General features: G+C 39.3%; 1 protein-coding gene across 2 annotated transcripts; it reads left to right on the top strand.

The window, feature by feature from the left end:
• Positions 1-23,684: 23,684 nt before the first annotated feature.
• Orc5 (origin recognition complex subunit 5) lies at positions 23,685-96,495 on the top strand. 2 transcript variants are annotated; one of them, XM_051174813.1, is made up of 14 exons: positions 23,685-23,809; positions 26,477-26,569; positions 28,898-29,098; positions 29,662-29,736; positions 33,339-33,450; positions 37,424-37,554; positions 46,004-46,052; positions 46,140-46,230; positions 48,079-48,131; positions 52,996-53,108; positions 54,376-54,423; positions 58,821-58,931; positions 88,535-88,647; positions 95,689-96,495. In XM_051174813.1, the coding sequence occupies exons 1-14, from the start codon at positions 23,738-23,740 to the stop codon at positions 95,732-95,734; spliced, it is 1,308 nt and encodes a 435-aa protein (XP_051030770.1). In that variant the 5' UTR covers positions 23,685-23,737; the 3' UTR covers positions 95,735-96,495. The 2 variants fall into 2 exon arrangements, with proteins under 2 accessions (XP_051030770.1, XP_051030771.1); XM_051174814.1 differs by having other exon boundaries at positions 23,749-23,893.
• Positions 96,496-144,179: the final 47,684 nt, after the last annotated feature.

Here is a 144,179-nt window from a genome sequence, read left to right as displayed (position 1 = left end):
TTGAGGGGATGGTGGTGGGGACATATGTGGGAGGATGGGAGAGTTGGAGGGATGGAGGCAGAGGGAATTGGCATCAATATGTAAAATAAGAAAAATTTTAAAAAAATTGAAGAGTCTATTGTACTGGTTAAATTGGGAGAGGGACCAAAGACGTTGAGTCTTTAAGGTTTGTGGACAACTCTTTCAGAGATTAATTGCTTCCATAGACAATGCTTCCAAAGATTTAACTGCCTCTCACTAGGCCCATCTCTTAAACATTGGGCCTCTTCAGTATTACAGTGAAGGCTAAGCATCTGCTGATCTGCCATATGGTCATTGTTGGGGAAAATGAAACCATGGTGCACTATTATCATAAATAGTATGAGTGTGACATCCTTACATTGATCTAGATCTTTATACAAAAACCTTAATTTTCCCAGGCAACTGTTGGTTTCTAATACATTACTTACACTTTGTTGATGTACATTAGGTATGGGTTTCTCATACATGCTTTATACAGTTTGATGCACATTATTTTTGCATTTGATTTACTCAGAGCTTTACCATGAGGGGATACTGAATTTTTTGAAATAATTTTTTGTCTTTACTAAAATGATCATTTGTTTTTTTTTTTTTTTTTTTTTTTTTTTTTTGTTTTTTTTTTTGTCTTTGATTCTGTTAATGCATGGTGTCTATGGAAGCCAGAGATGACATTAAATACCTTGAAACTGGAGTTCCAGACGATTGTAAACCCATGATATGGATGTTGAGAAGAACCCTGATACTCTGTATGAGTGTAAGACCCTAATTTCAGGATTCTGACTGGCCGATGGGAGAGCCCCATGACACAAACACCAAAACCAGGAGATGCAACAAGCAAGAGGTGTTTATTGAACTAGTGTGCACTCGGGAGTCAGCAATCTCTGGGAAAGCTGCATACCCCTCAAAGGGTTCAGACTCTTTTTATAGAGAAAAACCACAAATCAGCATACATGCATGGGGCACAAGGTGATTGATTACAAAGTATGATCTCGTGTTTGAGAGATCACCCAGGTGTGACCTGTTTTTCTTCAAAGGAAAAAGGAAAAACCACAGAATGTACCTTAGAAAGTCCCTAGACTGTCCATTGGCCAGGTGTGACTCAGACAGGACCTTTCATCTGGAACCACTTGTTCCAGAGTTGGGGCCTATTTCCTTGTTGTGGGCCAAGACCTGTGAGAAACTATTATCCCTTGTTTTGTTTGTTTGTTTGTTTGTGTTTTGTTTTGTTTGCAAACTAAAGTCTTTCATACTCTGGCTTTCTCTTGGCTGTACATTTAGAGCCTTCAGTTATTCCATAAAGGTTTGGTGATTCAGTAACTAGCTCTGTTTAACAAGATCAGCCTAGCATATAACCACTAGCCCCATCATCATAGTAACTTTTCTTGTTCTCATAATTTCTGATTTCATGTATGCTGATTTGCGGCTTGTCTCTATAAAAAGAGCCTGAACCTTTTGAGGGGTGTGCAGCTTTCCCAGAGATTGCTGACACCCAAGCACACTTGTTCAATAAACACCTCTTACTTGTTGCATCTCCTGGTTTTGGTGTTTGTGTCGCGGGGCTCTCTCATCGGCCCATCAGGACCCCAGAATTAGGGTCCAACCTATGAAATCCAGAGCAGCAATAAAAATGTACATCATAACTTAATTAGTAAGTTGGTTTAAAAAAGATATATAAAGGTTATTCTCAATAATTACCACAAATTTAAAATTAGTGTAAATAGAGTAAAAAGGAAAAGGAAAACTTTCATCAAAAAAATCATATATTAGTGAAAGACATAAAGAGAAATGTGAAGAAATGGAAACAGCAAGATCTGGTATCCTCTTAGGTATTAATTCTCCTTTTATGGTAAATTCCATGTAACTTCAATTTAAAAAAAAAAAACTAGGAAATTCTAGGCTGCTGATTTTTAAATTTTGGAATGAAGTAGTCATTTATGAATTTAAACCCAAGATTCAAATTATAAAGCAAAATACTATCAGAGATTACTATTTTAAAGTTAATCTTTTACAGTGAAAAAAAAATCTACTTCCAACTCCACAAAAAGATACAAACAGAATCCTAAAGACAATTTTGTGTTATATATAACAGAAAAAGACTAATAATTATTAATAATATAGAAGGAGCATTGTCTTTCATTTGTGGTAACATGGGCAAATTTTAAAATAATTATGCTAAGTGCAAAAGGCCAGATCAAAAGATACCTTTTTTTTAATAAACTGTAACAAGAAAAGTAAAAGACCCAGAGACTGATATTAGGGTTTAAGCTTCAAGCTGAAAATCAGAAAAACAAAGCAGCTGGTCACTAGCTCTTACTCTACCTCAGAATGAAAGGCCATCCTGGCTCCACCGAACCTCAGAATGTTGCCTCTCCTCAGCATGGCTGGAGAGTCCTGAGACTGAGCCTTCCTATCCTCAGTGTGACTAGAGAATGAATGCCAGCTCTGAGACTCTATTCCTGTCTTAAATACTTCTCATGAGTCCTGGGATTAAAGGTGTGTGTTCTAAGTGCTGAGATCATCAATGTGTAAGCTCTTTCTCTTTAGGACTGGGTATATTTCTTGTAGCTCAGTGTGGCCTTAAACTACCAGAGACCCATCTACCTCTACTTCCCAAGTGGTGGGATTAAAAGTCTATACCACCAGGCTTCTATAGACTGTGGCTTACTTCTGAATCCTCAGGCAAATTTTAATAAGTCATAAATATATCACCACAATAAACAGTTCAAGTCCACATATATAAAACAAATATGTCCATTTATATAAAACTCCAGAAAATGCAATCAATTTTCAGAAACAGATCAATGGTAACCAAGCTGGACCAGAACACAGGAGAGAGCAATAAAGAAGAATTATAATAAATCTTGTGAGGTGAAAGGTTATGTAGATTGTGGTAGCAACTTCACAAATACTACTCAAAGGAATCCAATTATGTACTTCAAACAAATAAATTCTAACTTTAAAAATTATTAAATTAAATCAAACATAAATAAAAATAAATAAAAGATATGCATAGACAATTCACAAAAAAATAAGCAATAGCCAATAAAATTATAAGAAAGTACTTCCTTAATAATCTAAAATGATAAATTTTAAAATTCTTTTTGCTCATCAGATGGGGAAAAGCCAGGAGATATTTAGTTTCCATTGTTGAGGAGTATGAAGGCAATACATGTTTTCTATAAAATTGTGAGCTGAAGGAAAACTTACCTGTACCTATGAAAATTAAGATTATATATATTATTCGATACATTTTTAAGAATATATCACATAGTAATAATCACACAAAGGGCACAAATACATATATTTGATTATTTGTTTATGTACTTTTAAGAGTTATTTATTATGCAGTGTTCTGCCAGCATGCATGTCTGCAGGCCACAAGAGGGCACCAGATCTCACTACAGACGGTTGTGAACCACTGAGCAAATTCTCCAGCCCTTAGAACATATAACATTTGTTATAGTAAACATTTTGAAAAGCATAACAGTAGCAACAATAAAATTATCCATACTATATTAATAATTTATCATTAAATAATAAAGTAATAATAAAATACAAGTTAGATACATGTGTACTTAATTAGAACAATTCATGAGTGATAAAGCAAATTGAAGTTAGATATTTATTTCAGTTAGAAATTTATGTTGAGCATGGCAATGGTGGTGCACAGCTTTAATCCCAGCACTTGGGGTGGGGGGCAGAGGCTGGTGGATCTCTGAGTTCCAGGCCAGCAGGCTTCAAAGCTACAGAGAAACCCTGTCTTGAAGAACCAAAAAAAAAAAAAAAAAAAAAAAAAGAGAGAGAGAGAGAGAAGGAGAGAGAGAGAGAAGTAAAGAAAAAGCAAAGGAGAAAAGAAATAAAAAAAAAATGGTGTCTTTACAGACACCAACAACAAAATGCTAAATGCAAATGGCAAATACTTTCAATTTATAATTTACATATTTCTGAAGTTTTATTTGCATTATTTTTTCTCTTATGAAAGTTTATCAAAACAGATTTTTATCTACATCAATTTTTTTTTTTTTTTTGGTGTTTTGTTCTGTTTTTTCCAAGATGGGGTTTCTCAGTGGCTTTGGAGGCTGTCCTGGTACTAGCTCTTATAGACCAGGCTGGACTCAAAGAACTCACAGAGATCCGCCTTCCTCTGCCTCCCGAGTGCTAGGATTGGAGGCGTGTCCCACCACCATCTGGCTCTTTATCAATATTTCTTAACTAAGCCAAACCTAAGTTGATATCTTAATTTAATTCCACTGTGGAAACTAGTCTTTCAAACACTCACTGAGATCGCTAACCGCTTGCTGGCTTCCACCCTGCATGCTATTCATATTCGATGTTTTAATTCTGTCCTTTTTAAAACTCTACAAATTAGACATTACCTCTATTGCTAGCATTTTTTCCAACATCTTCATTATGTTGCCCCTCCTTTCCTCACATGGTTCTTTGCATTTCAACATTTCTTCTGATATTTTTCTCAAGTACAACTTTTACAGGTTCCATATATAAAGATCTGTTGCTGACAAACGAATCAAGTTTCTTTTTATCAATGATGATTATTTTTCCTCCCAGTTTTGGAAGAGTTTTTTTTTCTGGTCACTGAGGGGGCGTTTTTTCCTCTCTGTATTTAACAGATGTTTTCTTCTGGTAGCCACTGCTTAGGAGGTGTTAAGTGATTTTTTATTTTTTTCTTTTCTTTTTTGTGCTGCTTTGATGATTTTGCCTTTGAGTTTGTATTCTGCAGTGTGGTGACCTAGGTAATAGTGAATAGTTAATTCTGCAACAACATATGGCCTGATTAAGAAATAAGCAGTAGAGGGACCTATATAAGAGACCTGAGAGTCCCAAGGTCTTCTGGGGTGTACACGCTGGAATAAAGAGACACCTCCCTCTAATAGGGCGAGCCTGAGGTTTTCTCAGTGAACAACCATGGTTCAGTGTTAGGAAATGTTTATTCACAACGCTGTTTACAGATGTTTTCTATCTTTGGATGCTCTTGGAGGTAGCTCCCAGCCAAACTGAACAGACTAGAGAGACCAATTCCCAGAACCACAGCTCATTACCGTCTTGCACTTCCACTCGCTAAACTTTCTTGTCACATGTCTGACTTAGGAAGAAGAAAGCAGTCATTTGTATTTTGGATTTTCTCCTTCCCAGGGGCGAGCTTTGCGAATAGTTCCTGGATATTTTGATCACGAGTGACATCTAGAGACGGAAAAGTACAGCTGCGAGGCTACCTCCCCTGCCCCAGTCCCTCAAGCTGAAGTTCCTCTTTCCCTGTGACAGGAGTCTGAAGGGTACAGTGGCCAAAGGCCAGTTTCTGACGACTTCTTCATGTTTCAGACTGAATTTATCTATTTTAAAAGCCATTATCAAGGAAACATGGTGAGCTGTCACAGTTCCCTCAAGGGATTCCTGATGGGAGATGCCATTATGTATATATGTTTCTCATACTGGTTAATAATAAAGCACTGTTGGCCAATAGGAAAGGAAGATAGGAGGGACTAGGAGACAAGGAGGAAAGAGGCAGTAGTAAGGAGGAGTCAGGATGGAGAGCCTGGAGAGAACGGAACCGCCATTCCTCCGTTCTCGGTAAGACCACGTGGAAATACATAGAAATGGGTTAATAATTAAGACAGAGCTACCGATAAGAACTAGCACCTGGCCAACAGCATAATATCAAATACAGAGTCTCTGTGTGTTAATTGGGGCTGGTGCGGCGGCAGGACAAGACCAGGCGGAGGGTGGAAAAACCGTACTCCTTACAGATTCCAAACTGAATCTGCCTAGTGGAGTTAGTGTTGTCTCCGGGAATTGAGCATCAGTGTCTTAGTGATGGAGAGTAAGGAGGGCAGGCAACCAGGCCCCACGCTTGTCTTTGGGGTCCTCTGGCTGCCTACTGGTACTAGTTTGTAAAAAAATACCGCAGCTCAGTGGGTTACTGCCATCTTTCTGAACTAGGAGGCCATTCCTTGGGAGGCCAATGTGCCCTGATGCTAAAGGGAACAGAATTTCGCAGTCTCCTTGATCTCCTTTGTGAAGGCCTTTCTCGTGGCTTTCTTCCCTTCTTGCTTGCCTTTATAGGGGTTGTGGAATTTTCATTCTAAAAACTGACTTTTGTCTTCTTATTTCTCAAGTCCAGCAACACTTGTTGATATGTCCATAGATGTCTCTCAATCTTTCCATGCTTTCTTTCTCTCTGCTACAACTGTAGCAGCCTGGAAACATCCAAGGAATTTGGCCCCGGGGCCAGAAACTAACCACAGTCCTCACCAGTCTCACTACTGGTTTGTGGGCTTTTCCTTCTGGACCAACTGCTGCAAATGTACAGCCAGAGGCTGTAAAGTTCCCCTGCTCTAGCTCAGAATATAGTGTAAGACCCTCAGAATGAGGAGTCTTCCAGTTTCAGTCGGTACCCCAAGAACTCAAGGTCCAGTCCAGTTGCTGCAACACACAAGAGGCTTTAATGAACAGGAAACGTTTGCTCAAAAGGGCTCCTCCAGCATGCAGGCTAGAGAGAAGCCCCATACCCCAGGGCACAGGTGTTTTTAAAGGCAAACCCACAAGCTTAGGGAGGGGGTGGGACCCTCTGTCCATTGAGTACCTGACCCTTTGAGGCTGGATGGTCTCCCTATTAGGGTCAACAGACCTTAGGGCTTCAGGGTGTGCTAATTAATCTTGTCTGGGAAAACCGGAGGTACAGTTATCTCTTTGTTTCTTAAAGACCCTATTTACCACCTGCTGACTCACAAGAAAGGAGGGGCAGTGTGAATTCTTGGTATCTTGTTATCTCAGGGCCTTGTGAGGGGAAGTTAGCAAATTCCAAGGAATAAATATTGGTCTGGGTTAGCTTTCCAGGTTAGTCTGTCCTTCATTTCAAGTGGGGGTTTCTTTACTTTTTTGTCTTTCAAGAACTATTCCCTAGGTGTGTCAGGCTCAATAAGGTTTTTCTCTGCCCAAGTATTTTTTTTTTTTTTCATGGATGATTATTCAGTGTATACAAAAACTAGCAACTGTAGCTTTCTCCTCCTAGATGTTTACAGCTGGGATTTCAATCCTACAAGGACCTCCAACTGAGATTAAGAGATTAACCAACCCTTCCTCCTTTATTATGATGTACATAACAAACACACTGAGGTTCTGGGTTTCAGTGAAAGTAGATGTGGCTCCATCAAAGTGCCTACATCCCAAATGAGCATTTCTGTAACTATGTTTGTGTATCTGTCCTTTCTTCATTCTCAAGCTGCACTTAGTTTGGTCAGTTTCATGGATTTGTTGGAGCTATTTTTGAAGGGACCAGACCCTCACCCAGCCCCCTGATTTGGCAGCCATGACAGGCTGCAAAAAGACCCCAAAAGATGTAGGCCTCTGACTCAGCACATATTGCTGAGTTTCTGACCTTCTGACCTTGCTGAACCTGCCCTAGTCACTAGGAGGAGGTTAGATACCCTCCAGGTGGCAAGGAATCAAATCAGAAGTTAGCTGACAGGCTCTGGATGTGCTTTAAGGTAGCAAATAACAGTGGCCTGCAGAGCATAGCAACTGACCTGGGAGGGCTTATAGGCCATAGCAACCAGTTGACCAATCAACACAGAATAGGTCACCCAAGCCTGGAAGTGCACCAGTCTTCAGACTGTTTGCCTATAAATTTCCCCTCCTCCTGGCTCTTTTAGGTGCTCGCCCTGACCCATTGTGTGGGATGGATGGATGGAAGATCCCAATTAATGCAGTTAACTTGTTAATTGATTAAAGACTCTGTTTTTGCATCAGAATGTGTCACTTTGTGATTTGAGTGTTCAGAATTGGGGCGCCACAATTGTGAGTCATTTACTTCCACTTTTACTTCCTTTTGGAAGAATGGAATGTTTGATCTTAGAGGAAATTGCTACACAACTGTGGAATCAGGATTGGGAACAGAGAGGCAAACTGCTTTAGAAATTACAAAACTTTCAGGCCCTGGGAAAAGCTATAAAGACCAGAATACTGCAATAATTATGATGTACTCAACTATTCTTCCTGTATTTCAAGTAACAACACATTAATGGATTGAAAACTCAATTGTGTTCTAATATTTGATGGTTATATAGGTTTTTTGATGAATGAAATGTAAGCATTTTGTCAGTTCAGATGCAATGGACAGGGACTCTGGCACTCAGAAACCAGAATACTGAGTGTTACAGCTCAGATGGAAAGGTCTCCTGGCACTCAGGAGCCAAGGAATACCACAGGTCACAGTAAGCATAGCAGCTTACAGCCCTGCTTCAGGAAAAGGCTTCTCCAATGTATCAGCTCTGCTCTGGCAGGAGAGGTTCCCCAGGGAAGATGTTACAGTTCAGCTCCAGTCCCCTGGAGAGTGGAGTATAACAACTTCACTTTGCCAGCTCCACTTAGGGTGGTCTCTGCTCTGGCAAAAGCAGCGAAAGAAGGTCTCACCCAAACCTCATTCAAGAGATTTATTAGAAGGTCTCACCCAAACCTCATTCAAGAGATTTATTTAGAGGGAAGAATTCAAGAGAGTAGCTGCCCTCTGAGGGTGGCAGAGGACAGCTGGGAAGGCTGAACAGCCAGGGGATTTATATAGGGCTTCTTAGGGGGTGAAGTTTTCCTAGGGAGATTTCTAGAATGGGCATTGATCAGATTTCAGTCCTTGAGCTCAGACTGGCTAGACCTTGTGCTCAGGGATTAGTTGATTTTCTGCACAGGTTTAGAGTCAGGTTTGGCTCTGATTTCAGGGCCAAAGTGTGTTTCTTTCACTGGCTCTAATTCCAGGGACAAAGTGTGTTTCTTTGGATCTGCTCAGGCTGTGATTTTTTGGGGGGATGACCCCTTCCCCTTACATAAAATAGTCCTCTTTTCTGTATTTGATAGAGCCAGGAGATAGTATATTAAGGCTATAGCATATATGGACTACATTATAAACCAAGGTAGTGGTATAACTGACATAGAACAGAGCCCTAAAGCTGTGGAATCCTGCCCTTTCTTTGTGTGCATGTTTATGTGAAAGACCCCAAGAATTCAGAGCCTGTCAGGGGAAGGCCCTTGCCCCAAGAGACGAGACCAGACCACTGGATGCAAGTGCAAGAGGCTGTTTAATGTTTACACACAGGTACCTGTGGACGCTTCAGTCTTTCGGGAGACTGAGAGAGCATATGTGGTTAAAGCATATGCAGTTTACATAGGGTTGGTGTGGCAAGAAGCAGGCTTACAGAAGCAGAAGCATGGTTACAGGGATTTCATTGTTTCATCTAAATGTAGCGATTGTAGTTAACCAAGGGCAGTTGGTTATTCGGGTTGGGCACAAAGAATACAAAGAATTCAGTTATGACTGTCTCAGCCTCCTGGATACCATCCTGCTGACCTTGCTTTGGTCCAAGCTGCAGACCACAGATATCTGGTTGGCGTCGGATGAGAGCAGCACCTGATTCCCTCCTGTACTTTTCTCATAACTTGACCTTGGCAAATTGGCAAGAGCAGCTCAAACAGGCAATATGCATAGTGGGGGGGGGTCTTTCATATGTTGTACAGGTGCATTTTTCTGTTTATGCATATGGTAGGTGTCACTCTCAGGAACATCATCTCATGTTCCCTGAGACAGTCTCTTATCTCTTCCTTGGAGATCACCAATCAGAATAGATGGGCTCAACAGAGAGCCCGGGTTTTTTTCTTCTTCCCAATCTTTTAGAGAAATTATTGGTTAAAGATTAACTTTGCCGGGGTATAAATTAATCATCTTATTTGAAATATGTTGAACATGAGAATATGAGCACCCACATAACACCTGAGCATAGCAGAGAGTCCCTGGATCAGGGGGGTGAAGGGTAGAGAAAAGTGGATCCCTGTATATTAAGCATGGTGTTTTGTCACAAAAACAGAAAATTAACTAATATGCCAAGAGTGTGCTACACACCCAATCTAGCTGCAATACCAAACTCCAGGTGGGAAGTGACCAAGAATGACATCTGCATTGACTTCTTAAGCAAGTATCGGCACACATCCACAAGCACATGTATACATGTAGCATACTAACAGTCAGATACCACCTAGGCACTGGTTTCTCACATTTTTACAGTTTGTCTTTGTTTGAACCATTTCATTAGAACTAATTGTAGGGTAGAAGGTCTGGGTCTACGTCTAGGCTTGAAAAACTACCAATCCCAGGGCAGCTTGAAATCCCACCAATTCTACCCTGGAAAACTCCACTCCCATGAAACCGTGTAGAAAGCCCTGATCAATTCCCTGATGCTTCTCACCCAAGCAGAAGCAGCCACGCTCTTGTGTGTCTCCTGTCGGGGTCCACAGAGATGGCTCAGCTTCATCTTGACTCAAGGTCTGAGAGTTCAAAACTGTCCTTACTCTTCCAAGGTTAAACTTATAAGACCTAAAGGTCTAAGGCATGGCTGCTGTAGGATGTTTGATCTTGGTTGTGGATGTCTTATATAAATAACAACAGACTTAGTCTGTGGTATGGTTACTCTTGACATTCAAGGCCAGATAACAAGAAATTGAGTTTAAGGTGTGGTAACCAAATGTTTGGACAATTAAGGAAGAAAGTCTGTTTATTCCTTGTACATGATAGAGAAGTCTTTTGCCATGTTCCCCTTTTTGGTTGGGGTATTTAAGAATGTTGAAGAATAAACTTGGGGTGTCCAGTATTCACTGAATTGCCCTCCTGACTCTATTCTGTGTCTCTGTCTTTTTCTTAGTATCTTTTCTTACTGTTTCTCAACCCCACACTCCTTCTCTCAGGTTCAAACCGGGCAAGTCGGCTGGATCAGACTGAAGCCCCACAAAGATGGTTTACAACAGTCTCCCAATAAATGTCATGTGTGAGGTTTGTTTTCTAGTATGACTCTGTGGAATTCCTTGGTTCCTGACTGCCAGGATACCTTTCCTTTCAGAGCTGTAACACATTATTTCTGTGACTTGGGAAAGCCCATTGGGGTTAGAGCTATACTGGGACCCTATCCCTCACCACCTACAATAGACTCACTTTCTGGCTCACCATTTGGACACCCCATCCACCAGCAACAATTTGGTAAGTTCCCCTCTTCTGCCAGTGTAAACACTCCCCAGAGTCTGAGGAAGTGAACTGTGAGTGTCTGACACCCCTCTGGTACTCTTGGAGGTAGAGGTACTCCCAGCTATGATCTTTAGAGCTATGACTGACCCTCTTCACCTGACCCTATCCCACCACCCTTGGAACTGCAATCCTGAAGTTTCTGTAGGTTCAACTGTACTATTGTAATGGGAGATGTCATTCTGTAAATGTTTCTCTTACTGGTTATTGAATAATTCCCTGTTGGCCAATCAGAAAGCAAGATAGGCAGAACTAGAAGACAAGGAAGATTTTATGAGAGGTAGGAGAGGAGAGTCAAACTGTCAGGACTTGAGAGAAGAGGTCCAGACCCTCTCTCCAGTAAGATGAGACCACGTGGAAACACTTAGATTAATAGAAATGGGTTGATATTTAAGACAGAGCTATCCAATTAGAAACACTAATAACAGGCCAATAGCTTTATGTCTCATAAAGTATCTCAGTGTGTTATTTGGGGTTGAGTCCTAGGATACCTGTTACTACAGGTTGCAGTGACATTTTTTCCTTCTTTCTTATCCCTGGGAACAGTGTCTTCTGTACCCTATCATTTCCTCTTGTGATGCCTTTTAGAAAACTTCCTGACTATCCACTTGGCTGGCACCCAACCTGAATGGTCCTAGACTTGTTTGCCTTTGCAATTAAATTTGACCTCAATATCTTTTAGATAACCAGTCCAAATGGTCTTCTAACAGCACCTGAGATCCCAGTATTATTCAGGACCTTTACAAGTACTGTGAGAAATTTGGGAAATAGAAAGAAATTTCCTATATCCTGGCTTTCTCTTACCTCTGCTCCAAACCTCCTCTCTCTTCTTCCTGTTCCTCCACTTGGCTCCTCTAGCAATGAAGCCTAAACAAAATGATTCCTCCACTACTTTCAATCGAGCTAATGAGCCTCCTCATTATTAGTCTCACCTACATCCCCTTCTCCTCTAACCTCTCCAGTTTTCCTTTCTCCCACAGTGACAGGCCACCCAAATTAACCCTTCCTTGCACCTACTTATGGCCCGCTTGGTGCCCTAGGTCCTCCTGATACTTGCTCCTGCTGTGCCATGGTTCCTTCCTACATGGCCTTTGCTGGCCACAGTTGTTCTTTTGTGGGAGGTTGCTGGGATGGCTTGATCAGGGATACACATCTTTTCATTAAGGGAATTCTCAAATAGAAAAGAGATGGGGGGGGTTCCTATACTGCAAATCCTTCCACTTTCATTAAAGAATTCCAATATATCAATCAATCTTATAACCTTACTTTACACGATGTTGACAAAAATCTCCTCCCAGAGGAGCTCAGACGAGTCTGGGTCCAGGGCAGGGCACATACAGGTGAAATCCATCAAACTAACTCCACCCACTCAGTCAGGGCTGAGGCAGTCCCCTGACTTGGACCCTGAATGAAATTACAATGCCCCAGGAGGCACCCATGCTAGTGATTACTTTATAACTTGCCCCCTGACCAGTCTCTACAAAGGTGGCCTTAAAACAGTACATTATGAAAAAATCCAAGAAGTTATCCAGGACAATACCTGTCTCATTTCCTAGACCACCTTACAAAGTCCTTCTTGCAACATACAAGTCTGGGTCCTGAAACCCCAGATGGGAAACAATTCCTTATGATATATTCCTCCCAGAGTTTCCCTGACATTAAGGCCAAACTTAGAAATCTAGAGAAAGAACCCCTGACTCCACAGGCAGAAGTCTTAGTAGTGGCCTTTAAGGAGTTCCATGTAAGAGATGGAAAAAAGCCTGAAAACAAAAATACCAGATGCAAGTAAAGGTTTTTCAACTGTCCATAACAACTTCCCTGGCTCCCTAGCTCCGCAAAGCCAGAGAAACTCCAGGTCCCTGCTTCAAGTGTGGTCAGGAGGGTCATTGGGCCCAGATCTGTCTGAACCCTCACAAACCATCTCAACCATGCATGTCACTCACAGCATGGGGACATCAGGCAGAGATCACCCTTCAGCAGACCTCCTAGGTCTGGCCATAGTTGTCCAAGGGGTCCCAGGCTCCCTTGGCCTGAGCACTGCTATCCCTGTCAGGGAACCTTGGGTAGTCATTATAGTATCAGGGCAATCCATCTCTTCCTACTTCTTTCTGGACAACAGAGCCACTTTTTGAGGTGGGGGGAGGATCCTGACGGAGTTTTGGGACCCACCTCTCCCTCTTGTTCCTTCTTGTCAGGGTAGGGAACAACTTTACCAGCCTCACCAAACCACACCACTTAGCTGTTCTTTTAGGGCTATTCCCTTTACCCATTCCTTCCTAGTGGTACTAACCTGTTCCATTCCCTTGCTGGGAAGAGACCTCCTAGCCAAACTGGGAATCTCTATTCCCTTTGCTTCCCCCATCTGCTTGACCCCCCCAGGCTTACCAGCTATTCCCTTCCTCTTTCTCTTCCAAACCACACAATCTAACACATTTTTTTTCTCTTCCTGGCCTCCCAGGTGGATCCCCAGGTATGGGATACCTAAAACCTCTATAGCCAAACATCACCCCCAAAGCCTCAGGGGACTTAAGTCACCTCTGACCTTTTAAGAAAAAAAAAATCTTCTACTCCTCATGTCTTCCACCTTTAACACTCCCATATTTGCAGTTTAAAAACTCATTGGAACCTACCACTTAGTTCAGGATCTCTAACTTATCAACTTAGCAATTCTTCCTCTTCAGTCCATAGTGCCTAACCCCTATACTCTCCTCTCCACACTCCCTTCAAGGACCTCCCATTTCTGTGTCCTAGAGCTCAAGAATTCTTTATTTTCCATTGCTTTCAATCCCCAGTTGCAAACTATTTTTGCCTTTTCTTGAACTAACCTGGATAGTCATCTTTCTACCCAACTCACTTGGACCATCCTATTCCAGGGTTTCCAGGATGCCAACATCTATTTGGCCAGATCATAGCCTCTGACTTACTCTCTGTGCCTCTTCTGAAATTCAAGCGTATACAATAAATATGTAGATAGTCTATCTTTTTCTGTGTCTCCCTGCAAATTAGGCAGGCCAACACCAACTTCATTAAACTTTCTGTCTGTCCAGTAATATAGGGTCTCACCTTCAAAGGTCCAGCTGTCCATCCTCAGGGTACTTAACTATTACTCCAATACACAAGGCCATTACCCTAGATAGAAAACACTTAATTCAGTTTCTCATAGTCCCTACCACCAGACTAACTTCTATCATTCCTAGGGATGGCTGGCTTCTTACACTCTTGAATTCACTTTTTCTCTCTTCTCATCTGCCCCCTATGAGAGGCAGCCCTTGGTCGTTCCATCAAACCCTTCCTTGCCCCTTTATTAAGCCCTTTTGTAATTTCAACAGGCCACTATCTAGTTCCAAATCTTACACATTCCAATTTGACTTGCCCTTCTCAGAGAAAGAAGTATATGCTCTTTGGGTCCTGGGCCACCAACTGGGACTTTCCTTTGTTTCCACTGAACACTTATGGAAAAACTTATGCCATAATACTATCCAAGAATGGATACCTTGCCTGTGTGCTTTCTGGCCACAGCTGAGCTTTTTATATGTGAACCAAAGAAGTTAACTTTTAGGTCATGAATTACTGTCTTCTCTCCTTACCACCTGTCCCATCTTCTAACATACAAGGATCTACAAGCACTACCCCCTTCTTGAGTTGTAACAAGTCTTTCTCTGTCATTCAGCTCCCAAATAGTGACACAGAGACTTCTTACTGATTATAAAAGCTTGGCCTTAGTTTAGGCTTATTTCTAACTAATTCTTATGACTTAAATTAACCCATCTCTTTTCATCTATGTGCTGCCATGTGGCTAGTGGCCTTTGCCTCTCATCCTGCATGTCCTGCTTCCTCTGTGTCTGGCTGGAGACTCCCCCTTTCTTCTTTCCAGAGCTTTCTCTGTCTGGATGCTTATACCTCCTGCCTAGCTATTGGTTACAGTAACATATCCTTACACAGTGTAATAAAATATCTCACAACAGTAAATTCTTTTTCATTGGATAACATTGGTATAGGACACAACACTTACCTTCCAGCCAAGCCTACTTCTTAACATTTTAAAGTTCCTCTCCTGATCAGGATACTCCCTTTCTCACTATTGCTTTGAAATCCTAGAAGAGCTACTACCTTATTCTATATGTAAACATCAGGGAGCACTACCTAGGCCACCTACACTTGGTACATAGATGGTAGCTCCTATGGTGGCTGAGACATAAGCCTTTCCAGCCCATACCAGGAACCAACAGGTTGAATTATCAGCTCTTACTTGTGACTTTCACCTAGAAAAGGGACAGTTCTTAAGCCTGTATACAGACTCCAAGTATGCTTTTCATACTGTTCTGTCACATGCAGATGCTTGGAAGAAATGTAGATGTTACAAGTACTTTCCCACCAGCCTGGTCCCAGAGTCACATGAGTCCCAAAATAACACATAGAGACTCTATTAGTTATAAAGCTGTTGGCCCGTTACTAGTGTTTCTTATTGACAAGCACTGTCTTATGTGTTAACCCATAATCACTAATATATGTGTTTCTACATGGTCTTATCTTACCAAGAATGCTAGACTTTTGTCCTCCCAGAGATCACATCGCCGCAATTCTACTACATTTCCCAGAATCCTCCACCTTTCCTAATCCCATCTATCTTGCTTTCCTATAGGTCAACAGTGCTTTATTCATTAACCAATATGAGAAACATATTTACAGAATGACACCTCCCATCACGTAGATTACAAACAATAAAAGTAGGGTTCATAGCCAGTTCAGCCATTATGGCTTATCTTCCCACAGATGTAGGGATTGTCCAATCCAAATCACACCAATCAGACAATTCCACAGTCTCCAAGGGAAACAAGTAACTAAGTGGATGAGAAAGCTAGAGCTGCTACTCTTGGGAAGGCCTAGATACCTCACATTTGAACACCAATAATACCTCATTCCCTTAAATTTCAGAAGATAGTACTCCTGACCAGCTTGCTTCTACTTTCAAAAGAATGAAGTCTCATACATCTGCTGAGACCTGGGCCTGACCTTATTGGCCCTTCTTTCTACCTCCTCCTCCTGCTTATTCCTGTGAGCTCCTAATTATCAACAGAAACTCCGTTTTGTCCCAATCTAACATTCTGACCCACAATTTCCCGAGGCTAGGCTACAGTCCCCAAACCCCTCGCACAGGTGTAAACCACAAACATTCTACCCACTTCTGATTAGAACTGGTCAAAACTCCTAAACTACAGAATTCACTGACAGGCTATAAGTGTGTCACCATGGAAAGTCCCCAACTGTTTCTCTCCATAATACATTATGATTAGAAGGGACTTGGGATCTGTCTCTGTGATTTTCCTCTTTAAAACTAGCTGCTGCCCCTGCCTTGGGGTCACAGTTTGGAGCCTGAACACTGCTGCCTCCCTGATACCAGTTTTCCTAAATTAATTTTGAGATATAATTTTGTTGGCTTTTTTCTCTCCACGAGTGAGACAGAAGAATTTGTGAAACTAACAGGACACTGGAGTCTAAGGGGTACTACATCCAAAAAAGACCACTATAGGCCTGAGCAATGTATATACCAGTCTAAGGGCAGTGCTAGGGTATAAAACCCGAGAGACCCCTCGAGGGTCTGAGAAACGAATGCACCAGTCAGCATGAGTAGTGCTAGGGCACAAAATCTGAAAATTTCATTCATGGGGAAGAATGAAAAACTTGAGCAGAAGCTGCCTCAGCCCAGCCCACTGCCCTGAGACAGGCTGCAGCTGCGGCAGGCAGGAGAGTTTTAACATGGCAGGAAGAGAACAGAAACAAGTTTAGGGAAGGAGATTGTTTAGCAAAGAGGTAGAAAAAACTCCTTCCATCTACCTGTTCGCTGGCAGTAAGTTGAAAGATCCCATAAAATATCAGGATCTAGAGAGCTGTTATGCTGCCAATTTGAATTATTTTGTAGGGGATATATAGGCTGGTTTATTTCCCATGTGAAGTAAAAACTGGCCAATCATTTTTGGAACTCATCAGCCCAAGAATGTGGCCAAGGGCAAAGTCCCAATAAGGACTCAGCAGTCTGAAGGCAGGGAGGCTTCAAGCCGGAATCTTAACTCACCAGTGGGAAATGCACACTAACCCTTACAACATCTGCATCAATTTCCAAAGCAACTTCCCCATGTGCCTGCTTTCTTCATGATCAAACTTAAGATTACCGTTGACATTGGTCACAGAGTTAGGGAGGTTATTGATCCTGTAGGAGACAAGATGCATATTCAGGAAGGCATTCTATCTTTTATGCAAAATGGATGGTTTTTGTATCCTGCTTAAGAACCCATGTCTCCCCAGATGGGAGATAGGCATCATGGGTAAGCTTTACATTTATCACAGTTGTCCATCTGGCAGGATCAAAATATAATGGGTTTATGACCTAGTCTCTCAACCTTTAAGTATAGACAAAGTAGAATATATGATCCACACTTCTCAGAAGTCCTTACATCCCTTACATTACCCTTCTTAGGTGATATACATCCCACCACTGTCTCCATGGTCATTCCTTCTCTTGTTTCTGACCTTAAACTCAGACTGTCAATTACTAAACTCTACCTGGCTGCTTTAGAGAGAGCTGTTTGTGGAATCCTCCCTGGTTAAACTTGCAACTACCATTCATAGCCTCACTCATTGAACTACCAGATTCTTTTGTCTTGCTGCTTATTAACTGCTCTGAGCTAAATACCACTATCATCCCTTATTTCTCCCATCTCTCTCTCTCTCTCTTTGGTTTCCCAGACTGTTTTAACTTCTCAGGGACACACTTTATGGGCACACTAGATTCCTCAGACTGTAATGATACCTTGACCCTGAGCCAGCCCTTATGTCCAAATGTTCACAATGCCTAGCACAATCTTTTATTGATACCTAGCTTCTGTGTGGACTGGAACTTGTGACCTGGTGTTACTTTTCCTAAAATTAGGAGGAAAAAAATAAATTGGAGAAGAAAAAAAAAAATCTAGGCTTGAGAGAAGAAGAAAAGAGAAAAGGAGAGAACAAAGGAGATGCCCTGGGCCATCAGCCAGCCAGACATAGACAAAGCAGGAAAGTAAGATATAAAGAAAGAAAGGTAAAGAGCCCTATGACAAAATGTAGATGAAGAGAAACAGGTTAGTTTAAGTTAAAGAGAGCTAGCTAGAAATGATCCTAAGATAGGCCAAGCATTCTTAACTAATAAGAGGTCTCTGTGTAATGTTTTGGGAGCTGGTTAGTGATCCAAAAGAAAAGCCTTGCACAACTATTACCCTAATTGTTTATTATTAGTTTTCCTTCCAGTTATCCAGGATCTCCAGTTGGTGGCTCAGATCATCCTCACCCTCCAGGGTCAAATAGACACATTCTCCACCACAGTGTTACAAAATTAGTGAGGAATAGATTTACTAACAGAGCAGAAGGGTGGTATCTGCCTCTTCCTCAGAGAGGGATATTGCTTTCATGTCAATCAGTCAGGAATAGTAAAAGCTAAGTTTCAATGACTCCAGAAGGAGATTTAAAAACACAGGGAACAGCTCAGTGCCTCTGGGCAGTGAAGCTTTAGCTATCAAATATGGAATTGGATATTGCCTTTCTTAACATCCCTTCTCTTCCTTTTCTTAATCCTACTGGTCCTACCCTGCCTTATAAATTTCTTGCCTAGATATCTTCAACAACAGATGCAAAGATTTCTAAGCAGACTTTTAATCAGTTGCTATTACAGGATTACTGGCCCCTAGCTACAGAGCTAGAAGCCTGCGACTCCCAATCATGGTGAAGGTCAAGTTCACACCAAGGACTTCAATGTCCCCAATCAGCAGGAAATGGTGTAAGGTAATGCTTCCTCCTTTCCTAAACCATGGTTGTTTAATAATAAATAAATAAATAAATGACAAAAAGGGCAGGCGAAATGTATGACAAAATATCTGAGCCCACTTCTGTATTTGAAAACCTACTAAAACCTACCAATCTCTGAACATAAAAAACCACTGGTTTCTGAATTCAAAATCAAGGGTGTGGCTTGAAATCTCTCCAATCCCTACCTTGGAAATCACCCTGTAAAACTGCTTCTTCAAGAAATCTTTATATAAAGCCTGTGTCCTACTCAGGCCCCAGTGCTTCTTGCCCAAGCACAAGCAGCCACCCTCTTGTTTCTCTCTCAATAAATTTGCTGTTCGGTGTGTGGTGTGACTTTATGGTGTTCCTTGGCTCCCCACTGCAAGGTACCTTTCCCTTCAGAGTTCTGTCACTTATAATAATAATGAATGCCTCTCCTACTATGAGTAGATGAGGAAAACATCTCTACGCATAGTCAAACTCTGTGAATGTGATCTGGCTCTTGCTTCTTTTGGGGAGTGGTATGGTGGTTGTAGAACTCAATATCTCTTTGTTTGCCTTTGTTTATTATTTACTGGGATTGAACTAAAAGACCTGCAGAGCGAGGACCTTCATGCTCCCACTCAGGAAAGGTGACACCCCAAATCACTCACAAGAAGCAGTCTTGCTGCAAATAGCATGAGGACTTTTAATTCCAAGTGCACTGGGGTCCACAGTCATGTGCTGTGCGTGAAGGGATAGAGGACTGAGGACCCTGAGTACAGAATTGAGACAGCTTTTTTAAGGGTTACAACAAAGCCCATGCATCATAAACCAATCATCTCATAGCATCCAGAGCCTGCGCAGTGTGAACCAATCAATTTAAACCATCCAAGCCGGTACTTTATAGACCAATCAGTTTCCTATAGCCCTGGAGGTCTGCATTTGTGTGGGCTCCTGGGTGGGGTGACAAATGCCAGTTAGGTTAGGTCACTGGGGTAGGGGTTTCACAAGCAGTTTACAAAGTCAGGTAAGCAGCAAGGAGTGTGACCTTTCACCTATTTACTGGCTAAGGGCAGAGTCTGGGATATAAGGTATTTAGTATTTTTAAACTTCTACCTTCCTGGGGTCATTGGAGAGTTAGGCTGTATTTTTCCATCCTTACAGAACCAGGGTTTTGTGGATGTTAGGCAAGTGCTCTACCACTGAGCCATATTCTCGGCCATGTCTCTCTTTTTACACTTTGTACATGTGAGATTTTGGGACATGAAGTGGTGTTTCTGCCAACAGTGACTGCGCAAACTAAAATGATTCTGAAGGAATTTCTTCTGTTTACATTTATTTATCAGTATTTCCTGGGGACAGGAGAGTGTAGATTCTCCAGTATTTTAACTTAGGGTTTCTGTTTATAAAGTCATCTTTTTGTCAGATGAAAGTAAAATTCTTAAAGAAAAATGTTTAAATTCCATTTGCTTATTTATTGTGTGTATACAAGCACATAACACAGTGCTTTTGGAGGTCAAAGGCCAGCTTGCAGGAACTGTTCTCATCCACCAACTGAGATCTGGCATGGTTGTCAGGGTTGGCAACAAGCAACTTTATCTGTTGAACCCTCTTGCTGGCCTCACATGAAGATAATGTTCTGTTATGTCTGCTGGGAGACCCCAAAACCAATCTCCCAGGAGCCGACTACGAGAGTAAGGCCCCACTTAACAACTGCAAGGCAGTTTTAAAGGGAAAAAAGGGGAAGGGAGGCATGATTTCACAGTGTTGATTAACACCAGTGGTAGGCCAAGGGGCCATCTAGTTCTTTGTTTTCTCAAGATAATGGGGCAAGGAGGATGTTGGCACAGTTGGTGGGGCTTGGGCTTTCTTCTTATCCTCCTGGGAGCTGCATGTGGGCTCTGGTCAGGGGTCATCAGTTTCTATTTTCTCTAGTTTTCCTCTTTTTCATTTTTTTCTATAAGCCCTAATTTTTATATCTTAGTTATTAATTTTCCATCACAGTTCTTACATGACAAACACCCAAAGAGGTGAAGTTTCTGAGGGTCCCCACACTCTGCCAGTCATGCAGTTTAGCTATTATCTGATAATCCAACACCAGGAAGGGATTTGAAATGAAGGGAAAAAAATTAAAAAGCTATTTAGAAGGCGGAAGTGACAGATTTATTTAAAGAGGAGGCAAGAATAATGTCCAAGATTCTGAGATGAGCAGTGGCCATCACTGAAAGAACAAATGCCAAGCACACACTTGGGGGTGGGGGTAGGTATGGAAGAATTCAGTTCCTGGCAGGCAGAATTTTAGGGACCTGAAAGACATCCAAATGGTAATGCTGCCTTGGAGTCTAGGAAAAGCCATTTAAGCTAAACTCTTTGTAGGATTGAAATCCCAGCTGTAAACATCTAGGAGGAGAAAGCTACAGTTGCTAGTTTTTGTATACACTGAATAATCATCCATGAAAAAAAAATACTTGGGCAGAGAAAAACCTTACTGAGCCTGACACACCTAGGGAATAGCTCTTGAAAGACAAAAAAGTAAAGAAACCCCCACTTGAAATGAAGGACAGACTAACCTGGAAAGCTAACCCAGACCAATATTTATTCCTTGGAATTTGCTAACTTCCCCTCACAAGGCCCTGAGATAACAAGATACCAAGAATTCACACTGCCCCTCCTTTCTTGTGAGTCAGCAGGTGGTAAATAGGGTCTTTAAGAAACAAAGAGATAACTGTACCTCCGTTTTCCCAGACAAGATTAATTAGCACACCCTGAGGCCCTAAGATCTGTTGACCCTAATAGGGAGACCATCCAGCCTCAAAGGGTCAGGTACTCAATGGACAGAGGGTCCCACCCCCTCCCTAAGCTTGTGGGTTTGCCTTTAAAAACACCTGTGCCCTGGGGTATGGGGCTTCTCTCTAGCCTGCATGCTGGAGGAGCCCTTTTGAGCAAACGTTTCCTGTTCATTAAAGCCTCTTGCGTGTTGCAGCAACTGGACTGGACATTGAGTTCTTGGGGTACCGACTGAAACTGGAAGACTCCTCATTCTGAGGGTCTTACATTCTGACAAATTTTAACAGGTATAATGCCTTGGAATCCCTGGCCTGATCATGCCCATGTCAACAACAGACATTCGCTCATGATTTCCCTTACAGCAGGGCCTAATCTGCTACACAACACCAAGTATAAAAGACAGGAGCAGGGCCTCAGTATGAGGCATTCATTCTCCAGCCACATTGAGGAGAGGCAGCAGTTTAAGGCTAGATGAAGAGGTCATGAATCAACTCTTTCAGCCTGAGCATGAGGTGAGAGCTAGTGGCTGGCTGCTTTGCTTTTCTTAACTTCAGCTTGAAGCTTGAACCCCAATATCAGTCTCTGGGTCTTTTCTATTTACATACATACATGTATACATATATATATATATACATACATATAAATAGCCAGGAATACAAAAGCTAGAGGGAAAGGACCATGGATGCCTTGTTTTCAAGGCATGGAGAACCCTCTGAGACCTTTATAAGTGTTTTTCAACTACATTTTAAAGAAAAATCCAGTACTTATAAAGGAGTTGGAAAGTATTAATCAAGATAAATAAATACAAGATCTCTAATTTTTTGGCTTGAGCTACCAAAAGAACAAAAAGCAACAAAACAAACAAAACAAAACCCTAGCATCAAGTTAATGAAATGGAAAGACTGTGGGAACAGATGATCAAGAATTAACATCTGAGTCTGGTCTGGGTAATGAATCGATCAATAAAATAATAATGCTTATTGTATGTTTGCCATGGATGGGCATTGTGTAAAGGATACTGCAAACATTTACTCTCTACAGGCTGAGAACTTCCTATGTGCTAATCACTGTTGGAGATTCTAGTGCTCAGCAAAGCCCACACAAACCCTGCCTGTTTTTGAATCAGTTGCATGAGAGTAAGTCCCTTGGACAGAGTTAAACTCACCCTGGAGACTCCAGATTTCTACTTTGTGAGATCAGTATTTTACACAAACAAAAACACACATACATATGCATGTAAATACACACACACACACACACACACACACACACACACACACACACACACAGACTTCACAGAAGAAGCAAGCTTTAAGAAATAAAGATGCTGGAAGTCACAGTTACCTGGTAGTTGAGATAAGACTGTTACCTAAATCTTTTATAACCTACAATCTATGCTTTATTATTTATCGTCTGAATAATATATCCATGTATATTTGTTAGTAAAACTAAATACAGTATCTTCTAATGTGTTAAATTACCCTGTCAAATAAGTTGTCCATTTAAAAAAGAAATTACATGAAAAAAGTCCATCTGCCTGTTTCAGTGGAAAATTTAACTAAATTTGTTTTTCAATTTAATTTGATTAACCAAGACTCAAATGCTTGCAAAAACAATTACTCGAAATTTATTAAATCCCAGAGTTCCTTTTGCGCCGAATGTCACCCAGTTCCCACCTTCTCCCCAGGGTGCCACCTCCTTTCGGTACTTTGACGTTTGCGGCTTTCTGGCGGGAACCGAAGCCCTGTAAGGTGGGTTGTGACACGCGCCTAGACCGCTTTGGGCTTGTCACCGATTCCCCCTAGGGTGGAGAGCGGAAGCTGGCCGGCTTTGTTCCGAGCACGCGCAGGGCACGGACCACTGAGAACTGGCGCTGGGAGGCTAGAGCGGCGCTCGCTGCGCGGGCCGTGACATCACTGTATCGCGCCGCCCCGCCCACAGCCTAGGTTCCGCGCTTCCGGGAGTAGATCTCGTAGTTGGAGAGCGTGAAATCCCCCGAGCCGTAGATTGTGGGCTTCCTGTCTGCCAACTGCGCTGCAGCTTCGGGTGGTGACCGCCAAAATGTCTCAGTTGGAGAGCATGGTGCTCTGTCGAGAGGCCCAAGTGTCCACCTTGCAGTCCCTGTTTGGAGAGGTACTGTGGTCAGAATGTTTCCCAAATTCCAGAGGCTAACGCGTCCGTGGTCTGTTGGGAGAGTAGTGTTTGAATGGCGAGGAGGTAGACCACCATCTTATGTTAAGACGGAAGTGCTGTAGGCCTGTCCCACATTTACCCAAAGAAACTCCGCCGTCCATTTCAGGAAGGGGTGGCCTGCCCTACAGGGCATTACCTAGGAGGTGGTCCTTTTACTCGGGCCACACTTTGGAGAAAAATGTGACGCCCGAATTAGCTTCTGCAAGTTGCTGCTGACCAGGGTTTATATAAGAAATCTGTTTGCAAAGTGTTTATTAAATGCAAGTTCACCTGTTGCAGCGAGGTGCAGATTAAGTTAAATGCAGAGAGATGGGTGGCTCTTAGGATAACGCTGTGTTTTAGCCTTTAAAATTCTGCAGCTTTGCCAGAATTATAAAAGCCAAGAGAGGTTTCATCTGGAATTCTCTCCCTGACTAGCAGATGAAATGCTTTAGAGGGAAGAGATCCTCTGAAAGGAATACAGCTAAAGATTCCTTTTCATAGGCGGGGAACCTCTTACTGCCTTTTGCATTGTACTCATTAGTTAGAATTAATTACACTTAAATCTTACCTGGAAGGTGAGTGAATACAAATAACCATTTAGTTTGCTTTTTAAAAAATGCACTTTTATCCAGCTGAGTGTTGGATGTGAGTGTAAGGTGACCAGTGAAATATGAGTGAAGTACCTCCATCTAAAAGTGGTCACATTAGTTAAGACAGGTCAGATTTATCTACTTTTGTAGTTGTAGTCCTTTCAGTTAAGAGTTACACATGTAACAGGAATATGTATGTGGTTGTGCTGTATACATTCCGTCATTGGAGTTGATTAACCCAGATTACTCCAACCAAAAGTACCCAGAAAGAGGAGACTTGTAACACATAGTGGTGGGTAGTGCTGATTTAGTAGTGGATCACAGAAAAGGTTTTCACCCTTGCTCTTGTTTCAAATTATGTTTAACAAAAATAGCGGTTTTTTTTTTCTTTCTTTTTTTTTTTTTTTTTTGTTTTTTTTGGGAAGTTGGCATGTTGAAAATACAAGAGCCACAATAGCAAATGACTACCCCTCCCCCCAAAACTCAGCTGTGTTTCTTAGAACATCATTTATTTAGCAAGTGTATATTTTCTGTGCACCCCCTCTGTGGAAGGCACCTTGCCAGCCAGATTCTGGCTTGTTACAGATGCTGGTGAGGTTTATGAACGTGAAAAGTAACAGTGTAAGGGTTCTTTTTAACTTTAGATAACAATATAAAAGTCATTATAAAAGGGGACTCTGCTGATTACTGTTGTCATCTAGGAAGAGAGAATCTCAGTTGAAAAAATGTCTCCAACAGATTGTAGAGCATTGATAATGATTGATGTGGGAGGGCCCAGCCCCATGGAGAAAGTGGTCTGGGTGGTAAATCATAATGAGCAAGAGATGGGGAGCGAGCCAGTCAGCAGCCTTCCTCCATGACCTCTGCATCAGCTCCTCCCAGGTTCCTTCCTTGAATTCCTGTCCTGACTTCCCTTCATGGTGAACTATAACTGTAGGCTGAAATAAACCCTTTCCTCTCCAAGTTGCTTTTATTCATGCTATTACCACAGTGATAGAACCCTGTTAGGGCAAGGAATATTGTATTAGGCACCAAATAGGAGATGTAAACAAGTGTGGTAGGATTCCAAAGCAGATTTCATCTAGCTTTGAAAAAAAAAAAAAAACCTCTTGAATGCGGTCATAAGCTTTCTTTTTGCTTGTTAAATGATATCTGAAATAATTTTTAAAATTCATGTCTCCCCAGTAGATTTTAACCCTTCAGAGTCTAACCTGCCTTTAACTGATGTCTGTGCTGTTCAGTATCTTATAGTTTTCAGCATTTAATGGCTATCTCATAAACATTGTTGTTCATGCAATAAATAAAGCATATGCTATTATTGGATAGGCCAATAATACCTTTGATAGCTTGCTTCTGATTACAAAACTACCTGTGCATATGCATTTTGATTTAACTTTTTCATAGTGCTAGGGATCAAATCTAGGACCTTGCATATTCTAAGCAACTGATGTACCACAGAACTATAACTCTGTATCCAATATTGCTATGTAGATTTCATCAATGTTTGATTTAATAAAAGATGTACACTTATGCTAAGGTAAAAGATTATGCATAATTCAGAAATATAGAAGATTTCTTAGGAATAAGACCTCAAAAATATCTCTTGTGTTGCATTGTTTGTTATACATCTATAAAATGTATAATAAAATTGTAGCCTATAGTTTCATTAGGTTCTTTGAAAAAGAATTAGATTCTTTGAAAAATATTAAAAATGTAGTATAGACCAAATTACCCTTGGAAACGCCCTTAAATCTCTTAGAAAGTCAAGAATACAAGAGCTTGTAAGTGGAAACCCATGTAATAATAAAAGTATGGATATATAATATATAGCATATACTGGCAAAGTGTAATTTTACAAGATAATTTCAAAGGGAATGTACTTTGAGTTGAATTTAAGTTGAGAATATTAAGAATTTACCTGTGTGCACCCCTGAAATAACTTGGATTTAGTATTATACCTGTAAACCTTTCTTAAAAGTTGGTAAATGTTCATTTCTGGTTTCATACAGACAGAAACTAATCTTTTCTTTCCTAGAGACATCATTTCAGCTTTCCATCTATCTTTATTTATGGACATACTGCCAGTGGGAAGACCTATGTTATGCAGACTTTATTGAAAACTTTAGAGGTAAGCATAACCCTGAACCTGATGCTAAAGGACCATTATTCCTACAGTGTTAAACAGGGAATGAGTTTAGATGACTTACTCCAATTTTCCTTTGTCTGTAGTATTATTATCTACATAAAGCATTTCTGCCCAAATCTTGCGTATAAACTTCAAAAGCTATTAGTTATTACGTAACTTGAACCCTGACATTAGAAAGTTTTAAGTTAAGCTAAAAAAATGTTCTCTTTTGTTGCCCAGTAGTTGGACACACAAGTAATGGCTTCTTTTAAAAATATTAAAATTTGCTTTTTAACATTATAAAATGTTTCTTTTTCACTTTCTATTTGTAATATTAATTCTTATAATTCTTATTTTTCACACATGTAAAACTGTACATACTTTCATCCTGTTCTTTTCATATTTCTTATCTGAATAATTTTCACCATTAATACATTTAACTGAATTTGCTTTAAAAAAAAAAAAAAAACTGTTCTCATCCTTAAACCAATCCAGTAAATACATTCCATAGTAAAGACAGCACTTCATCTATATTTACTTATGGCTATTGCTATTTCATTTTCACTTAACACTGTTTTTTTCCAAATATTTCTGCATAGAACCTTCCCTGTCTGTAAACTGGGGCAAGTAGAGGCAACCTTTGGAATTGTCACAATAAGTAAATATTAACACATGAAAAGCGTATTCCACTATAGTATTATAAGAAGTTACTAAAATTTAGATGCTATAAATGGATATTACCATACATCTGTTTATTTCCTAAGCCAGCAGTAAGCAAAACCAATTTAAATGGGCATGGCTATGGCCTTCAGCAACTGAGCACAGAGAAACAGATGTGCAGGTCATAAGTAAGCTTTGGTTTGCTAACTTGTCATGCTTTAGCTCCAAGAATAGTGTTTAAGATAGCCTGCAGAAATGCACATGATTGCTGCTCTGTTTCAAACTTTGGCCTGTGTTGCTCCAGCTTCTTGGAATGGCTTTCCTCTACTCATTTGCTCTCCTTCTAATATCTTGTTGATTGACAAATGCTTATTTAGCCATGTTTTTTTCTACTTCTCTGGGAAGTGCTTTCTGACTTCCAGTGTTACGTTAAAATGCATGGCTTCAACACTTTTTAACCTTTATTGTATCATACTATATAGCCTTCTTAGCTGTACTTTTTTGTTTTTGTTTTTTTTTTTTTTTTTTTTTTTTGTTTTGTTTTTTTGCATCTCCAGGTTGTGATCTTTTTTTCTTTCTTTTTTCTTTTTTTTTTTTTTTTTAAATATATTTCATCCCCACAAGCACAGTGCTTTGATCAATTTAAGTTGTAGATATTAGTCTTTGGTCCCAGAGATCAACTGACACTTTAAGCATAAAGATGCCTGAGTTTCATATCTGACTTCAGATTCTGAATATACAAGGTCTTTTTTTGGTCACCAATTTGTATTTGAAAGCTTGGGAAATACATGTTAAGTAAAAGCATGAAAATCCAGGAAGGAAGTTTTATATTTAAGGAATGTGTTATGTTTTTAACATTTTATTATTTTTGCAGTGACTTGGTTAGTGTTAGCTAGGACTGTTACTGCTTCTGTTATAGATCCCAAATACTTGCTTAGAAAAAGATGCTGTAATTTGAGTCAAGAATAATACAAAAATAAGCAAGATACTTATTCTTAGCAGACATTATGAGGGCTCTACCTAAGGAAATATTGGTGGCACCTCTCTAGTAAACAAATTCTCTAGTAAATAAAATTCCCACTAGGAGTTTTAACATTCAAAGGTATTTGATTTCTTTATTACAATACTTAAAGAGGAAAATACAAGCTTACTTTGGGTTCTGGAGGGAAACATGAGAAACTGAAATCACAGAAGTTTAAGGAAGGGACTATTTACAAATGCTGAGGAAGTTTTAAGGGAATCAAGAAGACTGTCATCATGGCCTTTAAAACACACACGCATGCACGCAGGCACATATGTGCGCGCCCCACCCGGAGACCTTGAGGAACCTTAGAGAATCACTGTTGCCAGAACCCAGCAAGACCAGTAGCCTTAAAAAAGGTGTTCCCAACTAGAGCACTGGTCTTTTCTAGCAGAATGTAGACACTGCCAGATTGCAGTGTCAAGGAAAGAAATATTGAACTTCTTCCTTCAACTCTGCTTCAGTCCCTCACTGTGGCTACCTATTGACTTCCCCAGCCAGGGCCTGATGATGTAATTTATGTTTGCCAGGTTCCTGGGGCACAGGGTGGATGGGAGAACAGCAGGGTGTAGATTCACAGAGGTAATTAGGGACTATCCAACAGAATACTGTATATGTTTTTGTTTACCCTGTTTGGTTTTGTTTTTCAGCTCCCACATGTCTTTGTGAACTGTGTTGAATGCTTTACTTTGAGGCTACTTTTGGAACAGATCCTAAACAAGTTGAGTCATCTTAGTTCTTCAGAGGCAGAATGTCCTACAGAAATAACCTGTGAAACATTTAATGACTTTGTTCGATTGTTTAAGCAAATGACCAGTACTGAAAATCTTAAGGATCAGACTGTATATATTGTAAGTAATTTGAAAACTGGTTGCAACAGATCCACTTCCATATATTTATTTCCAGTCTTATTTTGTATTGTGCTCTGTGGAAGGTGCTTTTGTAATTCAGAAATATGTTACTTAATCTTTGAGTTATTCAGCAGTTTAAAAACTGTATGTGAAGTTATCAAGTTCAATCAGGAAAAGTTCTGTGTGAGGAATGTTAGAATATACTTCTGTCTTTCTTGGGTAATAATGACTTCTAATTTTTTAAAGTGAGAAAATGGAGTCAGAGTTCTTCACACCTTGTTTGTTTTGGATAGTATGATTAGAAATTAGCTTTTTAAAAGTAGAAATGATGTGTTTTCTCTTTGGCTATTTGGATTAAAATGTTACTAGTAATCTTTTTTTTAGCTTAATCTATTTGAAGTATCTTTTTACAAATGTAAATGGCCTTTTGAAACTCAATTTAAATTACTTTAAAAATTTACATTTTTTTCTTTGTAGAATTGAAAGTTTAAAAATCTTACTGTGTGTCATATTTTATAAAATACATTATGAATTGATTTTCATGTAGATGTCTCTTTTTAAAGGTTCTAGATAAAGCTGAATATCTAAGAGATATGGAAGCAAATCTTTTGCCTGGGTTTCTTAGGTTACAAGAATTGGTAAGTAATATATGAGAGTTGTTTTCCCTCAGTAGACCAGAAGATATGTCCCCCACCCAATATAATGTATTGTCATGTTTCTTTGTCATGATTGAAGTTCAATCTTTTCTCATAGTAATATTAATTTATGACTTGATAAATTATTTTAGCTTTCAATTATAAAGAAATTTGCTATTAAAGAATTGTTTAGTCATTAATGGGAGAGGGATAGATAGACATTGAGTTCTATAGTAATTCTTAAATATTCTTTCATTTCAATCTACAGAAGTCATGATGTAGTTATTCTGATCATCTGGTTTGATGTCTGCTAGTTACTCTGTGTCAGCATGAAACTCTTCACTCTACTATTGTGATCTCATTGAACTGTTTTAAAACAACTGCAATTGTCATGGCAGTGCAAAAAAAAATAGTAGAAAAGATTTACTATGCGTATTATCAGATAAGAGAGTAATTATCATAGGGAAAAGCACAATAGTTTGAATAATACGAAGAAAGAAAGTTGAGAGAATTCAGTCCTCACAAGTATCCATACAGGAATGCTGGGTTCAGGATAATTATGCATATCCCATTCGGGTTTTACTCACTAAAAGCAAAGAGCTGGCTAAGCAGAACAGTAGTACCATTTGTCCTCTTCAGCTAAGAGTAATTTAAACTTGGTTGATTTTGTGGTTGATTTATATGTTTATTTTGATTTTATTATTTTATCAGTGGTTTGAAAATAAACAGATTATACTTTCTAGCTGAATGTTTATTTGTATTAAAGTATTAAGAAACACTGTACTGCGAGCCAGAGCAGAATCTTTCCCTTTGAAAGATAAATGCACTATCTGTTCAATATGAGGAATTGCTTACATTAGTTACTCTTCTTCTGCTGTGATAGAACAGTAACCTTGGGGAGAATGGGTTTATTTTGCCTTGCAGTTCCAGAAGGAATACTGTCCCTCATGGGGAAGGCATAGCAGCAGGAGTATGAGACCAGGCTAGCAGTTAGGAAGCCACTAATTACATTTCTTCCCTATGCAGGTGCGGGGAGAGAAACAGAAAGAAACAGGAGTGGGGCATTAAAGCTTGCCCCAGTGACATACTTCCTTCCTTCAGTAAGGCCCTGTCCCCTGAAGGTTCAATAACCTTTCCAACTTCAAAACAGCTGGGGACTGATGGTTCATATTCATGAGCCTATTGGGGATATTTCTAAGTCAAACAATACAGTGCTGAAAGTTTAAGAGATTTCCCAAGTGCCACTGAATTCATTGTATCCCAAAGGTGGACTCTCATGGATCACATTTAATAGGAATTAGGGGTAGAGGGCTATAGGTAGCAGTACAGTAAGGAGGTATTGAGATCTGTAGCTAACTCTTGGGGTTTACTACTGTTACAAAGTACTTGTCTATTTTCAGTTCTCCTTTCCTTTTTGTTTTGTTTTTGTTTTTGTTGGTGATTGTGTGATTCTTCAATGGCTTCACTCTTTGTTTCCCATACTACTTTATTCTTACCCTTCATGTTTTTCTCCATATACGTGGTAATGGTGTTGAGGTGACCTTGACAGTAATTAATGTTGTTCTTTGCTTCAGCTTTGGGATGAAACATGATCCACCAAACTCAACAAACCCACATGGAGTTTATTGTAAAGGGAGGGGTAGGTATTAATGGATCGGGAGTAGAAATGGAGAGAGAAAGAGAACAGGCAGGTGATGCTTGCTTATATAGGGAACAGGAGAGTTTAGAACGAGTCTCAGCAGTTAGGGCCATTGAAACTGGAGTCATGGAGCTGCTGTTGGCCGAGCCTTGCATTTGGTTTCTGCATGCACAGTCCTTATGCAGCCATGCAACCTTTAACAGCTGTCAGTGAGGAGCCATTACCTGTAAAGATGGATCCTGGGGCGAGAGAAGTTAGCCTGGAGAAAAACAATCCCAGGGCTGGAAGAGAGCCCAAGAATTAGAGAAATTGGGGCCTAAGAATGCTTATAGATGGGAATGCTTATATATAGGTGCCACATCTCATTGCTAGCCAAAAAGAATATAGGAAAATGAAAACCTGTGTGGAAAATTAAAGAGTGTGAAGATGAATTCTAGCTGGCATGCACAGGCATTTGTGACCAGTCTTTTAAAGAATAGTGGACACATTCAACTTTTATTACTCCTTTTGATATACTAAGTGTAATTTTTCATTATAGTTCAAAACATACCTCTTTTATTTAGTATTGATGATTTAGGAGGATAGTATTAGTTATAGTTATTTGTTTTTAGTATATAGTGGCCATTATTAGTGTTTCTCAATAATTTGAAAACAAACAGAAAACTTAAATATTTCTTAATAATAAGAAGTTATACAATATAGCAGATCCACTTTTATCCAACTCCATGTTTCCTTTTCTCTGAATTGCTGTAACTGTTTTATTGATGGGAAATGCCAAAATTTTTTTTTGTTGATAGAGCAAAAGCCTATCAAGATTTTAAAAAATTCTTACAAGGATTTTGTCTTAATTTTTCCAAGCAGGTGTGTGTGTGTGTGGTGTGGTGTGTGTGTGTGTGTGTATTTAAATATATATATACATATATATGTATGTATATAATGTATATATATAAATTATATATATGTATATATAAAAATATATATGTATATATATTTAGAAACAATCTCATCTTATATACCAATCCCTTTTCCCTCTCCCTCCCTTCCTCCCATGCCTTCCACCGACCCCCCCGCCCACCCCATTCCATCCCCCATCCACTCCCCAGGGAGGGTGAGGTCTTCCATGGGGGATCATCAAAGTCTGTCAAGTCATTTGGGGCAGGGCCTAGGCCTCCCTCATGTATCTAGGCTGAGAGAGTTTTCTTCCTTGGGGAATGGGCTTCCAAAGTCCATTATACACTAGGGATAAATACTGGTTTCACTTCCAGAGGCCCCATAGACTGCTCAGGCCTCCTAACTGACACCCATGTTCAGGGGCCCAGGTTCGGTCCTTTGGTGGTTCTGTGAGCTTCCTCTTGCTCAGGTCAGTTGTTTCTGTGGGTTTTCCCAGTTTGGTCTTGACCCCTTTGCTCATTACTCCTCCCTCTCTACAACTGGATTCTAGGAGTTCTGCTCAGTGCTTAGCTATGGGTCTCTGCTTCTGCTTCCATCACCTACAGAATGAAGGCTTTAGGATGGCATATAAGGTAGTCATCAATCTCATTATAGGGGAAGGGCATTTAAGTTAGTAACCTCTCCACTATTGCATAGATTGTTAGTTGGGGTCATCCTAGTATTTCTCTTGGACATTTTCCTAGTGCCAGATTTCTCTTTAAACCTATAATGGCTCCCTCTATTAAGGTATCTCTTTCCTTGCTCTGTGTTCTTGTGTGTCTGTCCTAGTGTTCATAAAACTGAAATGTTGACTAACTTACAGAGGTTTTTTTTTTTTTTTGGAAATTCCAAGCAACTATATATGAAAATTTGCAAGTGGTTGAGCTCTCTGATTAGTTTTTCTCAATATGGTTTATTAATATGCAAGTGACTTGTTGTGTATATTAAGCTTTGCTGAATTTAGTTGAAGATAAATCCTAAGGGAATTACTGCCCTCAGATTCTTAAGCACTAAGTTCCTTTCCTTTTCTTTACAGACTGACAGAAATGTAACTGTTATTTTTCTCAGTGAGATTATTTGGGAAAAGTTTCGTCCAAATACTGGATGCTTTGAACCATTTGTCTTATATTTCCCTGATTATAGCATAGGTAAGTTATAATTGTTTGAACAAATAATCTTGTCTTTTGTTCAAAATGTTAAACTATACCATGTTTAGACTAAAATATTTTGCTATCTCCAATTGTTTAAGTTTGTTGCCAGTCTCAAGATGCTTGTATTGCTGCATTTTACAGAAATTTTATTTTGAAACTGTGAAGGATCTATTCTCATAATCACTAAATGAACAGGCCTCATGTGTTTGCTAATGGTATACTTTCATCAACTTTAATTCATTAGTGTGTGATTATGACATCCACACAAATAAGAATCATACTAGACTGACAACATGTTAGAATTGTAGAGCCGTCTTTATCATATATGTGGATCAAGTAGCATTTATCTTGAGTCTACAGATTTTATTTGACATTGCTGTAACTTTTACTGTGCCGACCTCGACCTCTAGTTCTTTTGTTTATTTCCTTGGGGCTTATTTCTTTTCCTTTTTATTTATTTATTTATTTATTTTATATAACCAAGTCCATTTAAATGAAAACAAACATTTATAGACAATATTTGGGAATTTGGGTGTTTTTCTTTCTAAACTACTTCCTGCTGGTAAGGGGCGCTGTCATGGGGGATTCTAAGAAGATGCAGAAATCCTGGCTGTAGGTAAGGCTGCTTTGTCTAGCTGTTTTGAATGTAGGATCACCTGGTACTCTGTTTCAGGCAGTCTGGCTTGATCAATCCACATTAGTCTGGAAGGAATCCACAGCTTTTCATTTTCTGTGGAAACAAAAATAGAAATCCTTTTCCCCAGTAACTTGTCCTTGAATTTAAATTTTGGAGTCAAAGCATTTTTTTTTTTTAAATTTAATTTATTATTTTACATGCCGATCCCAGTTCCCTCTTCCTCCCTCCCTCCCTCCTTACCTTCCTCCCTCCCTCCTTCCCTCCCTCCCTCCCTCCCGTCTTCCATTCCTAACCTGGCTCAATCTTCCTGGTCACACGTGTTTTCCTCTCCTCACCCTCATTTTCTCCTACTTCTCTCTCCATTCGCTGCCCCCCCCCCCCCACTTTCCCTGTGCTCTGGGGGACTTGTCCCTTCTTGGTTCTGTGAGGGACTTTATATGAATCATTTAGAATACACCTTGTATCCTAGTTCCTCTGATGGTGTGAATTATAGGCTGATGATCCTTTGATCTAGGTCTATAATTCTTGGGGCTTATTTAATCTTAAACTGTGTAGGTCCTAATATTTTTTCTTTTGAAGAATACAGAACTTTTGTATTGTTTAATAGCCTTATAGATTAATACATTTTGAGCTATCACTGTACAAAGTTGGTAAGTCTGATTCAAAGATTTTAACTGTGAAGCATAAGGTTCTGTAGCAGGCTATGAGAAAATGGCATCCCATGATCTTGGCCTTATTAACACTGTCCCTCTCAGCTAATGAGCTATAAATATTCATTGCCAAGAACAACACATTGTTGCCTGTTTTCACAAGAACAGAAGCCAAGTAACACCTCCTGCTTTAGCTAATTAACGTTTTTTTTTTTTTTTAATTTAAAAGAACTCAAAATAGGTAAAAGCCTTATTTTTAATATCTGTTCATCCACACAAATAATACAATAAGGAAAGAATAGGAAAGAAAGGTTTAATCAAAGGATTTCATTAAACAGTTGCTTCAGATTTGTGTCACCAGTGAACTGACTTTGTGTCCTGTTTTAGTTTTAAATATTGAAAAGCTATTTCAAAGTTAAGAAAATTATATGATTGTATTGTTTTTTTCTACATCATGAAGGTAAAAGTATGATATACTTGTAGAATCTGTTTTTTGTTGTTGTTTTAGATATAAAGCAGCATGAATGGTATTTCAGGAGAAAAATTAAATATAACAATTTTTCTAATTTTGTCATATAGGAAAAAAGACCTGTTAACTGTGTGATAAATGAATCCATGTTACATCTGTTTAAGTTTTAGGACTTTTTAACTATAGTATAAGCATTATAATCATACATTTTCTATTTAAAACTGAAACATTGATTGCTAAACCAAATTATGTGTAGCATGGAATCAGGACAAAGAGATTAGAGGCTAATGCTACCATGTCATGTTAGCTTGATAGGTGTGTCATTTTTAGGGATATGGTTTTGGTTTCAAGGACACCTCCTTTCCAGTTGTAGCCAGGGGTCCAGTTTTTCCCCTAAAACCTAGCATTCTACTTAATGCCCCATATATTCATAATTGTCTCTGCATTCTGACTAAAAAGTAACATAAATTAATAAAGCCATGGGAGCTGGGAATTGTCTGACCATGTGGTTGCTGAGACTTGAACACAGAACCTCTGGAAGAACAGTCTTAACCTCTGAGCCATCTCTCCAGTCCTTGAAAATGCTTTCTTCTTGTCAGTTGTTATAGTTAAAATAGCCCCTTGATACAGCTGTTTAACTTTTACTGTGTTTTCATTGTTTGTTCATTATTTGATCCTGTAGCTATATCTAAATGATGTCACAAAGGAGTGAATAGTTAATTGAGATCAAGTGGCATGGTTAAAATATTAAATTAAATACAACCTAAATAAAAGGAAATTGACATATTCAAAAAATCCTAGTTGAGTTTATACCTGAAATTGTGTGTTAGACTCGATTAGGCATTAAGATTCTCATTGTCAGTGAAGTGTCTGAGTAGTAGATTGCACCATGAAGTCAGACAATATTACAACGAGGAATAAATTATTGCTTCATGTAGGAAATTTTGAATAATAAATACTCGTTTCTTGTTTTATTTATTTATTTGGTATTTTTGAGACAGTTTCACTGTGTAGCTGTAGCTGTTTTGGAACTTACTCTGTAGACCTGACTGTCCTTGAACTCTGGTATCTGCTTGCCTTCAACTCCCAAGTGCTGGGATTAAAGGTATGTGCCACCATGCCCAGCTAATGGTACTTTGTGTTAGTTTCAGCATGTTGAGGGATGAAGTTAAGACCTTAAACATGTAGTATATGAAGAGTTTGAGCTATGAAAGAAGTATCTTTGTCATCTTTACAAGACATCTCACAGAAGGTCAGGTTGAGATTAGGTGGTGATTATTGCAAAAAGCATATTTAATGAGTTACGTTTTAATTAATGAAAATCATTTTCTAGATTGCTGGGAGTTTATATGTGTTGCCCACTTTTTTTCCTGGTTGAAAATTTTTAATAGGCGAAAACATAAACTAAAACGTAAGCTTTTCATCTTTGATTTTTATTTTGCCAATGGTAAGAGTCTGTAGTTTTTCTCTCTGAGTGTCAGTGTTTCATATCGGTGTCATCATTTAGTGATTCTTCTTAGACATTTGTAGGTTTCTAGCTTCACTTTTGCTCCTCTTTCTGGATTATTTCTACCAAAAACACTTCTGATAACAAATGCTCTGTGCTTTGTTTTGTGTGTTTCCCATCCAACAACCAATACTTTAATTGCATAGTCCAGTTTGACAGTTGTTTGGCAATCCGGTCGGAGCTTTCTTCCAGAAATTGGTGTCAAAACCTTAGAGGTTAAAATCTGTCACACAGAGCTGCTTCTCTTGCAGATGCCAGCGCCAAGTTCAGAACTGTCTTCTAAATGCTGACTGTCAATGGGGTCCCATGGTCATCTCTTCTGGTGTAACAGTTTCCTGTAGGGCTCACAGGACTCAAGAAAGCACCGTGCTTTCTTTCTTACTACTGCATTTACTACCGTCAGATCATTGTAAAAGATTGAGAAGAAGAGATATGAACTGTTTGATGAAGAGATACAAAACTGAGGTTCAGGGATGTCCCAAGCCTAGAAACTTCTGTCCCTGCAGAGTTAAGTTTTGTGCTGTGAAGAAAAAGAAATACAAATTATCCTATCACAGAATTACATTTTTCTAACTGGTAACCATTTACTTTCCTTAATTATTGTTGGACCTAAATGTTTGGTTTTTCAAAAGCATTTATACAATTCTGGAACGTAATGAATATGTTTCTGTTCTGATCACTTGAGTTAGTTTGTGTTCTATGAACAGGGAACCTTCAAAAAATCCTGTCCCACGATCATCCTCCAGAGTATTCAGCTGACTTTTATGCTGCCTACATTAATATTCTCCTTGGAGTTTTCTACACTGTCTGTCGAGATCTGAAAGAGCTCAGACATCTGGTAAGTGAGCATTTTGTATATATGCACACACACATGTATGTGTATATCCCCTAATATTTTCTCATTTAGAAAATTTTGAGACAAGCCAGAAGCTGAAAAAATATTTCAGAAATTGGATAAGGCTTTTTGAGGCTAGTATGCCTTAAAAGGATTTACGTCTGTGAGTTAGTACATCCTAAACCTAATGAGAAAATTTGCCTGTATTATTACATGTTTTTATTGTTTTTTTTTTTTTTGTGTGTGTGTGTGTGTGTGTGTGTTATGTTTGTGTACGTGTACAGGGCTGTGCACAGAGAGGCTTGAGGAGGCTGTTAGTGTCCTGCTCTATAACTTTACACTTTGGAAGGAGGGCCTCTTACAGAACTGGGAGCTTACATTTTTCTGCTGGGCTGGCAGTGAGGAAGTCCCAGTGATCCTCATATCTCTACCCTCCTCATTACTGAGATATAGGTGTATGTAACACCCACACCTGGCTCCTTAAGTAGGTGCTAGTATTCAAACTCCAGTCCTCAAAAAAAGCAAGTACATTTAATTGCTGAATCAATCCCTAGTAACAGAAATTATAAAAATCTATTAAAATACAAATGAAAAATAGCAGGGACCTGTAGTGAGATAGTCCTTCTGTAACACTGACCACGCCCATTGGGGGTGGAGCCATGGGCGGAAGTAACCTGTGGAAGGAGGTCGGAGGGGGCCAGGAAGGCGCTCTCTTTCTGGCGTGACTCGGACAGGAGAGGATCGGGTTGAATTTCCTGGTGTTCATCTGTCTAGGTTGTAAGTTATTTCTCCCTGAATAAACATCTATTCAGCCTATTTGTTTATCCTGATCCTTATTTACCGCAATATCTGGTGTCAAAAGTGGGATTTACCTGGGTTTTGCCCCCAGGCGGCAGAAGCCGCCCCCCTCCCCCACCTTCCCCAACGGGCAGGGTTTAACCAGGTGGACTCACCACAGCTTTTGGGACTCGGACAGGAGAGGATCGGGTTGAATTTCCTGGTGTTCATCTGTCTAGGTTGTAAGTTATTTCTCCCTGAATAAACATGTATTCGGCCTATTTGTTTATCCTGATCCTTATTTACCGCAATAGGGACCTGTAATAACAAGCCAGTTAGTATCTCACTGCTAAGTTTTGTAACACCTTTTTCCAGGTTGTGTTTGTGTAGTGACTGGCCTAGGAACTTTCCATTTGAGTAGATAAGAGGCTTTGATTATAGCTCTTCAGTGGCCAGTTATCTTGAATTAGTGATTTTATATATAAAAAGCTTTAACTTTGTAAAAACACTAAAATAGTTGTTTATATTTTGCTAGAAGTTTGGGAAATGATCATGTTTAACTTTTTTTTCCATTACTTAGTTTTGGAGTTGTGAAAAAAGGAGTCAGAATGTCTGAGGGAGATGACTGGGTGGGTAAAGTGTGTGGCACCTTATGCTTTTGCAACCCAGTACTGAGAGTGGAGAACATCCTCCTCCTCTGCCATTTCTGGGGAAAGAACCTGCAGTTTGCTGCTCCTGAACCCCTGGGACTCTATGCAAGAGGGAAAAATCAAGGAAAAAAACATTAGGAAAAGAAAGTAAAGAGTGAAAATATGTACTTAAATATGGCAGTTTTAAAAATTCCTTTGTGCTTTCCTAAAGGTTATTTTATTATTATTATTTTTTTATTATTTTACATATCAATCCCAGTTCCCCCTCCCTCCCATGCCCCCAACCACCCTTCCATCCCATTTCTCCCTCCACCCCCACTCCACAGGGAGGGTGATGCCTTCCAGGAGGGATCATCAAAATCTGTCAAGTCATTTGGAGTAGGGACTAGGCCCTCCCTCCTGCCTCTAGGTTAGGGGAGTATCCCTCCATGGGGAATGTGCTCCCAAAGTCTGAAGGTTAATTTTTAAGAATAACAATCCCACTTTCCTGAATACTATATTCGTTAACTTGAAGTGTGCTTTAAAACTTTATATCACTGATAATGCTAACAAATGTAAGATGTCCTTATGCCTTGAAGAAAATATTGAACAAAACATAAGTGTTCTTTTTTTTTCTCCATATCTAGAACATAAATGAATCAAGACACTTATTTTCCACCACATGCACACTGTTACTGATTTCAAAGTTTATAAATAGCATATTTCTTGAAAATGTCAACTAATTTACATAAAGTTCTTTTCAAACTTTTTTTTTCTGTGTGCGCTTTTAAATCTGCTTTAGGAGGCTGCCTATATGGGCAGCAAAGACAGGAGAAATAAAGTGCTGTTTTGAATATTCATTTAGATTTGCTTTCTCCGAGACTGCATTTGGTAGTCTAAAAATAGTAATTATAATTGTTAGAAAAGCCAGCTAAAGGGGTTATTTTATACTCATCTAAATGCCAAATCAGAATAGCTTATTTGCTTAACCTTAATTTTGCATATTTTTAAACATGCCTACATTTAAATTTCTTATATTTTCCTCTAAAATAACAAAATGAGAATTAGAATGATTAGAAATCATTCAGGGATGACTGAATTGTTTAGATAGATGTAAGTAGTCTTTTAAAATGCAATACTAGTGTCTGCTTAAGCTGTCTTGTTTTCTTTGTCCTTTGGGTAGCGGGAAGAGCTAGTGGCTTAGTGATTAAGAGGGTATCAAAATAAGGGTAATTGGTAAGATGGAGAGATGACCAGCTGTTAATAAAATGTAGTTCACTACTGTATTTGATGGTGTTGATATTTGCTGTAATTATTTTATAAGATAATGAAAGTATTTCAGTAATTTTAAATTTTATCTTACAAATTTGAAAACAGGTTTTAATTTATAGAAAAGTTACAAGCCTAGAAAAATAACTCATTACATGAGAGCGTTTGCTGTACTATTTCTGAGTACTTCAGTGTGTGTGTTCCATACAGAGATACACTCACCTAACAAAATAATACCACAATTAAAATTAGACAATTGAGTTGTGGGTGAGGGAGAGCTGGCAAGATGGCTCTTTTGGTAAAGTACTTGACTTATAATTTTAAATACTTGAATTTGATCCCCAGCCTCCCCACCCTACCCCACCTCTAAAAGCTGTAATTGATGGCAGATGCTTGTAATCCCAGAGCTGGGGAGATAGGCACATCCCTGGGGCCCTCTGGTCACCCAGTTTGCCTGCTTGGCCAGTTTCATATCTTATAAAGAAGTGTTGGCAGCACCTGAAGAATGATACTTAGTTTGTCCTCTGGTGTATAGATATATGTATGCATGTGTGTTTGTACATGTACTTTACAAACAAAAGAAAATTATTTTTTTTTCACTATAAAGTACTCTTCAGACTTGGTTCCATATATGTTAGTTATCCCAGTGAATATGTTCCAGAGCACAATAATCCCATTCAGTTACGTGTTGCATATAATTGTCAAGTCTCTTGAATTTACTTTCATCTGAAAACAGCTCTTGTTTTTAAGGTCTCATCATTTGGAGACCTTTAAAGACCACAGTCGAGTTGATCTGTAGACTTGGTTTGCATTTGTCACGTGTTTCCTCCTGATTGGGTGCAGACTGTACATTTGACAGGAATATTATGGAAATGTCCTGAGCAAAGGAACTCAGTTTATCTCACACTATTCTGTTCTTTTTTGTCATGTCAATCACGTTCACTTTTACCATTGATTAGGATGCTCTCTCTTTTCCTTTGTACTTAATATATATGTATTTGCTTGGGGAAATATCTTTACACTTGTCTACTTTAAGCCTATTTTTCTCATTTCAAGCTGTTTTAGGGTATCTACTTTAAGATAGGTTGATTATCATGGACGGGGTATGTCTTTCTTAATTGATCCTAATATTTGATTCATTTGCAAGCAGAGTTTTCTGTGGATACTGGAGATTCAAACCATCTGTAAAGTGGGCACTGGATATTTTGAAGGACTGAATGAGTTAATATACAGTAAGCATTTAGAGTGGGAAGTTCTGGAGCACAGAAAGAACTTATTGCTTGTTGGAAATTCCTATGAATTAGTGAGTTAATTAAGTGTTCTTAGTTCTGGTTTTTGTTACTTCAGTATTTAAGAGATTATAAACAGGCAAAACAATTGAGAATTATGTCTACTTTGCTCTGCAGTGTTTTTATTTTTATACTTCAGTATGTATGTTGGTTTTCTGTTGCTACATATGAAATTGCCATATTTAGAATCTCAAATAACTCGTATTTATTTGCTCACTATTCTTGAGGTTCTCTGTTCAATGCATGATAAAGCTGTAATCAAAATTTTCTGTAGAATGGATTTTCATCTTGTGGTTTGGGGGATCCATCTGCTTCTAATTGCATTCATGTATTCCTTTGGGTTATAAGAATGAAGTTTCATGGCCCTGGTGACTGGATGTAGATGTCTCCCCTAGGACATCTACAAGCCCGTGACAGTGCTTGAGTTCCCCTGTAATCACTGACTTCTGTGACCAACCAGAGAAAAGTTTCTCCTATGATTAGCTCTGATTCACCTGACAACCTTCCCTATTGTGCCTCTCCAGTAGCTTATTCTTTGGGATCTTAATTTCATCAGCATAATCTCTGCACAACAATACCTAGATTAGTATCAGATTGAACTGGGAGATGTGGGCATACTAAGGGACAAAGTCTTGGGATCACCTTAGAATTCCTTCTACAGTTTACACATATCAGACTCTCTTCCAGCAAATGATCTTGCCTATCACAATGAAATTGTGCTAGAAATTGTAACGAGTATGGTTTTTCCGCCCGCCACCGCTGGTCTTGTCCTGCTCTTGTTCCGCCGCCACGCCAGCCCCAAATAATGCACAGAGACTCTGTATTTGATACAGTACTGTTGGCCCAGTTACTTGTTTCTTATCGGCTAGCTCTGCCTTTAATTATTAACCCATTTCTGCTGATCTATGTATTTTCACATGGCCTTCTCTTACCGGGGAGGCGGCTGGCGTCCAGCTCTCTCCTGATTCTCCATCTTGACTCCTGCCTCCTACTTCCTATTTCCTTCTTGTCTCCTAGTCCCTCCTATCTTCCTTTCCTATTGGCCAATAGTGCTTTATTATTAACCAGTATGAGAAACATATACAGAATGACATCTCCCATCATCTCCTCTTTTCTGTCTAAATAAAAAGAAGGGTTTTAACCTTAACATAGCAAAATATATAACACAACAGTTACCAAATAAGAATCACAGTTAACAATATTTAGTTCATTAACATTTATCAAGATTTAAGAAACTATTCCATCATATATTCCATCTTTGTGAGTCTAAAGTCCTATATGTAACTTATCTTTAATCCAACTAAGGAAAACTATAATCATTACTTCTGTCTTCAACTCCTTCAAAGACCACAGAAGGATAATATATAAGCTCTAGAAATGACAGAGACATCTTGCCTTTTCAGTCACCCGAAGTTCTTGTGTAATCTTCCATCTTCAGCCCATAGGCCATAGTGTGTCTGGCAGACTCTTCAGCAAAGCAGGAAACTTTAAACTGTCTTCTTGTATTGGCAGTTTATCAGTCACTTTTCTCTGTGTCCTGCAGACTGTCTCGCAGACTCTTCCATGAAGCAGGAACTCTGTAGCAATGTCCATCTTGAATCAGCAGTCACTTTTCTGTGGGTCCTGCATGTCCAGTTTATACAGCATAAAGTCAAACAGTCCAGACAAGAGCAGTATCTTGTCCAAATGGCTAGTCTTGCCATATTGGAAGTAAACTCCATAATGAGTTTTTTCAATGTCCATCTTCCTTTCTGGTGCAGGTGGTATTGCCAAGAGCAATTATGTCTCACTGTCACGAAAACCCTAAACCATTTTAAATGCCATATTCTGTAGGTCTTTGAAAGGTTTGAAGAATGCCTATCTCAAATACATCTCTGTGTATCTTGAAAATCTAACTCACCTAGCTATAAGTTTTGACTATTATAGGTAACTATGTAAAATCTGTACTAAATTATACATTACATTTTTAAATGAGCTATATAAACACAATACATAAACAAGAAGAGAAATATACATATCACAACATTGGCCTTAAATTTTATCAATAAATGAAAATCCATTCCAAAATGAAATATTCATATCTATACCATAATTCCCTTTTTACCTTTAAAAGGATATTTGTTGTGATCATTAACCATTTATAACCAAGTCCATTTAAATGAAAACAAACATTTATAAACAATATTTGGGAATTTGGGCGTCGTTCTTTCCAAACTACTTCCTGCTGATAGGGGCGCTGTCATGGGGATCCTAAGAAGTTGCAGAAATCTTGGCTGTAGTCTGCGAGGCTGCTTTGTCCAAGCTGTTTTGAATGTTGGATCACCAGCGACTCTGTTTCAGGGGGCCTGGCTTGATCAAACCACATTAGTCTGGAAGGAATCCACAGCCTTTTATTTTCTGTGGAAACAAAAATAGAAATCCTTTTCCCCAGTAACTTGTCCTTAGACTTAAATGTTGGAGTCAAAGCATTGTTAACATATATAAATTGAATTAATCCAGCAGCATTTCCTTTATCAGTTGTTGTTATTTTCTCAGCAGTCAAACAATGTAGAGACAACACAATAGCATACAGTAACCAGATTCTCTCTGAGCTTTTCATCTTTACGTGGCTTTATTATTACTCCGTTTCTTTTACTTTTTATTTTTTTATTTTTTGACATAGGGTTTCACTGTGTAACTCTTATCTGTCCTGGAATTTACTCTGCATACCAGGTTTACTTTGCAAATCACAGAGATCTGCTTGCCTCTGTCTCCTGAGTGCTGGGATTAAAGGTGTGTGCTACAACACCCAGTTCCTCTTTGTCTATTTAAAACCTTTTTTTTTCATGTCTACGTATATTTTAAAACACACTGTAAACCTTTAGAGGTTCTTCTTAATATGAATCTGTCTTTACTGTAAATCTTTATCTTCGTCTGGCCACAAGTCTTTTATCTGGTAAACAACAACATTGCTAAAATGAAAGTCATAGCTGTGTCAGCCACGGTTTACCAAAGATGGTGGCGGGTACTTTTACCGCCAGCATGGAAAGCTGTGCTCACCGCCTTGGTCTGCGCTGCCACCCAGAAAGCATGCTGCCGGCTTGGAGATGTGGTCACTGCCATTGCCATCTCTCATACACACCAATAAACTGTTAGCAGAGTTATTTAAAAGCTGTGCGGTTTTTTGCTGTTTATGCTGAGTCAGGAACCTTCCCTTAAAGGAGCCGCGCGAATATCTGCTTGTCTCTAGCAAGTCAGAGTCCAACCGAGAAAAATGCTGTTACCAAGAAACCTTGCTTATTTCTGTTCTTTTGTTTCTACAACCCTTTTTTAAGCTTTTGTTAAATTTTAAGTGGAAGTTCTTACTAGCCACGTGGGCGCCATCTGTAAGGAGTTCGGTTTTCCGCCTGCCGCCTCCTGGTCTTGTCCCGCTCTTGTTCCGCCGCCACGCCAGCCCCAAAAGAAATCTCACTGAGGAAGAGTTAGAAAAGTGCCTTAACTTGCCAGCCCTACCTTTACGTTCTTGTCAGTATTCATAATCGATTGTTTTATCACCTAAGGTAATGCAAATCTTTTCTTTGGAACTATGGGAAATAATTGCTACCGATGGTGTAGTAAAAGTGCACCTTTCAAGGGTCAGTGGGTCAACAGGGAGCTGTGATAGTTGTGCATACTGATGCTATGCTTCTCTTACTAGTGTGAACATGAATGTTCATGGAGCACGTTATTAGTTCTTAAAGTTACACCTGTGGTCGTTACTTTTCCTGTTTTGTTTTTTTTTTTTTTGTTTTTAATGAAACTAGTAAAAACTGGCATGGGGATAGATGAGGAGATCTGCAATTATGGAGAAAATGTTTAATGTCAAAACCAATCCAAAATGGTTTTTGCTTGGTTTTGGAATAGTAGTGGGTTTTATTAGCCTTAGAATTTTGTTTTTCTTGGAAACTAGCTGCAGCCTAAGGTACTAGTGAGTTTGAATTTCTATTACTCTGTAGTGAATCTGTAGGCTTCTAGTGTGGAAAATATTAAGTAGTTGGGATTAGTTAGTTTTCCTCACACTTCTTAATGCATAGAATTCCTGAAGAGATTTTTAAAACATGTAATAGATTTTGGGTCTTATCCCCAGATTGATTTAGTATGCCAGTACAAACACTTTGAGTCATCCTTAATTAGGTGATGCTTAATTTATGATGGTGTTCACATGCTGGAAAATAGCAGTTAATTGTCTGGCCTTGATCTTTTTATTAAACATCATTATGGTTTAGAGTACAAATTATGCCTTATCATTTATATGAGCCTAATGTATTAAGTAGGATTTAACCAGTATTATGTATGCTGTTGTACTACGATTATTGATATTTTTGTTGCTTTATTGAAGTAGCAAGCTAGAATTACCCTGTACTTAAATATTGATTTTAAATAAAATTTCTTAATTTGTAATAAAACATGTGAAAAATTCTTAACTATAATCTTTTTCCTGCTTTGTCTTCTCTTTTTTTAAATTCATAGGCAGTGCTTAATTTTCCCAAATATTGTGAACCTGTAGTTAAAGGAGAAGGTAACTAATTAAAATTATTAATATTTCATATTAGATTAGATTCATTATATTATACAAAATTTAATTATTGAAATTTCCTGGGAGTAGCAGGTGAACGTGATACTCGAAAACTGTGGAGAAATATTGAACCTCACCTGAAGAAAGCAATGCAGACTGTTTATCTCAGGGAGATATCAAGGTAATTATGTGTTTAGCATGTTAGATATTACTTATCCAAAGTGCATTACAGACATCAGGTTTTTAGTTTTGTTTTATTTTTGAATATTTGTATATAATTTGTTTATTAAGCTCCCTAATCCATAATCTAAGCTCTAGAATGCTTCAGATTTGTAAACTATTTAATTTCATATCACAGCTGTTCTTCAGTTAAACTACAGGACACAGTTCACCTTTCCTTCTTTACATAAGTATATAAAAAGAGAAGATTCAGCAGTAGCTATAATTGGACCTCATGGAGACAGGAAACAATGGGTTGTATAAGGTTCAACACTACAGTAAATAAAACATGTTGGAAATAGAACACCTGCTTTCATGCACCAGAAGTGTTCACAATCCCAGTTATTGGAAGTTCCCTTCTTAGACTCGGCTAGAATGTTGCATTCTAATAAATCACCACAGATACAGAGATTAAAGCAATGAATTGTCTTAGAGGATGCACTCTTGCAGCTTCTGGTAGTTGCTGTTTCATCAGACTGTGGCTCTTTACTGTATCTCTAAGTCTGCAGCCAAACACTGTTTCTTCTCCCTGACCTCATCTCCTGGAAGGGCCTTGTTGATTTCACTGGGACTACTAGAATAAGAGAAACTTTCTGTCTCAGGATCTGATTTGGCCACATCTGCTAAGGCCCTTTCCCCCCCCCCCCCCACACAGAGGCAGCATAATTACTTGTTAGCAGCTTTGAAACAAGCATTATTAAGTCTTCTATTGAGACTTGCAAACAGTTTAGACTACAAATAAAAGCACCTCCAGGCTTCTAAGCAAAAAGTCACTTACAAAAGAAAGTTAAGGAAAACCTGCAAATTGATCAACATTTTCAAGAAAGTCAAAGAGAAGTGAAGCCAGATATTTCTTTTTTCAACCTGTCAATCATGTACCAAAGCTGTAGAAAACAGTTTAGGCAAATTAAACAAAAAAACACTATTCACAAGGCATATCTGAGGAATCTGCTAGTGACCGTTTTGACATGATAGTGATGACAGGGAAATTCTAGCTAAAAGACTGATTGTAAACATTGTCTCTAAATGATGTAGACAGTGTGCCAGCATATATTGTTTGCTGGATAAGCTGGAGATAGAACTTCAAACAGTAGTAAGAGGACCAAGCATGGTGGCCAATGCTTTGAATTTCAGCACTAAGGTGGCAGAGGCAACCAGATTTCTGTGAGTTTAAGGACAGCCTGGTCTATAGTAAATTTCAGGCTACTACCTAGTGAACATCCCACCCCCCCCCCAAAAAAAAAAAATAAGCTAGAGAAGTGGAGTGGGAAAGAATGTATTGCCCTGTAGGTAAGAGGTGAGAGACAAATACATAAAAAGCTGAAAGTGTGCTAAAACACCTTTCTTCATCCTTCTAATCTGTTCCTAACCACCTGTATGGTTTCTGATTTTTCTTCCCTCTCTCTTTTGAAAACTATGGATTCATTTATATTAGTTTTGTATTTGTGTGTTCTTAAAGGACTTATTCTGTGGGTCTCAGTGTTCTGACCTGATCATTCACACATCAGTTGATTACAGGTTAGAATTAATGTACAGTTATATGCAGTACAGTGACTAGAATTGCTGTGAGTTTTATTAATTGTGATCAGAATTAAAAAGATAGTTAAAAAAAATAAATATTTGAGCAGTATGTTACACTGTTCATATATTTCAAATGTTTTTGTACAGGTAAAATCATGTACACGGGTGTGTAAATTTTACTTTTCTATTTTCTAACTTAAATGAAAATATGTTCTATAGGGCTCTTTATACTAAAGGATATTGATTACTTATATTTTCAACCTATTTTTGCTCTTCTATTTTATTTTAGTTCGCAGTGGGAAAAGTTACAGAAAGATGACACAGACCCAGGACAGCTAAAAGGTATTAAATACAATACTGAGAATTACCAGGGCACTGTATAAACTATTATAAAAACAGTGGTAAGTGATAAAGAGTCTTAAGTTAGCAAATGGAGTTTGAAAAAGGATTTACTTTTAAAGCTGGATATTTTCTTTTCTTTTTTATTTATTTTTTCTTTTACATGTCCATCCCAGTTCCCCACTCCCTCCCTCCTTCCCTCCTTCCCTCCTTCCCTCCCTTCTACCCTCTCTGCCCTTTCACATGCACCCTGACCACCCTCCCCTCCCATCCCCGCACCCCAATTCCATATGTAGGGGGATGACATCCAGGTGGGGTCATGTAAATGTGTCAAGTCATTTGAAGTAAGGACTAGGACTTCCCTCCTGTCTCTAGGTTAAGGCGGTATCTCTCCATGGGGGATGTGTCCACAAGGTCCTTTTGTGCACCAGGGATACATCCTGGTTCCACTGTCTGAGGTCCCTTAGATGGCTCAGTCCTTCTAGCTGAGACCCATATTCAAGGGGGCCTGAGTCAGTCTCATGCTGGATTCCCAGCTATCAGTCTGGGGGCCCATTAACTCCTCCTTGTTCGGGTCAGCTGTCTCTATATGTTTCTGCACCCTGGTCTTGTCCTCTCCCTCTGCATCTGGATTGTAGGTAGACTCAGTGTTTAGGTATGGGTGTTTGCTTCTGTTTCCAACAGAAGTATGAGAGCTCCATAATGGTGGATAAATTAGTTATTGATCTCACTATCTAGGAAGGGCATTTATGGTAGCCTTCCCAAGGTTGCTCAAATTGTTAGTTGGCGGCAGTCTTGTAGGTCTCCAGACCTTTCTGTAGGTTCACATTTCTCTTCAAACCAATCATACCTCCCTCTTTTATTTTCATTCTCTCTCTCTCTCTCTCTCTCTCTCTCTCTCTCTCTCTCTCTCTCTTCCCCCCTATCTTCTATTGCTACCCTGACTCCATTTTCCTACTCGCATGTGCTTTCCTCTCCTCCCCCTTTCTTTCTCCTACTTCTCTCTCCATTCACTGCCTCCATACTTACTATGTGCTCTGTGGGAATTGCCCCTTCCCCCTTCTGTGAGGGACTTTATATGTATCTTGTAGAATACCCGTTGTATCCTAGTTCCTCTGGTGGTGTGAATTATAGGTTGGTGATCATTTGCTCTAGATCAAAAATCCATATATGAGTGAGTACATACCATGTTCCTCTTTTTCTGACTGGGTTACCTCATTCAGAATGGTTTCTTCAAGTGCCATCCACTTGCCTGTGAATTTCAAGATTCCATTCTTTTTCTCTGCAGAGTAGTATTCCATTGTGTAGATGTGCCACATCTTCTTTATCCATTATTCAGTTGAGGGGCATCAAGATTGCTTCCAGGTTCTTGCTACTACAAATAATGCTGCAGTGAACATAGTTGAGCAGATGTCTTTGTTGCATGGATGTGGATCATTTGGGTATATGCCTAAGAGGGGGATTGCCGGGTCCTGTGGTAAACTAATTCCCATTTTCCTGAGGAACCGCCATACTGATCTCCAAAGTGACTGTACGAGTTTGCACTCCCACCAGCAGTGGAGGAGTGTTCCCCTTTCTCCATATCCTTTCCAACATAAGTTGTCATTTGTGTTCCTAATTTTAACTATTCTGGCAAGAGTAAGATTTGCATTTCCCTGAAGGCTAAGGATGTTGAGCACTTTCAGCCTTTTTGATTTCTTCTTTTGAGAATTCTTTCTTCAGTTCTGTACCCCATTTTTTAAATATGGTTATTTGTTGTTTTGTTGACTAGTTCCTTTAGTTCTTTGTTTATTTTGGAGATGAGCCATTTGTCAGATATAGGATTGGTGAAAATCTTTTCCCAGTCTGTGGGCTGCCGTTTGGTCTTGTTCACTGTGTCCTTTGCCTTACAGAAGCTTCTAAGTTTGAGGAGGTCCCATTTATTAATTGTTTATCTCAATGACTGTGTTCCTGGCTGGAGTTATGTTCAGGAAGCAGTCTCCTATACAAATTTGTTCGAGGGTACCTCCTACGTTTTCTTCTAAGCGGTTCAATGTGGCTGGATTGATGTTGAGGTCTTTGAACCATTTGGACTTGAGTTTTGTGCATGACAACAGAAGATGCTTTCCTCAAGCCATTGTATTCTTTTATCTGTTTTGTCGAAAATCAGGTGTTCATAGCTGTGTGGGTTTATATCAGGATTTTTGATTCGATTCCATTGGTCTACCTGTCTGTTTTTGTGCCAACACCAGGCTGTTTTCAGAACTATAGCTCTGTAGTAGAGCTTAAAGTCAGGAATGGTGATGCCTCCTGAAGTCCTTTTATTGTACAAGGTTGTTTTGGGTATCCTGGGTCTTTGGTTTTTTCATATAAAGTTGATTATTATCCTTTCAAGGCCAGTGAAGAATTGTGGTGGGATTTTAATGGGGATTGCATTGAATCTGTGGATTGCTTTTGGCAAGATTGCCATTTTTACTGTTTATCCTACCTATCCAAGAGCATGGGAGGTCTTTCCATTTTCTGGTGTCTTCTTTAATTTCTTTCTTTAGAGCCACAAAGTTCTTACTATATAAGTCTTTTATTTGTTTGGTAAGCGTTATCCCAAGATACTTTATGTTGCTTGTGACTATTGTAAAGGATGATGTTTCTCTGATTTCTTTCTCTGTCTCTTTGTCGTCTGAATATAGTAGGGCTACTAATTGTTTTTAGTTTATCTTGTATCCTGCTAGTTTGCTGAAGGTGTTTATCAGCTGTAGGAGTTCCCTGGTAGAGTTTATTGGGTCGCTTATGTAAACTATCATATCACCTGCAAATAGAGACAGTTTGACTTCTTCCTTTCCAATTTGTATCGACTTGATCTCCTTTTGTTGTCTTATTGCTTTAGCTAGAACTTGAAGTACAATATTTAAGAGATATGGAGAGAGAGGTCAGCCTTTTGTTGTTCATGATTTTAGAGTAATTGGCTTAAGCTTCTCTCCGTTCAGTTTGATGTTGGCTGTTGGTTTCCTGTATTGCTCTTACTCTGTTTAGGTATTTTTCTGTTCTTCCTGATCTCTCCAAGATGTTTATCATGATTGAGAGTTTTGCTGGGTTAGTAGCCTGGGCTGGCATCCGTGTTCTCTTAATACTTGTAGAACATCTATTCAGGACCTTCTGGCCTTGAGGGTTTCCATGGAGAAGTCAGGTGTAATTTTGATAGGTCTGCCTTTATATGTTACCTGTCCTTTTTCCTTCGCTGCTCTTAATATTCTTTCTGTATTCTGTATGCTAGTTATTTTGATTATTATATGTTGAGGGGTCTTTTTTCTTTGGTCCAGCCTATTTGGTTTTCATTATGCTTCTTATACTTTCATGGGCATGTCCTTCTTCAGATTGGGAAAGTTTTCCTCGATGATTTTGTTGAATATGTTTCAGCACCTTTGAGCTGGGCTTCCTCACCTTCCTCTATGCCTATTATTCTTAGGTTTGGCCTTTACATGGTGTCCCACATTTCCTGGATGTTTTGTGTCATGGATTTGTTGGATGTATGATTTTCTTTGGTCGATGAATCTATTTCTTCTAGTTTATCTTCTGTGCCTGAGATTCTCTCTTCCATCTCTTGAATTTGTTGGTTATGCTTGTGTCTGTAGTTCCCGAATTTTTGCCCAGTTTTTCTATTTCCAGTATTCCTTCGGTTTGTGTTGCCTTTATTTTCTCTATTTCAGTTTTCAAGTCTTGAACCATTTCTTTCACCTGCTTAATTTTTTTTTTCTTGACTTTCTGTACTCTTTACTTTCCTTAATAAATTTGTTCATTTCTTCCTCTTTTTTGTTTGTTTGTTGTTCCATTTCTTTAAGGGATTTTCTCACATCTTCTTTGAGAGCCTCTAACATTTTTATGATGATAATTTTTAAGTCATTCCCATCTGATTCATCTGCTTTGTTGTGTTCCGTTCTAGTTGGGGTAGATTTCCTGGATTGTGGTGGTGTCATGCTTGTCTTTCTGTTGTTCGGTGTTTTCTTGTATTGCAGTCTTCGGGTAGCTTCTTCCAGAAGGTGTTGGTGGGGTCTCTTCCTCTCTCTATGGTACTTCCCCAGTGGTACTTCCCAGAAGTTCGGTATCTGTATCTCTGACTGGCCAATCTCTCTTGGAGGTCTCTCCACAGGCAGGGGCCCTGCGATGGGGGTCAGCAATCAGGCTCCAGTAGAATACTCTAGCCAAGGCCTCTAGCCAAGGCCTGGCGATGGGGACAAAGGCTGGGCTGATACTCAGGATGTTTCTGCACTGATAGGCAGATTTAGCTGGGACCTGGCACTCTCCAGCTGAGGCCTTTTTAGCAGAGGCCTTGCGATGGGGGTCAAGGATCCTGCTGGCAGGATCTCAGAGTGGTCCCGCAGAGATAGGTGGATCTCTGAGAGGGGCCCGGAACTCCAGTAGAGGACTGGCAGCAGAGATCAGAGACCAGGCATGTGGAAATTCCAAGCTAGATATTTTCATTAATGATTTTCCTTCAGTTGAATACCAGTTTTGTCTTTTCTTAGATTCTATCATGATTGGATTCTACCATGTCAAAAATCAATTACTATTTCCTTTAGTATTTTCACCTAAATAATCCAGTTCTATGATACAACTTTTACTTAGTATATGTGATGGAGATACAGGAATCATAGTAGATGTAAACTTCCTATTTTGTGGTCATATAAGGCCTTCAGGGAATTTTAATGGAGAAAATAATGTTAAGGGGAATAAACAAAAGGGTTTACCCCTTTACTCGGGAAAAGTCTGCCATCAGTAATGCTCAGTGCTTCGGCCCTGGGGTCAGCGGCAGTAGCCAAGCACAGCTGTGGTGGTGTAAAGGGAAGCTGGAAAGTATACTTAACACTGTTGTCATGGATGTTTCCTTATGTAGGTCTCTCAGCATACACCCACGTGGAACTTCCATATTACTCTAAGTTTATTCTTATTGCTGCATACCTTGCCTCTTATAACCCAGCACGAACTGACAGGAGGTTCTTCCTTAAGGTAATAGTAACATACTTTTTTTTTTTAATTAAAATCTCAGACATATGAGCTTCAAAAATATTGCATGTAAAGACATTTTTCTGGTCATCATTTTATAAATATTATATCACCTATTTTTAGAGCATTTAAATTATATTAGGTAAGCTACAGATGATTCAAAGAGCAGAGTATATTATACAACTAGAATACTAATTTTTCCATGAGGTACTTGAATATTTTGGTATTGTCTGAGTGGTACTTAGTCCTCTTGTATACCAAGGAATGACTGCTCTGAAGTTTCTCTGTCAACTTCTGCAGGTCACAGATTAGACTGAAATTGCTAAGTACAGTTAAGGCTGTTTGTGAATGGTCTACACACCCAGTCTGAACTTTGAGAAAAAGTAGGTACTTTACAGATCACAAGAACTCAAGTATATATAAGCTTATAGTCTAAAACCTCTCCATTTCCTAGAACATTCTTTTTATCTTCCACTTTCATGTGTGCATGAGTATTTTCATGTTTGTGTGCACATGTGTGGGCAATGGAAGCATGCATATGTGTGTACATGTGTGTGGAGTTTGATGCTAGAAGTCATCTCAGGTCTCTTCAAGCCCTAAGCTCACCAGTCTGGTTAGTTTGCTTAGATGACTTACTCTGGGCCTCCCTGTCTCTTTCCAAGGCTAGAATTACAAGCAGGCTACCACACCCTTCTAGAATTTCTTTAAGTTTTGGTGGTCTGAACTCCAGCCCTCATGTAACACTGCTTTATTCTCTGGATGGAAAATATTTAGTAATTAGGTTTTATTTTTTTGGTTTTCTCTTCTGTTACTGGTCTTGGGGAGCAAGGACAACTCCTATCCCAACTACTGAGTCTTCAGTGCTCTAATGTTCTCAGTCATTGTATAGCATATGAATTAACATCCTTCTTTAAGTGATGAATATATATACATTTGTTTATCTTCAGAAGTTCTGTTTTTATAGCAGTGAATATGTACAGTGAAAATCAATGTAACAAATTCTTTTAAGAATTAACACTATTGTCTATTGTATTTTATAACTTTTATGTGCAAAAGTAATCCTGCATCTAGTCTAGTCTAACTCTATCCTAAAGGATATCATAATAAGTAAAATAATAAGTAATAACATAATACAATTAAATATATATATATACACATACATACATACACATAAGTGTATATAATTAGCACTGTGTATTCTATCTTTTCAACAAATTGCCTTTTCTAGTTGAAGGTTCTTATTCTAAAATATTATTTTCCTTAATTTCAGCATCATGGGAAAATCAAGAAAACCAATTTTCTAAAGAAACATGAAAAGGTATTTATGTTTTAAATTCCTTTAACTTTTGAATTTAGAGAAACTTTGAATTTAGGATAATTAAGGAAGTGGATGAATGTGTAATTATATTTGCATATGAACACTTTTTCTGTTGAAGATGTTACCACTTAATGTAATGGTATACATAACAAAATAACTTCTCATGCTATGTGAAACATATGTTCAGATTTGAGACAGTTATCTGTTGTTGTGAGTTACAATGTTTTTACTACACATATAAAGTTTCCAGCTCTTAAAAAATACAATAGCTTAATTATAGGAAATAAAAATCTTTAATATTTTTCTACCATCATTTCTCAGCATATGTGAATCAATTTAGTTTATTTTTCCAATTTAGTTTATTGTTTCATTTTAGAATATTTGATTTTTCAGAATTACTGTTTGACATGCTTGTTTGAGTTAAGTGAAGTTTAGTTTGGGTTTAGGACAGAATAGACAATTTCTGAAAATACCTTAAGCATACTTCTGCCATTTTATCTGTAACGTGTTTGCAAAGTGATGTTCTCAGCACTTATGTGTATAAAATCAAAATATTGGTCAACTTTGTAGGAAACTGAAGCTGCTCTACATCTTGCATCAAAACATTCAGTTACGTATGGCTGTGGTGGCACACGCCTATAATCCCAGCACTTGGGAGTTCGAGGCCAGCCTGATCTACAGATCAAGTTCCAGCATAGGCTCTAAAGCTACACAGAGAAACTGTCTTGAAAAAACAAAAGATTTAGTTATTTACATAATCAAGTATATCTTTTTAGTGTACAGATTGCTTTGTCTCTAGTAAATGGCAAGATTTTAGCAAGAAATGATTTTTAAATAAATTTATTTATGGTTTGTTTACCTTTTTATGTATTTAATTCTATCATTCAAATTCAGGAGGCCAAGGCAGACAGATTCCTGTGAATTCAAGACCAGCCTGGTCTAGAAAGAGAGTGCAGGCCAGCCAGGGCTGCAGAGTGAGACCCTGTGTCCAGTGTGAAGAAAGGGGTCACAAGTGGAGTATTTACAAGATTTCCCAGAATAGATGGATATTCAGGTCATTAAGCAGATGGCAGGGTGTTAAAACCACAGTTCAAAACCATGCTGATTTGTCTGAGGAGTGTCGAAAAGCTCAGTTATTTCTCACTGAGTACTTTTCACAGTAGGTCAGTGAGATCAGTGCACAGACCATTCAGGAGGTAGACAGCTCTGATCCACATGTGGTATACCCAGTCTGCTGCTGACTAAGCTGGAACTGGAGAGCTTTGAACCACCATCTGTATTGTTGAAGCTATAAATTGTTTTTCACTCAATCTTAAAAGCAGATCAGTATACACTTCTCAATTACTGGTGTGTTTTCCTGACTTTAAGAAGCAAAACTGTTTTACTATCCTTTGCTTTTCATTGTTACTGCTGTGAAAATCTCTACTTCCTTTTTTTGATGTCTGTATTCTCTATTGCTCAGCAGTTTGCTTCCTATGTTATTGTTACAGTTGTGCTATACTGTATCTGGGATTAAATTTCTTTTTATTTTGAGTTAGTTTTGCCTCTGAACATTAACTTTTCATGTGTTGCCACTTCTCCCTTTATCTGTCTTCTTGAGACATTATTGTCCCTTTGAAAGTCATTCTAATTCATTCCCTTTGGTCTCTGTATACTTTATTCCAAAGGTAATTTTTTCAACTCCATCTTCTCTTTGGTTTTGAGGAAATTCAGTTATTTCCCTACCTTTCTATAATTTGACCCCGGATCCAATTCTAGGCCTACAGCAAAGCCTTCAGTTTTGTCCCTACTTTCTTGAACTCAGGGACACATGATTAGAGTATGTGACTATTTTTGCAGACCAGTTATAAAAATGACAGAAAGAGTAAATGATACAAAGAGGTAGCTTGAATACTAACAGACATGGTATAATTCCTGTCTTCACCAATTAGGTACATTTACACTATTGGATTGACAACACTGACAAGAACTGACAATTTTAAGTGCAGATGACACTATAAATCAGTATAAAACAGCCTGCCTACCCGGTAGGCTAATCAATTTAAATATGAATGAAATTTGTATATGTGCTAAGGCTAGGCTGCACTGCAGAAACAAAACAAAACTACAAATCCCAAAACTCTGGAGTAGCTTACCACAACAGAATTTTGCTCGAAATAAAAGTGGATTTGAGTTGAATGGCTTCTTCCATCCAACTGTGATGTCAAGTGAAACACAGTGGCCTCTGGGGTTAACAGCAAGGGGAGCAAGGAGGAACAGTCTCAGTGGTTTGAAAAGTTCTTTTTTGGAATTTCATGCATCACTTCTACTCAATATTCCAGAACTCTATCCATCTGTAAAAATGGATAAGTCTTACTGTGTGCCCAAGAAGAACAAAACAAAAGAAAAAAACACTATTGACAAAAGTCCCAGCAGTGTCTTTGTTCACATGAATGCATGCCTGTGTGTGCAGGGAAAGATTGTTGTTTGTAGCACATTGGTAGTAGTGGTGGCTTTCTTAAGTAGATTGATAGTAGTATTGTCATAAAAACGGAAAAGATAAAAAGTGGATTATGGCTGTATTTAACATATGAATAAACCTCACAAAACATAATGTTAAAGGGAAAAGGCAATGTGGTAAGAAGCTGCATCTAAAATAATATAATTTGTATAGAATTTAAAGTCTTTTAGTGCTGTATACTTCTAGTAGATACATAAGCAATGGTACTGTGAACACTAGCTTGAGAATAAGAACATCACATTTAGATTGGAATTCTTTCCAGGGACAGGAAGGGACAATAAGATAAGAAAGGGTTCAGTGGGTTCAACTTATTAGTACCATGGTCTAAGTTTTTGTTTCTCTGTATTTATTCTATAACATTTGAATCTGATAAAATTAGGTAGTGACTACATTGATATTCATTATATTAAACCTCTGTACTTTTCTAAAATGAAGTATTTGGTAGAAGAAGCACATAAGATTTAAGAACAGGAAAATACTTTTTAACCTATTTTTTACTGTAAATAGCTGAAGTGAATACTGCATTTTATACTTTGATCAGGTTTTGGTTTTTTGCTTTTAGTCATTCTTCTTTTAAATATTAAATTTACTCTCATGCATGGACTTTCCCAATTTGCTTTTCACTGTTGATAGGAAATCCTTAGATTCTTAACCCATTTTTAAAATTAATCTGCTAATAGAATGGAATTTCAACTATTGTGATTTCCTGATGATATGTGATTATATCATATGAATGTTAACATTTACAGTTTTTAAGGTTTTTACAAATTTTAAATCATTTCAGGCTGGCAGCTTATTCACTAATTATACAGTTTTATTACTTTACTAAGTTAAAATAGTACCTTTAATTACCAATCTTTTTAAAACTGTGTTGAACTTTGTTAAACTGTATCTAACTGTTTTGAAACTATGTTCGATTAAATGTTGAACAGGTATAGTTTTGAGGAATTGGTCTAAAGAGGAATTGGGGGAATTGAGTAGTCCAGAACGTAAGAGACTGGTTTGGGGGCCTGGAGAGATAGCTCAGCAGTTAAGACCACTTGGTGCTCTTGCATACTACTTGAGTGCAGTTCTCAGAACCCAAATGGTGCTTACAACTGTTTGTAACTCCAGTTTCAGGGAATCCAATGCCTCATGAACTTCTGCAGATAACTGCATGCCTCTCTTTTGTGCACATGCATATATTCAGGTGCACACACATACCAACCCACCCTGTCCCACCCACATAAAATTAAATTAAAAGAAAATCTTAGTTTTGTTATTATTTATTTTGGAAAATTACTTGGCAGAGTCAGCAGCAGCATAACGGTGCTCAAGACTGCAAATGGCTGAGTTCTTTCATGTTTCTTGGTACAGAGAAAAGTTAAGATATGGCATTATCTGCACAAGATCGGGCCCTTCAACATGGAGTTGGCAGGGATCTTGACTCTCCTAGCTGGGAATTTATAGGAAATTGATATTTGCTGGAAGAGGGACAGTGGTGTAGGTCACTGTTAAGGTGCCTGTTCCCCAGTAGTCCATCGACTATGCTCCTGTAAGTCGTAACAGTGAAGCTCATCAGTTTAGCACATATGCAGATGTAAAGGAAGGCTGGATAGGGCGAGGACGGTCTGTGGGTATGGGAGGGTAACAACACAGTGCAGTGGGTGGCTGTGAAAATGATCATGCATTATCTGTCTATTAAAATGTCAAACTGAAACCCACTCTTGTGTCTACTTAATGGATGCTAATAAATATGGCAAAAGATAAATTATGATACCAGGCAATGCGTTAAGGACACTAGGTTAAATTTGTTAATATGTTTGAGAGAAAAACTGTAAATATTTTACTACTGGGAATTTATAGTGTTGAAAGCATATGTTATGGTATAAGAAAAAGTTTTGTGTTTTCTTTACAGACAAGCAATCACCTCCTTGGACCAAAACCATTCCCACTGGACAGATTGTTAGCAATATTGTATAGTATTGTGGACAACAGAGTAGCTCCCACAGCAAATATCTTTTCACAGGTAGGCCTTGTTTGCTTGGTAAATGTTAATATAGCAACTGGTAAGTGAATATTGTTCTTAGTAAATAAGCCCCTTGTATGGTTCAGTTTGGAATTCATAGTCAGAAAAAGAAAACAATGACTTGTGAATGTGCATGTGCATGCCTTTTCTTGTTATTATCCAATGCAAAATGTAGTATAGTATCTGTTTCTGTTGCATTAACATTAAATAAGTAAAAGAGAAACAATTTCAAGTGTACTGAAGATGAGGTTCCTTGTATGTAGATATATGCTATCGTATATTTGGGGCTTGTGCACCCTCAGTTTTAGCATGTATGGGGTCCTTCAAGCCTCCTGAGGATGCTGAGGGTCAGCTGTATTAGAAATTCCAAACACAGACTCTTGGGGGAGGGGTAATCACAGTATTTACAAATATAACTAATGACAAAGGCAATTTAATGGTTAAAGTTCTCTCTTTTTATTTTTCAGTAAAGGAATTTTATAAATCAGTGCTGATTAAACAAGTGTCTTTATTACTCATAAATATACTTTTCAGGTTGATGTGCCCTTTTTGTTATTTATTCTGTTTTTCAGAATAATGAAAATTTTTACTATTTCACTAGGTGGCAACCTAAGTACAAGACGAAGATTTTGGTTTTGGGGTTTTCCTTTTTAAATAGTTAGGGTGTCTTTTTTCCCCATTGACATTTAAATAAAATTCCTTAAGTATAATCATGCCAAATTTTTTAAATAATTCACAAAGACTCAGCATGTATTATGAATAGTAAAGGCAAAACAAACTGTGGCATCTCAGAATACAGTCAGATATGCAATGGGCAGTTTGTTTTATGATTGCTAATGTAGAACTAATTAACTTTATATCATAATTACTTTGCTATATATTTGATCACAGAATGGATGTCACTCTTTCACATAACAACTTTTAATTCATTAAAGTAGGACTTTTTTATTTTTTTTTTTTTGCTTTTTTAAAAAAATTATTTTTCTTATTTTACTTATCGACCTTAGTTCCCTCTCCCTTCTTCCCTCCCTCCCTCCCTCTTTCCCATTCTCCCATGGCCCCTACCACCCTCCCATCCCATCCCCTCCCCATTCTACATGTGGGGTGATGCCTTGCAAGAGGGATCATCTAAATCTGTTAAGTCATTTGGAGAAGGGAGTAGGCTCCCAAAGTCCTTTAATGCACCAGGGATACATCCTAGTTCCACTGTCAGAAGTTCCTTAGACTGCCCAGGCCTTCTAACTGATACCCATGTTCAGGGGATCTGAGTCAGTCCAATGCTGGATTCCCTGCTATCAGTCTGGGGGCCCATTAGCTTCTCCTTGTTCAGATCAGCTGACTCTGTATGTTTCTGTAGCCTGGTCTTGTCCTCCCTCTCTGCATCTGGATTCTAGTCCAGCTAAGTGTTTAACGGTAGGTGTCTGCTTCTGTTTCCATTAGCTACTAGATGAGGGCTCTATGATGGTTGATAAGTTAGTCATTAATTTCATTATCAGGGAAGAACATTAATGGTAGCCTTTCCACTGTTGCTCAGATTGCTAGTTGGGGTCAGTCTTTAGGTTTCTGAACATTTTTCTATAGTCAGTTTTCTCTTGAAACCTATAATGACTCTCTCTCTCTCTCTCTCCCCTTCTCTCTCCCCCCGTCTCTCATCTATTCCTCCCCTGACTCAATCTTCCCAGTCCCACGTGCTTTCCTCTCTTACCTTTCTCCTTCTCCTGACCCCTCTCCACTCACTGCCATCCCCCACTCCCAATATGTTCAGGAGATCTTGTCCCTTTCCGCTTCTGTGAGGGACCTTGTATGTATCTCTTAGAATCCTCCTTGTATGTCTAAAATCCATATATGAGTGAGTACATACCATGTTCCTCTTTTTCTGACTGGCTTACCTCATTCAGGATGGTTTCTTCAAGTTCGATCCACTTGCCTACGAATTTCAAGATTCCATTTTTTTTTTTTTTTCAACAGAGTAGTATTCCATTGTGTAGATGTGCCACATCTTTTTTATCCATTCTTCAGTTGTGGGGCATCTACGTTGCTTCCAGGTTCTTGCTATTACAAATAATGCTGCTAAGTTCTATAGATGTTTGTTAAACCCAATTGGGACATAGCTTTTATTAGATTCATTGTTTCTTTTAAGTTTCTGTTTGGTGGACCTGTCTAGTGTTGAGATTGGGGTGTTGAAATCTCCCACTATAAGTGTGTGTTGGTTTATGTGTAATTTTAGTTTTAGTAATGTTTCTTTTATGAATGGGGTGCCTTTGTATTGGGGGCATAGGTATTCAGAATTGAGACTTCATATTGATGGATTTGTCCTGTGATGAAGAAGAAATTACCTTCTTCGTCTCTTTTGATTTGTTTTAGTTTAATGTCTAATTTTTTAGATATTAGGATTGCTACAGCAGCGTATTTCTTGGGTCCATTTGAGTAGAAAACCTTTTCCCAACCATTAACTCTGAGGTAACACCTGTCTTTAAAGTTGAGGTGTGTTTCCTGTATGCAGCATAAGGATGGATCCTGTCTTTATATCCATTCTGTTAGCCTGTGTCTTTTTATAGGTAAGTTAGGACCATTAATATTAAGGGAAATTAAGGATCATTGATTGTTAATTCTTGCTTGTTTTGGATTTTATGTTGTTGGTGGTATTATGTGTGGATTTCCCCCCATTTTTTCTTTTGTTTGTAGGTAAAGTGGGATTATATTGCCTATGTTGACTTCCTTTGATTGGAGTTTTCCTTCCAGAACTTTCAGTGAGGTTGGATTAGTTGAGAAGTATTGTTTCAATCTGGTTTTGTTGTGGAATATCTTGGTTTCTCCATCTATAGTGATTGAAAGCTTTGTTGGGTATAGTAGTCTGGATGGCATCTGTGGTCTCTTAGTGTTGGTAGAATATGTATCTAGGCTCTCTGGCCTTCAGAGTTTTCATGGAGAAGTCAGGTGTAATTCTGATAGGTTTGCCTTTATATGTTACTTGGCCTTTTTCCTTTACTTCTCTTAATATTCTTTCTTTATTCTGTACCTGTCATGTTTTGATTATTACGTGGTGAGAGGACTTTTTCTCCTCCGCTCTATTTGGTGTTCTGTAAGCTTTTTTTTTATTTTTTAATTTAATTTATTATTTTACATGTTGATCCCAGTCCCCCCCTCCTTCCCTCCCTCCCTCCTTCCCTTTCTCCCTTTTACCCTTTTTGCCCACTCACATGCACCTTGACCACTCTCCCCTCCCATCCCACCATCCCAATTTCACATGTAGGGCAATGCAATCCAGATGGGGTCATGTAGATCTGACAGGTCATTTGAAGTAGGGACTAGGACTTCTCTCCTGTCTCTAGGTTAAGACAGTATCCTTCCAGGGTCCTTTTGTGCACCAGGGATACATGCTGGTTCCACTGTCTGAGGTCCCTTAGACTGCTCAGTACTTCTGGCTGAGACCCATAAAAAGGAGGGCCTGAGTAAGTCCCTTGCTGGATTCCCAGCTATCAGCCTGGGGGCCCGTTAGCTTCTCCTTGTTCAGGTCAGTTGTCTATATGTGTTTCTGCAACCTGGTCTTGTCCTCTCCATCTGCATCTGCATTCTAGTTCGACTCAGTGTTTAGGTATGGGTGTTTGCTTCTGTTTCCAACAGTTATTAGGTAAGGGCTCCATGGATGAATTAGTTGTTGATCTCACTATCCAGGAAGGGCATTTATGGTAGCCTTTCCATGAAAGCTCAAATTGGTTGTTGACAGCAATCTTGTAGATCTCTAGACCTTTCTTTGGGTTCAGTTTTCTCTTCAAATCAATACTGGCTCCCTCTTTTATGTATTCTCTCTCTCTCCCCCCTCCCTTCCTCCCTCTCCCTCTTCCTCTCCCTCTCTCCCTCTCTCTCTCTCTCTCTCTCTCTCTCTCTCTCCTCTATCTTCTATTCATACCTTGGCTCAATCTTCTTAGAACATGTGTTTTTCTCTCCTTCCCCTAGCTTTCTCCTACTTCTCTCCATTCACTGCCCCCCCCCCCAAGTTCCCATGTGCTCTGGGGGACTTGTCCTTACCCGTTCTGTGAAGGACTTTATATTAATGTCTTAGAATACACCTTGTATTCTAGTTGCTCTGGTGGTGTGAACTATAGGCTGGTGATCTTTTGCTCTAGGTCTAGCATCCATATATGAGTGAGTACATACTATGTTCCTCTTTTTGTGACTGGGTTGCCTCATTCAGGAAGGTTTCTTCAGGTGCCATCCACTTGCCTGCGAATTTCAAGATACCATTATTTTTTTTCGGCAGAGTAGTATTCCATTGTGTAGATGTGCCACATCTTCATTAACCATTCTTTAATTGAGGGGCATCTAGGTTGCTTCCAGGTTTGTGTTATTACAAATAATGCATGAACACAGTTGAACAAATGTCTTTGTTGCATGGATGTGGATCATTTGGGTATATGCCTAAGAGGGAGATTGCCGGGTCCTGTGGTAAACTAATTTCTATTTTCCTGAGGAACCGCCATACTAATCTCCAAAATGGCTGTACGAGTAAGCACTCCCACCAACAGTGGAGGAGTGTTCCCCTTTCTCCACATCCTCTCCAGCATGAGTGTCATTGGTGTTTCTAATTTTACCCATTCTGGCAGGAAAAGATGGTATCTCAAAGTTATTTTGATTTGCATTTCCCTGAAGGCTAAGGATGTGGAGCATTTTCTTAAATGTCTTTCAGCCTTTTTGATTTCCTGCATTGAGAATTCTTTCTTCAGTTCTGTACCCCATTTTTTTTAATAGGGTTATTTGTTGTTTTGTTGACTAGTTTCTTGAGTTCTTTGTATATTTTGGAGATCAGCCCTATGTCGGATATAGGATTGGTGAAAATCTTTTCCCAGTCTGTGAGCTGCCGTTTGGTCTTGTCAACTGTGTCCTTTGCCTTACAGAAGCTTCTAAGTTTGAAGAGGTCCCATTTATTAATTATTGATCTCAGTGTCTGTGCCCCTGGAGTTATATGTTCAGGAAGGACTCTCCTATACCAATTTGTTCAAGGGTACCTTCTACTTTCTCTTCTAAGAGGTTCAGTGTTGCTGGATTAATGTTGAGGTCTTTGATCCATTTGGACTTGAGTTTTGTGCATGGGGACAGACATGGGTCTGTCTGCAGTCTTCTACACACCCTCATCCAATTGTGCCAGCACCAGTTGTTGAAGATGCTGTCCTTGCCCTGTTGTATTCTTTTAGCTGTTTTGTCGAAAATCAGGTGTTCATAGGTGTGTGGGTTGATATCAGGATTTTCAATTCGTCTACCTGTCAATTGGTCTACCTGTCTATTTTTCTGCCAATACCAGGCTGTTTTCAGGACTGTAGCTCTGTAGTAGGGCTTAAAGTCAGGAATGGTGATGCCTCCTGAAGTTCTTTTATTTTATAGGGTTGTTTTGGCTATCATAGGTCTTTTGTTTTTCCATATAAAGTTGATTACTATCTTTTCAAGGCCAGTGAAGAATTGTGGTGGTATTTTAATGTGGATTGCATTGAATCTGTAGATTGCTTTTGGCAAGATTGCCATTTTTACTATGTTTATCCTACCTATCCAAGAGCATGGGAGATCTTTCCATTTTCTGGTATCTTCTTTAATTTCTTTCTTTAGAGCCACAAAGTTCTTATTATATAGGTCTTTTATTTGTTTGGTAAGCGTTATCCCAAGATACTTTATGTTGCTTGTGACTATTGTAAAGGGTGATGTTTCTCTGATTTCTTTCTCTGTCTCTTTGTCGTCTGAAAAAAGTAGGGCTACGGATTTTTTTTTTTGAGTTTATCTTGTATCCTGCTAATTTGCTGAAGGTGTTTATCAGCTGTAGGAGTTCCCTGGTAGAGTTTATTGGGTCGCATATGTAAACTATTATATCACCTGCAAATAGAGACAGTTTGACTTCTTCCTTTCCAATTTGTATCGACTTCATCTCCTTTTGTTGTCTTATTGCTTTAGCTAGAACTTGAAGTACAATATTGAAGAGATATGGAGAGAGAGGGCAGCCTTTTGTTGTTCCTGATTTTAAAGGAATAAACTTAAGTTTCTTTCCATTCAGTTTGATTTTAGGTGTTGGTTTGCTGTATATTGCTCTTATTATGTTTAGGTCTGTTCCTGTTATCCCTGATCTCTCCAAGACCTTTATCATGAAAGGGTGTTGGATTTTGTCGAAGGCTTTTTTAGCATCTTGGGAGATGTTCATATGTTTTTCCTTTTTCAGTTTGTTTATATGGTGGATCACGTTGGTAGATTTTTGTATGTTAAGCCATCCCTGCAATTCAGGGCTGAAGCCTACTTGCCATGGTGGATGATTTCTCTGATATATTCTTGAATTCGGTTTGCCAGTATTTTATTGAGTATTTTTGCATTAATGTTCATGAGGGATATTGGTCTGTAGTTTTCTTTCTTAGTTGTGTCTTTGTAAGGCTTGGGTACCAAGGTTATTGTGGCCTCATAAAAAGAGTTTGGAAATGAACCTTCTGTTTCTATATTTTGGAATACTTTGAGGAGTAGTGGTATTAGTTCTTCCCTGACTGTCTGGTAGAATTCTGCACTGAAGCCATCTGCCCCTAGGCTTTTTTTGGTTGGAGGGCTTTCGATGACTGCTTGTATTTCATTGCAGGTTATAGGTTTATTTAAGTTGTTTGTCTGTTCTTGATTTAATTTTGGTAAGTGATAGTTATCCAGAAATTTGTTCATTACCTTTGAAGTTTCAATTTTTGAGGAAGACAGGTTTTCAAAGTATGACCTGAAAATTGTCTGGATTTCCTTTGTGTCTGTTGTTCTGTTCCCCATTTCGTTTCTGACTTTGTTAATTTGCATGTTCTCTCTGCTTTTTCGTTAGTTTGGATAAAAGTTTGTCTATCTTGTTGATTTTCTCAAAAAACCAACTCTTTGTTGCATTAATTTTTTGTATTGTTTTCCTGGTTTCTATTTTGTTGATTTCAGCTGATTTCCTGGCTTCTTCTACTCCTACAGGGTGAGGTTGCTTTTCTCTGTTCTAAGGCTTTCAGTTGCGCTGTTAATTCTCTTATGTGACTATCCTCTGTTTTCTTCATATGGGTACTTAGTGCATAGAACTTCCCTCATAGCACTGCTTTCAAGGTGTCCCATAAGTTCGGGTATGTTGTATCCTCATTCTCGTTGAACATTAGAAAGTCCTTAATTTATTTCTTTATTTTTTCTTTGGTTCAGGTGTGATTCAATTGCACATTGTTCAGTTTCCATGTGTTTGCAGGTTTTCTGTGATTTGTGTTGTTGTTAAATTCCAATTTTAAAGCATGGTGGTCTGATAAGGTACAGGGGACTATTCCTATTTTCTTGTATCTGTTGAGGTTTGTTATGCCACCTAGTATGTGGTCGATTTTAGAGAAGGTTCCATGTGGAGCAGAGAAGAAGGTTTTTTTTTTTTTTTTGTGTTCGGATGGAATGTTCTATAGATGTCTGTTAAACCCAGTTGAGACATAACTTCTGTTAGTTCTTTTCTTTCTTTGCTGAGTTTCTGATTGGTGGTTCTGTTTAGTGTTGAGAGTGGTGTATTGACATCTCCCACTATAAGTGTGTGAGGTTTTATATGAGCTTTGAGTTTTAGTAGCATTTCTTTTACGAATGTGGGTGCCTTTGTATTTGGGGCATAGATGTTCAGAACTGAGACTTTGTGTTGATGGATTTCTCCTGTGATGAATATGAAATGACTGTCTTCATCTCTTTTGATTAATTTTGGTTTGAAGTCTAGCTTGTTAGATATTAGGATAGCCACACCTGCTTGTTTGTTTGTTCCATTTGATTGAAAGATATTTTCCCAACCCTTTACCCTGAGGTAATGTCTATGCTTGAAGCTTAGATGTGTTTCTTGTATGCAGCAGAAGGATGGATTCTGTCTTCGTATCCATTCTGTTTACCTGTGTCTTTTTATAGGTGAGTGAAGACCATTAATGTTGAGGGTGAGTAAGGACCATTGATTGTTGATACTTGTTTGTTTTTGATTTGTTGTTGGCAGTGGTATTGTGAATACATTTGTACTGCTTTTCCCTTGCTCTCTGGTGTAGTTAAGTTATCTGTTGCCTACATTTTTGTGGGCATGGTTACCTTCCTTAAGGTGGAGATTTCCTTCCAATACTTTCTGTAGGGCTGGATTTGTAGATACGTATTGGGAAAATCTGGTTTTGTCATTAAATATCTTGTTTTCTCCATCCATAATGATACAGACTTTTGTTAAGTATAGTAGCCTGGGCTGGCTACCGTGTTCTCTTAGTCCTAGTGGCCTTGAGGGTTTCCATGGAGAAGTTAGGTGTAATTTTGATAGGTCTGCCTTTATATGTTACCTGTCCTTTTTTCTTCGCTGCTCTTAATATTCTTTGTGTATTCTGAATGCTAGTTGTTTTGATTATTATATGTTGAGGGGTCTTTTTTCTTTGGTCCAGCCTATTTGGTTTTCAGTATGCTTCTTGTGCTTTCATGGGCAAGTCCTTCTTCAGATTGGGAAAGTTTTCCTCGATGATTTTGTTGAATATGTTTTCGGCACCTTTGAGCTGGGCTTCCTCACCTTCCTCTATGCCTATTATTCTTTGGTTTCCCACATTTCCTGGATGTTTTGTGTTAAGATTTGTTGGATTTATGATTATCTTTGATCGATGAATCTATTTCTTCCAGTTTATCTTCTGCGCCTGAGATTCTCTCTTCCCATCTCTTGAATTTGTTGGTTATGCTTGTGTCTGTAGGTAACGGTTTTTTTGCCCAGTTTTTCTATTTCCAGCATTCCTTTGGTTTGTGTTGCCTTTATTTTCTCTATTTCAGTTTTCAAGTCTTGAACCGTTTCCTTCACCTGCTTAATTTTTTTTTTTCTTGGCTTTCTGTACTTTCTTTACTTTCCTTAAGGAATTTGTTCATTCCTTCCACTTTTTGTTTGTTTTTTCTTCCATTTCTTTAAGGGATTTTTCTCACATCTTCTTTGAGGGCCTCTATATTTTTATGACGGTAATTTTTAAGTCATTCCCTTCTGCTTCCACTGCTTTGTTGTGTTCCGTTCTCGTTGGGGTAGATTCCCTAGATTGTGGTGGTGTCATGCTTGTTTTTCTGTTGTTCCGTGTTTTATTGTATTGCTGTCTTTCCATTGCTTCTTCCAGAAGGTGTTGGTGTGGTCTCCTCCTTTCTCTATGGTACTTCCCCCGGGGGCTTATATGGGTCAGAGGTTCTATATCTGTACCTCTGGGTGGTTCAAGGTCTCTAGGAAGTCTCTCCACTGGCAGTCATCAGGCTCCAGTAGAAGATTGTCGAGGGGTGTCAAAGATCCCGAAGGCGGTGACTCTGGATGTTCCTTGTGCCTGCCTATAGGCAGATCTAGCCTGGGCCTGGTACTCTCCATCTGAGGCTTCTTTAGCAGAGGCCCTGCTATGGGGGGTGAAGGATCCTGCTGGCAGGAACTCAGAGTAGTCCTGCAGAGATAGGCAGATCTCTGGGAGGGACAAGGCACTCCTGTAGAGAACCGGTGGTGGTGGGGGTAGGAGATCAAGGACGTGGAAATTATGGGTGGTCCCAAGTGGATTGGCAGGTCTCCTGTTTCAGAGCTGCTCTGAGAAGTTCCCTGAAGTTTTGCAGACTGTTGACTCCACCCTCTGTCCCAGTGCTCAACCAGAGTGGTGGGACAGTGGGCAGGGTAGGGCACAGGGTAGAGGGAAGTCAGGCTTGAGGTGGGGGTGGGTTGGGGTGTATCAGAGCTCCAAGAGTGCTGTCAGTAGTGACAGGACACAGGAGTAGGGGGATCCGGGGTCCTCTGTAAGCTTATTGTAATTTCATTGGCATGTCTTTCTTTAGGTTGAGAACATTTTCTTCTATAGCTTTGTTGAGTATGTTTTCTGCACCTTTGAGTTGTGTTTCTTCACCTTAGGTTTGTCCTTTTATGGTGCCCCATATTTCATGGATATTTTGTATTAGACATTTGTTGGACTTAAAAGATTTTCTTTGGTTGAAGTATCTATTTCTTTTAGTGTATCTTTAATACCTGAGATTCTCTCTTCCATCTCTTGCATTATGTTGGTTATGCTTGTGTCTGATTATTTGCCTAACTTTCCTATTTCCAGCATTCCCTCAAATTGTTTTTTTTTTTTTTTTTTTTTTTTTTTTTAGGGGGATCTTTATTTCACCTTTTAAACCTTGCACTATTTGAATTGTTTCTTGCAATTTTTGGGTTGTCTTTTCTTCCTTTTTTTTTTTAATGATTTTCTCATTTCCTCTTTGAAGCTCTGTATCATCTTCATGAAGTTGATTTTAGGGTCATTCTCTTCTGCTTCTTCTGTGTTGATATATTCAGGTCTTACCGGTATGGATTCCCTAGACTCTGATGGCATCATACTGATCTTTCTGTTGTTGACTATGTTCTTATACTGTCGTCTACCCATCCCTTCTTTCAGTGCATACCAGTGTATTCTCTCCCTCTCCTGGTGGGTACAGGACCAAGGTCTCTTCTGGATACTGCTAGTAACTTTCTGCATATAGCATACATGGTTTTTGTTTGTTTATGCTGTTACAATAACTGAAATGGACATCGGGAACTATTATCTTTAAACAAAGTGAGCTTTGATTGAAGAGAAGTTAGAGAAAGTTAACTTCCAAACAGAAGAAACAAAAGGACAGTGTATGTAATTATTATAATTCTTAGATGCCCCCAAATTACCTTTTTGAGAAGCAAACAAGGATAATTAAGGGTGATTTTAAAAAATTCCTTTTGCAAGTTTGCTACTTATGTGTTGGGGAGGGGTTGGGCACATAAAAATAGTATTAAAAGATTGTAAGCAAATGTGTGACACTGATTTTGAGATGCCTAAAACAGCAAATGGTTAACTTCTCTTCCCCACAGGCTGTAAGACAGATGTGGAGGCTCAGGTAACAAAGTGGAGCTTGCCTGGAAAGAGTGAGCCCAGTTGTTTTTGTTGTTGTTCTTTAGTATTTCTAATTTACTTTAGCAGTAATTGTTGTGCAAAAAGGAAAGTAATGAAATCAGTTGACATTTGGAATGGATACTGCTTAAGAGATGTAGAAAGAGGAGGGAAATAGGACAAAGTTATAGAACTAAGTGAAAACTAAACATTTGTCAACTGTCTGTTCTAGGAGCTTGGTTGGCAGTAGATGTGGCTATGTCATATTAGTGGTGGTCTCTGTGTCCATCATTGTGGCACTAGTGATTGTTGCTGTTCATAGTGCTACCCCATCCACCTCCCCACAGCACACCTCAGACTGTGCCTCAAGATGCTAGAGCATCTTACTTGGTTAGAAATAGACTCTTCAATAGTTTTATTCGCTAAGGAAAAACAAAACAGTTACAAATAGAGGTTCCTGATGTAGCGATTTCCTAATTGTTCTGGGTTTTGACTATGTTAACCATACATACCAAACTGTATGTATATTACTGGTATTAATGTAGTTAGAAACAGCTTGGCCCAAGTTGTGTCTTTTTTAGTCAAGAAGTAAAATTCTTAAAAGTGAAAGACATTAACCTTTTTGTTATCTCTTCTCATTAGCTCTTGGTATTTATAGTGTTTCAAGTATTTAAAGCATATAAATGAATGTGCTTGTGTTTGTTTATAAATTCTTGTTATGAACTTGGTCATTCCTATTATTAGGGTATAAAAGATGGAAGAAAGCGTGGGGATAGATATACCTAGACTTAAGGATTTGACCTTTGCTTTTTCTTGGTCAATAGATTATCTAAGAAAAGAAAAAACGTGTTATGTTCAAGAATAAAATTTGGCAGATGGGGATCACATCCCAGAGGTTCCCTTTGCTTTTGGCCAGCAGTGACTCTCAATACCCTGTTGTTTCTCTTTCTCCTATTACTCTCTTCTGTCAACTGTACATTTGCCCACCAGAAGGACAATTAAAAATTTACTTATACACAAGTAATGTTGTAAGTACATTGGCCATAACATTTGCACTGAAGTTCTTATTTGATATTAACACTAGATGGCGGTGTTACTGCATTATAGCTTTAAGTTGCAGTAGAAGCCAGCTTTGACTTAACATTTTCTCTGACTCTTACAAAGAAAGTGATTTCAAGATTTTCCATATTTGGTTTGAGTGAAAGCAGAATGACTTGAAAGAAATTAGTATGTGCTGTGTGTATTCATGCATATGAATACTGTTTTATGAATAGTGAGTATGGTCATTAAGGAATTATTTTGTTTGTTTATGAGTTGATAATACTATTTTTCAATTTATTATCTTAAAGATTTATTTCATAATAAGATGCTATCTTGTAGCTTGATTTAACACTATGTAACAATTGATCATTTATGTCAAAAGACAACTTTTATTTCATTCAAATCTCTTCAATATTGAGACTGTTAAAAAAAAAAAAAATCACACCTTAAGGAAGATTGAAGATTTTGAGATCTGAGAATAATTCAGGATGGTAACACTGATCATTGTCATGTGTACTCTGAGTTCGCTCAGGATTGCTTTTGTGTCTACATAAGTGGGCAGTAGGAACAAGCAGCACATTGAACACCCTCAAATGTGTGAGTGTTCAGCTTCACTGAACTTTGAAAACATTTTAAATGTTTTGGACTTTTAGATATTAGTCATCCCTAATTTTTATATTTATATACCTTTTAATCGTGATCATGAGTCTGTTGTGGAGCTCTCATTAAGGGTAAGTGCAATGTTTCCATAGTGGATGCTGCTGCTGACAGAGACTTACCCTGGAGTTTTATCACCTTCTCTTTTTCTTTGGTGCACCAGTGGGATGGGTGTGCCATACCACAGCCATGTAGCAAATGGGCAAAGTTATAGGCATTGCCTTCACATTTTGAATTTGATGACATGGGACTTTTGAAAACCATCTTCAAAGATAAAATACAGTTATCTTTTTTCCAGAAGCATATTAAATCCACATTATGATTTTTGTTGTTGTTGTTTTTGTTTTTCTTTCTCGTTATTTGATGAGAAATGTTGGACTTGTTTGGAAATTTTTGGATAATTTGTTTTTTAAAGCAGGAATACAAGTGCAGTTTTGTCACATGTCTCACTCATTTTAAAATATTAAGCCATGTTGCTTTATCTTTTCCCCAAAGGGTGACATTACTAGTTTAATTCTAATTGGTACAAAGTTATAAAGTGATTTTGGAAAGGAAAAATATTTTTGAGAAGTAGACATTGAATTGTACATGCTTATAAAATTTTTGAAAAGTAAATTTAAAATAATTTATTATGATTCTTCCATGTAGTTATTTAACTTGGCAATTATTTTACTGTTGTATTATGAAGATTTGCTATGAATTAGTAGCAAGAAATGTTTGAAAGGTAAGAAAACAAATGTAATTGTGATAAAAACAGTTTCATGCACCATGCTGACAGTTATATTTTCAGTTATGTGTTATTTCTGGGCGATTTCTTATTGAATTCTATAGAATTTAATAATTTAGTTGACATTTTTAGGATATATTTGCATTTATTTACTTTAATGTTTAATCTTTTCTCGCAAATGGTCAATAAATTATATTTAAATAACCTTAAGATTTCTGCTCATTTGACTTGTTTTATTAGCTAAATAGGAGGTCAGGAAGCAAAATGCAGTTTTTCTTTTCGTTACCAGAGTGTATGAAGCAGATGCTCCGTTGCTTACTCACTAGAACTGGAAGGAAGACTCCTCTGTTATTTAAAGGAGCTAACATGTTATTTTGCTAAAGCCAGAGTTTTGACAGTTTCTAATACTGATAGACATGAATTGCATTTGCTTCATTTTCCATTGTTTAAAGGAGATGTTTAATATTTTTTTTTCAGTCTTGAAGCTTATAAAATTTATTTTCAGTTAAATTTCAAAGTCAATACTTTCCCTTGCTTGTAATAGAAATTTGTTGTTGTTTAAAATGTCTTCTGTGTCAGCTACTTCCCCATTGTGGGTGTATTACTGTTCTACTCTTCTAACAACTCCAGTAGGTATTGATCTCAGAAGATTAAAACAATGAGAACAACATTTGGTGGTTGCTTTATGATTAGAAATAGTGAATTTGATCTATGATTGTCATTAGCTGCACTCATCTTGTCATAAAGAATGCGAATACTGTCCCTTACCATTATGCTACTAGCTCAGAATGAAGGGCTGTCTTTCTTGTCCTCATTTGTAAAAGAAATGTATTTTTTTTTTTCCTACACTATTTTTAAATTTCTTCAACATAGCTACTTTACCTTTGTGGATGTGGCATTCCAACTCTAGGCGTTGTTACCGTTCCTTGAAAAATAGAGCCATTGCTTAAGGGTAACACGTGAAATACTGCCTAAGGGATAAAAAACATTGCATAAATTATACACACTACTTTTGTATAATACATTGGTGCCTTATGTCTTGTAGGCAATATTTTATAACCACTTTTTTAAAAACATAGTATTGCTTCTGATATATATGCCAGCGTATATCCATTGTTTATATTTGGTGGGGGAGTGTACTGAACATAGCTACATTTTATTTAACATGGCACATTTTTGGTTGAAAACATGGTTTGTATTATGGATATTTTCTTGCAAATGCATATTTAAGAGATTCCACACTATTGATACAGTGACTGTATAGGCAAATCTATACATTAGAACTAGGTTTTTTTTTTTTATTTTTTGGTTTATACCACATGGTCACCTTAACCAAGATGGTGATGAAGTCCTATTAGCTGCCAGTCACATGGTGGTTATGTGGTTATTTCATTTTTTTAATTTAATTATTTATTTTGCATGTCAATCCCAGTTCGCCCTCCCTCCCATTTACCCTCTCTGACATCTCACATGCACCCTAACCACCCTCGCCTACAATCCCCGAACCCCAATTTCAATGTAGGGGAATGCCATCCATTTGGGGTTATGTAGATCTCACAGGCATATGAAGTAGGGACTAGGGCTTCTCTCCTATCTCTAGGTTCAGGCAGTTATCACTCCATGGGGGATGTGTTTGCAAGGTCCTTTGTGCACCAGGGATACATCCTGGCACCACTGTCTGAGGTCCCTTAGAGTGCTCAGTCCTTCTGGCTGAGACCCATATTCAGGGGAGCCTGAGTCAGTCCCATGCTGGCTTTCCAGCTATCAGTTTGGGGGCCGTTAGCTTCTCCTTGTACAGGTCAGCTGTCTCTATGTGTTTCTGCAGCCTGGTCTTGTCCTCTCCATCTGCATCTGGGTTCTACTTCGACTCTGTTTATGTATGGGTGTTTGCTCCTGTTTCCAACAGGTATTAGATGAGGACTCCATAGATAAGTTAGTTGTTGCTCTCACTCTCCCGGAAGGGCATTTATGGTAGCCTTTCCATGGATGTTCAAATTGTTAGTTGGCAGCAGTATTGTAGTTCTCTAGACATTTTTTTTGTGTTCAGTTTTATCTTCAAACCAATATTGGCTCCCTCTTTTATATTCTCTCTCTCTTTCTCTGTCTCTCTCTCTGTCTCTCTCTCTCTCTCCTTTCTTTTATTCCTAACAGGGCCTCAATCTTCCTAGTTGTATGTTTTTTCCTTTCCTCCCCCTCACTTGCTCCTACTTCTCTCTCCATACGCTGCCCCCCCCCACTTCCCCTGTACTCTGGGGGACTTGTCCCTTGCCGCTTCTGTGAGGGACTTTATATGAATCTCTTAGAATACACCTTGTATCCTAGTTCCTCTGGTGGTGTGAATTATAGGCTGGTGATCCTTTGATCTAGTTCTAAAATCCATATATGAGTGAGTACATACTATGTTCCTCTTTTTGTGACTGGGTTACCTCATTCAGGATGGTTTCTTCAAGTGCTATCCACTTGCCTGAGAATTTCAAGATACCATTATTTTTTTCTGCAGAGTAGTATTCCATTGTGTAGATGTGCCACATCTTCATTAACCATTCTTCAATTGAGGGGCTTCCAGGTACATGCTATTACAAATAATGCTGATACGAACACAGCTGACAGATGTCTTTGTTGTATAGACTTGGATCATTTCGGTATATGCCTAAGAGGGGGATTGCCAGGTCCTGTGGTAAACTAATTGCCATTTTCCTGAGGAACCGCCATACTGATCTCCAAAATGGCTGTACGAGTAAGCACTCCCACCAACAGTGGAGGAGTGTTCCCCTTTCTCCACATCCTCTCCAGCATGAGTCCTCATTGATGTTTCTAATTTTACTCATTCTGGCAGGAATAAGATGATATCTCAAAGTTGTTTTGATTTGCATTTCCCTGAAGACTAAGGATGTTTCACCCTTTTTGATTTCCTGCATTGAGAATTCTTTCTTCAGTTCTGTACCCCATTTTTAATAGGGTTATTTGGTGTTTTGTTGACTAGTTTCTTCAGTTCTTTGTATATTTTGGAGATCAGCCCTATGTCGGATATAGGATTGGTGAAGATCTTTTTCCAGTCTGTGGGCTTCCATTTGGTCTTGTCCACTGTGTCCTTTGCCTTACAGAAGCTTCTAAGTTTGAAGAGGTCCCATTTATTAATTGTTTCTCTCAGTGTCTGTGCCCCTGGAGTTATGTTCAGGAAGCGGTCTTTTATACCAATTTGTTCAAGGGTACCTCCTACTTTCTCTTCTAAGAGGTTCAATGTGGCTGGATTGATGTTGAAGTCTTTGATCCATTTGGACTTGAGTTTTGTGCATGTGGACAGACATGGGTCTATCTGCAGTCTTCTACACACCCTCATCCAATTGTGCCAGCACCATTTGTTAAAGGTCCTCGCCCCATTGTATTCTTTTAGCTGTTTTTTCGAAAATCAGGTGTTCATAGGTGTGTGGGTTGATATCAGGATTTTCAATTTGATTCCATTGGTCTACCTATATATTTTTGTGCCAATACCAGGCTGTTTTCAGGACTGTAGCTTTGTAGTAGGGCTTAAAATCAGGAATGGTGATGCCTCCTGAAGTTCTTTTATTTTATAGGGTTGTTTTGGCTATCATAGGTCTTTTGTTTTTCCATATAAAGTTCCATATCCTTTCAAGACCAGTGAAGAATTGTGGTGGTATTTTAATGTGGATTGCATTGAATCTGTAGATTGCTTTTGGCAAGATTGCCATTTTTACTATGTTTATCCTACCTATCCAAGAGCATGGGAGATCTTTCCATTTTCTGGTATCTTCTTTAATTTCTTTCTTTAGAGCCACAAAGTTCTTATTATATAGGTCTTTTATTTGTTTGGTAAGCGTTATCCCAAGATACTTTATGTTGCTTGTGACTATTGTAAAGGGTGATGTTTCTCTGATTTCTTTCTCTGTCTCTTTGTCGTCTGAAAAAAGTAGGGCTACTGATTTATTTTTGAGTTTATCTTGTATCCTGCTAGTTTGCTGAAGGTGTTTACCAGCTGTAGGAGTTCCCTGGTAGAGTTTATAGGGACGCATATGCAAACTATCATATCACCTGCAAATAGAGACAGTTTGACTTCTTCCTTTCCAATTTGTATCGACTTCATCTCCTTTTGTTGTCTTATAGCTTTAGCTAGAACTTCAAGTATGATATTGAAGAGATATGGAGAGAGGGGGCAGCCTTTTGTTGTTCCTGATTTTAGAAGAATCGCCTTAAGCTTCTCTCCATCCAGTTTGATTTTAGGTGTTGGTTTGCTGTATATTGCTCTTATTATGTTTAGGTCTGTTCCTGTTATCACTGATCTCTCCAAGACCTTTATCATGAAAGGGTGTTTAATTTTGTTGAAGGCTTTTTTAGCATCTTAGGAAATGTTAATATGGTTTTTCTTTTCAGTTTGTTTATATAGTGGATCACGTTGATAGATTTTTGTATGTTAAACCATCCCTTCAATCCAGGGATGAAGCCTTCTTGGTCATGGTGGATGATTTCTCTGATGTAATCTTGAATTCGGTTTGCCAGTATTTTATTGAGTATTTTTGCATCAATGTTCATGAGGGATATTGGTCTATAGTTTACTTTCTTAGTTGTGTCTTTGTGAGGCTTGGGTACCAAGGTTATTGTGGCCTCATAAAAAAAGTTTGGCAATGAACCTTTTGTTTCTATCTTGTGGAACACTTTGAGGAGTAGTGGGATTAGCTCTTCCTTGAGTGTCTCGTAGAATTCTGCACTGAATCCATCTGGCCCTGGACTTTTTTTGGTTGGAAGGCTTTCAATTACTGCTTGTATTTCATTGCGGGTTATAGGTCTATTTAAGTTGTTTGTCTGTTCTTGATTTAATTTTGGTAATTGACAGTTATCCAGAAATTTGTTCATTATCTTTGAGTTTTCCATTTTTGTGGAAGACAGGTTTTCAAAGTATGACCTGAAAATTGTCTGGATATCCTTTGTGTCTGTTGTTCTGTTCCCTTTTTCGTTACTGATTTTGTTAATTTGCATGTTCTCTCTGCTTTTTCGTTAATTTGGATAAAGGTTTGTCTATCTTGTTGATTTTCTCAAAAATCCAACTCTTCCTTGCATTGACTTTTTTTGTATTGTTTTCCTGGTTTCTATTTTGTTGATTTCAGCCCTCAAGTTGATTATATCCTGGCGTCTACTCCTACTGGGTGAGTTTGCTTCTCTCTGTTCTAAGGCTTTCAGTTGCGCTGTTAATTCTCTTATGTGACTATCCTCTATTTTCTTCATATGGGTACTTAGTGCAATGAACTTCCCTTGTAGCAGTTCTTTCAATGTGTCCCATAAGTTCGGGTATGTTGTATCCTCATTCTCGTTGAATATTAGAAAGTCTTTAATTTCTTTCTTTATTTCTTCTTTGACTCAGGAGTGGTGCAATTGCACATTGTTCAGTTTCCATGAGTTTGCAGGTTTTCTGCTATTTGTGTTGTTGTTGAATTCCAATTTTAAAGCATGGTGGTCCGATAAGATACACGGGATTATTCCTATTCTCTTGTATCTGTTGAGGTTTGTTATGCCACCTAGTATGTGGTCGATTTTAGAGAAGGTTCCATGTGGAGCAGAGAAGAAGGTTTATTCTTTTGTGTTTGGATGAAATGTTAACCCCAGTTGAGACATAATTTCTGTTAATTCTTTTGTTTCTTTGTTGAGTTTCTGATTTGTGGTCCTGTCTAGTGTTGAGAGTGGTGTATTGACATCTCCCACTATAAGTGTGTGAGGTTTAATATGAGCTTTGAGTTTTAGTAGTGTTTCTTTTACGAATGTGGGTGCCTTTGTATTTGGGGCATAGATGCTCAGAACTGAGACTTTGTGTTGATGGTTTTCTGCTGCCATGAATACAAAATGACCATCTTCATCTCTTTTGATTAATTTTGGTTTGAAAGTCTAGCTTGTTAGATATTAGGATAGCCCCACCTGCTTGCTTCTTATTTCCATTTGAGTGGAAGATCTTTTCCCAACCCTTTACCCTGAGGTACTGTCTATCTTTGAAGCGTAGATGTGTTTCTTGTATGCAGCAGAAGGATGGATTCTGTCTTCGTATCCATTCTGTTAGCCTGTGTCTTTATAGGTGAGTTAAGACCATTAATGTTGAGGGTGAGTAAGGACCATTGATTGTTGATGCTTGTTTGATTTAGGTTTGTTGTTGGCAGTGGTATTGTGAATATATTAGTTCTGCTTTACCCTTGGTTTCTGTTGTAGGTAGATTATCTGTTGCCTACATTTTTGTAGTTACCTTCCTTGGGTTGGAGTTTTCCTTCCAATACTTTCTGTAGGGCTGGATTTGTAGATACGTATTGGGAGAATCTGGTTTTGTCATTAAATATCTTGTTTTCTCCATCTATAGTGATTGAGAGTTTTGCTGTGTATAGTAGCATAGGCTTGCATCCGTGTTCTCTTAATACTTGTAGAACATCTATTCAGGACCTTCTGGCCTTGAGGGTTTCCATGGAGAAGTCAGGTGTAATCTTCATAGGTCTGCCTTTATATGTTACCTGTCCTTTTTTCTTCGCTGCTCTTAATATTCTTTCTTTATTCTGTATGCTATGTGTTTTGGGTCTTTTTTCTTTGGTCCATTCTATTTGGTGTTCGGTATGCTTCTTGTAATTTCACGGGCATGTCCTTCTTCAGATTGGGAAAGTTTTCCTCGATGATTTTGTTGAATTTGTTTTCGGCACCCTTGAGCTGATCTTCCTCACCTTCCTCTATGCCTATTATTCTTAGGTTTGGCCTTTTCACGGTGTCCCACATTTCCTGGATGTTTTGTGTTCAGATTTGTTGGATTTATGATTATCTTTGGTCCATGAATCTATTTCTTCCAGTTTATCTTCCGCGCCTGAGATTCTCTCTTCCCATATCTTGAATTTGTTGGTTATGCTTGTGTCTGTAGGTAACATTTTTTTGCCCAATTTTTCTATTTCCAGCATTCCTTCGGTTTGTGTTGCCTTTATTTTCTCTATTTCAGTTTTCAAGTCTTGAACCGTTTCCTTCACCTGCTTAATTTTTTTTTTTCTTGGCTTTCTGTACTTTCTTTACTTTCCTTAAGGAATTTGTTTATTCCTTCCACTTTTTTGTTTGTTTGTTGTTCCATTTCTTTAAGGGATTTTCTCACATCTTTGAGGGCCTCTATTATTTTTATGACAGTAATTTTTAAGTCATTCCCTTCTGCTTCCACTGCTGTGTTGTGTTCCGTTCTAGTTGGGGTAGATTCCCTAGATTGTGGTGGTGTCATGCTTGTTTTTCTGTTGTTCCGTGTTTTATTGTATTGCCGTATTTCCATAGCTTCTTCCAGAAGGTGTTGGTGTGGTCTCCTCCTCTCTCTATGGTACTTCCCCAGTGGGCTTATGTGGGTCAGAGGTTCAATATCTGTATCTCTCTGTGGTTCAAGCTCTATAGGAGGTCTCTCAGCAGACAGGGTCCCAAGGATGGTTTCAGGGATGAGGATCCAGTGGAAGATGCCTGCAGAAACTCAGAGTGGTCCTGCAGAGATAGGTGGGTCTCTGGGAGGGGCCTGGAACTCCAGCAGAGGACTGGAGTTGGGAGTCACAGACCAAGCAGGTGGGAATTCTGGGTGACCCTGCCTGGATAGGCAGGTCTACTGTGTTCAGATTCACTCAGAGAAATCTCCGGAAGTAGTGTGGACTCTAACTAATGGCTCTAGCCAATGACTGGCAGAGGAGGACAATGGCTGGGCTGATACTCTGGATGTTTCTGCACAGTTAGTCGGAACTCACTGGGAACTGGTACTCTCCAGCTGTGGCCTCTTTCTTTAGCAGAGGCCCTGCTTGGGGGTCAAGGATCTTGCAGGGGCGGGAACTCAGAGTGGACCTGCAGAGATTGATAGGCAGATCTCTGGGAGGGGCCCGGGACTCCAGCAGAGGACTGGAGGTGGGGGTCAGAGACCAAGCTGTTGGAAATACAGGTGGTCCTGTGTGGATAGGCAGGTCTCCTTTGTTTAGAGTTGCTCTGAGAAGTCCCTGAAGTAGGGTGGATTGTTGGCTCCACCCTCTGTCCCAGTGTTCATCAGAGCAGAGGGACAGTGGGCAGGGTAGGGCACAGGGTACAGGGGACTGGCTCACTGTGGGGATGTGTGGGGGCGTATCAGAGCTCTAAGGCTGCTCTATGGGGACAGGACTCAGGAGCATTGGGATCAGGGGCCAACCCAGGGATTTCAAGAGCGGGTGGGGAGGTTCTAGGGGAGAGGCTGCCCCAGTTGGGCCCAGACTCACCTCTAGCCAATGTCTGGCCGAAGAGGACAAAGGCTGAGCTGATACTGAGGAAGTTTCTGCATGATAGTCGGATCTCACTGGGACCTGGTACTCTCCAGCTGAGGCCTCTTTCTTTAGCAGAGGCCCTGCTTTGGGGGTCAAGGATCTTGCTGGCAGCGGAAACTCAGTGGACCCACAGAGATGGGTGGATCTTTGGTAGGGGCTCGGGACTCCAGCAGAGGACTGGAGGTGGGGGGGTCAGAGACCAAGCAGGTGGAAATTACAGGTGGTCCCACGTGGATAGGCTGGTCTCCTTTGTTCAGAGTTGCTCCAAGAAGTTCCCGATGTAGGGTGGACTGTTGGCTCCGCCCTCTGTCCCAGTGCTCAACCAGAGGGGTGGGACAGTGTGCAGGGTAGGGGGAGCCAGCTCGCTGTGGGGATGGGTGGGGGTGTATCAGAGCTCCAAGGGTGCTCTCCAGAACTAGGTTGTTTTAAAGAGAAAAGGAGTTAAATAAGTACTGTTGAGGGAAATTTACTGTTGATAATCTCCATTATGCAAATGTATGGTACATTTGTACTTTATATATGGACATATGTTAGAAGGATTGGTGCTGCTTAAGGGTGTTTCCCATGACAACTTAGTGTACAGCCATTGGAATTCTCTTGGGAGGAGATTGGCCACTCCAGGCATCCTTAGACCTATCACACAAGCATATTCAGACTGCTGCTGCTTATTCATAGACATGCTACTGCAGGAAAACTATCCCTTCCCTTGACAGTAAATTAGGGTTTTTGGGCCCAAGTCATTTGTAGAACCTAATTGCTCCCTCGCCATCAGGTACTTGGCATGTTGGTAGTGAGTTGAATTATTAGAATGGTAGGTAAACAAGCCCTGATTGTTCAGAATAAAAACAAGAGCTTATGTAGAACTCTCATAGCTATTGATGGGAGATGTCATTCTGTAAATATGTTTCTCATACTGGTTAATGAATAAAGCACTGTTGGCCAATAGAAAAGCAAGATAGGTAGAACTAGGAGACAAGGAGAAAAGAGAAAGTAGTAGGGAGGAGTTAACATGGAGAGATTGGGGAGAACATGCCGGCCCCACTCCCCGGTAAGATAAGACCATGTGAAAGTACTTAGATTAATAAGAATGGGTTAATACTTAAAGACAGAGCTAGCCGATAAGAAACAAGTAACTGGCCAACAGAATCTCTGCGTTATTTGGTGCTGGTGCAGTGATGCAACAAGACCAATGGTGGGAGGAAAATCCTTTCTCTTTACAAGCTATCTCCCTGTACCAAGTGCTGCTTAAATGTTGATGGTGTATGAACTATGTATGTATATCCCTTATCTTCTTATATGCCTACATTTCAAGTTCTCCATCCAAATTATTGATCTGAATATCCCAAAAATATCTTATACTGGTATAAATCAGATTATTACTTGTAACTTCTCTGTGGAGTTTTAGCTTTAAATCTTAAAACTGGTCATAAAAAAAAAACAAATTTGCATATTAACAAAATAAAGTAAAACTGGTAATCTATTCATTCACGTGTGTGTGTGTGTAAAACAAGACACACTGCTAGTAAAAAGTAATATGTTTCTAGATTTTACTTTAGAAAATGGAGAAATAACTTCTGAGTTTTTCTTTTATCCTGTTTAATGGACCATTGTAACGAGTATGGTTTTTCCGCCTGCCGCTGCCTGGTCTTGTCCTGCCGCCGCGCCAGCCCCAATTAACACAGAGACTCTGTATTTGATACAATGCTGTTGGCCCTGTTACTTGTTTCTTATCGGCTAGCTCTGCCTTTAATTATTAACCCATTTCTGCTGATCTGTGTATTTCTCTTACCAGGGAACCGGCGGCATACTGCTTTTCTTCAGACTCTCCATCTTGACTCCTCCTTACTACTTCCTATTTCCTCCTTGTCTCCTAGTCCCTCCTATCTTCCTTTCCTATTGGCCAACAGTGCTTTATTATTAACCAGTATGAGAAACATATACAGAATGACTCCCTGCTGTTGTTGTGGTCTGTCAAGTTCTCTTGGCCTTAGCCAAATCTGGGTGTACCAACGTTGCTGTGAGACCTAGGGTGACTGTTCAGGTGGCTTGCTGTTTCTGTCCTTGCTGCACCTTTTGGAAGTTGTCCATCCGCATTTCCTGTCTACTCTAGTATTGTTAATTTCCTTCTCAGGTCTTGATGAGTTTGAAGATTAAACTATCACAACTATTAGTCTCTCTTCCTAGTTAGATATATTAGATACTAGACTTACATTTTCCAGCTTAGGACAACTCTATTGTAAACTCCATTATGCCCTCACCCTGGGACTAGATATGTGGGTCATTTTGTTCTCGATTTTCCTTTTCTTAGAGCACACTTGTTATTCACTGTTTTGTATATAGTTTTGTATTAAGCCTAAATCTTTTCTTTAGACTAAAAGGGGAATTGTAGTGAGATAGTTCTGTGGCACTGACCACGCCCATTGGGGGGTGGAGCCATGGGCGGCGTGACCTGTGGAAGGAGGTCGGAGGGGGCCAGGAAAGGCACTCTCTTTCTGGCATGACTTGGACAGGAGAGGATCGGGTTGAATTTCCTGGTGTTCATCTGTCTAGGTTGTAAGTTATTTCTCCCTGAATAAACATCTATTCGGCCTATTTGTTTATCCTGATCCTTATTTACCGCGATAGACCATATCCAGTATGCTTTTCCTCCTAAATAGTAAACATCCTGTATTCTTTTTACCACCATTTCAGTTGCCCTGCTTCATTGACTTCCTCACATCTTAGTCCTGCACCAGCTCCTGTCTGGGCTCTTTGTCTCAAGGCTCTGTCTATAAAGGCATCAGCACAAACTGAATAACAGACTGAGTTGGATCTCTCTCTCTCTCTCTCTCTCTCTCTCTCTCTTTTTTCCTTGCCCTTTTTAATGAGTTATATTATCTAAAGAACCAACTCTCAATTGCAGAGCTTTTGTTATAAGGCCCTGCTCTGTCTGTCTCAATATTCATCTTTTTGTTTCTCTTCCATCCCATTCACAATAAACTGTTTCTGATGTCATACTGACTTCTCTTGTCTCCGTATTGCTTCATATAGTGCTCTGTCACTGCTTATGCTTCATGGTCTCTCCCCTCAGTGGTACAACTCTGTAAGTCTACACTTTGCCCCATGTGCTATTGGTTTGATTCCTTCTCTAGAGTCAGGTATTTGTGTTCACTCAAATCATTAACAGAATGCTCACCTCACACCTAATTGCTGCTTTTTATTGTGTATTGTTCTCCAGCTTTCCTGAATGTGTTGACTTTTTTTATACACAATATTCCTAAATGAATAAATGACTTCCTGTTGTCTTTATCTGTATTTTGGATCCAAGCTACTAAAAAGTTTCCATCCATTTCCAAAACTTTTTGTTATCTGAGCAACTTTCTCCTTTTGGAGATAAAACAAACAATAACAGCAGTGACAGTTTCAAACTGAACTGCTCTGATAGTGTTTACTCATCATCTCTTTGTAGTGCTTCATTCTACCTCGTCACTCTGTGTGTGTGTGTGTGTGTGTGTGTGTAAAAGTCTAAGCCAAACAGCTAATTTATGGCACAAACCAACTCTGATACCAAACCAGTTACGGTATTTGCTGAGTTGTAGGGAACTTATACACTGACACTTTGTATTGTTTATTTAAAAATAATTTAATATGTTTTGAATCATACAACTTAACAGTTAGAATATGGGGTATTTTATAAATCAGCCTGTTAAAAATTAATTACAGTTGTAAATTGATTTCCTTTTGTTGGCACGAAGAACAGTTTGTTATCCCAGGAACAGGTTCACACTGTTTTTACATTAAGCATTTCCAGCTGAAGCTTGTTAGTGACTGCCTCTCAGATTAAGAAAACAATCCTCACTGTGGTACATGTACTCCTATTGTTAAGATATAAATAATCAGCTCATCCCCGTCCAGATGAGAACAAAGAACACAAAAATAACACAGTGAAGATGAACTAAGCAAATATTGCATGGCTCCATGTAAGACATAAGTAAAAAATATTGTACACACAGAGATTTTCACTTTTAAATGCTCTTTGTGTATATATAGAAACTAGTTAAAGCAAAAAGATATATACATCAGTTTTTAATATTAAAATTTTTACTTTTATTTGATAAAATTCTGCATACTTTTGAGATACAGTGTGGTGATTTAATGTGAACAATGAATAATCCAGGCAATAAACATCTATTTCCTTCCATACTGACCATTTATTTGTGTTAGGAACCTTTGTATGCTCCTCTTCATTATAAAGTACCTGATGAAGTTGCTGTGCCATTTGATGAAGAAGCCATTCCTCCTGTCTAGTTAGATGTTCATACTTGCTATCTGACTGTCTCTGGCCTTCTTCCCTAGCATCATGAGACTTTTATTCTACATTTTACTTTTGCAAAATCAAATGTCTAGCTTTTATATATGATAAGGAAATTTCAGTGTTTGTCTAATATCCTTTAATTCCACCTATGACACAACAAATAATAGAATGCTTCAGCTTTACAGATTATTTTAAGCTAAGGTAAATAAAGTAGAAACAATGCCCAGATTCTAAAATAGCCAGATGAATACTATTTGTTAGCAAGATGCTTTTAATTTATAGAAATTTTTGTATATCCCTGAATGGAGGGGAAAAGACAGAATATTTATTTTTTTAGGAAAACATGGATGGCAACACTATTAAGCACATAAAAGGTAAAGTAAGGCATTTAGGTCTGGAGTGATGGTTTAGTGTTGTGCTAGCAAGAAAACCTAAGTTCAGATGACAGTGCCCATGCAAAAAGATGGGTGTGGTCATATAAGCATATATAACCCCTACACAGTTGGGGTGAGACAGGGGGATCATTAGGGCTTTCCAACTACCAGTCTAACTCCAGGTTCAGTGAGAGACCCTGTCTCAGAGGAATACGGTGGAGATTGATGGGTAAGATACAGACATTAAACCAGTAGCATTCCAAACTAGTACTATTCTGCCCTTCACTCAGTATCAGCAGCAGCTTACTAACCTTATTGGCTATTTCTGAATCTGGAAAAAGGTGTTGTTTTTAATACTTAATTAGCATAAATAACGAGGCCTAGAGAAATGTAGGCACCTAGCACAGGAGCTGCAGAGCCTTAGATGAGTGTCACCTTCCATTTTTCACACCACTAATATACCTTGCGTACTAATATTAGTAGGTCATTCTCTTAGCTCTTTTTTGTGTCTGTATATGCCCTTGATTCGGACATGGGAAATGATCCAGACCCTGTCTTCCCATGTGCCTTTCACTAGTTTCCCCTGACACGGACATTTTTCAAAATGTCCAGCTAAAAGTATCACAGTCAAGAAGTTGGCATTGATGCAGTCTACCGATCTTATTCCAATTTCCCCGCTCTACACACTTTCTGTGTGTTTGTGGGGGATTTTAGCTTGTTGCTGTTATTTGAGGAGCAAGGGTATTGATTTTTAAAATATATTTTGTTTTGTTTTGGTACTAAGGATCAAACTCTGAGGATACTACCACCAAGCTACTACTCTTCCTACTCCTACATCTACTCATCTTTAAGTACATCTCTGCATCTTTGATTAAGGAAAAAATTTCCCTCTGTAGGTTATCACCACAACCAAGGTGATAAACCATTTTCATCATCATAAGGATCTACCTACCCTATTTCCTATTGATAACAGTACCCTTAAATCTTCCTTTTCTAACCCAGTCTATGGTATCTGAGGTCCACCTTTCATGTTTCAGTAGTTTGTTTGTGCCTGTGTACAGGTGTGCATTAAAGAAGACAATGTTAGGAGTATTCCTTCCTCTGTCTTTCTACCTTATTTCTGAGGTACAATCTCTTACCAGGTGACTAGAGTGGTTAGCCCTGAAGCTCTTGGGAGCTACCTGTCTTCACATTCCCCAGAGACGGGGTGGCGAGTGCACATTGCTATGCCAGCTTTTTATGTGGGTGTTGGGGAATCCTAACTAGGTCTCAGGTCCCTTATGCTTGTTAAGTAAACACTTTATTCACTGAGCAGTCTCCCCAGCTCCTTTTGTTTTTATTGCTTACTACTTTGTGATGTGACTGTACCAGGGTTTAAACATTAGCCCATTAGACATAGAAGTTATTTGAAGTCTTTTAGTTTGGAGGTAGTTAGTGGAGGTTGTAATTTTGGCTTTTGTAACTGAAGCTACTTTGAAATTTGGTGTGCAGGGTTTTATATGAAGCTTGCTCTTCTACTTAGGTCTTTATAGCATTCCCTTGAATATATGATGCTGTTAGAATTTTGTTTTGGAATGGAATATTTGTTTAACATTAAAGATTTGTTGTATTTGTTTACCTTGTCTGCCTAAGGCACCTGATTGGTCTAATGAAAAGCTAAAAGGCCAATAGCTAGGCAGGAAGTATAGGCAGCTGGGCAGAGTGAATAAGTAGGAGGAGGAATCTAGGCTTGAGACAGAGGGAGAGAGAAAACCAAGGGCCAGCAAGCCAGACACAGAGGAAGCAGGACATGCAAAATGAAAGATAAAAGTCCCAAGACAAAACGTGGATAAATAGAAACAGGTTAAATTAAGTTAAAAGAGAGTGGGACAAGCCTAAGCTAAGGCCAGGCATTTATAATATGTCTGCATGACTTTATTTGGGAGCTGGTCAGCGGCTCAAAGAAAATTCCAGCTGCAGTTTTTAACCAAATATTAGACTCACAAAGAGATGTTGCATTTTCTATCTGTGCTCTGTTGTTAGTTTTCTTTTTTGATGCTCAATGCTCTGTTTAGACTTTTGTTTAAAGAATTTCCCTTGGCTTTTCTCTAAAGGTAGGTCTGCCTGTGGCAGATTCTCTATTTTCTCTTGTTTAAGAATGTCTGTTTCCACTTCATTTGCAAATGATATTTTTTGCCAGACATGGACTTGCCAGTTCATTTCCACAGCCCTGTCTTCCATCTATAGGAACAGTAAGGCTGGCCATCAGCCTTGCTCCTCACTTGCACACCAGCTGTGCTAGACCTGGCTTCCTTTTTACTGTTGGACAAAGAATTTCCAACCTTTTCCCTTTGTATAGCTTCTTGAGGCTTGGTGTTCCTGCATTGTCACTGTCCTTTCCCCTTCCTGAGCCTTATACCCAGGTTTCTGGTTGTGCTCAACAGGGAGAAACAGTGTATCTGAATCTGTCATGTTGTTGGAACTGGCAATTTCTTCTCCTGTAGATATTTTCCAAACCCTGTACGCCTTTGTTAGTATTTGATTCTGAAATATGATCAGAGTAATTAAAAATTCAATTGAATGATGCCTTCTGTAAACTAGAATTTGCACTGTTCAAGTAGAGTATGTTTTGTGTTGTTGTTTAGGGAGTTTTTCTCCAACAAAGATTAAATCCTTCTAAGATGTTAATTTATAGGTTGTCTACCTTTCTCTGTTGCTTTGGTTGCTGGGTCTAGAGGCTGTATAAGTCAGTTTGAATGGCTCTCTTGTGTGTCTATTTCTTGGGTGTCAGATTTGTCACTGACTCCTGAAGAACTAGGTGGGAAAACAGTCTCATCTCCATCTTATGCATGGCTACACATGTGTTCTGGAGTAGTCAGAGGAGCTTCCCTGTGTAGAAACTTCTGCCATGGGTAGCTGCCTCTAGTAAAGTGCTTGCTAGTATGAGGACCTGGATTTGATCATCCCCACACACATGGACAACAGAGCTTGATGGCACACGTTTGTGAACTCAGAGCCTAGGAGACAGAGACAGGCAGATCCTTGGAGCTCACTTGCCTACTAAGGTAGCCAAACTGATGAGTCTTAAGTTCTAAGAGGAGAGACCCTGTCTCAAACAAAAAACACTTTAATCTATCTTTGGCCTCTATATGCACACGTGCACACGCACACAGGATGTTTACATGAGAAAATGTTATATTTTAAATTATCTGTTAAAAAACTATGCCTCTTTAATGAGTACCCTTCATTGTTAACTAGGTTTTTAAACTTATGTACAAATTTTAAAATACTTACATTCTTTGTGGATTAATTTATGTCTTTATTAGTAGCTCTATAAGCAAGTAAAGGTTTCATTTAATCTCATTAAATTTTCTTATAGAAATATCTTTTCAATTTTAGATTACCTCCCTAGTGACTCTACAGCTGTTGACACTAGTTGGTCATGATGATCAGCTTGATGGACCAAAATACAAATGCACAGTTTCTCTAGATTTCATCAGAGCTATTGCACGGTAAGTTTAGATTATCTATTAATGCAAAATGTCATGATTATACAGATAATATGCTAAATAAGGATGTCCTTTCTAATATAATAAAGTCATTTAACAAGAAATGATCATTTAAATGCCAAGAATGAATAAGTTCTATTGTAATACCCTCTAATCAAGTAGTAGCTAGTATGTTAGATGCCAGAAATGAAATTATTGAAATTCTTTGGAAGGTGGGATACAAAAGCTCATATGTATTGTGACATGACACTTTAGACAGCAAACACACCCTCTTTCCATACCTGTGTACTCTTGGGTAATATTTCCTTTGTGCTGACCTCTTTCTCTCTCCATTCTGTGTGCTACAACTATCTCCCAATTCTATTCTTTATTTCCTTAACTGAAACTTTACTCTGGTATATGCTCCTGTCCCTTTAGCTATCTAGTGGCAGCAATTTCTTCTCTCCTAGCCAAGTCCTTCAAGACTATTTCATTTTACAAGATCATTTCAGTGACCACCTCCTCCTTATTGCCACTTCGTACTGCGTTGCCCCAGCTTCCAAGATTGGTAACCTACATCTACTTCCTTATTAGCCTTAGAAGCAATTACCCCACTCCAGGCTCACAGACATAACAGTTTAGGAATGAAGCATGCAGTTTATAGCACTCTCTCCTGCCTACTAGATTCTTGACTTTTTAAAAACACATTCCTGCTTTTCATGATTCATTCACAAAAATGTTGACACCATTGGTTTAGAATGCCTTCACAGTAGCATTACTGGTACTGGTCATCTTTGTTTCCTTTCCTGTGTGTATATGGTGGGGACCCTCCCTACCTAAGGAGTTCTTCACCTGTGCTTATGATTCTTCCTCCATTTCCCGAGAGCCCAGTCCTCTGAGGCTGCTTGTTTCTAAGTGCACTCGACACCACTGATCACTGTATTCTCAAAGCTCTCTTCTAGAAACTGAGTCCATGGTGCTGGTGTTTTCTTTGTTCTTTGGTTATTTTTGCTGAGGTTCATTTGCAATCCTGTTCTCCCATCTGACCTTACAATAGAACTGTTCCTTGAGGCTTGATCCTGACGCCTTTCCTCATAATACATTTCCTTCCTAGACAATTTTAGCTACATTCGCAACTCAGCAACCATCAGTAACTCCCTTACTGTTTTCACATTTTTTTTTTTTTTTGACCTTTATTGGACATTTAGAGTCTAACTCAAGACTAAAGTCAGAAATTCTCACCTGATTTCACACGCAAACAAGAAAGGAAAGATTCCACTTTCAGTGTTTTCTGTTTCAGCAATCAGTACTGCAATTGGCCATGTTTCAGAGGTCTAGAATTTGAGAGTGATCTTGTTATTTTATTTATTTTCTTCCATACTGTCTTAGTGTTTCAGTTGCTGCAACAAAACAGCAGGAGGAAAGGGTTTATTTAGCTTACACTTCAGCATTGCTGTTCATCATTGAAGGAAGTCAGCATAGGAATTCAAACAGGGTAGGAACCTGGAGGCAGAAGCTGATGTAGAAGCCATGGAAGGGAGCTGTTTACTGACTTGCTCCTCATGGCTTGTTCAACCCACCTTCTTAGAACTCAGGATCATCAGCCCAGGAATGGTCTCACCATGGGCTGGACCTTCCCCCATTGACCACTAAATGAGAAAATGCCTTGCAATTGGATCTCAAGAAGGCATTTCCTCAGCTGAGGCTGCTTCCTCTGATGAATCTAGCTTGTGTCAGGTTGACACAAAAAACAACCCAGTACATATACTGTTTATGTCTATTCCTGTTAGCTCTCTTGTCTCCTATAGATCACAAATCCATGATTTCGTGACTTTATGATGTTGCCTCATTCTTTTGTAGCTTCCTAATTAATTTTCTCTCTATTCTTATCTCCTTGTAGCCCCCTGTTTAACTTCACTGTCTTAGTAACAAACCTTCTGTATTTTCCTATATATTGTCTGCCTCTTGTGGACTCATATTTCAGCCACACTTGCATTTTCTAGTTTTTTATTCTCAGTTTTTCTCCCCCCCCCTCTTGTGTGCAATGTTTCTCCACTTCCGTTCATCATCTACTCTTTATATTTCAGTGTGAACTTGTTTTTTAAGCCTTTTCAGACCTACTTTAGCTATCCTCACCACTTCCTTCATAACTAAGAAATGCCATTTTGGTGTATAATATTCTTAGCAGTTTAAATAGCTGAATAATTGGAGTTCATCTTTCTGAAAATTAGTTCATGAAATTGAAAGCACAGAACATCTTTATGTCTGTAGCTGCCTTATCATCAGGCCTGGTTCTGTGCTTTAATGTGAGTGTATTTTTACATAAATATTGCAGATACTCTTGTACTTTCCGATCACTAAAACTTTAGGTAGGAGGAAAACATATGGATTTATTTCAGGGCTGATGAAAGAGAGTGAAGAAGACAGTCTCATTCAAAACTGGGGTGTGTTAGGGGAAAAAAGTCCCTAGGGTAATATCAGAGAGATGTAAATGGTCCTACTTAGAATTCTAGTTGTGAAGGAAAAACATAGGGAAGATGTCATGGTAGAGCATAAGTGAATAAAGAATTACATGTATGAGGAACTTTCACATGCTTGTAAACTCAGGAAAGGGAGAGAGTAATCAGTGCTCTGACCTCACAAGGAGCACGCCTTTGTAGTGTCAGCACTTGCAGTGGTGTGATAGAGTAGACAGCACATTCTAGTCCACTTAAATAGGGTTGATGAGAAAGTAGATGCAGCAAAGCACACATATAGCTTTTGTTCGTTTATACACTTAACATCCATGATCCCACTGTAGGCTTTTCTAGATACAGAAACAAGTATGATGTAACTGTAGCATGTATGTGTTTGGATGGTAGTTTTGTTTTGAAAATATGAATATATTTAAATGCTGAGGGGAAAACAGAGGAAATTTAATTATATAAAACAAAAAATAATTTAAATCAAAGTCTTTACAGCACTGTGTAAGCCTCTGTTGCAAGAGGCCAGGATGGGACAGAAGTGTCCTCTGCCTTAGAACAGAACCTTGTAGCATAAGGTGCTGAATTTAGCAGCAGAAAGTCAGGGGATTCTTATGCTTTCCCCATGAAAGAGGAGGCAGAACTAGTAGCAACTTGAGAAAAGTATGTGCTGTTGACATCAAGAGTCGTGTGTGTGGAAACCAGTGCTCACAGGGAAAAGCAATGTGCTGAAAGGGTTTGAAATTCTTCGCCTTGAATTTACGGTGGCATCAATCTGTGATCTTCTCCAGCAGCTTTCCATATGCTAGATTCCAGGGCAGCAAATAGTACTAAGTGAAATCACATATTGGGGTTTTGCCAGATGAGTTCAGTAGATGCTAGCAAGTGTACTCATGATGAACCATGGAGATTGAGCTGGACAGAAAGGAAGGCAAATCAGCCAGGAACCAAAATTTTATGTCTAGCATATAGACACTCAATTAAGAATATAATGAAGGGGTTTGTAATATAAGTATCCTTATTTGTCCCAGATCCTTAAAATGGAACAAATAATATCTTAGAGAGTATGTTTTGAGAGGTAGAATATTTCTGAGTATATTTATCAGAGATAAAACCACAAATATATAGTGAATTTACAGGTCTTAGGATGTAAAGCAAACTAAACTAGATGCTAAATTTATTCAATGACTAGGAAATGCTAACAAGGTAGAGAGAAGGGTGGTAATTGGAATGGTCTGGGTCTCACAGGCAGGGTTTTTAAACAAGGACACTGATTTCACCAGACTGAACTGTTTGGCATATAGTAGAGAGACTGACCTTCATTAGCAAGAACTGAAGAGAAAAATGCCCTTCAGGAAGACCCATGTTTTACTTGATTCCCAGAATGAGAGAAAGGAAATTCATTGAAGACATAGGGGACCAGAACAGTGGAAACATTTGTTTAGAAAAGTCACCAGAAAGTGCTTCCCAAAAAGAATCAGAATGTGGAGAGTGAAGAGAACTTTCCTCCAAGGAGCTTTTATGGAGTTGTCCATGGAATGGTCTTACTGTGAAATGAAAGGCAGGCATATGCAGGTCTCCACAGTGGGAAGACACTGAAAAATGTCTCAAGGTTGTAAAATAATGTTGGCTTTTTTAAAAAGAAACATATTTCTAAAAGAAGCCAAACTCAAAACTATCCACATAGTAAGAAAGCATGAGAAAAAGCCTTTTCAGTGAGTAAAAGGATTGACAAGTGAGTAGATAAAAAGATACAGAACTAAATCCCTAAGTGTATGTTACATGATTACGTCTGTTGTTCTTAATTCTGATTTAAGAATTGCCCCTAGGATGGCTAGGGAGACTGCACAGTGACTAAAACATGTCTATATAAACTAAGGGCAGAGTTCAGACCACCAGAACCCAGATTAAGGCTGGCCAGATATGGCTGCTGCCTGATCCTAGCACATGGGAGGCAAGGATAGGTTATCTGGGCAGAGCTGGCAGCTAGACTAGCTAGGATTGGGGAGGTCCAGTTTTAGCTGATTTTGCCTCAGTAAGTAAAGTGGAAACTGAACAAGAGAGACACATAGTCAACCTCAAGTTTCCATGTGCATTTTGCAAGCATATGTACACTCATATAAATGCACACCTGAACACACAGGTAATGTTACACACACACACACACACGAATTATAAGAAATTGTCTTCCACATTGTACTTAGTCTGTTTATTTCTTTCTAGCTGCTTACTTTAGAAAATAGTGTTTTATAGGAAACAGAACCTCTTGAACTCAGTAAAATTATATTATATGCATTTACTATGTATCTAAACTCAAAAAAGACCAGAAAGTGCAAGTGTACTGTTCTATAGACCAACACTTTCTTTAAAGTGGGTTGTTTGTCCTGGAAATTCAGTTCCCTGGTCACTTTGTTGTTTTTTAGGTGTAAAATTCTGAGGGGCACTGGTGGTTAAGAGCATTTTCCGCTCTTGCAGAGGACCTGGCTTTGGCTTGCAGCACCCGCATGGCTAGCAAGCAGTTCAGTTATCTATAACTTCTGTTTCAGTGAGCTCAGTGTCCTTTTCTGGGCTCCATGAAAACTACATGTACGTGTTTTTAATATTGGCTCTCTCTGAAAGCAGAAATGCAGGCAGTTGTGAACAACTAGGTGTGGGTAGTGGAACTCTAACTCTGGTCCTTTGCAAGAGTAAGTGCATATTCTTAACCACTGAGCCATCGTCCCATTACTAAAAAATCATTAATAAAAAGAAATTATACAATATGATTTGATTTTCTTGGGGCTGGCTTACTGACAGACATGGAATACAGTTCATCTCCTATAAATGAATGTTTTTAAGTTGCTTAGGTGCTTAAATAATACCATTCTGTTAACATTTTATTGCATAAACTGTGCTATATACATGTTATTATTGAAACATATAAAAGAATCCTATCACATATATCTGTTTTCATTTGTTTATGCATTTTCTAGTACTAGCCCATTAGACAAACATTCAGTCGTTACTGCAACATAGTTGTGATTCTGTGTTCTCTCTATACATTCTTAGTATTATAGATTCATATTGATCATTTTATACTACTATGCAGTAGTCTATTGAATAAGGCTTTGGAATGTAGAGATCCTCCTAATGTTGGAATTTACATTGTTTTTAACTTCTTCAGTACTTTTTGTTTTCACCTAGGACCAAAAAAGAAAAAAAAGGCATTAAATCCATTTTCCTTTGTTGCTTTATAACCTTACAATCCAAAGCCATCAGAGAGAATGTGTTCAGAGAGGTGTCCAAATAGAATCCTCTTCGTGATGAGAAAATGTAGCTATATCTGTTTTCTCTCATGACTCTTGATAAATCATATTACTGGTTGAAGAAGGATTTTTTTGTTTGCTTGTTTGTTTTGTTGGGTTTTTAAAAATCATTTTTATAGGGACTTTATTGTCAGTAAATTTGAGAAGTAAGTGGAAGAAGGGCATGAAAATGGAGCGGTGTTGTGATGTCTTTGTATGAGAGATCTTAATTTAGATGATCATTTTTGGTAGTCTTGTCACTGCTGACATGATATCTTATGCTACTTAGAAAGCTTTGGTGTTTTTTTTTCCAGGGAAGTGCTGTTACAATGAAAGACAATCTTCAATCTAATGTTGGGTACCACAGTAGCCAGAGCATCTCATAGTTTGAGCTATTTTTAAATGTGTTTTCAAAAGCTTTATCTATAGTTTCCTATTCATATTTTTAAAAAATATTTGGTATGTCAGTCATTTGTGTAGAAACTTTTTTAGAAAGTGTATTATGAAATGATAGACAAAAAGAATAATTGGTGATAGTTTAATAAATAGGAATGTGCCAATTAGTGACTCTAAAAGGCTATTCTTACATGGATGATTATTTTTACAGAATTGAATACTTAAGGTTTAATTTTATACTTACTGCTAGATCATTATATCTAATTATTTTGACCATTTAGTCAAATAATAAACCTCCAAATCTGAATATTTATAGTGAAGAATGAGTTTGGAAAAAGGAAAATAATTACATGTCTCTCCCTGTGTTATTTTATTCTGCCTGTTATCAAAGTATAAAAATATACATCGCTGTCTGTTGTATCATATTCTTGGATCATGCAGATTTAGTTGAAATGTGCATACAGGTCAGCTGCTGTTAAAAGACTGAAGGTAATGAAAGCTACAAATGAGGACTGATGAGCTCTAAATTATGTGATGATAAAACAGGTGTTTTGGAAGATAGATAATGTTCTGAAGCAAACAAGATTTAAATACTTTTGCATCTCTAATTACTTTATTCTGATTATTAGGCAGAAAGCAAGTGGCTTTCAAATATAATCTAAACTTTCTGCAGTATGGTCCTAGTACAGAATGTTGAGTAGCTTTAACTTTTTTTAAAGTAACTTTCTGTATGGTCAAAAATGGTTTAAAAATTGTGTCTTTGGTTATATTTTAAAAATTGGTGCCATCCCTACCCTGGTCATCTGACAGCACTATCCAGTTGTAGATTACTGCCCTCATACTCTGCAGTCATACAGAGCTAAGCACTAGAGTGAGGATGCTAGCACACTGAGGATGCTAACACTGTCTGTTTTTGTTTCTAGGACTGTGAACTTTGACATAATAAAATACTTGTATGATTTCTTGTGAAAACAAGCTATAAAGCCATATGGACACTGTGACAATGACTAAGCCAAGCTGTGTTCATCCAACTACTTAGCTGGCCAGGGAAAGGAGTTCTTTGGCTCTATTGGATTTGTCCAAACAGGTGCTGGCCCAGCATGGAACCTGATGAAAACACTCTGATTGGTCTGGGTAGATGTGAGCAGAAGACTATTTACCAGGGGCCCCGGAGTATTTGGAAGCAATGTGTTAATTATAAACAGCAGGGTTTGAGCACAATCTGTTCTACACTTAATGATGTTATCTTAACACTGAAATTGCCTGAAACCCATTTACTTAGGACTCTGTTCTGCTCTATGAACTATCCCCTGTGCTGTGAATGTGCCAGCAACCCTTGTTTATATGCCCAGCCGTTTCACTTCCTCTCCACAGGAGCCTCTGCACTCTCTTGCCAAAGCAGACTTCCTAAGGCCACTGTTTTAAAAGATCACCATTGCAAAATATATGTTATTTATAAGATCTAAGCTGTATATGCTTATCTTTTTATCCTAATTTTCTCAAATACGAGGCAGCTTGTTGTACACACACCAACCAGATTTAAGTCTAGCTCTGCTTGCTAACGCTTATGTAAGAGAGGCTTCTCTGCTTGCTGTCACAATTAACCACCCAAGCTGGCTTTTTATCAGCATATTGTTTTTCTTCCTTCATATTTTCCCTCCTTCTTTTTTGTTTTCTTTAAATCGTTGGCTTTTGAGAGCTCCACAATAAAATCCTTCCTCTTAACATTAGTCGTGTGCTTTGGTTCTGACTGCCTTACTTGTTCAGTTTTTAAAGTAGTTTCCTGTTATCATTGAATATTTAAACACCGAATGGGTTTAAAGTGCTTAATTATAATTTAAATTCTGGTGGCATTTTACTTCATTTCATTTTTTGAAGAAAAAATTTCTTCCTAGGTAGGAAGCCTTTTTATGTAATGATTTTTTGACACTTTTGTTCAGAGAAAACAAGTTGTTGTCCTCTCATTTTTATTCTGAGGTAAGCAGTAGAGACAGGAGAAGCAAAATTGCTTTTTGCCTTCCTGTATAAGATGGGAACTTTCTAGTCAGAAGGGTACCACCCACAGCCAGTGAGTGTGCTTCATCACTCTCTTCCAGGGAAGTTGTTTCCGTCCTTCCCAGGATGGTTGTTGAAGACCAGGGGAGAGCTGAGCACAGGACAGACTCACACTTGCATGTTCAAGTGCAGACATCAGGGAAGAGTAGACAGTCCTGTAGCACACTGTTCACAGGAGTGCCTCCTGGGACACCTGGTTTGGGTTCCTCCTGTTTTGCTAGCCCTGTCATGATCAAGCTTAAGTGTGAGGTAGAAACAGATACCAGAATTGAAAGCAACTGGCAGATAAGAAACTGAGGATAAGAAAAGACAGGGGTGGAGTTTCTGGCAGGAGATGCCATTGCTCCTCTTGGCAGCTGCTTTCCTGTCTCCTACACAACACATTTCCTGTCCATATTGCCAGCCTTAGAAGTAGCTTTCCTCTACCAGTATCCTAATTATGTTTCCCTGCCCTGACTGGGCCTTCAGAAGTTTTCTATTTTGTAATTTACTTTCTAATAGCTTTGCTAAATGACTCAGTAATGTGATCAATTTATTTAAATGAAGACTAATAGAGCTTAATATGTGTATTAGCATTTTAACAAGGGTCAACTGCAAATGAAATCTTCTCTTTGGAAGATGTATTTCTCCAATTACAGGAATAAATCTAACGGTGAGAAACATGCTAGCTGGTAAGCCAGATACTTCTGTTAAGAGAGGAGTCAGTTTACATTATACTGTCTACCTTGGTGTAGTGTGAAAGTATTGTAGGTGGTACATGATAAAAGTTACTAAGCTATGGATTTTTAGGTTTTCTTACCTGAATCTTTGATTTTACGCATCCCTTAATTTACCAAGAGCCAGTTAAATGTCACTCTCGTACTTCCTTCTTCCTTGTCATTTCAATCCCAGACCAGCCTGAAAGGGTAATGTCATACCAGGCCATACTTCATTAAGCCTGAAAGTAACAAAAGGAGTCATGAAGTGTGACTGTGCTGAGCCAACCAGCTCTATCAGTGTGGCTTTGTGGTTCTAGTCTTGGCCTCTTGTCTTCTCACTGCCCTGGTTGGGCAGTGTCACAGCATACATTAAAAGCTTAGTCTCCAGCCTGAAGCACTATGGCAAGTTGGTGGAACCTTTAACCTTCAGTACTGTGAGAGGAAGTTAGGTCACTGAAAGTCTGATCTTGAAGGTAATACTAGGATTCTAACACCTTCTCTGTCTTTGGGTCTTGGCTGTCATGAGTGGGCCTACTTCCTTCACCACACATTCCTTTCCTTAGTATACTGTCAGCTACAAAAAAAGGGTTGGGCCACATGACTTAAACTCTGAGTCCTAACTCTCAAACTGTGCTATAACAAACCCTTTTTCTTTTTAACAGCCATTTTAGGTATTTTGTTACATTAATACAAAGCTGACCAAGTTCACTGGAGAAATAGTTTACCTCACAGAGTTGGTTCACATGATTTAATAACTTCATATACCTAAAACACTTTTTTTCCAGTGGGACCATATTTGCCTGCCAGGAAACATTTAGCATTTCTAGAGATGTTTTAGTTTGTCCAGTTGGATCTAAGGAAAGCAGTGAGGCTAGAGATATTGTAAATACAGTGAACTACACGTTTTATAGCAGAATTAGTCACCAAATAAGGGGTGAGACAAAGCTCCAACTAGACATCTTGCCACCAAGTGAAACCTCTAGTACCAGGAAGAGTTACATCAAATTGAGTTATTGACCAAAAAGACCCCATTGAAACCCCTAAACAACCTAGGCTATTGCCAAGGTCCTCCACAAACTGACATGGCCCTATACCTGAAGACAACACTTACATAACTCTTTAAAGAGAAGTCGAACTATTGTCTACCTAGAGCCTTCACTTGTACTGACTAGTGTTCGTGGTATTGAAAGGTATTCTGCATGCCACCAGAGGAGAAATGTGAACACCAACATAGCTACAAATCCTTTGGTCTACAATGTCAATGTGCCTGCAAGATACATTAGTGTTATAATGGCTCAAAGCTTATGGAAGTAACCAACCACTGTCTGATTGGATTTAAGGTCAATTCCATGAGTTGGAATCCATGCCTGACACTGCTGTGTGCCCAAGAACAAAGGCCGTGGACCTAGGCGAAAATCAAATACTATTATTCTGCTAAGGAACATAGCATTAAAATGACTTTTAGGAATATTCTGCTATACTCAGATCAGTGGATTGTTCACGCATCATTAGAGAAGCTTCTGCCTGTAGTAGATAAGAACAAATACAGAGACCCACAACTAGACAAAGTAGAGAGTGAGAGACCTTGGAACAGTCCTAAATGGATGTCTCCATCAAATCCCTCCCTTCAGGGCTCAAGGAACCATGTAGAAGAAGAGGTACAAAGATTGTAAGAGTCATTGCAGGTGGAAGACACCAAGGAAACAAGACCTCTGCACAGCAAGACCAATGCACATATGAACTCACAGAGACAGTGGTGGCAGGCACAGGGTCTGTACAGGCTTAAGCCAAATGAGATCCCAGTGCTATAAGGGGGAACAGACATCTGTCCCCATCCATAACCCCAAAACACTGTCTCCAGTTGATAGGCACAAATCACACTTAAGGGTAGGCTCCAAGTTAGATGGCCAACACAAAACAAACTCAATGGTATTTCGGGAGGGTTTGTTGTTGTTGGTAGTGTTTTTGTTCTTCTATGGGTAGTTTTTGTTGTCTCATAATGCTTTGTCTGGTCCCCCACCCCCATCCCTACTCCTTTACAGGTCTTTTGCTTATATAGTGTAGTTTTCAACTTTGTGTCTTATAGAATTTTTCTGTTTGCAAATGTTTCTCTGTCTATATTTTTCTTGTGGTTTTTCTTTAGCTCACTCTGTCTTTGTTTTTTGTTTTTCTTTTCGGAATTGTGTATCTTTTTTTTTTTTTTTTTTTTTTTTTTGAGACTTGTGTTTAATAATGAGAGAGCAAGAACGGGTGTAGATTAGAGTTGGAAGAATTGGGGAGGGGAAACCATAACCAGAACATATTGTTTGAAAAAAATGTATTTTCAATTAAGAAAAGAAGAAGAAATATCTGTTGTACCAAGGTTGAAAAGCCCTGACCAGGCATACTGTACCTCAAGAAATTATTCCCTAAAAATTTGAGGTTACTCAAATGGTCATAGTATCATGTATCTATTAGAATTGAAGTTATCCAACTCATGTGTAGACTTCATTACTTGTTTTTCGGGATTCAATGAGAACGTCAAAAGTATTGCTAGGAGTTGAAATCAGAGAATGGGCAACCTAGGACTTACATTGTTTGCCCTCAGGTAGTATGACTGAAAAACTGTTGGACAAAGTGTATGTCCAACAAACTGAATTAACCATCTACTGATGTATGCCATTAATATTTTCTGAAGTGTAAAAAAACTAACATAGGAGAATAATATATTCTGCTCATGCCATGCAGAGAAAAACAATGTCCCACATCTAGGAAGAGTGCATTCTTTATCATACTAAGCACCCAATGAGTTTTAAAAATGGTAGACAGTATAGGAATGATTGTGTATGCAGTCAGCTGTGACACATCCTCCAGGGTTACCTGAAGTCTTTCAATATCATGCACCTAATTGTTTGCATTTCACATCTTACCTATGAGCAGAGTGTTAGATTGGAGGCAATTAGTCAGAAGCTGATACTCAGCGTTATCTCCTGCATTTTTAGTTTAATCTTTACATGTGGCTGCCTATCATATGTGAATAATGTTGATAATTTTGCATGTAATTTCAATCTGCTGACATAATTTGCTTTCAAAAATGCTTAGTAAGTAGAACTCACAGAAATCTTTTCTATCAAAATAGCAACATTTTGCTCAAATTTGCCATTAACTGCCCTGAATACACAGTTAGTGCTCATTCTCCAGCAGTGGCATGTATTCATGAAGCACAGTATGAGAAGTAGGGATTTGGTAGAACAGGGAAAATTATAATCAATTCATTCATTTAACTGCATGTTGATGCACACTAATGACAGGACTTTTCAAAGGCATTCCAACTGTTTGAGTAAATAGTGGTAGCTTTGGGATAGTGAAAAGAGCCTGGGCTTTAGAGGCATTAAAGATTTGCTAGGGTTTGGATAAACTAATCTGTTTCATTGTACGTTCAAGAAGTTTGGGAGTCTGATAAAATGGCAATTTCCATAATGTGCCATGTGTGCATAAAAAACTCAATACCAGCTACATGCCACAGTGTGTTACATGCTAGGGATACAGCAACGAGTAATGAAAGCAGATCTGTGAACAACAGTTGATGCCATTATCAGTAAAGCCATCCTTTGAAGTAGGACTTCCTGGGGACCACCAAACCTGTGGAGAAGGGAAGATTATGGGTTCAATTTTGGACATGTTACCACTAAGATTCTTGTGTGAAGTAGGTACTTGGATCTATGTAAGGGAGGTGTTGGACTTCCCGGTCCCACAAATAGTGAGAAACAGATTTACTTTTTTAACTACCCCAAATCAGGTATTTTGTTGGAGCAGCCCAAATAAATTTAACAGAGAATCTAAATGTAGCATCAAAACAAATTTGAAGTTCAGAAGAGAAGCACACTGGAGAGAGAAACCCATGGAGTTACCATTGCTTAAATGGAAATACATCAGGAAAATGTGTATGTAAATGGCTGGCCCCTCTATTTGCTGGGAAGAAATTCTAAGAGGAAAACCCCTGCTCTGAAAGGAACCTGTGGTCATTTTTCTTGGGAAAGTAGGACTCAACTACAATTAAAAATCTTTAAATAAAAAAGTTTCAGATATTGCCAGGCAATGGTGGTGCATGTCTTTAGTCTCAGAACTCAGGAGGCAGAGGCAAGTTGATCTCTGTGAGGCCAGTTTGGTCGACAAATAGAGTTCCATGATGGCCAGGGTTGTTACACAGAGAAACCCTGTCTCAAAAAAAAAAAAAAAAAAAAAAAAAAGCAACAAACTTTCAAGTATTAAGTTAGTAAAAAACAATGCTATAATTCCAAATAGTCCTTATGAAATAGAGAAAAGGGAAAAAATGCAGTGAAGATATTCTTAGATATATCACTGTGCACCATCCCCAGCCCAAGTGAGACAACCTAAATACTGAGTTCACAGATTAAATGTGCTAATTAAAGTCCACATGATATGTATTACTGAGTATTTACATTCTTCCTATTCCTAAAAGTATAAAAATAATGAATTTTACCATTGAATAGCAACTTTACCTGTAAGTAGATTATTGTTGAGTGTTTCTATTACTAACCCCTCTTCTTCCCATGGATGTACTCATGTGTTGCTGTTGTTTCTCCAGACCACACGTTCAGTAGAGCAGCTGCTTCAAGTACAGCTGAGAAGGTTGAACTGGTAAGATGAAGAGCTTAAAAGAAACCTGACACACACACCTACACATGTGTACTCACATACTCACATGTATACTTCACAGTTTCCCCAACACACACATACAAAAAAAAAAAAAACCTGCCCATAGCATCTCAATTCATCATATTCAAAACTGAAAATAATCAAATATGTGTAGAATGAGTAGAATGAATTTTAAAACCTCTTGTTCTTAGAAGACTGTTATATAAGGTAGTATCTTAAATATTATGTAGAAGTAAAAGAAGCCAGAAACTGGAAATTTAATCTGTGGTCTTCTTCTAGGTGCAGTTCATGGTGGTGGTGGCAGTATTATTTGGAAGGGGATGTGACAGTTTTCTGGAGTGATAAATAATATTGTTTATCTTTGTATAAGTGGTGGTACAATGGTGCCATTGAAAATTCAGTTGGACTATACATTTTAAATTATGTATTCTATACTGGACTTCAAAAAACCAACAAAAACCCTTAAATATAGCAATGGTTCTGTGGTTGACACAATATTGAACTATCCCCTGGAGTCAGTAAGTACCACTAGCTCAGGGTAAAAACAAATGATTAAAAAAATAATAAAGACAGGAAAGCGTGTGGGAGGTACCATTCTGTTTACACCAAGCCTTGCTTTTCCTTCTGCTAGACTTGCTTGTAGATCAGGCAAGCAGCTACAGCTGAAGTGTGTCACCCTGCAGTGGATCTCAGAAGGCCTGGGCAGCAGGTGGGGACCCTGTGGGGGTCAATTATCATGGGGATCTACCTTTCAGATTTGACAGAAATGGGAAGAAACATACTACTTTAAAGACCTTCGGTTCATAATGCCTAGAGAGCATATTGAAACTAAGAAAAGAGCAAGACTTAAAAATTAGTCCCAGCCTTATCTCAGTGGATTCAGAGATGTAATGAGTGGGAATTTGTTAAGTATGTATATTAGGATAAAATGTAGGGAATAAAGCCTCTCTTGTAAATTCATGCATCCAAAAGTGCATTGACAAAAAGGTTCCCAACAGCAGCATACTGAATGGTAAGGTGTGCTCTGGAGGGCAGGGATTAGGTCAGGACTCAATGAAGTACGTTTATAAATGCTTTCCAAGTAAAAACATTCCATTCGTCATTTGATCATTCAGATTGTAAGCAGGGGCAGCAACAGTGAAATCAATGTAGGAGTGAGAAATCCATAATGTAGAAACTAGCCAATAAAAAAAAAAACAAGTAAGGCCTTGGCCTCACACTTCTGGGAAAGTTGAGGTACTAGATCCCCAGCTGGAGCCCCCTATCTTCTAGGCCCTAATCGCCCTCAGAACATCTCACTCTCTACCCCCAAGCACTGAAGCCCCAGAGACCTGGGGGAAGCCTCACCACAACCCTAAAACATCCCACAGGGCATCTACCACCATCAGAGCCTTGGCCTAGCCCACACATGAAAGAGCACCAAAGCTGAATCAGCATCCAATAGAAGCAGGGACACACCTCCACCTGTAGGAAGAGTGACCAGCTAAGCCACAGGCCCCACCTATACCAATTGGAGGAAGTGGAAAGCCCTGAAACACAGGCCCTACCTGCACACTGGAAAAAGAGATGGGTAGACAACAATATAACAATACATTCAACAACATAAAGAGCAATATGAGACCACCAGAAACTAAGCTTTTTACACCAGCAAGACCTGAACATCCCAATGCAAATGAAGCAGAAGAAAATGACCTTAAAAACAACCTTATAAAGATGATAGAAGACCTTAAAGAGAAAATGGAGAAAATGAGAAATTTCCTTAAAGAAATGGGGGGGGGAACAAACAAAAAAGTGGGGGTGGGGGTCAACAAAAACCTTAAAGCAATGAAAACCAAGAAGAAACATTCAAACGTGAAGGATTGTGGGAAATGGAAAATCTCAGTAAGCAATCAGGGAATACAGAGGCAAGCATAACCAACAGAATGCAAGAGATGGAAGAGAGAATCTCAAGTGTTGAAGATACAATAGCAGAAATAGACTCATTGACCAAAGAAAATATTAAATCCAACAAATTCTTAGCACAAAATATCCAGGAAATAAGGGACACTATGAAAGACCAAACCTAAGAATAGTTTGGATAGAAGAAGGTGAAGAAATTCATCACAAAGGCACAGAAAACATTCAACAAAATCATAGAAGGAAACTTCCCCAACCTAAAAAAGGACATGCCTATGAAAGTATAAGAAGATTACACCCCCAAAGCTGGACCTCTGCTAAAGAAAGAGGCCTCAGGTGGAGAGTGCCAAGTCCCAGTGAGATCCCACTATCGACTATCGGTATAGAAACATCCCAAATATCAGCCCAGCCTTTATCCTCTTCTGCCAGCCATTGACTAGAGGTGAGTCTGGGCCCAATTGGGGCAGCCTCTCCCCTACGACCTCACTTCCCCCCCCCACCCCGTGGAACTCCCTATATTGGCCCAGACCCCCTGCTCCTGTCCCCTGCCCCCATTGAGAGCACCCTTGGAGCTCTGATACACCCCCACCCATCCTTACAGTGCAAACCTGCCCCCCACTTCCCTGTGCCCTACACTGCCCACTGTCCCTCCGCTCTGGTTGAGCACTGGGACAGAGGGTGGAGCCAACAGTCCACACTACTCTGAGCGACTCTGAACATTGGAGACCTGCCTATCCACGCGAAACCACTCATAATTTCCACCTGCTTGGTCTCTGACCCCCACCTCTAGTCCTCTGCTGGAGTCCCAGACCCCTCCCAGAGATCCACCAATCTCTGCGGCCCACTACGACATCCTGCCAGTAAGATCCTTGAACCCCAAAGCATGGCCTCTGCTAAAAAAAAGAGGCCTCAGCTGGAGAGTGCCAGGTCCCAGTGAGATCCTACTATCAGTGCAGAAATATCACAGCCCAGCCTTTGTCCTATAACGCCAACCATTGGCTAGAGTCCTCTGCTGGAATACCGGGGCCCCACCCAGAGATCTGCCTATCTCTGCAGGACCACTCTGAGTTCCTGCCAGCATCTTCTCCTGGATCCTCATCCCTGAACACATCCTCGGGGCCCTGTCTGATGAGAGACCTCCTAGAGAGCTTGGATCACCCAGAGCTACAGATATTGAACCTTTGACCCACATGAGCCCACCAGGAAAGTACCATAGAGAGAGGAGGAGACCCCACTAACACCTACTGGAAGAAGCTATGGGAAGACGGCAATACAAGAAAACACCTAATAACAGAAAGACAAACATGACACCACCAGAATCTAGGGAATCTACCCCAACTAGAAAGGAACACAACAACAAAGCAGAGGAAGCAGAAGGGAACGACTTAAAAATTACCGACATGAAGATGATACAGGCCCTTAAAGAAATGGAAGAAAAAACAAACGAAAAAGTGGAAGATATGAATAAATTTCTTAAGGAAAGTAAAGAAAGTACAGAAAGCCAAGAAAAAACAATTAAGCAGGTGAAGGAAACAGTTCAAGACTTGAAAAATTGAAATAGAGAAAATAAAGGCAACACAAACTGAAGGAATGCTGGAAATAGAAAAACTGGGGGGAAAAAAATCAGGAATTAGAGACGCAAGCATAACCAATAGGATTCAAGAGATGGAAGAGAGAATCCCAGATGCAGGAGATAAACTGGAAGAAATAGATTCATCGACCAAAGAAAATCATAAATCCAACAAATCTTAACACAAAACATCCAGGAAATGTGGGACACCGTGAAAAGGCCAAACCTAAGAATAATAGGCATAGAGGAAGGTGAGGAAGATCAGCTCAAGGGTGCCGAAAACATATTCAACAAAATCATCGAGGAAAACTTTCCCAATCTGAAGAAGGACATGCCCGTGAAATTACAAGAAGCATACCGAACACCAAATAGAATGGACCAAAGAAAAAAGACCCAAAACACATAGCATACAGAATAAAGAAAGAATATTAAGAGCAGCGAAGAAAAAAGGACAGGTAACATATAAAGGCAGACCTATGAAGATTACACCTGACTTCTCCATGGAAAACAATCAATGGTCCTTACTCACCCTCAACATTAATGGTCTTAACTCACCTATAAAAAGACACGGGCTAACAGAATGGATACGAAGACAGAATCCATCCTTCTGCTGCATACAAGAAACACATCTAAGCTTCAAACATACACATTACCTTAGTGTAAAGGGTTGGGAAAAGATCTTCCACTCAAATGGAACCCAGAAGCAAGCAGGTGTGGCTATCCTAATATCTAACAAGATAGACTTTCAAACCAAAATTAATCAAAAGAGATGAAGATGCTCATTTCATACTCATCACAGGAGAAATCCATCAACACAAAGTCTCAGTTCTGAACATCTATGCCCCAAATACAAAGGCACCCACATTTGTAAAAGAAACGCTACTAAAACTCAAAGCTCATATGAAACCTCACACACTTATAGTGGGACACTTCAACACCCCACTCTTACCACTAGACAGGACCACCAATCAGAAACTCAACAAATAAACAAAAGAACTAACAGAAGTTATGTCTCAAATGGGTTTAACAGACATCTATAGAACATTCCATCCAAACACAAAAGAATAAAACTTCTTCTCTGCTCCACATGGAACCTTCTCTAAAATTGACCACATTCTAGGTGGCATAACAAACCTCAACAGATACAAGAAAATAGGAATAGTCCCCTGTACCTTATCAGACCACCACGCTTTAAAATTGGAATTCAACAACAACACAAATAGCAGAAAACCTGCAAACTCATGGAAACTGAAAAATGTACAATTGCACCACAACTGGGTCAAAGAAGAAATAAAGAAATAAATTAAGGACTTTCTAATATTCAACAAGAATGAAGACACAACATACCCGAACTTATGGGACACCTTGAAAGCAGTGCTACGAGAGAAGTTCATTGAACTAAGTGCCCATATGAAGAAAACAGAGGATAGTCACATAAGAGAATTAACAGCGCAACTGATAGCCTTAGAACAGAGAGAAGCAAACTCACCCCGTAGGAGTAGACACCAGGAAATAATCAACTTGAGTACTGAAATCAACAAAATAGAAACCAGGAAAACAATACAAAAAAATAATGCAACAAAGAGTTGGTTTATTGAGAAAAATCAACAAGATAGACAAACTTTTATCCAAACTAACGAAAAAGCAGAGAGAACATGCAAATTAACAAAGTCAGAAACGAAATGGGGAACATAACAACAGACACAAAGGAAATCCAGACAATTTTCAGGTCATACTTTGAAAACCTGTCTTCCTCAAAAATTGAAACTTCAAAGGTAATGAACAAATTTCTGGATAACTATCACTTACCAAAATTAAATCAAGAACAGACAAACAACTTAAATAGACCTATAACTTGCAATGAAATAGAAGCAGTCATCCAAAGACTTCCAACCAAAAAAGTCCAGGGCCAGATAGATGCAGTGCAGAATTCTACCAGATATTCAAGGAAGAACTAATACCAATACTCCTCAAAGTGTTCCACAAAAAAAGAACAAAAGGTTCATTGCCAAATTCTTTTTATGATGTCACAATAACCTTGGTACCAAAGCCCTACAAACACACAACTGAGAACGAAAACTATGGACCAATATCCCTCATGAACATCGATGCAAAAATACTCAATAAAATACTGGCAAACCGAATTCAAGAATACATCAGAGAAATCATCCACCATGACCAAGTAGGCTTCATTCCTGGAATGCAGGGATGGTTTAACATACGAAAATCTATGAACGTGATCCACCATATAAACAAACAGAAAAAGAAAAACCATATGATTATCTCCCTAGATGCTGAAAAAGCCTATGACAAAATTCAACACCCTTTCATGATAAAGGTCTTGGAGAGGTCAGGAAAAACAGGAACATACCTAAACATAATATGAACCCTATACAGCAAACTAACTGCCAACATCAAACTGAATGGAGAGAAACTTAAGCCGGTTTCTCTAAAATCAGGAACAACAAAACGCTGCCCTCTCTCTCCATATCTCTTCAATATCATACTTGAAGTTCTAGCTAAAGCTATAAGACAACAAAAGGAGATGAAGGGGATCCAAATTAGAAAGGAAGAAGTCAAACTGTCTCTATTTGCAGGTGATATGATAGTTTACATAAGCGACCCAATAAACTCTACCAGGGAACTCCTACAGCTGATAAACACCTTCAGCAAACTAGCAGGATACAAGATAAACTCAAAAATAAATCAGTAGCCCTACTTTTTTCAGACGACAAAGAGACAGAGAAAGAAATCAGAGAAACATCACCCTTTACAATAGACACAAGTAACATAAAGTATCTGGGGTTAATGCTTACCAAACAAGTAAAAGACCTATATAATAAGAACTTTGTGGCTCTAAAGAAAGAAATTAAAGAAGATACCAGAAAATGGAAAGATCTCCCATGCTCTTGGATAGGTAGGATAAACATAGTAAAAATGGCAATCTTGCCAATAGCAATCGACAGATTCAAAGTAATCCCCATTAAAATCCCACCACAATTCTTCACTGACCTTGAAAGGATAATAGTCAACTTTATATGGAAAAACAAAAGATCCAGGATAGCCAAAACAATCCTGTACAATAAAAGAACTTCAGGAGGCATCACCATTCCTGACTTTAAGCTCTACTACAGAGCTATAGTTCTGAAAACAGCCTGGTATTGGCACAAAAATAGACAGGTAGACCAATGGAATCGAATTGAAAATCCTGATATTAACCCACACACCTATGAACACCTGATTTTCGACAAAACAACTAAAATTATACAATAGGGCGAGGACACCATCTTCAACAAATGGTGCTGGCACAATTGGATGAGGGTGTGTAGAAGACTGCAGATAGACCCATGTCTGTCCCCATGCACAAAACTCAAGTCCAAATGGATCAAAGACCTCAACATCAATCCAGCCACATTGAACCTCTTAGAAGAGAAAGTAGAAGGTGCCCTTGAACAAATTGGTATAGGAGAGTGCTTCCTGAACATAACTCCAGGGGCACAGACACTGAAAGAAACAATTAATAAATGGGACCTCTTCAAACTTAGAAGCTTCTGTAAGGCAAAGGACACAGTTGACAAGACCAAAGGTCAGCCCACAGACTGGGAAAAGATTTTCACCAATCCTATATCCGATATAGGGCTGATCTCCAAAATATACAAAGAACTCAAGAAACTAGTCAACAAAACACCAAATAACCCTATTAAAAATGGGGTACAGAACTGAAGAAAGAATTCTCAATACAGGAAATCAAAAAGGCTGAAAGACACTTAAGAAAGTGCTCAATATCCTTAGCCATGAGGGAAATGCAAATTAAAACAACTTTGAGATACCATCCTACTCCTGCCAAAATGGCTAAAATTAGAAACACCAATGACAACTCATGCTGGAGAGGATGTGGAGAAAGGGGAACACTCCTCCACTGTTGGTGGGAGTGCAAACTCATACAGCCATTTTCGAGATCAGTATGGCGGTTCCTCAGGAAAATGGGAATTAGTTTACCACAGGACCCGGCAATCCCAGTCTTTGGCATATACCGAAATGATCCACGTCCATACAACAAAGACATCTGTTCAGATATGTTCATAGCAGCACTATTTGTAATAGCAAGAAGCTGGAAGCAACCTAGATGCCCCTCAATTGAGGAAGGGAGAATGTAGATGGGGCACATCTACACAATGGAATACTACTCTGCAGAAAAAAATTAATGGTATCTTGAAATTCACAGGCAAGTGGATGGCACTTGAAGAAACCATCCTGAATGAGGTAATCCAGTCATAAAAAGAGGAACATAGTATGTACTCACTCATATATGGATTTTAGACCTAGAGCAAAGGATCACTAGCTCACAATTCACAGCACTAGAGGAACTAGGATACAAGGTGTATTCTAAGAGATTCATATAAAGTCTCTCACAGAAGCGGGAAGGGACAAGTCCCCCACAGCACAGGGGAAGTGGTGGGGGCAGTGAGTGGAGATAGAAGTGGGAGAAAGCAAGGGGGAGGAGAGGAAAACACGAGCAACTAGGAAGATTGAGTCTGGGTAGGAATAGAAGTCAGGAGAGAGTCAGAGACAGAGAGAGACACAGAGAGCACATAAAAGAGGGAGCCCATATTGGTTTGAAGAGAAAATTGAACCCAAAGAAAGGTCTAGAGAACTACAATACTGCTGCCAACTAACAATTTGAGCTTCAGTGGAAAGGCTACCATAAATGCCCTTCCCGCATAGCGAGATTAACAACTAACTTATCCATGGAGTCCTCATCTAATACCTGTTGGAAACAGGAGCAAACACCCATACATAAACACTGAGTCGAAGTAGAACCCAGATGCAGATGGAGAGGACAAGACCAGGCTGCAGAAACACATAGAGACAGCTGACCTGAACAAGGAGGAGCTAATGGGCCCCCAGACTGATAGCTGGGAAGCTAGCATGGGACTGACTCAGGCCCCGTTCAATATGCGTCTCAGCCAGAAGGACTGAGCAGTCTAAGGGACCTCAGACAGTGGAAGCAGGATGTATTCCTGGTGCACAAAAGGACCTTGCTAACACATCCCCCATGGAGGGATAACTGCCTTAACCTAGAGACAGGAGAGAAGCCCTAGTCCCTACTTCAAATGACCTTTTTATTGCGGTAAATAAGGATCAGGATAAACAAATAGGCCGAATAGATGTTTATTCAGGGAGAAATAACTTACAACCTAGACAGATGAACACCAGGAAATTCAACCGGATCCTCTCCTGTCCGAGTCACGCCAGCAAGAGAGTGCCTTCCTGGCCCCCTCCGACCTCCTTCCTCAGGTCACCTCCGCCCATCGCTCCACCCCCCAATGGGCGTGGTCAGTGCTACAGAAGGACTACCTCACTACAATTCCCCGTTTAGTCTAAAAAAAAGATTTAGGCTTAATACAAAACTATATACAAAATAGTGAATAACAAGTGTGCTCTAAGAAAAGGAAAATCGAGAACAAAATGACCTACATATCTAGTCCTAGGGTGAGGGCATAATGGAGTTTACAATAGAGTTGTCCTAAGCTGGAAAACGTAAGTCTAGTACCTAATATATCTAACTAGGAAGAGAGAATAATAGTTGTGATAGTTTAATCTTCAACCTCATCAAGACCTGAGAAGGAAATTAACAATACTAGAGTAGACAGGAAATGTGGATGGACAACTTCCAAAAGGTGCAGCAAGGACAGAAACAGCAAGCCACCTGAACAGTCATCCTAGGTCTCACAGCGACGTTGGTACACCCAGATTTGGCTAAGGCCAAGAGAACTTGACAGACCACAACAACAGCAGGGAAATAGAATGGCTGTCTTACCCTGACTTGGCAAGGTCAAGTGGGCGTGGTCAGTGCTACAGAAGGACTACCTCACTACACCTTTTCAGATCTACATGATCCCAACTGGATGGCATTCCCCTACATATGGAATTGCAGTGGGGGGATGGGAAGGGAGGGTGTTCAGGGTGCATGTGAGAGGGCAGAAAGGGTAAAAGTGAGGGAGGGTGGGAGGGAGTAGGAACTAGGTTCAACATGTAAAATAATAAATTAAAAGAAAATGAGGGAAAAAAGCTGAAGATTACAGAACACCATATAAGATTGGGCCAAAGGGGGAAAAAACGTCCCTGGACACATAATAAACAAAACACTAAACATACAGAAAAAAAAAGAATATTAAGAGCTGCAAAGGAAAAAGGCCAAGTAACAAATAAATTCAGACCTATCAGAATTACACCTGACTTCTCAATGGAAACTCTGAAAGTCAGAAGGTCCTGGATAGATGTTCTAAAGACACTAAGGGACCAAAGATTACTATGACCAGTAAGGCTTTCAATCACTATACATGGAGAAAACAAGATATTCCATGACAGAACCAGATTTAAACAATACATGTCCACAAATCCAGTCCTACAGAAAGTACTGAAAGGAATACTTCACCCCAAGGAAGTTAACTACACCCACAAACACACAGACAATAGATAATCCCACATTACCAAAACCCAAAAAAGGGAAACACACGCAATACCACCAGCAACATCAAATCCAAAATTAACATGAATTAACAATCACTGGTCATTAATATCTCGTAATATTAACTTTCTCCATTCACCTACAAAAAGACACAGACTAACAGAATGGATATGAAGACAGAATCCATCCTTCTGCTGCATACAAGAAACACATCTCAACCTCAAAGACAAACATTAAAGTACAGAGTTGGGAAAAGATTTTCCAATCAAATGGACCTAAGAAACAAGTTGGTGTAGGTACCCTAATGTCTAATAAAATAGACTTCAAACTAAATTTAATTAAAAAAAATAAAAAAGGACATTTCATATTCATCACAGGAAAAGCCCATCATAATGAAGTCTCAATTCTGAATATCTGTGTTCCAAATACAAGGGCATCCACATTTGTGAAAGGAACATTACTAAAACTTAAAGTACACATCAAACCCCACACATTAATAATGGGAGACTTCAATACCCCACTCTCACCATTGGACAGGATTACCAGACAGAAACTTAACAGAGAAATAAAGGAGCTAACATAATTTACAATTCAATTGGGTTTAACAGACATTGATAGAACATTCCATCCAAATACAAAAGGAGATACTTCCTTCTCAGCACCTCATAGAATCTTCTCTAAAATTAGCCACATACTTAGCAACAAAACAAACCTTAACAGATACAAAAAAGTGGGATAGCCCCCTGTATCATAGCAAATGACCATGGTTTAAAGTTCGAATGCAGCAACAACACAAATTGCAAAAAGCCTTCAAACTCATGAAGTTAAATAATGCCCAATTGCATTACCCCTGGGTCAAGAAAGAAATAAAGAAATTAGAAACTTCCTAGAATTTAGCAGAAATGTATGCACAAGATACCCCAACTATGCGACACTATGAAAGCAGTGTTAAGAGGCGAGTTCATAGCACTACATAAAGTCTACAGAGTCTACAAAAAGAAACTGGAAAACTCCCACACTAGTGACTTCACACACCTGAAAGCTCTAAAACAAAATGAAGCAAACTCACCCAAGAAGAGTAGACACCATCAAATATCAAATTGAGGGCTGAAATCAATAATACAGAAACAAACAAAACAACTCAGAAATCAAACAAAGAGTTGGTTCTTTGAGAAAATCAGCAAGATAGACAAACCTTTATCCAAACTAACCAAAAGGCAAAGACTATCAACAAAATCAGAAATGAAAAGGGGACACTGCGGAAATCCAGAGACTCATCAAGTCATGTTTTAAAAACCCATATCCACAAAATTGGAAAATTAAAAGGAAATGGATAATTATCTGGATAGGTATCACATATCAAAATTAAATCAAGAACAGACAATGTAAAGAGACCTATAAACCTTAAGGAAGTAGAGGTAGTCAAGAAAAGTCCATGGCTAGATGGTTTCAATGGAGCATTCAACCAAGAATTTCAAAGAAGAGCTAATACCAATACTTCTCATATTGTTCCACACAATTGAAACAGAAGGGACTTTCCCAAACTCTTTTTATAAGACTATAGTTACTCTCATACCCAAACCACACAAAGAAGCAACTAAGAAAGAAAATTACAGACCAATCTCCTTTATAAACATTAATGTAAAAATACTAAATAAAATACTGGCAAATGGAATAAAAAAACAAATCAGAAAAATCATCTATCATGATCAAGTAGGCTTCATTTAGAGATGCAGGTATGGTTCAACATATGAAACTTTGTCAATGTAATCTACCATATAAGTAAACTGAAAAAGAAAAAAAGCACATGATCATCTCACTAGATGCTGAAAAAGCCTTTGACAAAATCCAACACCATTTCATGATAAAGGTCTTGGAGACAGCAGGGATACAAAGAATATACCTAAATATAATAAAGGCAATATACAGCAGACTAATAGCCAACATCAATCTAAATAGAAAAACTCAAAGTGATTCCTCTAAAATCAGGAACAAGACAAGGCTGTCTACTTTCTCCATATCTATTAAACATTGTAAGAGAAAGTGGAAACTACATTTGGATGCATAAGCACAGAATACCAATTCCTAAATAGAACACCAATAGAACAGATTCTGAGAGCAACAATTAATAAATGGGACCTCCTGAAACTGAGAAGCTTCTGCAAAGCAAAGAACACAGTCAACAAGACAAAATGGCTCCTAACAGAATGGGGAAAGATCTTCACCAACCCGACAACTGACAGAAGGCTGATCTCCAAAATATAGAAAGAAACTAGAAATCAAACTACCAAATAATACAATTAAAATGGGGAAAAGGTCTTTAGAGAATTTTCAACAGAACAATCTCAAAGGGTAGAAAGCCACTTAAGGAATTGCTCAACATGCTTAGTCATCAGGGAAATGCAAATCAAAACAACTCTGAGATACCATCTTTTACCTGTCAGAATGGCTAAAACCAAAAATCTAATGACAGCTTATGCTGGAGAAGATGTGGACTATGGGGAACACTACCGCATTGCTGATGAGTGCAAACTTGTCAAGCCACTTTGAAAATCACTATGGAGGTTTCTTAGAAAATGAGAATACATCCACCTCAACACCCAGTAATACCACTGTTGGGCATATACCCAAAGTATGCATATTCATACCACAAGGACATTTGTTCAATTATATTCATAGCAGCATTATTTGTAATAACCAGAAACTAGAAGCAAACTAGATGCCCCACATCCAAAGAATGGATAAAGAAAATGTGGTACATATACACAATAGAGTACTACTTAGCGGTAAAAACAATGACATCTTGAAGTTCACAGGTAAATGGATGGAACTAGAAGAAACCATCCTGGGTGGGGTAACCCAGACACAGAAAGACAAACATGGCATGTAATCATTCATAAGTGGATATTAGATATAGAGCAAAGGATAACCAGCCTACAATCCACAACCCCAGAGAAGCTAAGAAATAAGGAAGACCCTAAGAGAGATATACATGGACCTGCTCCCTCCAAGAAGGGGAAATAGACAAGATCTCCTGAGTAAATTGGGAGCATGAGAGGAGGGGGGAAGGAGGTAGGAAATAAAGGATGGGAGAAGGGCAAAGGAGAACACGAGGGATGGTGAGCTCGAGTTGGGGGAAGGACAGAGACAGAGAGCAAGGAAAGAGATATCTTGATGGAAGGAGCCATTGTGGGATTAATGAGAAACCTGGCACTGGGGAAATTCCCGGGAATCCACAAGGATGACCCCAGCTAAGAATTTAAGCAATAGTGGGAAGGGAACTTTAACTGGTCTCCCCCTATAATGAGATGGATGACTACCTTAATTGCCATCAAAAAGCCTTCATCCAGTATGGAAGCAGAAGCACAGACTTACAGCTAAGCACTGGGCTGAACTCCTGGAGTCCAATTGTAGAGAGAGAGGAGTGATAATATGAGCAAAGAAATGAAGACTATGTTGGGAAACCCGGAGAAACAGCTGACCTGAACAAGTGGGAATTCACTGACTCTAGACTGACACCTGAGGAACCTGACTAAGACCAAACTAGGCCCCCTTGAACAGTTGGCAGGCTTGGGCAGTCTATGTGGCCACTGGCAGTGGAACCGGTATTTATCTCTAATGCATGAACTAGCTTTGGAAGCCCATTCCCTCTGAAGGGATATTTTCTCAGCCTAGATATGGGGGGCAGGGTGGAGTCCTAGGTCTTATCACAAATGATGTGACAGACTTTGATGATTCCCCATGGAATTCCTCACCTTCTCTGAAGAGTGGATGAGGGGTGGGATTTGGAGGTGGTGGGCAGAGAGGGAGAATGGGAGGGAGGGGGGACTGGGATTAGTATGTAAATTAAGATTGTTTTAAAAATAAAGTAATTACATAAAAAGCAAAACCAAAAAGTAACCAAAGAACAGTAGAGAAAAATGGTACTCATCACAGTCTTTCTAGGTCTGACAGTAATTTGCTTTAAGGATCAAATTCAGCAATTTCACTTATAGACAGTCTTATAACCAGGTCCTACTAAATAGTTGTTACTGGCTGAAAGAGACCTCAGGAAGTGAAATAGTAAAGTATGTGCCAGATGATAGGTGATGGGCAATTTGCACATCACCCTTCAGGGCACAGTGACTGTCTAAGTAAGTGGGCAGGGACATGGAGTTTTAAGTGGAATATGCATAGTGATTCTCTATTCTTTTTCTTCAGGGTTTCATCTCATGTCAGGTGACTGTATATCAAGCTCAGTGATGAAAGATTTAAATGAGGATGCTTACTTGCAGTTTTTGATTATACCCATAGAAGCCTAAACAAAATTCAGAATTAAGGCAAGCAAATTTGGTGAAAAGTAGGAACTATTTAGAAAAAGCAGTCATATTAGGTGGCAGGGCCTGAAAGCAATTTGATATTGTCAAATGATGTAAGGTTCCATGATTTAAGGCTTGGGATTTTTCAGGTTTGGTTTTTCCTATGTTTGACTTGCTATTTCAACATTGTGTCATCTTTATGATGGTATTTCTGGCAAAATTTGGAGCTAGTGATAGACTTGGGAACTGTCCATTTGTGGGTTATAAGGGAAGTTATAGCCATCACTGACATTTTGCCACCTGGAAGATGCCTTAGTTAGGGTTTCTGTTGCTGTGAAGAGACACCATGACCATGGAAACTCTTATAAAGAAAAACATTGAATTAAGGTGGATCTTACAGTTTCAGTCCATTATCAACATGCATGGCAGAATGCAGACAGACATGTTGCTGGAGAGGGAGCTGCTACATGCTGATATTCAGGCAACAGGAAGTAGACTGAGGCACTGGGTGTGGCTTGGCCATATATGTGTCCTCAAAGTCCATTTTCATAATGACATACTTCTAACAAGGCCATAACTACTCCAACAAAGCCATACCTCCAAAGAGAGCCACCCATATGAACTTTTGGGGGTCATTTACATTCAAATTACCACATTTAATTGTGGTGGTTCACTTATAGTTCTGAGGTTTAGTCCATTATTGTCACAAAGGGAAGCAAGGCAGCATGCAGACAGACATGGTGCTAGAGAGTTAGCTGAGAGTTCTTACATCTTACAGTCAACAGGAAGTGGTCTGAGACACTGGGTATGACTTGGGCATGAGACCCCAAAGCTGACCCCCACAGTGACACACTTCCTCCAACAAGGCCTTACCTACTCCAACAAAGTCATACCTCCTAATAGTGCCACCTCCTATGAGCTTATAGGGGTTACAATTCAAACTATACCACAGTAGGCTTAGGGAAAAATATCCTGAGTTTCTGTCTCTGTTGTCTGTCTCTCTTCTCTCTTCCCACCTCCTCCCTAACATACGTACGTGTGTGTGTGTGTGTGTGTGTGTGTGTGTGTGTGTGTGTTAATAAAGATAAAATGCATATATTAAATTTAACAGTTAGTTAGGGAACTTAAGAACACTCTGAGTTTAGGTTGGTTAAGAGGCAGACTGCGGTGACTTGAAGGATAAATTCCAAATCAGGGAACAAATAGTAAAGATTGATTTCACATTCCAGAAGTTTGACTCTATGGGGGAAAACAGGTGTTATCAGCTCCCATGTCTTATCCAAATGACTCATACATCAAATTCCCTAGTACCTCAGAATATGACTTTATTTGGAAATTGAGCTATTTGAAAAAAAGTATTTAAGATAAGGTGATTAGAGTGAGGTGTAGCCCAATATGACTAGTAATTTTATAAAAGGAAAAATTAAGACACAAGCATAAATTAAGAAGAGCATTGTGTGAACATAAGGATGGCAACCAGCACAGCAAAGGAGCATCCTCAGAGCACTCAGGAGGTGCTGTTGCACTGACTCAATATCTGATTCCCACCCTCTAAAACCCCATTCTTTTAACTGGGAATAAATGCAGTGTGAAGATATTTGGAAAAACAAAGGGTTAAGAAAAGCTAATCTCTTCAAAGTGAGAAGAAATTGAATGCATTTTCATTTTAAGATTTAAAAGAGATTAAAGGGAGGATAAAAATGACTACAGAACAGTCATAGGGCTCTAAGCCAGGGATAATGTATGGACAAGTGCTGAAGGGAATGAGCATTAGCTAGGTTACAGATGGTTGTGGGCTATGTGGATGCTGGGGACCTCTGCAGGGACAGAAAGTGCTCTTCACCTTGAGGCCATCTTCCCAGCCTCTATAGCTAGGTGTTTTTAAGCACATAGTCAGTAACTTACAGCAAAATAACATGGCTTCATGCACTCCGCATATACATAATTTATACTGAATTCTGCCTATTCTTCCTATTTGTAATAAAATAAAAAGTAAGATCACTGTCAATAAAAAATACAGATTACTATTTAATATAGTTTATGATTCACAAAATAAAAGATGAAAATGCTATTAAAATCAATTATATCAATATACAGTGTATGAAATATTTTTGGATTAATCAATACTGTAAGTAAAAGCAGTCACTCTCAGAAAGAACCTTTCCACCCCAAGTTCCAGAACCCAGAACACACTGTTACTTAAAGAGTGGTGAGGATGTTCAGAACAATGAGGGTGCCCTGAGCAAGACCCATCTGCTGACAAGCGGATGGTGTGCACTGGTTAGCTGAATAAGGTCACAGAGCAGACAGAGTACACTAGTTAGTGTAAAGTCACAGGGCATATAGAGTGCACTAGTTAGTGGTGTAAAGTCGCAGGGCAGATAGAGTGTACTAGTTAGAGGTGTAAAGTCACAAGGATCTGTTACTATGCAGTTCTGGAGGGAAGGGATCTGCACCATGCTTCACTATGCTAAAATCAATGTGCCCATAGGCCTGAGTTTTAAAACTGTTTCCTTTCCTTTTCTGGCTCTAGAAGGTCCCCATATCCCTTGCCTTGGCACCTTTTTTATATTTCCAAAGTCTCCTGCACAGCATCTTCAGAGCTTCAACGCAGGCCTGTTTTGTAGCATCCCCATCACTGCCTTGCTAGGCTTCCCTTTACCTTGTAAGAAGTCTTGGCATTTCATCGAATTCATCTGAATAACCCAAGGTACTCACCCTGTCTTTCTATCATATCTTCAAGGTTTGTCTATCCAGGCAAGGGAACCCCTAGGTTCATCTTGGGGGTGAAAGAAATTTTCTGCTTCATTTGAGGTCTTCCCTCTTTGTGAAACAGCAAAGCAACTAGCCTGGTCCCTAAGGCATTCTGCATTTGATGCCTTGTTCTTTCCTGATAAGTGTCTTCTAGTGATAGAGATGGATGCAAGAAGCACACACATATGTTGTGTCACCATCAAGGAAAGTGCCAAAGGTCCAGGAGAGGGATTTGTTGTTTCTGGTTGGTTAATACTGTGATAGAAAGACACAGAGTTGATGGGGGGGGGGTGGGATATGGGAGATGGTGCCATGCAGCCTAAGACTAAGGAACTTGTAAGATGTTTTTAAGACTCCTTCTCCCACCCTGTCGTGTGTGTGTGTGTGTGTGTGTGTGTGTGTGTGCGCGCGCACTTGCACACGTGCCTTTCTGCTGTCTGTCTGTTTCTGTTTGTGGATATGCATACCTGAGTGAAGGCAGTCAAGGGGGGCAAATATACTTGGTCCCCCTGGACCTGGAGTCCACAGGAAGTTGTGAGCCACCTGAATGGGTGATGGGATTTGAACTTGGGTTTTTTTTTTCTAGAATAGTGTATATTCTTTTATTGTTTTTGCATCATAAGAAAATAAATTTTGGAGGTTATAATATAGCTACATCATTTTCCCTTTCTCCCCTCTGATTAATACATCTACAACATAACTCCTACATCTGAGGCTCAGGGATCATTTCAGAAGAGAGGATAGGAAGACTAAGAGCCAGAGGTTTCAAAAGAAGATGTGAGAAGATTGTAAGAGCCAGAGGAAGAGAGACTTTGCTGTGCGACTGTGTTTCCTAGGACTGTCAGAGACAAACTCATGAAGTCTCACCAACATGGCTGCCTAAACAATGACCTGGCCAAGAACAGCACCAATGCACACTCTCTTAATCACTGTGCCATCTTCCCAGAACTAGTAATGTTGAGCAATGTATAGAGAAGGGAGGGTGTTCTTCAAAAAGAGTAAGGGGAAGGTCTTGGCGGGGAGCATCCCCTAACTGGAAGTCTGTCTCCAGGTTCACATCCCTCCTGCCCCCTCATATTACTAAATGAGATGCTCCAGGCACCCATTGCTCTGCTCTGTGTCATATCTCTCTTTGCCTCTCTAACTTTCTTGACTGCTATTTCTTCTCTCCTTTGCAGTCCCACTTGTGGAGGACATGTGCCTGTCCATTCAGTTATCTGGTTTTCTAGGTAACTGACTCATACAATTGAGCTCCTTCATAAGGGTGGTCACACCGGGCCTGCAGGGAAGCCTCCATTACATACTTTGTTTGACCTTCACTAAGTCTTAACACAGCACCTGAAGTCCAACTTTTCTAAGAAGTTAGTTGCTTAGATGTGATTACATTAGAAGAATCAAAAGATGGGCAGTGATAAGAAAAGGATGTAGGAGTCATAGGGCCCATGTAGTCCTAGCTACTATGGTTTTTTAAAATTAAGAAAATGGAAATTAAATTAAAACTTCACCTCCCTGGTTATACTAGTTATATTTCAAGTGCTAACTAGTGGCCTATGGCTAGTGGCTACTTCATGTTGGAGCGCCCTGCATTTAAGGTTGCAGTCATCATATCTATATAATGGTCTGAGCTTAGTGTATATGGAGGACTCTGTAAGGAGTAGGGTTTTTCTGCCCATCGCTTTCTCCTGACTCTCCATCTTGGCTCCCTTACTACTTCCCCTTTCCTCCTTGTCTCCTAGTCCCTCCTATCTTCCTTTCCTACTGGCCAACAGTGCTTTATTCATTAACCAGTATGAAAAACATATACAAAATGACATCTCCCATCAGGACTCCCTTTATAAAAGGACTCCCTCCTTACCCTATTTGGATAGTGTCTCTAGGCCCAGTGCCTAACCTTATTTGGAAGCTGAGCCTGGATGCCTGACTTAAGTGTGACCTTTGACATAATCACTGCAAATGCTTTCTATGCCTTGCTGTCCATATGATAATTAGGTATTGTGCTCCAGCTGTATGGTAGGACTATGCTGCCAAATGCAAATTAGGTGATGCCCCAGCCACTGTCCCCATCCTGTATATTCCCATTACTCTGAAATAGAGCTGAGCTGTCTCATTGAAGCAGGCTCCTGGAAGGCTATTTCCATCTTACTCACAGGTTGTACAAAGCTCTGCATACTGCCTCTACTCCCCTTGTCCCCTAGCCTGATGGCCAACAGACCACAAGGAAAAGGGAGAGCCCACAAAGTCTCCGGACAGAATATATAATAAGCATTCTCATTATCACTCCTAAAGCCAGGTTTCTTCCATGATCACAGTCCCTTTAGCTGTGTGAAAAGGTGTCTTGGTGTTTCTATCACTGTGAGGAGTACCATGACCATGGCAACTCTTATAAGGAAAACATTTAATTGGGGTGGCAGCTTAGAGTTTCAGAGGTTTAGCTCATTATCATCATGGCAGGGAGCATGGTGACAGGTGGTGGGGAGCAGGAAGATGTGGTAATGGAGAACTCCCTGAGAGTTCTACAGCTTTCAGGGAACAGGAAATCAACTAGATACTGGGTAGTATCTTGAGCATAGGAAACATCAAAGTCCACCCCACAGTGACATACTTCCTCCAATAAGGCCATACCCACCCCCAGCAAAGCCATATATCCAAATAGTGCCAACCCCTATGAGATTATGGGGCCCAGTTACATTCAAACTACTGCATGATGGCTGTCTTCTGAGGCTTATGAAAGTTGTGTATGCACCCCCCCCCTCAGGCTATGTCCTACTGGGCCCACTGTTCCACTAATCTGGTTGGAGCACTGGGCCAAAGTATGGGTCCAACAATCCCTACACCTCCAGGGAACTTTCTGGATCTGCTCTGAGCTCACTGGACCCCCCTATTCACATGGGACCAGCCTGAGTCCCTGCCTGCCTGATCTTTGACCCCCATCACCAGGCCTCTGCAGAAGTTGAGTCTAGGACCAGTTTAGGCAAAATCTCCCTCAATCCTTCCTTGGGAACTCCCTGGGTTAGCTCCAAATCTCATTCCCCACCTATATCCTGGCCCTAAATAGTACAGTCCTAGTACTCTGATCCACACCCCCCCTACCCAGAGCCTGCCCTCCCCCCAACCAGTGTCCTGCTGGGCCCACTGCTCCACTGTTCTGGTTAAGCACTGGGTCAGATTGCTGGTCCAACAACCCCTCCACCTCTGGGGAACTTCCTGGAACTGCTCAGAGCACACTGGACCTGCCTATCCATGTGGAACCACCCTGAGTCCCCGGCTCCCTGATCTTTGACCCCCATTGCCGGCTTCTGCCAGAGGAGAGACCTCCAAGAGAGCTTGGACCACCCAGAGTTACAGATATTGAACTTCTGACCCACCTATGCCCACCGGAAGACTATGAGAGAGAGAGAAAGAGAGAGAGAGAGAGACTCTATCTGCATCCACTGGAAGAAGCGATGGGAAGACAGCAATAAAAGGAAATACCCAAATATAGAAAGACAAGCATGATTCTACACCCACTAGACCTGAACACCCCAAAGCAGATGAAGTAGAAGAGAACAACTTAAAAAATAACTTCATAAAAATGATAGGGGCCCTCAAAGATGACCCTTTAAAAGCAATGGAAGAAAAACACACAAAAACTTGGAAGAAATGAACAAATCTCTTAAAGAAAGTAAGGAAAGCCAAGAATCAAACCTATGAAGGAAACAATTCAATCAGTTCAAGACAAAAGAGAAAACACAAACTGAAGGAATGCTGGAAATAGAAAAACTGGTCCAAATATCAGGAACTACAGATGCAAGCATAACCAGCAGAATACAAGAGATTGAAGAGAGAATCTCAGGTGCTATCCTAATACCTAACAAGTTAGACTTCAAAATCAAACAAAAGAGATGAAGAAGGTTACTTCATATATATCACAGGAGAAATCCATCAGTACAAATTTCAATTCTGAACATCTATGCCCCAAATACAAAGGCACCCACATTTGTAAAACAAACACTACTAAAAATCAAAGCTCATATAAAACCTCACACACTCATAGTGGGAGACTTCAACACTCCACTCTTACCACTAGACAGGACCACAACAGAAACTAAACAAAGAAACAAAAGAACTAACAGAAGACCTGTCCCAATTGGGTTTAACAGACATCTATAGAACATTCCATCCAAACACAAAAGAATATACCTTTTTCTCTGATACACATGGAACCTTATCTAAAATCGACCACACACTAAGCAACATAACAAACCTCAATAGATACAAAAAATTTGGAGTAGTCCCCTGTATTAGACCACCATGCTATAAAGTTGGAATTCAACAACAACACAAATAGCAGAAACCCTACAAACTCATGGAAACTGAACAATGCACAATTGCACCATTCCTGGCTCAAGGAAGAAATAAAGAAAGAAATTAAAAACTTCCTAGCATTCAATGAGAATGAAGACACACTGTAACTGAACTTATGTGACACTTTGAAAGCAGTGCTACGAGGGAAGTTCATTGAACTAAGTGCCCATATGAAGAAAACAGGGGATAGTCACATTAGAGAATTAACAGCACAACTGAAAGCCTTAGAACAAAAAGAAGCAAACTCACCCCATTGCAGTAGATGCCAGGAAATAATCACTTTGAGGGCTGAAATCAATAAAGTAGAAACCAGGAAATCAATACCAAAAAAAAAAAAAAAAAAAAAAAAAGTAACAAAGAGTTGGTTTTTCGAGAAAATAGACAAGATCAGACAAACACCTATCCAAACTAACCAAAAAGGAAACATATGAATTATCACAATTAGAAACAAAAAGGAGGACATTAACAACAGACACTGAGGAAATCCAGATAATTTGTATGACCTGATACTAAGAAAACCTGTATTCCACAAAATTTAAAAATTCAAAGGAAATGGACACATTTCTGGATAACTATCACTTACCAAAATTAAACCAAGAACAGATAAACAACTTCAATACACCTAAAAACAACTAATGAAATAGAAGCAGTCATCAAAAGTCTACTAACCAAAAACAGCCCAGGGCCAGATGGCTTCAGTGTAGAAATCAACCAGAAATTCAAGGAAGAGCTAATACCAATACTCCTCAAAGTGTTCCACACAACAGAAGCAGGTTCATTACCCAACTCTTTTTACAAGGCTACCCAAGCCTCACAAAGACACAACTAAGAAAGAAAACTACAGACCAATATCCCTCATGAACATTGATGCAAAAATACTCAATAAAATACTGGCAAATCGAATCCAAGAACACATCAGAGAAATCATCCACCATGACCAAGTAGGCTTCATCCTGAGTTGCAGGGATGGTTCAACACATGAAACTCTACCAACATGATCCACCACATAAACAAACTGAAAAAGAAAAAGAAAAACCACATGATCATCTGACTAGATGCTGAAAAAGCCTTTGACAAAATTCAATACCCTTTCATGATAAAGATCTTGGAGAGATCAGGGAAAATAGGAACATACCTAAACATAATAAAAGCAATATGCAGAATACCAAAAGCAAATATCAAACTGGATAAAGAGAAGCTTAAGGCAATTCCTCTAAAATCAGGAACAAGACAAGGCTGCCCTCTCTCTCCACATCTCTTCAATATTGTACTTGAAGTTCTAGCTAAAGCAATAAGACAACAAAAGGAGATCAAGGGGATACAAATTGGAAAGGAAGAAGTCAAACTGTCTCTATTTGCAGATGATATGATAGTTTACATAAGCGACCCAAAAAACTCTACCAGGGAACTACCTACAGCTAAAAAACACCTTCAGCACACTAGCAGGATACAAGATAAACTAAAAAAAAAAAAAAAAAAAAAATCAGTAGCGCTACTTTTTTCAGACAACAAAGAGACAGAGAAAGAAACACAAACAACATAAAGTATCTTGGGCTAATGCTTACCAAACAAGTGAAAGACCTGTATAGCAAGAACTTTGTGTCTTTCAAAAAAGAAATTAAAGAAGAAACCAGAAAATGGAAAGATCTCCCATGCTCTTGGATAGGTAGGATAAACATAGTAAAAATGGCAATCTTGCCAAAAGCAATCTACAGATTCAATGCAATCCCCATCAAAATCTCACCACAATTCTTCACTGACTTTGAAAGGATAATACTTAATTTTATATGGAAAAACAAAAGACCCAGGATAGCCAAAACAACTTCAGGAGGCATCGCCATCCCTGACTTCAAGCCCTACTATAGAGCTATAGTCCTGAAAACAGCTTGGTATTGGCACAAAAAAAGACAGGCAGACCAATAGAATCTAATCAAAAATCCTGATATTAGCACATACATCTACTAACAACTGATTTTTACAAAACAGGTAAAAGTATACAATGGAAGAAGGAAAGCATCTTCAACAAATGGTGCTGGCACAACTGGATGATAGTGTGTAGAAGACTGCAGATAGACCCATGTCTATCGCCATGCACAAAGCTCAAGTCCAAATGGATCTAAGACCTCAACATAAATCCAGCCAAACTGAATCTCTTAGAATAGAAAGTAGGAGGTACCTTTGAACAAATTGGTATGATAATGAGATTGATGACTAATTTATCTATCATCATAGAACCCTCAGATAGTAGCTGATGGAAACAGAAGCAGACATCCACAGCTAAGAACTGAGTCAAACTCCTCAAGTCCAAATGCAGAGATGGAGGAGCGGTAAGAAAATGGGGACAAGACCAGGGTACAGAAACCCACAGACAGCTGACAAGAACAAGGGGGAGCTAATGGACCTCCAGACTGATAGCTGGGAAACCAGCATTGGACTGACTCAGACTCCCTGAACATGGGTCACAGTTAGAAGGCCTGGGCAGTCTATTGGACCTCTGACAGTGGAATCAGGATGTTTCCCTGGTGCACAAAAGGACTTTAGGAGCACATTCCCCATGGAGGGATAATCTCTTAATCTAGAGGCAGGAGGGAGGGCCTAGTCCTGTCTCCAAATGACTTGACATATTTTGTTGATCCCTCCTGGAAGGCATCACACTCCCTGTGGAGTGTGGGGGGTGGGATTGGAGGGTGATTGGGAGGTATGGGAGGAAGGTAGGGAGAGAGAGGGAACTGGAATCAATATGTAAATTAAGAAAAATTAAATAGAGTTTGGGTAAAAAAATAATAAATTAAATATCTAGAAATAAAAAAAGAGGCAAAAAGAAGAAAGTTCTGTATGTTGATAGGGAAGGCTCTAATGATGCAGGATCACCGTGTCCATCAAGGTTTTTGAAAGTCCTGAAACTTAGTAATTATATTAATAGAAATCTATCATTGTAGCTTCAGACTAAACCCTAACTATTCACAGGTAGAAATATATTTAAAGGATTTTACTGCATACTGAATCATCCAACTGTTTCCAATCTTATGTGATGCTTGTACCTTTTCTGTTCAGAAATCTTCAAGTGCCACTCACCATTGCACAATGGCATTCATAGTGATGGTGCACATTTATATTGCCAATAAGGTATCATCTTGTTGACATACAGTGATCTTATGTGGACATACAAGCACCCAAATAATCCATCATAATTTTCTGGGATAGCTGAAAAATGTATATTATAGCCTTTCTATTTTTCCTGGAGTTAGGGCATTATTAAAACTGTTGATGTAGGTTACATAACGTATGCATTTTATTACAAGACAATCAGAAGGCCATTAGAAAATATTTGTGGTAAAGGACCATGTTCTGTTGAACAGGGAGTCCCCATGAAGCCCTGTGCAGTGTCTTCCTCTCTCACCTGCTGCCATATTCCACTTGCAGCTTCTGCCTCTCCTCATTGGCTTTTTGCTCTCTCTGAGGCTCAAAAAAAAAAAAAAAAAAAAAAAAAAAAAAAAAAAGACAAGTTTCAGCCCTGTTTGCTCACTGTTGCCTGGTTGGAACACCAATTTCCTGGTGAACTTATTCCTTCCTTTCACTTGACAGGTGAAGTCTCAGAAGCCTTCCCCAATCTTTCTCAGGGTCCTTTATTCTCTGGCCTCAAACATTTCATTCCCCCCAGCTTTTCTCACTCCATCTACACTGAGTCTGAAGGTTCACTTATTGTTTTTCTCCTTGGCTCTCTCCACACAGTAAGGACTTTGCCTTGTTCACCATTAGACCCTGTGCAGATGAGTAGATGTCTGCTCTGGGGAGATGACTCAGTCAAATAAAGTGCTTGCCATGCAGGACCTGAATTTGATTTCAAATACCCACATAAAAGCCACCTGTAGTAATATGTGCCTGTCATCCCAGTGCTGGGGAGACAGAGACAGGGTGATCCTAGGACTTGCTGTCAAGCTAGTCTAGCTGAATGGTCAGTTCCAGGTAGTGAGAGACCTTGTCTTGAGAAAAGTAAGGTGGAGAACAATTAAGACACCTGGTGTCAACCTGGGATTGCCAAACACACAAGCACCCATCCCCTGACAAAAATTAAATAAAAATGAATAACCATTCAGATGGAAAGGAATCTTGAATTCTTCAAACAACATATTTAAGATGTTGAGAAGACATATAACATGGGTCTGTACTAAAACTGGCTTTCTCTAAAGGAAATGCATCAAATATTCCAGTGCTTGCCATGTCTAGCGTCCTTTCTTTATAATTAATAGTAAATATGCCAATGTTTGCCATGGTCAGATTTCTTTCTTTATACTGACTACTCCAGAATTTGTCATGGCCAGCATTGTTTCCTTATGCTGAACAACCCAAGTTTGAGGTGCCTGTTCTTGGATTTTCTTTCTCCCTAGTGAAGCTGCAAGCTCTGGGCTTTGCTAAGTTGAATCCAGCAACAGCGTGACCGTTTCCTTACTGCTTCTAGTCTGCGGTGCCTACAGAGGCCTCTGCTCCACTGTAGATCTTGGCAGGCACTTGTCACAGCATTAATTAAACTGGAAGAAGAAAGGCATTATGTGCCATCTTCTATATTGGATGCCTTCCTGTGATGGATGCATGTCCATGGAGAATCTCATGTGTAAACTGACAACTTCCTGGGAACAGTACAGAAGTTCAAGCAGGAGACTGCAAATAGAAAACTGCAGTGCAACAAAATGTGAGCTCTGTCCCAGGCATGGTATTTTTAAGAGAAATTGGTGTTTATTGCTTTTCTTATTCTCCAAGTTATATTTTGACTTACTCCCACACAGTGTCAGGTATTTGCATCTGCTTTATGGATATGGTACTTGTTGCTCTATATCCAAACACTAGACTCAACTCTAGTGAAGCAAAGGCAATATTTCTACTGTGTTCATACATTTTGATATAATTTTAGATTTTTGTTTCAGATGTGACCATCTGTAATATACTTGTACTTTACTAGGCAGTAAGAAGTATAAGTTATAAGCTGAAACCAGGGGCCTTGCTGGTACTCAGTAGAAGAGTGTAAAGAAGACTTTGAGGAGGCAAGGTTTTATCCCTGTGCCTCTGGACAGCTGGGCTTTCATGATGTCTTCCCTGGAAGGATGCTAGGAGCAGTAATGTAGGAAAGAACCCAGGCAACTGGGATTTAGGCAAAACTGGGGGTGGGGGGTGGATCAAGAGCCCAGGGCATACAGGACACAGAATAGAAAATAAAACTAGTGTTGTCAATTATCACAGAAATTTGACAGTGCACTTATATTTCTGTTGAACACAGCACACTATTCTGTTCTGTTCATACTTCAGCATGTCTACTTTTATATTTCTGTAGTAATTACTTGCTACTAAAATGTGTAAAAGCCCAGCCTTATTGCAGAGTGCAGAAGATGGGGGAAGGTCCTTCATCACAGATAATTAGAGAAGCACTGATTAAATACTACAACTTCTGTATTAACTTTTTGTTACATTAAGCAACTATGCAATAGCTCTAGCCAGAGCATTTGTTCTTAGCAGCCCTGAGAAAGAGCCTAGGAACGCAGCTTATAAGTTCACAGTTCATGCAGAAGTATCTCTGTATTACACTGGGAGTTGGAATTTCTAAGTTATCTTCCTATCCTGCTATGTTACTCCTTTATTTAGTGAATTTGTAGTATTAAATGTTTCAGGGGGTTAGCAGAGACCAGTAACTAAAGCAGCAAAATCAAGGATGAGTCTCACAGTTAAATGAAGGAAGACTGATCCAGGTAAGAGGAAAGCCCAATGCAAAAACCCTGGGGTGCACATCTAGGAAGATGAGATGCCAGAGACCAGAAATGAGGTCAGTATAGTGGAGCAAAGTAGTCAAGAAGAGATAAAAGATGAAGTTAGAAAATGAAAGAGAACCCTGATATTTTAGAATGTCCCATGGCAAGGAGTTTGGCTTCTATTCCAAGAGAAACAAGGCAGCATAGAGTAGAAGAGAGGCCTGAGTACAGGAGCAGTCTTTTTAAAATGGTGTTTATAACATGATGGGAGCCCAGTCAGAAGGTATTTCTGAGTAAAAAGTAATAAGGAATGGTTTACTGTGTTCAGGTGGTGAGGAGTGGTAGAGTGGTGTGTTTTCAGGGAGGACCTAATAGGATGGACTTCTGGACCCATTGTATATAACATGGAAAATAAGAGGAATCTACCCTAAAGTCCCATTTTCTTTTCTAGGCACACTTAATATATATTCATTGTTGGGTTTCATAATGATATTTTCATATAAAGTACTTTGAACAAATTTACCCCCTTATAATTTCTCTTTAAATTTTATGATTTTGATTTGAATTCATCATATGCATGAAATAAATCATGTGATTCTTCTTCTTAAGTCTTGCTAATTTTGCTTAATACGATGATCTCTAGTTCTATCCATTTTTCCTGAAAATGATTTTGCTGTTTTCCTTACCAGCTGAATAATAGCCCATATACATGCCATGTTTTCTTCATTCGTTTATCATTTACTGATGAACATCTGTCTGATTCCATAACTTGGCTGTCACCATAAACATGGGTTTGTAACTGTGACATGCTGCCTTTGATTTCTTCAGGCATATAGATAGGGCAGGTATATAGCCACATGATGGTTGTATTTTCAGTTTGAGAAATCACCATGCTGTTTTCATTGTGGCTGTGGTGTAACATGATAAATAAAAGACCCAGAGACTGATACCAGGGTTCAGGCTTCAAGCTGAAGATCAGAAAAGCAAAACTGCTGGTCATTAGCTGTTACTCTACCTCAGAATGAAAGGCGATCCTAGTTCCACCAAACCTCAGACTGTTGCCTCTCCTCAGCATGGCTGGAGAGTCCTGAGACTGAGCCTTCCTATCCTCAGTGTGACTGGAGAATGAATGCTGATACAGACTGCTGAAGACCCTGCTTTTGTCTTTTATTCCCCTCTAGTGCTGGGATTAAAGATGTGTGATCCCAGGTGCTGACATCATTTTGTATGAACTGTTTCTCTTTTGGACTGGATCACTCTTGTGTAGATCTTGGTTGCCCTGGACTCACAGAGATCAGTCTACATCTTAATCCTGAGTCCTGGGATTAAAGGTGTGTCTCACCACTGCCTGATCTCTACAGCTTGAGGCTGACTTGGCTTTCTGATCCTCAGGCAAGCTTTAATAAATCATAAATAATATAGCACCACACTGGTACTCTTCAGGACAGCTCATCACTCTGTATACAAAATTTTAACCTTTTAACCTTTTAACACAATTTCAAAGGGATTGGATGCTTTTATTTATACACAGGATGTATGCATAAAATCTTCCCATACCTTTTCTTGGACATTAATCAGAAATAGCTGTGGTGCCCTAATTTATAATCTGTTAAACATATATGTCAATATCTAAATAATGTTATTTGCCATGGACTTTTACCTTAGATTGGGACTTGAATTTGAGCTGCCATTCTGGTATAATTGTTGTTTTTGGTTAGTTGTGACTTCATTCAAAAACCCATGTCCAAGAAGCTCAAGAAGATATTTCTTTAGGTGTATCCCAGTAATGTAAACATACTCTGACTTATCTAACAGCACCTACAAATCAGTAGTCCATAAGAGAGCTACACTTTTTATTTCATTTTATTTTAACCATGCCTTTCCAAAGTATGAACTCAAAATGCCTTTTATCTCTGGAGGCCTGATGTGAGCAAGCTCTTGCACTTTGCACTGGAGGGTTCTCTAATTTTAAAGTAATTCCATTAAGAAACCATGAACTTAGAGTTCTTCTCATGCAATACCTCCTTGCTCTTGAGGCTTGCATTACTACCTTAAATGATGGACTACTGAACACTCTTGAGGTTTATGCAACTGGCTTAAGTAGTCCAAGCTGGCTGATCTAGACAAGGTTTCAGCTCAGATTGTTGGAAGCAAAGCTCTTTGGTGTTCATCATCTTGCTACTCTGCCTCTTAATCTAAACTTGTGCTCTGATAGTCACATTTGTTCCAGCTTCCCCTTGTACAAAACCCATGGAAAGAAAGATGAGAACAGACTATTTCTTCCAGTTTCTATAGTTTACCAACTCTGGGCATTTATCTTGTTTGCATTGAACTTAGCCAGCTAATTTCCAGCCAAATCTCCCATTTGGACAGCCAATGAGTAAGGTACAAACATCACCTGTTAGAATCAGATGAAATACAAGTGGGGATTCTTGGCATAATGATGGAACAGGGTTCCAGGTTTCTTGCTGGTGTTGTAAGTGGTCTCCTATTGACATGACAAAAGCATCTTCCTGGCAGAACTTACCAGAACAGTGTGCTTGGTGGACAGGCAATCAACACAAACCACCATTTGGTTTTTTCAAATAGTAATACAGAGTTTCTGCAGCCAAAACGGAACAAAACTGCATCAGTTCCACCTTACATCCAAAATTGAATAGTACTTGGCAGTGGTACCAGGAACACAATAAATATTAATTCAACCAAAATCAATTTGACTGACTGGGACTCAAAGTAGAACACTAAAAATAACTGCCTGGAATGTTTTTTGTCTCCTTTGTTATTCTCCCCCATCTATGGGTTCTTTATCTGTCCTTTACACCTGCTCATCCCCGCTCAGCTCTTAGCTCATCAACCCTAAGAAAAACCAAGGGAGGGAGAGAGTAGGTGACAGCAAGAATCAGTTCTCGAAGAAGGATCCAAAACACATTTTGGGGAGGTTTCCAACTTCAGAAGGGAAAAGGAATCAAAAGGGAGAAGGAAGGAGGAGATGTGAGGCACATGAGATTCAGAGAAGGCCAGATGTAGAAACATTAAAATGACAAAGAGCCAGATAGTGGTGGCACACACCTTTAATCTCATCACTTGGGATGCCGAGGCAGGCATATCTCTGTGGTCTACAGACTAAGTTCTAGGACAGTTGGGGGTTGGAGAGTATGAGCAGTGGGACATAAGAGAAAAGGAGGAAAGAATGCAAGTTCTCATCCACAATTTAAGAAGACTCTACAGTATAATTTGATTCAACTAATCCTTTCCTATTTTCAAGTCATTGGCACTTAGAGAATTTTAAGATATACAATAGGCTTCAAGATCGTCATCTAGGATATCTTTTTATTGATCCCCATGGACGCTGAACACCATTTCCTTGGTGGTTAATTGTCTTCTGTTATGGGTACCCTTTCCCACAAGCCACCTGGGTCCTGCTACTGCTTCAGCCCCCAAATAACACATGAGACATTATATGAATTATAAAGCTGTTGGTCAGTGACTAGCATTTCTTTCTTGCTTTTTTTTATTCAATTTATTATTTTACATGTTGATCCCAGATTTCCTTCCCTCCCTCCCTCCCTTCCTCCCACCCACTCTCCCTCCCTCTCTTTCCCGCCCTCCCTCCCTTTTACCCTCTCTGCCCTCTCACATGCACCCTAACCATGCTTCCCTCCCATTCCCCCATCTCAATTCCATACGTAGGGGAATGTCATCCAGTTGGGATCATGTAGATCTGACAGGTCATTTGAAGTAGGGACTAGGGCTTCTCTCCTGTCTCTAGGTTAAGGCATGGGGGATGTGTTCACAAGGTCATTTGTGCACCAGGGATACATCCTGGCTCCACTGTATGAGGTCCCTTAGATTGTTCAGTCTTTCTGGCTGAGACCCATATTCAGGGGGGCCTGAGTCAGTCCCATGCTGGCTTCCCAGCTATCAGTCTGGGGGCCCATTAGCTTCTCCTTGTTCAGGTCAGCTGTCTCTATGTGTTTCTGCAGCCTGGTCTTGTCTTCTCCATCTGCATCTGGGTTCTAGTTTGACTCAGTGTTTATGTATGGGTGTTTGCTCCTGTTTCCAACAGGTATTAGATGAGGACTCCATGGATAAGTTAGTTGTTGATCTCACTATGCGGGAAGGGCATTTATGGTAGCCTTTCCACTGAAGCTCAAATTGTTAGTTGGCAGCAGTATTGTAGTTCTCTAGACCTTTCTTTGGGTTCAATTTTCTCTTCAAACCAATATGGGCTCCCTCTTTTATGCTCCCTCTCTCTCTCTCTTTCTCTCTTGTCTTCTATTCCTACCCAGACTCAATCTTCCTAGTCACACATGTTTTCTCTCCTACCCTTCTCTTTCTCCTACTTCTCTCTCTATTAACTGACCCCTCCCACTTCCCCTGTGCTCTGGGAGACTTATCCCTTCCTGCTTCTGTGAGGGATTTTATATGAATCTCTCAGAATATGCCTTGTATCCTAGTTCCTCTAGTGGTGTGAATTATACGCTTGTGATCCTTTGATCTAGGTCTAAAATCCATATATGAGTGAGTACATACTGTGTTCCTCTTTTTGTGACTGGGTTACCTCATTCAGGATGGTTTCTTCAAGTGCCATCCACTTGCCTGCGAATTTCAAGATACCATTATTTTTTTCTGCAGAGTAGTATTCCATTGTGTAGATGTGCCACATCTTCATTATCCATTCTTCAATTGAGAGGCATCTAGGTTGCTTCCAGGTTCTTGCTATTACAAATAGAGCTGCTATGAACATAGCAGAACAGATGTCTTTGTTGTATGGATGTGAATCAATTAGGTATATGCCTAAGAGGGGGATTGCCGGGTCCTGTGGTAAACTAATTCCAATTTTCCTGAGGAATGGCCATACTAATCTCCAAAATGGCTGTATGCGTTTGCAATCCCACCAGCAGTGGAGGAGTGTAAGGAGTAAGGTTTTTCTGCCTGCCACTGCTGTTCTTGTCCCGCCGCCACACCAGCCCCAAATAATGCACAGAGACTCTGTATTTGATATTATGCTGTTGACCAGTTACTAGTTTCTTATCGGCTAGCTCTGTCTTAAGTATTAACCCATTTCTGCTGATCTATGTATTTCTCTTACCGGGGAGCCGGCTGGCATACTGCTTTCTCCAGACTCTCCATCTTGACTCTCTTTCTTACTACTTCCTCTTTCCTCCTTGTCTCCTAGTCCCTCCTATCTTCATTTCCTATTGGCCAACAGTGCTTTATTCATTAACCAGTATAAGAACATATACAGAATGACATCTCCCATCATCTCCTCTTTTCGGTCTAAATAAAAAGAAGGGGTTTAACCTTAACATAGTAAAATATATCACACACACAGTTATCAAATAAGAATCACAGTTAACAATATTTAGTCCATTAACATTTAGTAAGATTTAAGAAACTATTCTATCATCTATCCTATATTTGTGAGTCTAAAGTCCTATATGTAACTTATCTTTAAGCCTAACTAAGGTAAACTATAACCATAACTATCTGTCTTCAACTCCATCAAAGACCACAGAAGGATAATATATAAACTCTAGAAATGACAGAGACAACACACTGCCTGGTCAGTCACCCGAAGTTCTTTTGTAATCTTCCATCTTCAGCCCATAGGCCATAGTGTGTCTGGCAGACTCTTTAGCAAAGTAAAAAACTTTAAACTGTCTTCTTTTATTGGCAGCTTGTCAGTCATTTTTCTCTGTGTCCTGCAGACTGTCTGGCAGACTCTTCCATGAAGCAGGAACTCTGTAGCAATGTCCATCTTGAATCAACAGTCACTTTTCTGTGGGTCCTGCATGCCCAATTTATACATCACAAAATCAAACAGTCCAGACAAGAGCAGTTTCTTGTCCACATGGCTAGTCTTGCCATATTGGAGGCAAACTCCATAACATGTTTTTTTAACGTCTGTCTTCCTTTTTGGTGTAAGTGGTATTGCCAAGAGCAATTATGTCTCACTGTCAAGAAAAACCCTAAACCATTTTTAAATGCCATATTCTATAGGTCTTTGAAAGGTTTGAAGAATGCCTATCTATCTCAAATACATCTCTGTGTATCTTGAAAAACCTAACTAACTTAACTCTAAATTTGACTATCATAGATAATTATCTATTATCTGTACTACATTATACATTACATTTCTAAATGAGCTATATAAACACAATACCTAAACAAAAGAAGAATATACACATCACAAAAATTGACCTTAAATTTGTATCAATAAATGAAAATCTGTTCCAAAACAAAGTATTCATATCTATACCATAATCCACTTTTTACCTTTAAAAGGAGTTTTGTTGTTGTCATTAACCATTTATAACCAACCCCATTTAAATGAAAACAAACATTTATAAACAATATTTGGGAATTTGGGCGTCGTTCTTTCCAAACTACTTTCTGCTGACAGTGGGCGCTGTTATGGGGAATCCTAAGAAGACACAGATATCCTGGCTGTAATCTGCAAGACTGCCTTGTTCAAGCTGTTTTGAATGTTGGATCACCAGGAACGCTGTTTCAGGGGGTCTGGCTTGATCAAACCACATTAGTCTGAAAGGAATCCACAGCTTTTTATGTGCTGTGGAAACAAAAATAGGAATCCTTTTCCCCAGTAACTTGTCCTTAGACTTAAATTTTTGAATCAAAGCATTTTAAAAATATATAAATTGAATTAATCCAGTAGCATCTCCTTTAACAGCTGTTATTTCCTCAGCAGTCAAACAATGTAGAGACAACAAAATAGCATACAGTAACCAGATTCTCTCTGAGCTTTTCATCTTTACGTGGCTTTATTATTATTGTTTATTTTACTGTTATTTTTTCATTTTTTGAGACAGGGGTTCTCTGTGTAACTTTTATCGGTCCTGGAATTCACTCTGCATACCAGGTTTACTTTAAAATCACAGAGATCTGCTTGCCTCTGTCTCTCGAGTGCTGGGATTAAAGGCACCTGCCACCACACCCAGCTCTTCTCTGTCTTTTTAAAACCATTTTATTTCTTTTCTCTCCCAAGCCTACATACATAGCCTTTCCACGGAAGCTGAGATTGTTAGTTGGGAGCAGTCTTGTAGTTCTCTCGACCTTTCTTTGTGTTCAATTTTATATTCAAACCAATATTGGCTCCCTCTTTTATGTTCTCTTTCTCTGTCTCTGTCTCTCTGTCTCTCTGTCTCTCTGTCTCTCTGTCTCTCTCTCTCTCTCTCTCTCTCTCTCTCTCTCTCTCTCTCCTACCTTCTATTCCTAACCAGGCTCAATCTTCCTGGTCGCACAGGTTTTCCTTTCCTCCCCCTCATTTTCTCCTACTTCTCTCTCCATTCACTGTCCTCCCCAACTTCACCTGAGCTCTGGGGGACTTGTCCCTTCCCAGTTCTGTGAGGGACTTTATATGAATCTCTTAGAATACACCTTGTATCCTAGTTCGTCTGGTGATGTGAATTATAGGCTGGTGATCATTTGATCTAGGTCTAAAATCCATATATGAGTGAGTACATACTGTGTTCCTCTTTTTGTGACTGGGTTACCTCATTCAGGATGATTTCTTCAAGTGCCATCCACTTGCCTGCGAATTTCAAGATACCATTATTTTTTTCTGCAGAGTAGTATTCCATTCTTCAATTGAGGGGCATCTAGATTGCTTCCAGGTTCTTGCTATTACAAATAGTGCTGTGATGAACACAGTGGAACAGATGTCTTTGTTGCATGGATGTGAATCCTTTGGGTATATGCCTAAGAGGGGGATTGCCGGGTCCTGTGGTAAACTAATTCCCATTTTCCTGAGGAAACGCCATACTGATCTCCAAAATGGCTGTATGAGTTTGCACTCCCACCAGCAGTGGAGGAGTGTTCCACTTTCTCCACATCCTCTCCAACATAAGTCGTCACTGGTGTTTCTAATTTTAGCCATTGTGGCAGGGGTAAGATGGTATCTCAAAGTTGTTTTGATTTGCATTTCCCTGATAGCTAAGGATGTGGAACATTTTCTTAACTGTCTTTCAGCCTTTTTGATTTCCTCCATTGAGAATTCTTTCTTCTGTTCTGTACCCCATTTTTTAATAGGGTTATTTGGTGTTTTGTTGACTAGTTTCTTGAGTTCTTTGTATATTTTGGAGATCAGCCCTTTTTCAGATATAGGATTGGTGAAAATCTTTTCCCAGTCTGTGGGCTGACCTTTGGTCTTGTCGAATGTGTCCTTTGCCTTACAGAAGCTTCTAAGTTTGAAGAGGTCCCATTTATTAATTCTTTCGTTCAGTGTCTGTGCCCCTGGAGTTATGTTCAAGACGCGGTCTCCTATACCAATTTGTTCAAGGGTACCTCCTACTTTCTCTTCTAAGAGGTTCAATGTGGCTAGATTGATGTTGAGGTCTTTGATCCATTTGGACTTGAGTTTTGTGCATGGCGACAGACATGGGTCTGTCTGCAGTCTTCTACACACCCTCATCCAATTGTGCCAGCACCATTTGTTGAAGATGCTGTCCTCCCCCCCCCCCCATTGTATACTTTTAGCTGTTTTGTCGAAAATCAGGTGTTCATAGGTGCGTGGATTAATATCAGGATTTTCAATTTTATTCCATTGGTCTACCTGTCTATTTTTGTGCCAATACCAGGCTGTTTTCAGAACAATAGCTCTATAGTAGAGCTTAAAGTCAGGAATGGTGATGCCTCCTGAAGTTCTTTTATTGTATAGGGTTGTTTTGGCTATCCTGGATCTTTTGTTTTTCCATATAAACTTGATTATTATCCTTTCAAGGTCGGTGAAGAATTGTGGTGGGATTTTAATGGGGATTGCATTGAATCTGTAGATTGCTTTTGGTAAGATTGCCATTTTTACTATGTTAATCCTACCTAACCAAGAGCATGGGAGGTCTTTCCATTTTCTGGTATCTTCTTTAATTTCTTTCTTTAGAGTCACAAAGTTCTTATTATATAGGTCTTTTATTTGTTTGGTAAGCGTTACACCAAGATACTTTATGTTGCTTGTGGCTATTGTAAAGGGCGATGTTTCTCTGATTTCTTTCTCTGCCTCTTTGTCGTCTGAAAAAAATAGGGCTACTGATTTTTTTGCGTTTATCTTGTATCCTGCTAGTTTGCTGAAGGTGTTTGTCAGCTGTAGGAGTTCCCTGGTAGAGTTTATTGGGTCGCTTATGTAAACTATCATATCATCTGCAAATAGAGACAGTTTGACTTCTTCCTTTCCAATTTGGATCCCCTTCATCTCCTTTTGTTGTCTTATAGCATTAGCTAGAACTTCAAGTACGATATTGAAGAGATATGGAGAGAGAGGACAGCCTTGTCTTGTTCCTGATTTTAGAGGAATTGGCTTAAGTTTCTCTCCATTCAGTTTGATGTTGGCAGTTAGTTTGCTGTATATTGCTTATATTATGTTTAGGTATGTTCCTGTTATCCCTGACCTCTCCAATACCTTTATCATGAAAGAGTGTTGAATTTTGTCGAAGGCTTTTTCAGCATCTAGGGAAATAATCATATGGTTTTTCTTTTTCTGTTTGTTTACATGGTGGATCACATTGATAGATTTTCGTATGTTTAAACCATCCCTGCATTTCAGGTATGAAGCCTACTTGGTCATGGTCGATGATTTCTCTGATGTATTCTTGAATTCGGTTTCCAGTATTTTATTGAGTATTTTTGCATCGATGTTCATGAGGGATATTGGTCTGTAGTTTTCTTTCTTAGTTGTGTCTTTGTGAGGTTTGGGTACCAAAGTTATTGTGGCCTCATAAAAAGAGTTTGGCAATGAACCTTCTGTTTCTATCTTGTGGAACAGTTTGAGAAGTAGTGGTGTTAGTTCTTCCTTGAATGTCTGGTAGAATTCTGGCTGAATCCATCTGGCCCTGGACTTTTTTTCGTTGGAAGGCTTTCGATGACTGCTTCTATTTCATTGCAGGTTATAGGTCTATTTAAGTTGTTTGTCTGTTCTTGATTTAATTTTGGTAAGTGATAGTTATCCAGAAACTTGTCCATTTCCTTTGAATTATCAATTTTTGTGGAATACAGATTTTCAAAGTATGACCTGAAAATTGTCTGGATTTCCTCTGTGTCTGTTGTTATGTTCCCCATTTCGTTTCTGATTTTGTTAATTTGCATGTTCTGTCTCTGCTTTTTCGTTAATTTGGATAAAGGTTTGTCTATCTTGTTAATTTTCTCAAAAAACCAACTCTTTGTTGCATTGATTTTTTGTATTGTTTTCCTGGTTTCTATTTTGTTGATTTCAGTCCTCAAGTTGATTATTTCCTGGCTTCTTCTCCTGCAGGGTGAATTTGCTTCTCTCTGTTCTAAGGTTTTCAGTTGGGCTGTTAATTCTCTTATGTGACTCTCCTCTGTTTTCTTCATATGGGCACTTAGTGCAATGAACTTCCCTCGTAGCACTGCTTTCAATGTGTCCCATAAGTTCGGGTATGTTGTATCCTCATTCTCGTTGAATATTAGAAAGTCTTTAATTTCTTTCTTTATTTCTTCTTTGACTCAGGAGTGGTGCAATTGCACATTGTTCAGTTTCCATGAGTTTGCAGGTTTTCTGCTATTTGTGTTGTTGTTGAATTCCAGTTTTAAAGCATGGTGGTCCGACAAGATACACGGGATTGTTCCTATTCTCTTGTATCTGTTGAGGTTTATTATGTCACCTAGTATGTGGTCGATTTTAGAGAAGGTTCCATGTGGAGCAGAAAAGAAGGTATATTCTTTTGTGTTTGGATGGAATGTTCTATAGATGTCTGTTAACCCCAGTTGAGACATAACTTCTGTTAATTCTTTTGTTTCTTTGTTGAGTTTCTGATTTGTGGTCCTGTCTAGTGTTGAGAGTGGTGTATCGAAGTCTCCCACTATAAGTGTGTGAGGTTTTACATGAGCTTTGAGTTTTAGTAGTGTTTCTTTTACGAAATGTGGGTGACTTTGTATTAGGGGCATAGATGTTCAGAACTGAGACTTTGTGTTGATGTATTTCTTCTGAGATGAATATGAAATGACCGTCTTCATCTCTTTTGACTAATTTTGGTTTGAAGTCTAACTTGTTAGATATTAGGATAGCTACGCCTGCTTGCTTCTTATTTCCATTTGATTGGAAAATCTTTTCCCAACCCTTTACCCTGAGGTAATGTCTATCTTTGAAGCTAAGATGTGTTTCTTGTACGCAGCAGAAGGATGGATTCTGTCTTTGTATCCATTCTGTTAGCCTGTGTCTTTTTATAGGTGAGTTAAGACCATTAATGTTGAGGGTGAGTAAGGACCATTGATTGTTGATGCTTGTTTGATTTAGGTTTGTTGTTGGCATTGGTATTGTGAATATATTTGTTCTGCTTCACCCTTGGTTTCTGGTGTAGTTGGATTATCTGTTGCCTACATTTTTGTGGGTGTAGTTACCTTCCTTGGGTTGGAGTTTTCCTTCCAATACTTTCTGTAGGGCTGGATTTGTAGATACATATTGGGAGAATCTGGTTTTGTCATTAAATATCTTGTTCTCTCCATCTATATTGATTGAGAGTTTTGCTGGATATAGTAGCCTAGCCTGGCATCCATGTTCTCTTAATACTTTTAGAACATCTATCCAGGACCTTCTGGCCTTGAGGGTTTCCATGGAGAAGTCAGGTGTAATTTTGATAGGTCTGCCTATTCTTACCTGTCCTTTGTCCTTCACTGCTCTTAATATTCTTTCTGTATTCTGTATGCTAGGTGTTTTGATTATTACATGTGAGGGGTCTTTTTTCTTTGGTCCAGCCTATTTGGGGTTCCGTATGCTTCTTGTACTTTCATGGGCATGTCCTTCTTCAGATTTGGAAAGTTTTCATCGATGATTTTGTTGAATATGTTTTCGGCACCTTTGAGCTGGGCTTCCTCACCTTCGTCTATGCCTATTATTCTTAGGTTTGGCCTTTTCATGGTGTCCCACATTTCCTGGATGTTTTGTGTTAAGGATTTGTTGGATTTATGATTTTCTTTGGTCGATGAATCTATTTCTTCTAGTTTATCTTCTGCGCCTGAGATTCTCTCTTCCATCTCTTGAATTCTATTGGTTATGCTTGTGTCCGTGGTTGCCGATTTTTTGCCCAGCTTTTCAATTTCCAGCATTGCTTTCGTTTGTGTCGCCTTTATTTTCTCAATTTCAGTTTTCAAGTCTTGAACCGTTTCCTTCACCTGGTTAATTGTTTTTTCTTGGCTTTCTGTACTTTCCTTAAGGAATTTGTTCATTTCTTCCACTTTTTTGTTGTTTTTTTCCTCCATTTCTTTAAGGGATTTTCTCACATCTTCTTTGATGGCCTGTATCATTTTTATGATGGTAATTTTTAAGTAGTACCCTTCTGCTTCCTCTGCTTTGTTGTTGTGTTCCATTCTGGTTTATGTAGATTCCCTAGATTCTGGTGGTGTCATGTTTGTCCTTCTGTTGTTAGGTGTTCTCTTGTATTGCCATCTTCCCATAGCTTCTTCTAGTAGGTGTTGGTGGTGTCTCTTCCCTCTCTCTATGGTACTTCCCCCATGGGCTTATGTGGGTCTGAGATTCAATATCTGTAGCTCTATGTGGTCCAAGCTCTCTAGGATGTTTCTCCGCAGACAGGGATCCAGGGATGGGGTCAAGGATGAGGATCTAGAAGAAGATGCCAGGAGGTACTCACAGTGGTCCTCTGGCCAATAGCTCTGGCCAATAGCTCTGGCCAATAGCTGGCGGAAGAGGACGAGGGCTGAGCTGGAACTTGAGAAGGTTTTGCAGGGTAGTGGGATCTCACTGGAAACTGGCTCTCTCCATCTGAGACCTCATTATTTGGTAGAGGCCAGGATTTGGGGGTCAAGGATCTTGCCCGCAGCAACTCTGAGTGGACCCGCAGAGATAGGTGGATCTCTGGGAGGGGCCCTGGACTCCAGCAGAGGACTGGAGGTGGGGCAGAGACAAAGCCTGTGGAAATTAGGGGTGGTCCTGCCAGGATAGTCAGGTCTCCTTTGTTCAGAGTTGCTCAGAGAAGTCTCCAAAGTAGGGTGGACTGTCCCAGTGCTCAACCAGAACAGCAGCACCGTGGGTGGGGTAGGACACAGGGTAGGGGGGCTAGGCTGGCGATGGGGATAGGTGGGGGTGTATCAGAGCTCCAAGGGTGCTGTGGATGGGGACTGGAGACAGGAGCAGCAGGATCAGGGGCCAACCCAGGGAGTTCAGGCGGGGGAGGGTGGAAAAGATGTTGTAGGGGACAGGCAGCCCTGATTGGGCCCAGACTTATCTCTGGCCAATAGCCGGCAGAAGAGCAGATTTATGATTTTCTTTGGTCGATGAATCTATTTCTTCTAGTTTATCTCCTGCATCTGGGATTCTCTCTTCCATCTCTTGAATTCTGTTGGTTATGCTTGCGTCTCTAATTCCTGATTTTTTTCCCCCCAGTTTTTCTATTTCCAGCATTCCTTCGGTTTGTGTTGCCTTTATTTTCTCTATTTTAGTTTTCAAGTCTTTAACTGTTTCCTTCACCTGCTTAATTGTTTTTTTCTTGGCTTTCTGTACTTTTCTTAAGAAATTTCTTCATTTCTTCCACTTTTTTGTTTGTTTTTTTCTTCCATTTCTTTAAGGAATTTTCTTACGTCTTCTTTGAAGGCCTCTATCATTTTCATGTCGGTAATATTTAAGTCGTTCCCTTCTGCTTCCTCTGCTTTGTTGTTGTGTTCAGGGTGGGGCCCTGGACTCCAGCAGAAGACCGGCGATGGGGGGTGGAGAGTGACTAGCGTTTCTTATTGACTAGCTCTGTCTTAATTATTAACTCATTTTTATCAATCTCAGTGTTTTCTCATGGTCTTATCTTACTGCAGGGATGGTCCAGACCTGTTACTCCTCTCACTTACTACATCTGGACTGCCCTCTGCCTACACTTCCCAGAATTCTCCTTGTCTCCTATTTCCACTTATCATCCTGTTTCATTGGCCACAGTGCTTTATTCATCAACCAATAATAGAAACATGTACAGAAGACATTCCCATTAGTCTTCCTTTATAGAACTCCTACCACTTATCAGATCCCATTTGTTTATCAGTCTGTCTCCTACCCCTGGAGTAAAAGACTATCAAGGGCTGATCCTATCTCTAACAGGTTTTTTTTTTTTTTTTTTATTCCCTGCCCTTGGTATGATTCTAGCCTCCTGGCAAGTACTTTACAGCTATAACCAAATAAATAAATAAATAAATAAAACCAAATGATCATAAAGCAAGTCACTGGGCAGATAGAGAAACATAGCTTCTGTGCCTGCATGCACATGAAAGGTTAGATACATCTGGAGGAGTAGAAGTGATAATGGGGAGCTGGTAAAAGGTAGTCTCTCAGGAGTGTAAATGTTTTATTTATTTATTTATTTTTGTTCTAAGTGGTCCTTTGGACCTGGGGAAGTAGTTTCACAAAAGAGTCCTTGCCTAGTATGTGTCACCTCCTGGGTTCCACCCCATCACCGAAAACACAAGGATTTCTTAAGTCCTTTTCTGTCTGTTTTCTGTAGAAAAGTTATGGAGCCATATACTTAGGTGTGTGTGTGTGTGTGTGTGTGTGTGTGTGTGTGTGTGTGTGTGTAATTGAAAAGTTACTAAGACAAAAAAGGAAAGAAAGACAATGATCAGTCAGGTACTCCAGACCTGTCAAAAGAAATCAAGGTGGATGGGAGATTCTAATTACACAAGGAGTTGCTTCTGGTTTTGCTTTTGCTGAATATGAATTAAAATTGCTTGCAAATTATGCAACAAGCCTCACCATCATTCCATAAACACCATTACGCCCCAACACGTTGTATTGCACTCTTCATCAATCACTTATCTTCCACAGATCAACACATCTGAATGCATGTATAAAGTATAATCTAATTAAAGAAATCTACACTATGGTGTTTGATGTTATTGATTCTTTAAAATGTACACTGGGAAGGAACAAAAAGATTTCTGTGAGTCAATAAATACTCAAGATGTCAGGT

This window comes from Phodopus roborovskii, unplaced genomic scaffold (assembly GCF_943737965.1).
Source record: "Phodopus roborovskii unplaced genomic scaffold, PHOROB, whole genome shotgun sequence".
Lineage (NCBI taxonomy): Eukaryota > Metazoa > Chordata > Mammalia > Rodentia > Cricetidae > Phodopus > Phodopus roborovskii.
Note: the sequence above shows the minus strand (reverse complement) of the source record. Positions and strands in the feature narration are given on the sequence as shown.

Bases quoted from the DNA above. Each gene is read 5' to 3' on its own strand.
- Orc5 (XM_051174813.1), top strand. From the start codon at position 23,738: ATGTCTCAGTTGGAGAGCATGGTGCTCTGTCGAGAGGCCCAAGTGTCC. The intron at 33,451-37,423 runs GTAAGTTATAAT...TTCTATGAACAG, and splicing joins TTTCCCTGATTATAGCATAG to GGAACCTTCAAAAAATCCTG. The intron at 46,231-48,078 runs GTAATTATGTGT...ATTTTATTTTAG, and splicing joins TATCTCAGGGAGATATCAAG to TTCGCAGTGGGAAAAGTTAC.